This window comes from Amblyraja radiata, chromosome 6, assembly GCF_010909765.2.
Source record: "Amblyraja radiata isolate CabotCenter1 chromosome 6, sAmbRad1.1.pri, whole genome shotgun sequence".
NCBI classification, from domain to species: Eukaryota; Metazoa; Chordata; class Chondrichthyes; order Rajiformes; family Rajidae; genus Amblyraja; species Amblyraja radiata.
The window spans coordinates 31,938,828-32,083,006 of record NC_045961.1 but is presented as its reverse complement, the minus strand read 5'-3'; the positions used below and the strand labels follow the sequence as shown (position 1 = coordinate 32,083,006).

At 42.9% G+C, this 144,179-nt stretch overlaps 2 protein-coding genes and 1 long non-coding RNA gene across 8 annotated transcripts; 2 read left to right on the top strand and 1 right to left on the bottom strand.

Annotated features, from left to right (window-relative positions):
* Positions 1-13,636: 13,636 nt before the first annotated feature.
* On the top strand, positions 13,637-15,562 carry LOC116973983. The gene is made up of 3 exons (XR_004412232.1): positions 13,637-13,696; positions 13,802-13,956; positions 15,508-15,562. It is a non-coding gene; the product is annotated as an uncharacterized LOC116973983 (long non-coding RNA).
* A 10,699-nt stretch (positions 15,563-26,261) lies between these two features.
* folh1b (folate hydrolase 1B) lies at positions 26,262-102,746 on the top strand. Of its 2 annotated transcripts, XM_033022447.1 has the most exons (19): positions 26,262-26,609; positions 26,849-26,954; positions 34,243-34,429; positions 40,366-40,467; positions 43,023-43,148; positions 45,331-45,517; positions 49,177-49,264; positions 52,565-52,660; positions 66,112-66,197; positions 66,520-66,639; positions 68,802-68,884; positions 71,617-71,680; positions 73,871-73,938; positions 81,535-81,626; positions 90,555-90,645; positions 92,811-93,075; positions 95,373-95,454; positions 97,374-97,466; positions 101,886-102,746. In XM_033022447.1, the coding sequence occupies exons 1-19, from the start codon at positions 26,528-26,530 to the stop codon at positions 102,070-102,072; spliced, it is 2,205 nt and encodes a 734-aa protein (XP_032878338.1). In that variant the 5' UTR covers positions 26,262-26,527; the 3' UTR covers positions 102,073-102,746. The 2 variants fall into 2 exon arrangements, with proteins under 2 accessions (XP_032878338.1, XP_032878339.1); XM_033022448.1 differs by lacking the exons at positions 26,262-26,609; positions 34,243-34,429.
* A 5,040-nt stretch (positions 102,747-107,786) lies between these two features.
* chordc1 (cysteine and histidine rich domain containing 1) lies at positions 107,787-142,538 on the bottom strand. 5 transcript variants are annotated; one of them, XM_033022446.1, is made up of 13 exons: positions 142,457-142,531; positions 142,371-142,410; positions 142,217-142,299; positions 135,208-135,257; positions 129,399-129,455; positions 124,127-124,269; positions 119,351-119,454; positions 119,011-119,063; positions 117,933-118,003; positions 116,619-116,724; positions 112,915-113,034; positions 110,106-110,168; positions 107,787-109,341 (listed from the first exon to the last, which is right to left on the bottom strand). In XM_033022446.1, exons 3-13 carry the CDS (start codon positions 142,278-142,280, stop codon positions 109,186-109,188), a joined length of 987 nt encoding a protein of 328 aa, XP_032878337.1. In that variant the 5' UTR covers positions 142,281-142,299; positions 142,371-142,410; positions 142,457-142,531; the 3' UTR covers positions 107,787-109,185. The 5 variants fall into 5 exon arrangements, with proteins under 5 accessions (XP_032878337.1, XP_032878332.1, XP_032878334.1 ...); XM_033022441.1 differs by having other exon boundaries at positions 142,371-142,538; XM_033022443.1 differs by having other exon boundaries at positions 142,407-142,534.
* Between the last annotated feature and the right edge of the window lie 1,641 nt (positions 142,539-144,179).

The following is a 144,179-nucleotide window of genomic DNA, read 5'->3' as shown; positions in this document are numbered from 1 at the left end:
CCCGTGGTGGGTACCGGAGAGAGGATGGAAAAAAGGAGTAAGTGGCAAAGACAGTTACAGCAAATGACCCATTTTCGTCACCCAAGCAAGGAGGTTAAAGAGAGTGAGCTGGGACCTCGAGGAGCGAGGAAGATGGATGCAGCCACCCAAGAGAGGACTCGGCAGCTGAAGACTGCTGCCGGAGGACGGAGAAAAGACAGAGGGGAGCATCTGCCAATGGTAGTGACAACAAATTCGGAACGCGACACCTAAAAAACAAGGGATCTCTGGTAAAGAAACATGTCAAATAGCCTGACCAGCCTGGGGAGGAGTCTGCTAGCAGGGCAGAATCTACAGGAATGATGCATCTTTTTGACTGAAGATGGACCCATCACCAATTTAACACTGAACTAAAGAAAATACCAGTGATGACGAGGAGGAAAAGGACCAAACAGGAGAGCATGAGCATCATAACTGAAGCTGCTTGTTGGTGGGAAACACAAGCGAAGATGTTAAAGAGATCAAGGTGTGCTCTCCAAGAGAGGATTCAGCAGCTGAAGACGGGCCAGCGGTGAGTGCTGGAGGTTGGACGAATGAGGGCCCTTAGTGGGTGCCGGAGTAAGGAGAAAAAATGAAGAGGAGCAAATGCCAATGGTAGTTGTGACTAATGCGGAATGGGTCACCTGAAGGCCAAGAAATCTCTGGTAATGAAGCCTATCCTTGTCACAGGACAGAACCCACACTCAAATCATCACTGGACAAAATGTGGGAGGAACAGGAGCATCAGAACTCTGCAACGGATTGTCACTGGTGAAAACCAAGGCATCACAACTGACCAGAAGTAGCTGGAGCTAACAATGATTGAGAACCAAGCTGGTCTCTTTGCAGCTTCATTGGATTCACCATCAGGGCAAAGCCAGAAGAAAGACGTCAAATAGCCTGACCAGCTTGGGGAGGACTCTGCTCGCAGGGCAGAATCTCCAGGAATGATGCACCTTTTTGACAAGATGGAGCCATCACCAATTTATTACTGAAAAGAAGAAAATGCCAGTGATGATAAGGATGAAATGACCCATCCAGGACCAAACAGGAGAGCATGAGCATCATGACTGAAGCTGCTTGTTGGTGGGAAACACAAGCTAAGATGTTAAAGAGATCAAGGTGTGCCCCCCAAGAGGATTTGGCAGCTGAAGACTGGCCCTCGGTGGGTGCCGGATGTTGGACTTGCCCCGTGGTGGGTACCGGAAAGAAGACGAAGAGGAGCAAGTGGCAAAGATACTTATGACAATTCACCCAATTTCGCCACCCAAGCGAGACGGATAAAGAGAGTGAGCTGGGCCCTCAGGGAGCGAGGAAGACGCACGGAGCCGTCCCAGCTAAGACTCGACAGCTAAAGCCGGCCCCTCGGTGGGTTCCAGAGGTCAAAGAGAAGACGAAGAGGAGCAAGTGCCAATGGTAGCTACGTCAAATGCAGAAAGCAACACCTGAAATCCAAAGGATCTTTGGTAATGAAGCCTTTCTTTGTCACAGGACAGAACCCACACACGTCAACACTGGACAAAATGAGGAACATCCATGGGAGGAACAGGAGCATCAGAACCCTACTACAGATTGTCTCTGGGAAAACCAAGGCTTCGCAACTCACCAGAAGTAGCTGGAGCTAACGACGATTGAGAACCAATCTTTTTACATTGTCATTGGATTCACCAGAAGGGCAAAGCCAGAAGAAAAATGTTAAAGAGCCTGACCAGCTCGGCGAGGACTCTGCTAGCAAGGCAGAATCTCCAGGAATGATGCATCTTTTGGACTGAAGATGGAGCCATCACCAATTCAACACTGAATAAAAGAAAGCACCAGTGATGACAAGAAGGAAAAGACCAGGTCAGGAACAAACAGGAGAGCATGAGCATCATAACTGACGCAGCTTCTTGGTGGGAAACACAAGCGACGATGTTAAAGAGAGACAAGGTGTGCTGTCTGAGAGAGTATACGGCAGCTGAAGACGGGCCTTGGGTGGGTGCCGGAGTTGGGAGAGAAGACAAAGAGGAGCAAGTGCCAATATTAGTTGCCAATGCGCGGGAGCATGAAGCAGAGAAGATAGATAACGTTGATGTTCTTTAAAATCTAACAGCCAAGTGGTTGAGAGATGCATTCTGTTTAATTGAGAGTGCTTCGGCTATTTTGATGAAGACGATCCAAATAATTAACATAATGCAAAAGTGAGTAGAAATGTGCTTTCGGTTGTGAAATGTGTTGCTGGTGCAATGCGGTTCAAGAAACTGATGGTTGATGGGAAGATGTTCTTGAACCTGTAGAGAATGATTGTCGGGTTGCTGAGTGTCTTTTAAGGCACCAGCGAGAGCTGCAATTTGCATTTTATTTTGTCTGGATGCCTTATTTCTCTATTTGCTTACTTACGAACCCTACGAGTGTAATTCAGACCAGTATTTGATCTTCAGGCTGGGTTGAAAGTCATAATTAATCTATAGCTGCAACACAAAGTGAGGAATAGACCTTCTTTGACTGAATTGTTAAAGGGAGGGAGGTGGGCCGTCGAGGGGTGGGAAAGGCCGACATTGCCGTCCAATAGAGGACTTGGCAGCTGAGAACGGACCCACGGTGGGTGTCGGAGAGAAGATAAAGAAGAGGAGCATGTGCCAATGGTAGGTACAACAAATGCTGAAAGTTTCACCTGAAAGCCAAGGGATCTCTGGTAATGAAGCCTATCCTTGTCAGAGGACAGATACCCCATCCAAGTCAACACCAGACACAAGGAAGAGGAAATGACAGAGCAGAAAACATACATGGGAAGAACAGCAGCATCAGAACCCTACTACGGATTGTCTCTGGGAAAAGCAAGGCATCACAACTGATCTAACGACGATTGAGAACCAAGCTGGACTCTTTTTTGCAGTGTCATTGGATTCACCATCAGGTCAAAGCCAGAGGAAAGATGTTAAATAGCCTGCCCAACTTGGGAAGGACTGCGAGCAGGGCAGAATCTCCAGGAATGATGCATTTTTTTGACTGAAGATGGAACCATCACCAATTTAACACTGAACAAAAGAAAATACCAGTGATGACAAGGAGGAAAAGACCCATCCAGGACCAAACAGGAGAGCATGAGCATCATAACTGGAGCTGCTTGTTGGGGGGGAAACACAAGCTAAGATGTTAAAGAGATCGAGGTGTGCCCCCCAAGAGAGGATTTGGCAGCTGAAGACGCGCCCGAGGTGGGTACCGGATGTTGGACTTGCCCCGTGGTGGGTACCGGAAAGAAGCTGAAGAAGAGGAGTAAGTGGCAAAGATACCTATGACAAATCACCCAATATCATCACCCAAGCGATTCGGATAAAGAGAGTGAGCTGGGCCCTCAGGGAGCAAGTAAGACGGACGGAGCCATCCCAGCGAGGACTCGACAGCTGAAGACGGGCCCTCGGTGGGTTCCAGAGGTAAAAGAGAAGGCGGAGAGGAACAAGTGCCAATGGTTGCTACGTCAAATGCAGAAAGCAACACCTGAAATCCAAGGGATCTCTGGTAATGAAGCCTATCTTTGTCACAGGACAGAATCCACACCCAAGTCAACACTGGACAAAATGAGGAACATACATGGGAGGAACAGGAGCATCAGAACCCTACTGCAGATTGTGTCTGGGAAAACCAAGGCTTCGCAACTCACCAGAAGAAGCTGGAGCTAACGACGATTGAGAACCAATCTTTTTGCCGTGTCATTGGATTCACCGGAAGGGCAAAGCCAGAAGAAAGATATCAAATAGCCTGGCCAGCTCGGGGAAGTCTCTGCTAGCAGGGCAGAATCTCCAGGAATGATGCATCTTTTTGACAGATCATGGAGTCATCACCAATTCAACACTGAAGAAAAGAAAGTACCAGTGGTGATGAGGAAAAGACCCAGCAGGGGACTTAACAGGAGAGCACGAGCATCATAACTGACACTGCTTGTTGATGGGAAACACAAGCTGGTCTCTTTGCAGTATTATTGGATTCACCATAAGGGCAAAGCCAGAAGAAAGATGTCAACTAGCCTGACCAGCTCTGGGAGGACGCTATTAGCAAGGCAGAATCTCCTGGAATGATGCATCTTTGACTGAAGATGGAGCCGTCACCAATTTAACATTGAATAAATGAAAGCATCGGTGATGACAAGGAGGAAAAGACCCATCCAGGCCCAAGCAGGAAATCAGGAGCATCATAATTGACGCTGCTTGTTGGTGGGAAACACAAGCGAAGATATTAAAGTGATCAAGGTGTGCTGTTCAAGAGAGGATTTGGCAGCTGAAGACGAGTCTGCGGTGGGTGCCGGATGTTGGACTTGCCCCGTGGTTGGTACCGGAGAGAAGATGGGAAAAAAGGAGTAAGAAGCAAAGACAGTTACGACAAATAACCCACTTTCTTCACCCAAGCAAGAAGGTTAAAGAGAGTGAGCTGGGACCTCATGGAGCGAGCAAGATGGATGCAACCACCCAAGAGGGGAGTCGGCAGCTGAAGAAGGCTGCCGGAGGACGGAGAGAAGACGAAGAGGTGCATCTGCCAATGTAAGTGACGACAAATGCGGAACGCGACAGCTGAAAAACAAGGGATCTCTGGTAATGAAGCCTATTCTTATCACAGGACAGAACCCACACCCAAGTAAACACTGGACAAAATCAGGAACATACATGGGAGGAACAGGTGCATCAGAACCCTACTACAGATTGTCTCTGGGAAAACCAAGGCATCGCAACTCACCAGAAGTAGCTGGAGCCAACGACGATTGAGAACCAATCTTTTTGTGTTGTCATTGGATTCACCAGAAGGGCAAAGCTAGAAGAACGATTTCAAAAAGCCTGACCAGCTCGGGGAGGACTCTGCTAGCAGGGCAGAATCTCCAGGAATTATGCATCTTTTTGACTGAAGATGGACCTATCATCAATTCAACACTGAACAAAAGAAAATAGCAGTGATGACGAGGAGGAAAAGTCCCATCCAGGACCAAACAGGAGAGCATGAGCATCATAACTGAAGCTGCTTGTTGATGGGAAACACAAGCTAAGATGTTAAAGAGATCAAGGAGTGCCCCCAAGAGAGGATTTGGCAGCTGAAGACGGGCCCGCGGTGGGTGCCGGATGTTAGACTTGCCCCGTGGTGGTTACTGGAAAGAGGATGGAAAAAAGGAGTAAGTGGCAAAGATAGTTACAACAAATTGCCCAATTTTGTCACCCAAGTGAGACGGGCAAAGAGTGAGCTGGGCCCTCAGGGAGCGAGGAAGCCGGACGGAGCCATCCCAGCGAGGATTCGACAGCTGAAGACGGGCCCTCGGTGGGTTCCAGAGGTCAAAGAGAAGACGAAGAGGAGCAAGTGCCAATAGTAGCTACATCAAATGCAGAAAGCAACACCTGAAATCCAAAGGATCTCTGGTAATGAAGCCTATTTTTGTCACAGGACAGAATCCACACCCAAGTCAACACTGGACAAAATCAGGAACATACATGGGAGGAACAGGAGCATCAGAACCTTACTACAGATTGTCTCTGGGAAAACCAAGGCATCGCAACTCACCAGAAGTAGCTGGAGCTAATGACGATTGAGAACCAATCTTTTTGCTTTGTCATTGGATTCACCAGAAGGGCAAAGCCAGAAGAAAGATGTTAAAGAGCTTGACCAGCTCGGGGAGGACTCTGCTAGCAGGGCAGAATCTCCTGAAATGATGCATCTTTTTGACTGAAGTTGGAGCCATCACCAATTCAACACTGAATAAAAGAAAGCACCAGTGATGACGAGGAAAAGACCAGGTCAGGAGCAAACAGGAGAGCATGAGCATCATAACTGACGCAGCTTCTTGGTGGAAAACACAAGCGAGGATGTTAAAGAGAGACAAGGTGTGCTGTCTGAGAGGATACGGCAGCTGAAAACGGGCCTTCGGTGGGCGACGGAGATCGGAGAGAAGACAAAGAGGAGTCCCGGCGGCTGTCACTCTACTCAACAACGTACCTCGGTGACTGCCAATCACCCCCCCACCCCCCGGACACTTATTATCACTTATTAGCTCTTCCAGGGAGATGCTAAATGCATTTCGTTGTCTCTGTACTGTACACTGACAATGACAATTAAAATTGAATCTGAATCTGAATCTGAATCTGAGGAGCAAGTACCAATATTAGTTGCCAATGCGCGGGAGCATGAAGCAGAGAAGATAGAGGAGGTTGATGTTCTTTTAAATCTAACAGCCAAGTGGTTGAGAGATGTATTCTGTTTAATTGCTTCGGATATTTTGATGAAGACGATCCAAATAATGAACATAATGCAAAAGTGAGTAAAAATGTGCTTTCGGTTCTGAAATGTGTTGCTGGTGCAATGTGGTTCAAGAAACGGATGGTTGATGGGAAGATGTTGAACCTGGAGAGAATGATTGTCGGGTTGCTGAGTGCCATTTAAGAGGCACCAGCGAGAGCTGCAATTTGCATTTTATTTTGTCTGTATGCCTTATTTCTCTATTTGCTTACTTACGAACCCTACGAGTGTAATTCAGACCAGTATTTGATCTTCAGGTTGGGTAGAAAGAGTCATAATTAATCTATAGCTGCAACACAAAATTAATCTATAGCTGCAACACAAGTGAGGAATAGGCCTTCTTTGATCGAATTGTTGGAGGGAGGTGGGCCGTCGAGGGGTGGGAAAGGCCGACAATGCCGTCCAATAGAGGACTTGGCAGCTGAGGACGGGCCTACTTTGGGTGTCAGAGAGAAGATAAAGAAGAGGTGCATGTTCCAATGGTAGGAACAACAAATGCTGAAAGTTTCACCTGAAAGCCAAGGGATCTCTGGTAATGAAGCCTATCCTTGTCAGAGGACAAACACCCCATCCAAGTCAACACCAGACAAAAGGAGGAGGAAATGACAGAGCAGAAAACATACATGGGAGGAACAGCAACATCAGAATCCTACTACGGATTGTCTCTGGGGAAAAGCAAGGCATCACAACTGATCTAACGACGATTGAGAACCAAGCTGGACTCTTTTTTGCAGTGTCATTGGATTCACCATCAGGTGAAAGCCAGAGGAAAGATGTTAAATAGCCTGAACAGCTCGGGGAGGACTCTGCTAGCAGGGCAGACTCTCCTGAATGATGCATCTTTTTGACTGAAGATCAGACAAAAGGAGGAGGAAATGACCGAGCAGAAAACATACATGGGAGGAACAGCAGCATGAGAACCTTACTACAGATTGTCTCTGGGAAAACCAAGGCATCACAGCTGATCTAACGACGATTGAGAACCAAGCTGCACTCTTTTTTGCAGTGTCATTGGATTCACCATCAGGTCAAAGCCAGAAGAAAGATGTCAAATAGTCTGACCAACTCTGGAAGTTCTCCAGGAATGATGCATCTATTTGCTTGAAGATGGAGCCATCACCAATTCAACACTGAACAAAAAAACCCACCAGTGATGACAAGGTGGAAAAGACTCGGCAAGGATCAAACAGGAGAACATGAGCATCACAACTAATGGGTGGAGAAACACAAGCGAGGATGTTAAAGAGTAAGGTGTGTCGTCCAAGTGAATTCGACAGCAGAAGACGGGCCCACGGTAGATGCCGGAGAGAAGATGAAGAAGACGATCAAGACGTAAAGATAGTTACGACAAATGACCCACTTTCGTCACCCAAGCAAGGAGGTTAAAGAGAGTGAGCTGGGATATAATGGAGCGAAGAAGATGGATGCAGCCACCCAAGAGAGGACTCGGCAGCTGAAGACGGGCCCTCGGTGGGTTCCAGAGGTAAAAGAGAAGACGAAGAGGAACAAGTGCCAATGGTAGCTACGTCAAATGCAGAAAGTAACACCTGAAATCCAAGGGATCTCTGGTAATGAAGCCTATCTTTGTCACAGGACAGAAGCCAAACCCAAGTCAACACTGGACAAAATGAGGAACATACATGGGAGGAACAGGAGCATCAGAACCCTACTGCAGATTGTCTCTGGGGAAAACCAAGGCATCGCAACTCACCAGAAGAAGCTGGAGCTAACGACGATTGAGAACCAATCTTGTTACATTGTCATTGGATTCACCAGAAGGGCAAAGCCAGAAGAAAAATGTTAAAGAGCCTGACCAGCTCGGGGAGGACTCTGCTAGCAAGGCAGAATCTCCAGGAATGATGCATCTTTTGGACTGAAGATGGAGCCATCACCAATTTAACACTGAATAAAAGAAAATACCAGTGATGGAAAAGACCCATCCAGGACCAAACAGGAGAGCATGAGCATCATAACTGAAGCTGCTTGTTGGTGGGAAACACGAGCTAAGATGTTAAAGAAATCAAGGTGTGCCCCCCAAGAGAGGATTTGGCATCTGAAGACGGGCCCGAGGTGGGTGCCGGATGTTGGACTTGCCCCGTGGTGGTTACCGGAGAGAAGATGAAAAGGAGCACGTGGCAAAGACAGTTACAGCAAATGACCCACTTTCGTCACCCAAGCAAGGAGGTTAAGGAGAGTGAGCAAGGAAGATGGATGCAGCCACCCAAGAGAGGACTCGGCAGCTGTAGACGGCTGCTGGAGGACAGAGAGAAGACAGAGAGGAGCATCCAAGTCAACACCAGACACAAGGAGGAGGAAATGACAGAGCAGAAAACATAGATGGGAGGAACAGCAGCATCAGAACCCTACTACGGATTGTCTCTGGGAAAACCAAGGCATCACAACTGATCTAACGATGATTGAGAACCAAGCTGGACTCTTTTTTTGCATGAGGAACATACATGGGAGGAACAGGAGCATCAGAACCGTACCCTCGGTGGGTGCCGGATGTTGGACTTGCCCCGTGGTGGGTACCGGAGAGAAGATGGAAAAAAGGAGTAAGTGGCAAAGACAGTTACAGCAAATGACCCACTTTCGTCGCCCTAGCAAGGAGGTTAAAGAGAGTGAGCAGGGACCTCGGGGAGCGCGGAAGATGGATGCAGCCACCCAAGAGAGGACTCGGCAGCTGAAGACGGCTGCCGGAGGACGGAGAAAAGACAGAGAGTAGCATCTGCCAATGGTAATGACAGCAAATGCAGAACGCGACACCTGAAAGGCAAGGGATCTCTGGTAATGAAGCCTCTCCTTGTCACAGGACAGAACCGACACCCAAATTAGCACTTAACACAATCAGGAACATAAATGGGAGGAACACGAACATCAGAACCCTATTACAGGTTGTCTCTGGGAAAACCAAGGCTTCGCAACCCACCAGATGTAGCTGGAGCTAACGACGATTGAGAACCAATCTTTTTGCAGTGTCATTGGATTCACCAGAAGGGCAAAGCCAGAAGAAAGATATCAATTTGCCTGACCAGATCGGAGAGGACTGCTACCAGGGCAGAATCTCCAGGAATGATGCATCTTTTTGACAGATGATGGAGTCATTACCAATTCAACAATGAAGAAAAGAAAGCACCAGTGATGACGAGGAAAAGATCCAGCAGGGACTTAACAGGAGAGCACGAGCATCATAACTGACACTGCTTGTTGGTGGGAAACACAAGCTGGTCTCCGCTTTGCAGTGTTATTGGATTCATCATGAGGTCAAAGCCAGAAGAAAGATGTCAACTAGCCTGACCAGCTCTGGGAGGACTCTACTAGCAAGGCAGAATCTCCTGGAATGATGCATCTTTGACTGAAGATGGAGCCGTCACCAATTTAACATTGAATAAATGAAAGCATCAGTGATGACAAGGAGGAAAAGACCTATCCAGGCCCAAGCAGGACAGCAGGAGAATCATAATTGACGCTGCTTGTTGGTGGGAAACACAAGCGAAGACGTTAAAGTGATCAAGGTGTGCTGTTCAAGAGAGGATTTGGCAGCTGAAGACGAGTCTGCGGTGGGTGCCGGATGTTGGATTTGCCCTGCGGTGGGTACCGGAAAGAATATGAAGAAGAGGAGCAAGTGCCAAAGATAGTTATGACATATTACCCAACTTCGTCACCCAATCGAGACGGTTAAAGAGGGTGAGCTGGGCCCTCGGGGAGCGAGGAAGAGGGACTGAGCCGTCCCAGCTTGGACTCGACAGCTGAAGACGGGCCCTCGGTGGGTTCCGGAGGTCAAAGAGAAGACGAAGAGGAGCACGTGTCAATGGAAGCTACGTCAAATGCAGAAAGCAACACCTGAAATCCAAGGGATCTCGTCACAGGACAGAATCCACACCCAAGTCAACACTGGACAAAATGAGGAACATACATGGGAGGAACAGGAGCATCAGAGCTCTACTACAAATTTTCTCTGGTAAAACCAAGGCTTCGCAACTCACCAAACGATTGAGAACCAAGCTGGACTCCTTTTTGCATTGGCATTGGATTCACCAGAAGGGCAAAGCCAGAAGAAAGATGTCAAATAGTCTGACCAGCTCGGGGAGGACTCTGCTAGCAAGGCAGAATCTTCAGGAATTATGCATCTTTTTGACAGATGATGGAGTCATCACCAATTCAACAATGAAGAAAAGAAAGCACTAGTGATGACGAGGAAAAGATCCAGCAGGGACTTAACAGGAGAGCACGAGCATCATAACTGACACTGCTTGTTGGTGGGAAACACAAGCGAGGAAGTTAAAGAGTGCAAGGTGTGTCGTCCAAGAGAGGGTTCAGCAGCTGAAGACGGGCCCGCGGTGGGTTCCAGAGCACGGAGAGAAGACGAAGAGGAGCAACTGTCAATGGTAGTTACGACAAATGCAAAACGGGTCACCTGAAGGCCAAGAAATCTCTGGTAATGAAGCCTATCCTTGTCACAGGACGGAACCCACATGCAAATCAACACTGGACAAAATGTGGAAGGAACATACAAGGGAGGAACAGGAGAACTCTACCATGGATTGTCACTGGTGAAAACCAAGGCATCACAACTGTCCAGAAGTAGCCGGAGCTAACGACGATTGAGAACCAAGCTGGACTCCTTTTTGCATTGTCATTAGATTCACCAGAAGGGCAAAGCCAGAAGAAAGATGTCAAATAGCTTGACCAGGTCGGGGAGGTCTCTGCTAGCAGGGCAGAATCTCCAGGAATGATGCATCTTTTTGACTGAAGATAGACCCATCACCAATTTATCACTGAATAAAAGAAAATACCAGTGATGACGAGGAGGAAAAGACCCATCCAGGGCCAAACTGGAGAGCATGCGCATCATAACTGGAGCTGCTTGTTGGTGGGAAACACAATCGAAGATGTTAAAGAGATCAAGGTGTGCCCCCCAAGAGAGGATTTGCTGAAGACGGGCCATCCGTGGGTGCCGGAGGTTGGACTTGCCCCGTGGTGGGTACCGGAAATAAGATAAAGAAGAGGAGCAAGTGGCAAAGATAGTTATGACAAATCACCCAAGCGGGACGGATAAAGAGAGTGAGCTGGGCCCTTAGGGAGCGAGTAAGACGGACTGAGCCATCCCAGCGAGGACTCGACAGCTGAAGACGGGCCCTCGTTGCGTTCCGGTGGTCAAAGATAAGATGAAGAGGAGCAAGTGCCAATGGTAACTATGTCAAATGCAGAAAGCAACACCTGAAATCCAAGGGATCTCTGGTAATGAAGTCTATCCTTGTCACAGGCCAGAACCCACACCCAAGTCAACACTGGATAAAATGAGGAACATACATGGGAGGAACAGGAGCACCAGAACCCTACTGCAGATTGTCTCTGGGTAAACCAAGGCTTCGCAACTCACCAGAAGTAACTGGAGCTAACGACGATTGAGCACCAAGCTGCACTCCTTTTTGCATTGTCATTGGATTCACCAGAAGGGCAAAGCCCGAAGAAAGATATCAAATAGCCTGACCAGCTCGGGGAGGTCTCTGCTAGCAAGGCAGAATTTCCAGGAATGATGCATCTTTTTGACAGATGATGGAGTCATCACCAATTCAACACTGAAGAAAAGAAAGCACCAGTTATGATGAGGAAAAGACCCAGCCAGGACCAAACAGGTGATCATGAGCTTCATAACTGAAGCTGCCTGTTGTTGGGAAACACAAGTAAGGATGTTAAAGAGAGCAAGGTGTGCTGTCTAAGAGAGGATTCAGCAGCTGAAACGGGCCCGCGATGGGTTCCGGAGGTTGGACGAAGACTAGCCCTCTGTGGGTGCCGGAGGTCGGAGGGAAGATGAAGAGGAGCAAGTGCCATTGGTAGTTTTGACAAATGCAGAATGCGACAACTGAAAGCCAAGGTATCTGTGGTAATGAAGCCTTTCCTTGTCACAGGACAGGACCCACAACCAAATCTATTTGTAGCGCTAAGTTTGGAAGCATGTTTGGAATAGGCATTTGAACCTTCTTCAATAAGTGGCAATAAAATGGTAATGGTAAAAGGATGACTAGTAGGATGACCACAATAATCTTGGAAGCTGGTTCGTGTTTGATGCAATCATAACTTGCTGTTGTAGTGACTGATCATGATACATTTGTCTGGACCAGGTACATCTCATTTATGAAATTATTGGACCAATTCAATTTAACTAATTATGATCCCACAGTATTATTAACTCCAAAGCACAGTCAAATGTTTGTGTAAATGTTCTCCGGCTTGTTTTATGTAGGGGGGGAGGGGAGGGGATCGGGGGAAACTTTTTTTCAGTTTCTTACCTTGCCAGAGATGCGATTGGTTTCCGGGTCGTATCTCCAGTCGCTCTGCAGCCTAACATCGATGAAGCTGGAGGTCTCCTCGGACTGACTTTGTGCCCCACCGCAGCGTGTGGACTTAACATCGGAGCCGATCCCTTGCCTGGGATCACTCTAACAGCAGCCTGCGAACTTACCATTGAGCTTGCAGTCTCGGGAGAGGCCGAGTTGGGAAGGTCCAACGACACAGGCTCGACCAGCCGCGACCCGGGCTCCGATCGCCGGCGCGGGGGAGCTGACATTCCCCCTGATGTGGGGAGCCCGACCGCCAGCTCCAGGAGTCAAGATCGTCCCGTCACCGGAAGGCTTGAGGCCCCCGACTGTGGGAGAGCAAAGAGGGGAAGAGATTGAGCTTGTTTTCGCCTTGATTGGGTTGAGGTTCTGCAATGTGGTTCGAGCTTGACAAAAAGCTGTTTTTAAACCTGGAGGGGATAGTTCCCTGGTTCCTGCATCATCTTTCTGATGATAGCTGCCTTTTTGGCGAAGCACTTTGTGCAGATTCCTTCAATGGTGTGGTGAGACAATAATGAGGAAAAGACCCAGCTCTCAGGTTTAGACAGTAGATGAGGTTGGGCTGGGGGTCGAGGATAGGTTGACGGTCGGTTGGACGCGCCACTGAGAACAAAGGAGGAGCCGGCGTGGGGAACCATCGAGACGCCTTCCTGCAGACTTCGGTGACCTACTCCGAGATTACTGCCAGCAACGTGCCAGGGGGTAGAGCGGCTACGGGTGCTGACTACGTAGTCGATCCTGGCTACAGGTGTTCTCTATGGAATTTGTTCGTTCCCCCCGTGACCTTTGTCGGTTTTATCTGAGATCTTTGGTTGACTCCCACACTCAAGGCGTACAGGTTTGTAGGTTAATTGGGTATGGTAAAAATTATAAATTGCTCCTACTGTGCGTGATAGTATTAATGTTAATGTGCGGGGATCGCTGTACGGTATAGACTGTTTTTGCACTATCTCTAAACTAAACTAATTCACTGATTCTCTTGTGCCCTTTCCTCTGTCTCTGTCTCCGATTTCACCAACGGATACGGAGGACCTCAATTACCAGTAACCATCCTCCTCAACCCTCCAATGCTGTCACCAGTCGTCTATGTAAGTGTTAACATTTACATTCAAAAAGAGATTTTCAATTAAAATGTTTTTAATTTAGATGCCTTTACTGTTGATTTTGTTTTTAAACTTTTTTCTTTATTAAAGATTGATGGACCCATGCTCTCAGATCTTGGCTATCATGGACCTTCTGTGGACCAATGAGCTTAACCTGGCCAATCTGCACATTGACAGTTGCCGTCTTGCCCGAGGAGATCCAGAGCATCTGCAATGTTCCCTCACTCATTCCAACAAAACCTCTGGTAAGAGCAACCAAAAAAAGTAATTTATTCCTCACTGGTCTTTTAAAAATCACCAGAAAAAATGTATTCCCCAAGCCTGCCATTTGCATTTATTTTGTCTGGATGTCCTATTTATTTATTTGTTTGTAGTGCTTTGTAACAAAAGATGCAAAGTTCGGGCTGGGAGTTGTAATTCAGGCTGGGTAGTAGGTATCATACAACTTAACACAACATGGTTTGTGTGAAACAATTGTACACAAGCTGACATTTTCTGGAAGATCTCAATAACATAAATGCAAGTTGCAGGCATCAAAGGTCTTTATTTTTCAGCTGGCCCCAATCATTAAATGTCAAGTAACTGTACAAGGTAATTTAGAGCCACGGAAATCTGCAGATGCTGGAATCTTGATCAAAAAACAAAATGTGTTGCTCAATGGGTCATGTAAACCTCCAAGGTCAGCCAACATTGTGGGTTGTGATCCATCTTCAGTCTGTTAGTCTAGCTCTAGCAGGGGATATATTAGAAGTAAATTTGAACAAAAAATGGCAAATGTTGGAAATAAGAAAACAAAATGCTGGAAAACTCAGCCCTTCAGGAAACATCATAATGAATGTTGATTAAAGAACAATCCGTAATCTTTTGAGATGTCTTTCACGAAACCTGTTGCTTCAGTAGATTTGTGCTCAATGAACGCATGCATGACTTTAGGAACCAAACTGAGTTTTTTAACTAGCTGCATCTGATATTTCACTTGAGCAAGACCAGACCAAAAACTCCTTGATTTTGTGCATCTAGATGGTGCCAGAGTGTCTTTTCATAGAAATAATCTATTACGTTTATAATTGTGCACCATCTAACAAGACTTTCTAAAGAATCATGCAGCACAGAAATAGGCCCTTTGGCCCAACTTAACCCTGTCAACCAAGATCTAAACTAGTCTCATTACTTGCGTTTGATTCATATCCCTCTAAATATTTTCTATCCATGTACCTGTCCAAGTATCTTTGAAATATTGTTATTGTCCCTCAACTACTTTCCCGGGCAGCTCGTTCTTTATACCATCCACTCTTAAGTTCCCTTTTACTACCCTCAGTTCCCTATTACTTTATCCCCTCTCACCTACAACCTATGGTTTAAAAGATATGTGGACAGGTACATGCATTGGAAAGGTTTAGAGGGATATGGGCTAACTGCAAGCAAATTGGACTAGTTTAGATGGGGCATCTTGGTCATATTTTTTTTCGAAGCTTATCTAGAGAATTTTCTGTTATGCTATGTTTGTTTAGGGTCAGAGGTCAAATATGACTGTTCACGTGTGTGACCTTACACAGAAACGTTTTTTTCATAACTCGGTTTTATCTTACAAACCCTGTGAATTTTAAAAAGCTAGAATGTTCATATCTTTAGCAGACATGCATTATAATTCTGCAGGTAGGAAAATAGCAATGAATAAGTTTAATCTTACAATAATTTTTTAATGTATTACTTTATGTGATGCCATATGATCACCTGTGTGACATTTTTGGTTCACTTTCCAAAGAATGGCTCATAAACTATTCTATCTTTTACAGTTGGGTTCGATCCAGAGTATGAGGCACTGCCCTAACCATTAGAGATGGATGCCATGTTGAACCTCAAGTTTTCAGAAAGGATTGGATGGATCCTGCTTCTTATTGCTCCCTCCAGCAAGATGGCGGTGGTACGCTTCATCCTCCAGATCACTACAACAGCAGTCTGCAGTACCATCGGGCAGCTCATTATGATGATAGTAGCCGGAATCACCAGGAAAATGATCCAGACTTCCAATTTGTACATTGACATAATTGAAACCGCCTTATTGGGTTAAAGCACAAAATGGATTTAGATGAAGGAAATAATATGGCCCACTGAATTCCATCATCACCAAAAAAAAATACCATTGTTTCTACTTCCTCAGAAGACAAGGATATTTGACATTAATTTAAAGTCTCTTACCAACTTCTACAGTTGAACTGTAGAAAACGTACTGCCGGGTTGTATCACAGCTTGGTTTGGGAACAGCTTTGCCCAAGACCACAAGAAATTGCAGAGTTTGGGAAAACAGCCAACATAATCAAAGACCTTTTTCCACCCTAGTCATTTCCACTTTTCCCTGTTTCCACCACAAAGAGGATATAAAAGCTTGAAAGCGTGTACCTTCAGACTCGGGAACAGCTTCTTCCCCTGTTATTTGAATTCTGAACGGTCCTTCCAGAAGCTAGGATACATCTCCAACCAACATCATTGTGAACATTGAACTTTTTCTCAGAAATGATTATGCTACAATGTTGAGAAATTGTATGCTGCACTATGCATGTTTCTCCTCTCTCTACCTATTGTGCTTGTGTATGGCTTGATTGTATTTATGTACAGTATTACCTGATTTAATTGCATAGCATGCAAACAAAAGCTTTTCACTGTATCTCAGTGCACACAACAATAAAGCAATTTAAACTTGTTTTGTGTGCCACAGTAGATGACTTCACATTGCCATATTATATTCCTTGTTATGTTCTGGCCCACACACTCACCTTGTTTCTATCCCTTTAAAACCTATTTACATCCTTCTCACTGCTCAAACATTTCCTAAGTTTTGTATCATCAGTAAAATTGGAAATGTGATATTTGGCTTCCTCATCCAACTAGTTGAAGAAGACTGAATAATCAGGGTTCCTATGTTACCCACCTATTAATTCCCAATCCTTGGTTTCTGCCTGTCAGCCAATTCTCAATAGCCAGCAGTATACTACACTAATCACATACCTTCTGAAGTTCTAAATGTACCACTGCCATTGTGCATTTAACCAAACCCATCCTCAAATATCTTCAAAAAAAATTAACACCATACACTTTTCTGGATTAAACTCCATTAACTATTGCTCAGACCATTTGCCCAACTGATTTAGATCCTGATGTAATTTTTGATAACAATCTTCACTGTCTATGATACAACACATTGGTGTCATCTGCACTCTCAGTCCCAAAAGGTCACTCCATTACAACTTGCTTTCATTTATTAATCAATTTTGATCACTTTAGCAAGTCTACTGCTGCCTTGAAATCCCTTGGGAAAGCAGCCAACATTTGTACTGTTTCATTCCATAACTTGGAATCCAATTCAATTTGCGATTCACTTTCTAGTTCATCAGGCACCATCTCCACCTCCCAAAATATTTGAGGAGATAGGGCCATTGTTTTGTGATAAATGGGGAATATTTAGAAATGCTATTAACATCTTTGAAACTGCACATTATTAGTCAGGTTATGACTGTCATAAAGAATAGGAATAGAATGAGGCTGTTCGGCCCATCAAGTCTACTCCGCCATTCAATCATGGCTGATCTATCTCGCTCCTAACCCCATTTTGCCTTCTCCCCATAACCTCTGACACCTGGACTAATCAAGAATCTATCTCTGCCTTAAATATATCCACTCACAGCCTCCATAGCCTTCTGGGGCAAAGAATTCCACAGATTCACCACCCTCTGACTAAAGAAATTTCTCATCTTCCTAAAAAATGTACATTTGGTTTTAGTTTAGTTTAGAGATACAGCTCGGAAACAGGCCCTTCGGCCCACCGGGTCTGTGCCGACCAGCGATCCCCGCACATTAACAATAGGGACAATTTTTATATTTACCAAGCCAATTAACTTACAAGCCTGTACGTCTTTGGAGTGTGGGAGGAAACTGAAGATCTCAGAGAAAACTCAGATGGTAGAATGGTGGATCCAGCTATACCTTATTCAGGGTTGCATTCTATTCTCCAGTGTTGGTCCTGCTGTTCTCTTTCTCACACTCTGCTCTTCTTCAGAGTGGTGCCCTGCCTATGAGCAACTTTAGAACAGAGATGTAAGTGGATGTGGGCTGCCTGGGCATGGTTTTACTGACAGCTTATCCTCCAATCCATTTTACTTATTTCAGAAGAAACTGTTTGCATCAGACCCAACCTTTACAACCATCATGTGTGGGAAGGAACTGCTGATGCCGGTTTAAACTGAAGATAGACACAAAAAGCTGGAGTAACTCAGCGGGTCAGACATCATCACTGGAGAAAAGGAATTACTGACGTTTCTAACGTTTCAGATTGAGACCCTACTTCAGACAGCCATCAGTTAGAGCAATGAGCACAGACTTTATTGTGTAGGAAAGAACTGCAGATGTTGGTTTAAATATCTAGGGAAAATTATGTGGAATTGTTATGCCAGAGCCAGTACAAACACAATAGGCCGAATGGCCTCTTTCACCAGCTACATTTCTTTGATTATGTGTCCTTCATTTCCCATTCACCACCTATTTCTCCTCCCCCTCCCACAGGATGACATGGTGGCACAGTGGTAGAGTTGTTGCCTTGCAGCGCTAAAGTCCTGGGTTAGATCCCGGGTGTTGTCTGTATGGAGTTTGTGACTGCGTGGGTTTTCTCTGAGATCTTCGTTTTTGGGATGTGGAAAGAAACGAGGAGGCCTACACAGTCACAAGGAGAACGTGCAAATTTTGCACAGACAGCACACTAGGTCAGGATCGAACCTGGATCTTGTGCGCTGGTGAGATAGCAGCACTACCAGCTGAGCCACTGTGCCTCCCAATGATCTTAGCAACCCAGTAACCTGACCCTACTCTACCCAGCCTCAACTCCACGTAAATCATGTTATTGGATTAGTCGAACACACTCTTAATTACCCTCCGAAGGTACACAAAAATGCTGGAGAAACTGAGCGGGTGCAGCAGCATCTATGGAGCGAAGGAAATAGGCAATGTTTCGGGACGGATTTCGGCCCGAAACGTTGCCCATTTCCTTCGCTCCATAGATGCTGCTGCACCCGCTCAGTTTCTCCAGCATTTTTGTGTACCTTCGATTTTACAGCATCTGCAGTTCCTTCTTAAACACTTAATTACCCTCTCATCTGCTACGGTAGGGAAGAGCCACATCAATGATCTAAGTCTTCAATTGCCTTTGAAGTTTCAGCCTTTGTGATAAGCTGCCGATTGTTCCTGCTGCTTCTATCCTACATTGTGTATTATGATCAAGGGATTAGTTACTTCTAATGGGAGAGGATGTATATGCAATAGTACTATCAGCTCTGCTTCCATGGCTACTCATAGGTATTTCTGATGTAAAAACTTCACCTTGTTCAGTTAGCACAATTATAATCGCATTGGTTTTCTTGATTGAGTAAATGGAATGAGAATGGATGTGGGAGGAGAGGTAAGTCTAAATATAAGAATATAAACAGAAGTAACATTTAACTTCTCAAACTTTGTGCAAGACCATGTCTATGTCTTGGGTTCACCTTTCATCCAACGCCTGCCATTTCCCCCCCAAAAAATAAACTATATGCAGAAGAAAAAATATATACAAAACCAAAGACTGTAAAAACTCATTATCAGTGCCTATACATTGGATGGTGTCATAGAAATATAGAAAACAGGTGCAGGAGTAGGCCATTCGTCCCTTCGAGTCAGCACCACCATTCAACACGATCATGGCTGATCATCCTAAATCAGTTCCCCATTGCAGCTTTCTCCCCATATCATTTAATTCTGTACTTTGATTCTCTCCATTCATACTTTGTAGTGTTCACACCTATCTTTAAACAAAATACCCTTGTGGCCTCCGTGAGGGGATATCCCTGCCCTTATTTGAGGGAGTTTTCCACTAGACTCTGCCCCTCAATGTTCAGCAGCGGAAGGACCTTAGACGGTGCTTCTGGAGTGTCTACCATCGTTCTTTTCCCCCAAAATAAGCATCATTCAGAATAATAAAAAAATATACACAAAACAAGAACAGTGCACAAACTCTTCTGATATTCTCAGTGTTTATAGATTTATTAGTGTTCTATGGTAGTGTTCACAAATTATCTTTATTCCATGCACCCTTGCCACTCATGTGGCTCACTTCCCTTGTTTGAGGGGTGTCTCCACCAGCTGCTGCCTGCCATCTTATTTAAAGAAGATAAACACAAAATGCTGCAGTAACTCAGTGGAGAGGGAGCATCTTGAGAAGGAATGGGTGACGTTTTGGATTGAGACCCTTCTTCAGAGCTGCCATTTTATTTAACTTATCCCACTTCTTCCTTAAAGTTTGACTGTTGCTGCTGCAGCCCCTTCCCCTGGGGTGTGTTCATAAGTGATAAGAGCAGAATTTGACCATTCGGCCCATCATGCCTCGCGGGTCGACGGTCGATGAGAGCATGGAGGGGAGGGAAGCACAATGGAGGATCCGGGGTGGAGGGACCGCCGTGAGTGGGGAGAAGAACAATGGACAATGAATGGGAGGGAGGGAGAACAAAGAACAATGGGGACCGGGTGTAGGGGAATCGCTGTGGTGGGGAGGAACAAAAGGAGGAGCCGGTGTACTTTGTAACTTTGCCAGCATCATAGGTGGCTGCTATTTGTATAAATTGGGTATTCAAGCAAAGAATTTCACTGCCTTGTCACATGTGACAATAAAGTGTTACATTCCGTTCCAAGTCTACTCTGCCATTCAATTATGGCTGATCTATATTTCCCATTAAACCCCATTCTCCTACCTTCTTCTCATTACCCCTGACACCCTGACTCGAACACCAGTTATGCCACAGGGGGTGGAAACCAAGACCCCGCGATGATACCTTATGCCCACCATGGCCTTTTACACTGTTTCCAAATGTTTATGATGAACACAGCCATGAATAAACAGCTGCAAACAAGTTATAAATAAATGGACGGCACAATGGCCCAATTGGTCGGGTTGCTGCCAGTGCCAGGAACTCAGGTTCGATCCAGACTAAGGGTGCTGTCCGTACGGAGTTGGTACATTCTCACTGTGATCACATGAGTTTTCTCTGGGTGCTCCAGTTTCCTCCCATATCCCAAACACGTGTAGGTTAATTCGCTTCTGTAAACTTTCCCTAGTGTGTAGGATAGAACTAGTGTATGGGTAGTACGAACTAGTGTGTGGTACACATATTGGGGTAGACATTGCACTTTTATATTATCTGACCAAATGGGTGATCCAATAGGTAAGTTGTCTCTCTCCACTTTCTGAAGCAGGAAGGTTGTGAAAAGGACTAGTGACTTGTTGCTGTGACTGTCATGTGTGACTCAGTAGGGAGTGCCCTTGTTTGTGGGTTAAAAGACAACAAGTTTACATCCCAATCCAGAGACTTGAGGTCGTACCGCACTGTCAGAGGAGCTGTTTCCTAATAAACAAGTTTACAGAAAATTATAGTATATGGACAACCGCTTCAATGGGGCGAAAGAGGGTTAGGGGCCAGAGAGTTTGGATATTAACACAGGGTCCTGTCTGACCTGGTGTGTAGGCATAACAGATCCCATGGCATGAACGTCAGCAGACATTATCCCCCATTACTGGGGCCAATATTTATCTTTCAATTCATACCACCAAATCTGATAGCTATTATCATATTGCTGTGAGCTTTCAGTGCACAAGGTAGGTGTTTCCGAACAAACAGGGAGATGCAGAGGAATTTAACACTTATGATAGGGTGAAACAGAATTACAAGCCCCTTCATGATGGTGCACTTATAAAGTCCATGTATATGTGTTAGGAGTTATGGGGAGAAGTCAGGAGAATGGGGTTAAGGGGGAAAGATAGATCAGCTATGATTGAATGGCGGAGTAGACTTGATGGGCCGAATAGCCTAATTCTGCTCCTATCACATGGTGGCTGACAGACAGACCAAAGGTAATGTATCCAAGTGTGCTGACAACATGAAACTAAGTGGAAGAGGAGGTACAGAGGCTTCAAAAGGATACAGACAAGTTAAGTGAGTGGGTAGTAGCATAGCAGATGAGCTGTTGTGTGAAATAAAAACATCAGTAGGAAAAAAATAGAAGTGCTGTGATTTTTTTTAAAGGAAACAGACACTGGTGTTCAAAGGGATCATAAGACATAGGAGCAGAATTAGGCCATTCGCAGTCTGATCTATCAATGATTTGGCTGACCTAGTGACTGCTCACTGAAAACTAACATGCAAGTGAGGCAGGCAGCTAGGAAGCCTAGTTAAATGTTGGCCTTTATTGCGAGAGTTGTCTTATAAGAGTAAAGATTTTACTCCAACTATCTAAGGCTGTGGTGAGATCCCACCCTAGTTATTTCTTCTTCACCCCGTTCCCTAAGGGCAGAAGATACAGAAACTTGAAGGCTTGTACCACCAGACTCAGCTCCTTCCCCTTTGTTATTAGACTTTAATAATAATAATAATAAATTTAATTTTTATAGCGCTTTTCTAAGACTCAAAGTCGCTTTACAATAGTAATGGACAATAGCAAACGGAGAAGCGGCGAACAAACAGCGCCAGCGTCCTCTCCGTGCAGGACATAAAGAAAGAATACAGACATAACAATAATATAGAAATTTAAACATAAAAACATCCCCCCACAATGGTTCCCACCATGAGGGAAGGCACAAAGTCCAGTCCCCATCCCCAGTTCACCCATAGTCGGGCCTATTGAGGCCTCCACCGTTGCCTCCACGGAGGCCCGATGTTCCAGGCCGTTCTCGCCGGGTGATGGTACTCCGGCGTCGGGAGAATCCTCACAGCGTCATGGCAACCCTGGAATGGCCGCTTCCATACTGGAGACCGCGGCTTCCGAAGCCAACAAGGCCGCGCCGGATGGAGCTCCACAACTGGTGATCTCGTCGAGAGATCCCAGGCTCCCGATGTAAAGTCAGCGCCGCCGCCCGCAGCTGGCCGCTCCTCAGACCCGCAGCTCCGCGATGTTTTTTTCATTGCTGGTCCCAGCATACCGGAGTTCCAGCGCGGCGACCCGGGCAAGGCATCGGCCGCTCCGCGATAGCGCTCCAGCGCTGTGCCGCCGCCGAAGCCGTGGTACTGGGCGGTCCCCGACAGGAAACGCCGCTCCAGGCCCGCTGGTAGGCCGCGAGGACGGGTCGAAACTTTGTACAACAGCTTCTTCCCCTTTGTTATCAGACATCTCAATGGTCCTAGCATAAGCTAGGGTTCAGTCCAAAATTTTTAATGCAGTTTATCAAAAGATATTGGACTTTTTCCGTAGAACTCTTAAGGCTACAATGCTGAGAAACTATTCTGCACTTTCTTTCTTGTCATTCAACCTTTTGTACTACTGTTTGGCTTGATTGTATTCATGTATAGTATTATCTGATTTGATTTGACAGCACACAAACAAAAGTTTATTGCTGGTCCTCGGTACACTCAATGATAACAAAAAAATCCTAAATGTTGATCTTTTCATCTAGAAAAATAATGGACTTGTTATTGGGAAAGTGTAATGAAGATTCACCAGACTGGATCCTGGCATGGCGGGTTTATCGTAAGATGGGAGATGGAGTGAGCTAAACTTCTAATCTTCAGTATTTAGAGGGAGAGGTGACCTCATTGAATTTAGAGGGAGAGGTGACCTCACACCCGTTAAATAACCATTTTTTATGGGTTATTAGGATGAATATGGGGAAATGATTTTCCTGGCTGAGAAGTTTAGAAATAGGGGTGACCGTCTCAGAATGAGGGGTAGGCCATTTAAGACTGAAATAAGGACAACTTTTAAGCAATGTTTATTTCACAGCATTTTCTGAGGAGTTGTGAATAGGGGCGGCACAGTGGTGCAGCAGTCGAGTTGCTGCCTTACAGTGCTGGAGACCGGGTTTGATCCTGACTACGGGTGCTGTCTGTGTGGAATTTGTTTACGTTCTCCCTGTGACCATGTGGGTTTTCTTCATGAGACCCACATTCCAAAAAAACAAACCAGGTTTGTAGGTTAATTGGCCTCTGTAAATTGTCCCGAGTGTATAGAATAGAACTAGTGTGCGGATGATTGTGTTTGGCACGGAATTGTTGGGCCAAAGGGCCTGTTTCCACACTGTATCTCTGAACTAAACTAAACTAAGCTAAGGTGAACGTAATGCCCCTGTCCCACTTAGGAAACATGAACGGAAACCTCTGGAGACATTGCGCCACACCCAAGGTTTCCGTGTGGTTCCCAGAGGTTTTTGTCAGTCTCCCTACCTGCTTCCACTACCTGCCACCTCCGGCAATACCTGCAACCTCTGGGAATCGCACAGTTCAGGTGGTTGCCGGAGGTTACAGGTCAGGAGGCATGGTGAACACATGACAGGGATGGGGGTTGGGGCCAGAGGAAGACAGATGAGTGGACTGAGGCCAAGGTGATGTCTGGTGGGGGGGGGGTGGTGGGTGGTCAGGGGGTAGGGGGGTATGAGGACTGTAGTGTGGGTGGGGATGTGCTGGGGTCACATGGTTTGAGGGGGATGGGGAAGACCCAGTGGAACAGCCACAGATGTTACCAGGGTTGGGGGAAGTGACCCAGCACAGTCAAACCCAGGGGAGTTGGAGTCTACAGCGTGGAAACTCCAGGCCCGGTGCTGATCCCAGGATGCAGGTAAGGCAACGGCTGCGGGCTGCTGGAGGCCGATGGAGTGGCAAACGTCGGTGGATTCGATGGTGGAAGTCTGCAGGGAATGGGGTCTGGATCAGCGGGCAAAGCATGGGAGGTCCCAGTGGCCGGATTGTCGGTGGGGCAGTGAGGTTCGGTGGGCCCGGTGCAGTGGCGAGGTTCGGCGGGGAAAACGGTTAAATAAACTACATACCTTTTGCTTTGTCCTGCACTTGCGATCCATGATGGTGAAGGCGTTGAAGGCATTTTTATTCATTTTGAAAACGCTTCTGAAGCTCCATTTACCATTACGGAATATATTCTGGCAAATAATAAAATCTCCTGATTTTGTCCAACAGCTGAGAATTATCCCATTCCTTAGCTTGCATCTGAGTAAAATTGATTTCCAAACGCATTGATAGCTTACGATTATTTAAATGGTAAATGGAGCTTCAGGAGCGTTTTCATTTTGCATGTTAAAACCCATCCGAGAACCATGGGCGATTTTGCAATTTTACTGACGGATTTCTAACTTTTAATACTTTTCATCTAACAAATGAATAAAGATAAAAAGTCAATAATGCCACTTTTGATGAAATGCAGCGAGCAAACGCGATAATTCCCGATATTTTGGATCTTTAAATCTCCACGAAAAATGTCCGTAATCAACTTCCGCCTTTTTGGCCCCTTCAGCTCCCTCTTGTATTTACCTTAGTTTCTATCTTTTTTTTTTACTGTAAATTTAGGTAGCTGTTCCTCACGGTCACCCCGACCGGCTCACTTAATTGCAGCTCATTAATCCCATTCACTAACATGTACCGGAAGTGACGCTTGTCCTCCAGTTAAAATTTTCGGTCACGTGGGTGCGGATCTACGCTCCAGTGACCTTTCGTGAAATCACCCTATAAGCTCCGCTCTGACCTTTGGGTTTTGGAACAACGCCATTATGTCAAAAGTTTTATACACCTTGGCGGAGGGGGCCAAGCCCCCCTTAGATCTCGAGGCCCTAAGCTTAAACTTGTGAAGTTTATAAGTAAATCCGGCCCTTGTGTCAGACACAAGATCAGTGGGAGTGCCGACACTGGGCAGTGTCTGAACTGTAGAATGTGAACTATTGGATGTATTAATACCGGGCAGTAACTGAACAATGGATCATTGTGGGCTCCACTTTTCCTTGCTCGTCGATGCTTTTTGCATATCTTTCATTCATTTGTTCTATGCACTTTCTATATCTCGTTTCCCTTTCCCCTGATTCTCAGTCTGAAGAGGGGTCTCGACCCGAAACGTCACCTATTCCTTTTTTTCCCCAGAGCTGCCTGACCCACTCCAACATTTTTGGTCTATCTTCGGTGTAAACCCGCATCTGCCGTTCCTTCTTACACTGTAAGGATGTTAGCGTTGAGCGGAGGGCGAACCGTGGGATGCAATGTCTGAATTGTGGAGTTGTGAGCGTTCTGCAGTGCTTAAACAATGGGAAGTGTTAATGCCGTGTAAATTCTGAACTGTGGGAAATCTTAGCGGTGTGCTGTTTGAATTATGATGCTGCTGCTGCTGCGCATATCTACAGGTTTCATTTTATCTACCATCTCAGGAGCTCGATAATTTGAGTGCTTAACTGTAAAGTCGCAGTCGAAGAAAGACACAAAATGCGGGAGTAACTCAGCGGGACAGGCAGCATCTCTAGAGAGAAGGAATGGGTGACGTTTCGGGTCGAGACCCTTCTTCAGACTGATCTGTAAGACTAAGGTCACAGTCAAAGATCCTATAGGATCTTTGGTCACAGTTCTCCACAATGCCAGAGTTGAAACCATAATCCTGACCTACAATTTGGGTACTGTCAATGTGGATTTTGCACGTTCTCCCTGTGACCTTTCACGTCCCCAAAAAATGCGCCGTAAGGGATGTAAGAATACAAGGAGCTCTGACTACAGCCTAATCCTCCGCTGGCTGTTTCAAATTAAACATTCCACTTTGGCTCAATTGTGTCTGGGAGATCTCCGCGCTTTTTGCTGATATCCCGCAAGTTACTTTAGCTGTCTTGAGTGGTGGCAACGATGTAAGTCACATGGCCAACATTTACGTACTCTCGCAGCGTTTCACGGGGTAGTGAAGGGCCCCCCAGCTGTTCTGGACAAAGGGTTCTGGAGGCTCCGTTCAGGCTTTCACTCTGGGAGAGTTGATCAGACAGACGAGCAAGTGAAAATGAGGTCGGCTGACAGCTTGTGCAAGTGGACGCGAAGGTTGTTGATATTATCTGCTGTCGTCTTCGTCGGATTTCTAATAGGTGAGCACGGCTCAAATAATATGCACGGGGCCCCGGTCAGACTGAAATGGAGCTTGAAATTCGGGCTCGTATTAAGATCATCATTTATATAAAATATAATTTGCCAGTTGATATAATTTGCCATCTGCATGTTCCTAACTGACCCGACCCCGCTAGTAATTCAATTGCTACACTCTATAAGTGCACTCGCATTAAACCCAAATTATTTCGGTAATTGAATGTTTAACTTTCTGTTCAAGGATGGTTTGGTCGGTCGTGCATGAACTTCTCTACAATGAAACATATAAATATACAGAATAAACTGCTGAATGAGATGCAAGCTGAAAATATCAGATCATACCTCCGGTAGGCTCAATTTTTCATACCAGGTCCCATTTCTACCACTTTTTAAGCTAGTTGGATATTTGTTGGTTTATTTTTTCATTCTTCGTGGCGTGACTTCAAAAAAAAGTTTTTGTTGTGCACGTATGGAGCAGGTGTGTAGGAAGGAACTGAAGAAGGGTCTCGACCCGAAACGCCACCCATTCCTTCTCTCCAGAGATGTTGCCTGTCCCGCTGAGTTACTCCAGCATTTTGTGTATATTTGGTGCAGGGTTAGGTTTGGCGGTTAAGGGTTGGTTTATAGCTAAAGGCTCTTAATTTCTTTGTCACTGCATTCCCAAGGGCGCCGCGCTCCTCCTGGCGATCAGAGAACGCGACACACGAGACAGCAGTTGCTGGAATCAGCCAACCCTGTGCATACCCCATTTTAAAGGATAAATATTGTGGAAAGGTATCGAGAGAACCCTCGCTGCGCACCGCCCAGTTTGTCTCTTGGTGAGACTAGGCTGGGCCTCCGTGCTTTTCTCTCTTTCTCTCACACACACACACGGATGAGGGCAGCTTTGACTTTCAGCGTTTTCTCTCCCCTGAATTCACTGCCCAGGTTGTTTATCTCTGCAATGGAACTTGAACTCCGTGGATTATTTTTCGCGCATATTGAAGATTTAATAAACCTTCAATAGCACTATTAATTTTATTGATTGCCCATATTCCACAGTGTTTTAAATCAAGGTAATTTAACTTTGCAACCGTTTATTTTAACGTGTTAAACACACAGAGACTGGAGTAACTCAGCGGGCCAGGCAGCACTTCTGGAGAAAAGGACGAGGTGACGTTTTGGGTCGAGACCTTTCTTCTGTCTGAGAGTCAGGGGTAAGGGAAGTGAGAGAGAAAGAAGGTACATAGAACAAATGAACGAAAGATATGCAAAAAGCAACGATGATCAAGGAATGGTGGAGCTCACAATGGTCCATTGTTGGCTGTGGGAAAGGTGATAACGAGTTATAGAGTGAAACTCAACAGGACAACAGTGAAACTAGTACGACGGCTAGTGTGGGGGAGGGACAGAGAGAGAGGATCTATCTTTGGTGTAAACCAGCCCCTGTAGTTCCTTCCTGCACAATTTGAACATGTTCGTAGTCTGCAACCCGAATACTTCTCTAGAGTTTGTGCCAGTTTTCCTGCTGCAATGGAGATGGGTATCATGGTCGGCATGGATGAGAAGTACTGAGAGGGTCTATTTCTGTGCTGTATAATTCTAAGGTTCTAAATGTAGTGAATTAATTACTTTCCAGTGCTTGCATTTTCTCTGCTGCCACACATATTTTGACGGATGCCCTCTGGTTCCAATCATCTTGCAAAGCCGCACCCTCATCCTGATCCAGTAGACTGAGTGGGCCATGAACAGCAATGTTGCATTGTGTGACAGATATTGAATGTCCATCTCTAGGCTCCTCGTTATTTCAATGTGCAGGAATGAACTGCAGATGCTGGTTTAAACTGAAGATAGGCACGAAAAGCTGGAATAACTCAGCAGGACAGGCAGCTCCCTGGGGCGAAGGAATGGGTGATGTTTCGGGAAGAAGGGTCTCGACCCGAAACGTCACCCATTCCTTCTCTACAGAGATGCTGCCTGTCCTGCTGAGTTACTCCAGCATTTTGTGCCCATCTTCAACTGTGATATTACCTATTGTTTATGGTAGTTCCCTTGTCCTCCAGGGATCCTACAAAATGTCACAACCTATGAATTGCATATATAAGCTTGGTTGTAAAGAATAGTCAATAATGAATAAGAATAATGAATGTTTATTGGCCAAGCATGTACACATACAAGGAATTTGCCTTGATGCTCTGCTCGCAAGTAACAACACGACATATAGTAAACCATTAAGAATAAAACATAAAACATTAAAGGAGCCAATTCAAGCATAACACAGTCCCACAAGTGATCATTTGATCTTTTGCCATGTTGGTTGTGGTATAAATAATAACATTAAATTAGTTGATATTGTTACTGCAGAATAATATGCAGCCTTTTTATTTAAGACAACTGCTCCAAAATGCAGCACCTACACAGTGGTGCACCATGTCTTCCTCTGGTCCCTTTCCTGAACAGAATAGCAGTTTAGTTACTCCACCTTGATGTTGTCAAGTTGGAAAGGGTATAGAGAAGGTTTACGAAGATGTCATTGGGACTCAAGGGCCTGAGCTATAGGGAGAGGTTGAGCAGGCTATAACTATCCAATTTATGAGCAGCATATAACCATCCAATTGATCGATTTTATCATTTAAAAATAAATTGGATAGTTATATGGACGGGAAAGGAATGGAGGGTTATGGTCTGAGTGCAGGTAGATGGGACTAGGGGAGAATAAGTGTTCGGCATGGACTAGAAGGGCTAAGATGGCCTGTTTCTGTGCTGTAATTGTTATATGGTTATATAGGCTGGGACTCTATTCCTTAGAGCGCAGGAGGTTGAGGGGTGTATAAAATCATGAGAGGTATAGCTCGGGTAGATGCACAGTCTCTTGTCCAGAGGACATAGATTTAAGGGGAAAAGATTTAATAGTAATCTGAAGGGTATCTTTTTCACAAAATGGGTGGTGAAACGAGATAGTTGAGGCAGGTTCTATTGCAACCTTTAAGAAACAATTAGACAGGTACAGGTATAGTACAGGTTTAGAGGGATATGGGCTAAACACGACAGGCGGGACAAGTGTAAATGGGATATGTTGGTCGGTGTGGGCAGGTTGGACCAAAAGGCCTTTTTCCATGCTCTATGGCTGATTCGATGACCAATGGTACCTTAAAATGGCTAGTTTAAGGGTTCCAGCATCTATCTTTATTTAAATGTTTTCCTGTGCAGTGTAGCCATTCCTGCAAGCAGAGCTAACACCACCAAATTAAGAACAAACCTTTGGTTGCTCAATTAAACAATGGCATCATTGATGGACTGTAACATAATATCCTTGCACCATTGATAGATATTGCGAGTTCCCATCTTTTTATTGGATGTTACGCTGAAAAATACTCTTCACAATGCGGGCAGGTCGGGCTACTGTAGATGGGGCATGTTGATTGGTATGGACAAGTTGCCCCGATTGGCCTGTTTCCATGCTGTAAGACACTATGACTCTACGCTGTGCAAATTACTCTTTGTAAAATAGATCAATAAACTTTTTGCTCTGTAGTTCATCTAAAATATTACTTTAAACATTTCATGTTGTATAACATTTCTAACATAATAAAATCTCCCAACAACGTGTATAAAAATCAAGACACAAGACTGCAGATTCTGGAATGTGCAGCAACTAACAATCTAATGGAGGAACCCAGTGGTTCAAGCAGCATTTTTTTTTCTCTTTTGTCTGCATCCATCCATCCAGTTTGGCTTGTACTCGCTAGAATTTAGAAGATTGAGGGGAGATCTTATAGAAACTTACAAAATTCTTAAGGAGTTGGACAGGCTAGATGCAGGAAGATTGTTCCCGATGTTGGAGAAGTCCAGAACAAGGGGTCACAGTTTAAGGATAAGGTGGAAATCTTTTAGGACCGAGATGAGGAAAACATTTTTCACACAGAGAGGGGTGAATCTCTGGAATCCTCTGCCACAGAAGGTAGTTGAGGCCAGTTCATTGGCTATATTTAAGAGGGAGTTAGATGTGGCCCTTGTGGCTAAAGGGATCAGGGGGTATGGAGAGAAGGCAGGGACAGGATACTGAGTTGGATGATCAGCCATGATCATATTGAATGGCGGTGCAGGGTCGAAGGGCCGAATGGCCTACTCCTGTACCTATTTTCTATGTTTCTATTCACCTGCCTCTGCTTCACAGCTCCACCTCGCTCACTCCCCTACTTAGCTCCATGTGTCACCTCGCCCCAGTCCACCAATCACCTCTTCTGTCTCGCCCTTTCCTCATTGTACTGGTCATCTCCATTCTCAGTCCTAATGCAAGGTGTCAGCCCAAAACATTGACCATTCCTTTCCAACCACAACTGCTGGTTGACCTACTGAGTTCTTCCAGCAGATCATTGGTTGTTGTTTATAAGATAACTTGCGATTTAAAAAAAAAAATCAAATTTGACAAAAAGGCTCGTACCCCAATGCATTTATCAATATCAACAATTGTGGAGATTGGAAAAAAAAGTTGAATGGTTGGCTGTTTGGAGGGAATCATAGATAGATGGGTACATTGGCAAGTCTGTAGAACAAGAGAATGTTTTCTGAATAGAACCGACAAAGATATTTACAAAAGATAATCAATTGTAAAAGAAAACTGGTCGTGTTTGGTTGAAATACTGTAAGTAATGAGGTAAATTGGTCTTAAAAAGGGGTACTATAGAACACATTGCCTTTATACAGTACCTTTCACACAGTACTGCAACCTTCCCCCCATTGACGAACTGTACACTGCAAGGGCCAGGAAGCCTCTCACCCTGGTCACAAACTTTTTGAAGTACTTCCCTCTGGGAGGTGACACCGGGCTACTATCTAAATGGGGTCATGTTGGGAAAAGGAGAAGTACAACGAGATCTGGGGGTCCTTGTTTATCAGTCTATGAAAGTAAGCGTGCAGGTGCAGCAGGCAGTGAAGAAAACAAATGGCATGATGGCCTTTATAACACGAGGAATCGAGTATAGGAGCAAAGAGGTCCTTCTGCAGTTGTACAGAGTCTTAGTGAGGTCACACCTGGAGTATTGTGTGCAGTTTTGGTCCCCTAATTTGAGGAAGGACATTCTTGCTATTGAGGGAGTGCAGCGTAGGTTTACAAGGTTAATTCCCAGGGATGGCGGGACTGTCATATGCTGACAGAATGGAGCGGCTGGGCTTGTACACTCTGGAGTTTCGAAGGATGAGAGGGAATCTTATTGAAACATATAAGATTGTTAAGGGTTTGGACACGCTAGAGGCAGGAAACATGTTCCCGATGTTAGGGGAGTCCAGAACCAGGGGCCACAGTTTAAGAATAAGGGGTAAGCCATTTAGAACGGAGACGAGGAAACACTTTTTCTCACAGATAGTTGTGAGTCTGTGGAATTCTCTGCCTCAGATAGGGCTCTTAAAGATAGCAGAGTCAGGGGATATGGGGAGAAGGTAGAAATGGGGTACTGATTGGGGATGATCAGCCATGATGACGTTGAATGACGGTGCTGGCTCGAAGGGCCGAATGGCCTACTCCTGCACCTATGGTCTATTGTCTATTGTCTATCAAAGCCACCACAGCCAGACATAAAAACAGCTTTTTTCCCCCACGAGCAGTAGCTCTACTCAACAGCCAAAATTCTGTAGCCTCTTTTCACTCTGGTACTTTATTTTCACATGTTTAAATTACAATGTTTTATTTTTAATTGTCTGTTGTATAATGTGTTTTTACCATGTGCGAGCAAAGCACCGTCAAATTCCTTGTATTTATAGATACTTGGCCAATAAATTTATTCTGACTTCTAAAATGTCTCGGGTGATGTTAAAGGATTATGCAAAGTTCAGTATCAAATCACAGGAGATATTATCTTCAATGATAAAATTAGTCACAGCAATCGAGAAAGGAAAGACCGATTTGAAGGAATGGCCTAAACAGTGGACAAGCTACATATGACAAATGACCCATTCTACTGAAATGGCATAAATAACAACAAGAAGACATTCCGCAGCCTATTTTCTGCTGGGAGCTCTTTCAGTCAATTGCATCAGAAGAAAGTTGGAATGTAATATATTCGTGGCATCGAGAGTAGGCTATGTTGTGCAAAAAGAAAATCTTAATGTACAACCTTTATTTTAAATAGTGTAACTCCTGAGGTGGTTAACCCATTTCACAGCTTTTCAGTTTCTACCATAAAAATGCTTTGTACACCTTGTGCTGCAGTTGAAAAATAAATGTGAAATGGGTTTCTTTGAACTAATTGAAAATCAAATGTCTTTTTATTCTTGTGATGTATGTCATTGATAAGTTGATATGCTGTCCCTTTTGTTTTAGAATGCTTGTTAGCAGAGTGGATTTGACTTTTGTTTTTTGGAAGCTGTACTAGACCTAATGCTGTAGTAATTGTATTCTCTGTATAACTCTTTATTCTTTTCTTGTATTTTTAAATTGTCACTTTGGCAACTTTCTTAGCACTACGTACATTTATGTTCAGCTGGGAAATTTCACAGCAGGATATAGAGATAACTATTTTGCACCTTGGTGACTGTGTTTGTGAAGTAATTATCAAATTTTCAACCAGTTACCAAACCTGGAAGCAGACCAAATGAAAATGCAAAGAATAAGACTGCACATGATTTGAATAGGATAAGTTTTCAAGAAGATTCAGAATAGGAAATAACAAACCCGCTGGGTGAAGAATTAGAATGTAGGAAATTAAGTTGTCGATAGAGTCCACAAAATCTGGGAACTTACATACAGTAGGAACTGGAAGAAAGATGGCAAGCGTCCAAAGCAGTGTAGTGTTCTAAGCTGAAATATTTTAAGATAATGTTCTCCATTTTGAGATCCGAATACAATAAGTTTCAACATAGCCAATAGATTGTAATGAGCTCAACATCAACATTTAGAAAGCTAGACTGATACTGCATTATTAGATTCTGCAGTTCCACTTCAAGCATCAAATTACATGTAAATGCTTAAATATATCTCTAGTCTGAATGAGAAATAAATGAGAATATTTCACATAATTTGATACCTTGACCCAGCTTTGACCTCTGGGAAAACTTGTACTGAAAATAATTCCCAGTTTAATTTATGACTGTGTTTATGACTGTACTCCTGCTGTATTTTCAATGGCCGCAAATCTGATTGTCTGATTTGACGTATTGTGAATTAATCTTGAATGATTTGACCCTTGGATTTTATTTGATCATTTTAAATTATTCCCAAATTAACTGAAATACACTGGTCTGAAGAAAAAGGTAATGTTAATATGGAGTTTAAGAAGGAACTGCAGATGCTGTAAAATCGAAGGTACACAAAAATGCTAGAGAAACTCATAGATGCTGCTGCACCCGCTGAGTTTCTCCAATGTTAATATGGACATTACTTGGTGTTGTTGCAACTCATTGCGTAGAGGTCATTATCACCAGGTATAAATTAATTTGCCCCCTTATTTCCCTTGGCTTTAAATTGTGAATGACGGTAAATAAAGCAGGACCAGCTGAGCAATTTAAGTTGAGCTCAGCGCTATGGGACCGCAGATTGAAATGAAATCATGGAACAGGTTAATTTGCTAAATACCAAATCATTTTGTATTCAGTCATTGTTTTTACTTTACGGATGGATCAGCTCTTGATTACTTAACGTGTTAATTTTATTTCAATCAGGAATTGGACGCGATTTCCTCATTTAGCTGGGACTGTAAAGAATCTCCAGTTAGCCCAAGAGATTCAGACCCAGTGGAAGAACTGGGGCCTAGATTCAGTTGAATTGGCTGAATATGATGTCTTGTTGTCCTACCCAAATAAAAGTAATCCTAATTACATCTCTATCACCAATGAGAATGGATATTCGGTAAATGCAAGATGTTTCACTTTAGAGATTTTGCTTCATCTGTTTTTGGTTATTCTGAAGTTTTGCACAAATCGTAGCTTATTTTCCATATCATCGCCACATTTTTATAAATGCTTTTGTTCCATCTTTTGCAATTCCACTGATTTTAGTTGAGTTTCCAAATTTAAACCATGCATTCAACTGGATGACCATTTTTACCCAATCAGCTGATTGGGCTTGTGAGAGTAAAAGGTATTTGTTTCCACTCGTGGTACAGGAGCAGGATCATAATTGCCATCCAGTTACTTCTATGCAATGGCATCATGAAACCGCCATTAGATTTGTTCGTGAAATTAGAGAGTGATAATAAATGTTTGATGATCAATAAATGAAAATAAAAATAAAAACTGCAGACGCTAGAATTAAATAAAAACGCAAAATTCTGAAAAGACTGAGACGGTCAAGCAGCATCCATGGAATGAGAAATAATCAAAACTCTTTTTAATTTTAGTATATATTACCGAATAGCAAGTAAGAAAATCAATTGAGGAATGTCCTATTCCTGGATATTCATGGAGTAGAAAGCAATATGTGCATGTGATACATCAAAGTTGAAGGTGCTTTCGGACACCAACAAATATAATGAAATCACACGCCTGTATCATCTGCACATTTAGGTAAGAGAGGGCGATGTGTAGAGAGAGCCTTTTAAATTGTGTCATTGACTTGCACAGTAGTGGATGGCAGAAGTATTGTAAATATCTCCAGGTGCAGTCTGGAAATAGCCAATAGTTTGTATGTCATGATTGCAGCCACAGGGACTAACATTTTTGCCTCTTGAATGCTCTGGGTGATGTGATGCAAAGTTCATAGTTCTTAAGGTGACAGTGATCGGCAACTTTTGAATATTTCAGAGATGTGGTCAGTCTACAGACCACAGTGGCCTCACAGCACTGGAGGTGTATCACCAGTGCTATCTTTACTAAACTTTCCAAACCACTAACACGATAACGCAAACACAGATTTGTGATTACTACGGGTGTCAGGGGTTATGGGGAGAAAGTAGGTGAATGGAGTTGAGAGGGAAAGATAGATCAGCCAACATTGAATGGGCCAAATGGCCTAATTCTGCTATTCTCAACTATTGAAACAGTAATTAATCACAGGGCTCGAAATTAGCGGTTGCCCGGGTGCCAATGGCAATCTACAGTCCCGCCGGGCAACCTAAAAGCCATGCCATTTTGCCAGGCTTGGCAATCACCCGGGACACCTATCATTTAATTCTGAGCGGGCCCCCTCTCTATCTCTCTCTCTCTCTCTGTCACTCTCCGTCTCCGCCTGCCGTCCGTGTCCGGGTCTCGGGTCTTGGGTCGGCACGGCAGCCGCCTTACACATGCGCACTGCCACGGCCTGCACATCCTCCCCCTGCACATGCGCACTGCCACGGCAACTGATTGGCGTTGGCCACTTTCTCCCTCCCTGTGCATTGTGGGAGATCTGGCCGCCATTGCTCTCCGGTTGCCGCCTCACCGCGACCGCTGAAAACAACGCAGAATCACTGCCTGGATCTGGAGTAACTCCCTGAAGTAACTCTTGCTTCTTGGTTACCTGGCCCTCCAAAAATATTCCAAATGGAATTTAAACTGGTGGACCCACCACCACCAAACTCCAAACTCTGAAAAATAACAGCCTATTGCATTTTATCTGTTTATTTATTGTGTATGTATATGGTCTATGGTATATAGACACACTGAACTTTTATCTCCTGTTCTGTTTTATGTTTACATATTCTGTTGTGCTGCAGCAAGCAAGAATTTCATTGCCCTATCTGGGACACATCACAATAAAACTCTCTTGACTCTTGACTTGGACTTAAGCAAAAAAGGGTTCTTGGGGAAAAAAGAGCCACCTTAAATTTAGTTGCGTCTGGTTGGGAACCTATGCTAGGGTGAAGACTATTCCATGCTTTAATTGTGCGGGGGAACTCCATGGAGCAGCCAGCATCTCTGGATAAAATAAATTGCATGATGTTTCGGGTAGAGACCGTTCTTTAGATTTCCTCTGGTTTTAGTGTTTTTAGTTTAATGTGGAAACAGGCCCTTTGGGATGTGGGATGAAACCCACATGGTTGCAGGGAGAATGTGCAAATTCAACACAGTGCCAGAGAACATGATCAAACTCAGATCTCTGGCCCACCAGAGTCCACGCTGATCACCGATCACCCGTACACTAGTTCTATCGCACACATTAGCGACGTAAGTCATGAGTCAAGAGTGTGTTATTCTCTCACGTCACAGTTGGAACAATGAAATCCTTACTTGCAGCAGCACAACAGAATATGTAAACATAGTACTCTGTAAACAATGTTATAAACGAGAAAACAAAACTCCATACAGACAGCACCCATATTCAGGATCAATTCTAGGTCTCTGGCAATTTTAGGCCGCAACTTTATGGCCAATGTACTGCCCCATAGTCTTGAACTGAATTAAAACAAACAGTAGCTGTAAAGGGGGACATAGCGTCACTTAGAGATTTAAGACTGAAAATGGATAGTTTCTTTTGTTTAATAACCAAATATATCAACGTGTATTTATTTGTGTGTTGGAAAATAAAATATAGCGGCACAGCTGATGGACTTGCTGCCTCACACGCCAGAGATCTGAGTTCGATCATGTTCTCTGGCACTGTGTTGAATTTGCACATTCTCCCTACAACCATGTGGGTTTCCTCCCACATCCCAAAGACGCATTGGCTTTGTAGGTTAACTTGCTTTTGTAAAATTGCTCCTAATGTGCAGGGAGTGGGTGAGGAAAGTGAGCTAACAGAACTTGTGTGAATGGGTAGACAAAAATGTTGGTGAAACTCAGCAGGTGAGGCAGCATCAATGGAGCAAAGGAAATAGGCGATGTTTCGGGTCGAGACCCTTCTTCAGACTGATGTGAGGGTGCGGGGGGGGGGGGGGCGGGAAGAAAAAAGGAAGAGGCAGAGACAGTGGGCTGAGGGAGACCTGGGAAGCGGAGGAGAAAGCAGGGACTACCTGAAATTGGAGGTCAATGTTCATACAGCTGGGGTGTAATCTACCCAAGCGAAATAAGAGGTGCTGCTCCACCAATTTACGGTGGGCCTCCCTCTGGCCATGGAGGAGGCCCAGGGCAGAAACGTTGGATTCGGAATAGGAGGGGGAGTTGAAGTGCCGAGCCACCGGGAGATCAGGTTGGTTATTGCGAACCGAGCGGATGTGTTGGGCGAAGCGATTGCCAAGCCTACTCTTGGTCTCACCGATGTAGGGCAGCTGACACGTAGGGCAGAGGAGGCAATAGATGAGGTTGGAGGAGGTGCAGGCGAACCTCTGCCGCACCTGGAAAGCCTGCTTGGGTCCTTGAATGGAGTCAAGGGGGGGGGGGGGGGTAAAGCGACAAGTTTAGCATTTCCTGCACTTGCAAGGGAAAGTGCGGGGAGAGGGGGTGGTTTGGGTGGGAAGGGACAAATTGACCAGGGAGTTACGGAGGGAGCGGTCTCTGCAGATAGCCGACAGGGGAGGAGATGGAAAGATGTGGCCAGTGGTGGGATCCCGTTGGTAGACAAAGCTAGAGAAAATCAGCGGTAAGGCAGCATCTATGGAGCGAAGGAATAGGCGACGTTTCAGGTCGAGACCCTTCTTCAGACTGATGTCGGGAGGGGTGGGGGATGGGAAAAAGAAAGGAAGAGGCGGAGACAGTAGGCTGTGGGAGAACTGGAAATGGGAGGGGAAGGAGGGAAAAACAAGGACTACCTGAAATTTGAGAAGCCAATGTTCATACTGCTGTGGTGTAAACTACCCAAGCAAAATATGAGGTGATGTTCCTCCAATTTGCGGTGGGCCTCACTCTGGAAATGGATGAAACCCAGGACAGAAAAGTCGGACTTGAAATGGGAGGGGGAGTTGAACTGCTGAGCCACCGGGAGATCAGGTTGGTTATTGCGAACTGAGTGGAGGTGTGTTGTGCGGAGCGATCGCCAAGCCTGCGCTTGATCTCACTGAGGTTGATCATACGCTGAATAACCCAACCAGATTTTTGTTTGGAAGTGGAAAGAGATAATAGAAATTGCATTAATTGCAATGTGTAAAAAGAATTGAGATACTGTATTATAATTTTGCTGCATATCATTGTTGTATATATCATGTCTTGATTGGGGAATATGTTTAGTTTGCGACATTATTTTAAGCAGAAATAATATGTGAATGCTTCATTGACCATAATTCCGACTGGTAACCACGCACTTCGTCCAAGCACATTATCGCACGCGTCATGCAAGCCGTCTTAAATGACCACCTAAACTGTCACTTGGCAACCTAAAAAGCTGCCGAGGTTGCCCTTATAACAGAGAAAAAAAGTTGTGAGAGCCCTGTATTATCTAAGCGATTAATGAGTTTAAAATCTCAATGTGCTTTGAATTCAAGGAGATTCTTCCAAAATGTCTGTTGGTCCTAATGGGTCAGTTCCTCCCTGCACCACTGCTACTGTGCAAGTCAGTGAAGAATCCTCCAGGGTGTTTTCTTAATTTCCTGTTTCTCTTCACATCCTTGGTGACGGCCCTATCCTGCCTCTGCTCTCACCTCGCCCCCTGATTAAATTCTTGCTGCTTTTCCATTGTCCTCTCTGGCCTCGTCGATCACTTCAGCTCCCTCAACCAATCTGCACGTGTCGGAGACCGAAGCTGCAATGGTGATTATTCAGCTCAACCAACAGACATTCTCCTTGAGACAGAATCTCCTTGAATCCAAAGCACATTGAGATTTTAAACTCTTTAAGCACTTAGATAATATCATGTGATTAATTATAGTTTCAATTACATTGTTAATTTCAACATTTTGGGTGTTGGTAAGTGGCTTCATAGAATTACATTTTTGCAATGGAAGATCAAGTGACAAGAATGCCTCTGCATATTCATACACCTTTATTGAAAATCCAGACACCCGAGACAGCTGCCTTTTACTATTGCATTGAGAGATGGTTTGCTTTACGGACAATGGTGTTTATTCATGCAGTTATCCTTGTCCTGGTTTGAACACCAGTTTTTGTTCGTATTAACTGGTTGTTACCATATAACTCCTGAATTGAAATTGACATTCAGTCGGGTGGCACAGCAGTATAGTCACTGCCTTACACCGCCAGAGATCCGGGTTCATTCCCAACTACAGGTGCTGTCTATACGGAGTTTGTACATTCTCCCCGTGACCGTGTGGTTTTTCTCCGAGATCTTCAGTTTCTTCCCACACTCCAAAGACCTACAGGTTTGTAGGTTAAATGTAAAATTGTTCGTAGTGTGTGTAGGATAGTGTGGGGATCGTTGGTCGGCACAGACTCGGTGGGCCGAAGGGCTTGTTTCCACCCTGTAACTATGAACTAAACCTAAAAATCTGTGTGCCTCCACCCCATTGATCATCTCCGTTGAGCTTCCCCCCCCCCCCCCGCTATTGTCACTCTAATAATTTTTCTCTCTCTCTCTCCTTTTTGATCTCCCTATGATGCTGATCTGCAATTATAGCTAATTCCTAACTAATCAATCAATCAACCTTTATTGTCATCTTGCAAGCAACAGTTGTACAGTGCAAAATGAAAAGACATTTCCCAGGGAATAGCGGAGCATCGCACATGAAATTTAAAACATTTCACACATAATACTAAAAACAATCCAGTCCCTGATGGAACAGTATAAATATATATAGGCACACAGAAAATAATAGGGGTGAAAAGGAAGAAAGTACGTGAAACGCTACGATAAAAAGGAATTGGTATATGGAACGATAGATTGCAAGGAAGAGTTGGGATTTTAAAACAAAACAAGTTGCACAGAAGTCAAACGACTGAGACAATAAAGTGCAAGTAAAGGAACAAAAAAGGCAAATCAATTTTAATTTTACACAAACAGCTTTAATATGTATATAATGTTACTAAATTTATTTTCTTCAGATCTTCAACACGTCCTTATTTGAACCACTGCCTCCTGGATATGAAAATATGGAGGACGTGGAACCACCTTTCAATGCTTATTCTCCAGCGGGGATGCCATTGGTAAGCACATCTTGCCCTGGAAGCATTTTGTTACAATTCAATATTTTTTTTTGGAAATGGGCGGTATAACAATGTAAATTTCTAGCACTGACGTATAATCTGAACAATTGCTACTCATACTCATAGCTGATGGTAAAGAAGATAAGGATGTAATAAATAGAAGCAGGAAAAAGTCACATGACACCAGCTAAATCTTCTGTTTGCTAAGAAATTGGCTGATCTTTGCATCAAGTAATGCTCAATCATTTGAATATCCTAGTTTCCAAAGATCTATTGATTTCAGCCCCTTGTATTTCCTGAACAGAGCATTCACAACACTGCGGAGGAGAATTTCAAACAAACACAGCCCTCTTGAGTAAATTATTTCAGTCAAGATTGGAATATTGTGTATTCTATAAGAGTGGAGTACGTAATAAACTGTATGTTCTGTGTAAGAACAAACCAGCTCCTGGTCCCAGCAATGAATTGATGTCACAGTTAACTGAGTATGGTATAAACATCTTATCAAGGTGATCACTTGCAATGTATCTTACCAAGTCTTTCCAGTTTTTTCATCTCTCATTCTAATGAAATGTAATTCTGCAAACTCATTTGCAAATTATATAAAATATTGGCAATATGGTATTTGCTTCATAATTTGACCGGATAGACTCGGCTTGTACACGCTAGAATTTAGAATATTGAGGGGGATCTTATAGAAACTTACAAAATTCTTAAGGGGTTGGACAGGCTAGATGCAGGGAGATTGTTCCCGATGTTGGGGAAGTCCAGAACAAGGGGTCACAGTTTAAGGTGAAGGGGAAAGTCTTTTAGGACCGAGATGAGGAAAACATTTTTCACACAGAGAGTGGTGAATCTGGAATTCTCTGCCACAGAAGGTAGTTGAGGCCAGCTTGTTGGCTATATTTAAGAGGGAGTTAGATGTGGCCCTTGTGGCTAAAGGTATCAGGGGGTATGGAGAGAAGGCAGGTATGGGATACTGAGTTGGATGATCAGCCATGATCATATTGAATGGCGGTGCAGGTTCAAAGGGCCGAATGGCCTACTCCTGCACCTATTTTCTATGTTTCTTTGTTTCTATTTGCTCAAAAGCATTAGTTTGAAGGATGCAATGAGATTGTTGCTGAAAGCTGATCACTACTTTTCATTATTCAGCAATTTGTTGAGTTTTTTTTCATGTAATAGTGAAAACCACAGGAGATTGTAAACCTTTCCTCCCATTTTTAAATCATTAACCTTGTTGGAAATTAAAACTAAGGAATTGTGTACTGAACTGTGCACTCTTTTATGGAATTGGTCAAATTGATGTTAAAGGTCTTGATATGTAACTAATAGAAGGAAGATTTCATTAAGTGCAAAATTAATATAACAACCAGATTAACAATGAACCAAAGTCTAAAATAAACTTTGGACCATACCACCAGTACCAGCAGCTGGTGGATCCATGGAGTTAAGAGGTTTTGCAAACATTTTTTTATTTGCAAATTGCAGAGTTCGTAATCTTCCATAACAAATTGAATAAAGTTAACTGTGCAGTAATGTAATTCTGAGTATGTTTAGCTGAAAATGTATTGTGACCATGCCTTGTTTAATCGGCAATTAGTGTTAATGGATGATGAGAATTTGAATAATTTTAATCTTTTCGCAAATAGTTCTGGAAGGCTTTTTGATGTTATGTGCACTAACCTTGAAGGAGATAGCCAGTCTTTCATGTGAAACACAGTTAGTTCATTGAACTAACAGAAAAGGGCTGGATTTTGGGAGTGTTTAAGTATGTGTTATGGCACCAGAGTTTGAGGATGTAACCTGGTTTGGAAGAGAATGAAGAGTGGTTTGCTTGAAGATTAGTTTAGGATCCTGATCATGCATTGTCTTTCATTCTGTTGACTGGTTAGCACGCAACCAAAGCTTTTCACTCTACCTCGGTACACGTGACAATAAACTAAATTGAATTGAACTGATGGTTTATATACCAGCAATGTTGAATCAAACTAGCTGCAATTTTGCCAAAATAACTGATATTGCTAAACAATTGAATCCCATGAGCATGCTTGGAAAATACAAAATGATTGAGACTGCAGGAGACCAAAAATTGTCTCTTCCCCAGTAACTTTTCCTTATCCCTTGCATCTGGCCATTCTTTACATGCATTGTGCAAAATGTGATGTGTGCCCATATCTTCGTTGTACCTTGGCTTTTCTGTACACATTCTTCTCTCCCTTCTTCATGCCTTTCCCTTAAAACATTTGTAATTTATTATTACATCCAATAAACCTCCAGTTGTTCTCTCATCTTTACTGACTTGAAAGCTCCCCAAATATATTTTTTCTTTGTGTGTGTGTGTGTGAGAGAGAGAGAGAGAGAGAGAGAGATCTATAGATATGTTTGAACCATTAGTCATAAAACAGTTTTCATATAAATAGCTTTGAATTCAAAGCTTCTGAAATGCTGAATATTATTCAAAATTTGTATCATTTTGAAATTCTCTCCATAATACAAAGAAATGCATTTTTTCATTATGCTATCAAGTAATCTGCCATTTTATTTATGCACAGGGGGACTTGGTCTATGTTAATTATGGACGTTATGAGGACTTCACCTGGCTGGAGAGGGAAATGGGTCTCAACTGCACTGGAAAAATTGTAATTGCCAGATATGGGAAAATCTTCAGAGGAAACAAGGTACAAATTGTTCCTAATATGGCCCCAGCTTTGGTTTTGCACAATACCAATTATCAAATGAAAATAATGTTATTTTTTTAGGAGGAAAAGTGGGTGAAGTAGAAGCTTAAGGAATAGCATGTTTATAGTAAATGTTGTGCTCTTTAATAACCAGATCTCCACATATTAGAAGTTGGGATCGTAAGACGTGAAGATATTTTAATGCATTTAATGCATTTATTTATCCCATTTCAGTTGAGTCACAAATTAATTTCAACAATACCATTATATATATATTTATGCTACAAATTTGCAGCTGTTGTATTTAGTACCACATTGAAGTTAACTGCTTACTTTGGGAGGGGGCATGGACTTGCTCAAGTATCTGATCTGCAGATCTGGAGTACAGCTGAAACTGAAGACAAAAGAATAAGAACATTATTCATCCTCCAGAGATTCTGTCTGACCAGCTGAGTTGCTCCAGTTCTTTGTGTCATTTTTTTGTAAACATGCATCTGCAATTCCTTAACCCTAAAATCTTTGTTTATATCTGTTTGAGTAACCAAAACATCCTATCTATCTTCTCTCTAATACTAATTTAGTTTCAATTATCAGTACAGATTCATCCAATCATTTGGGAAGATTTTACCATTTGTATTTGATTCTCTGTATATGGTGAGCACTGGCAAGGCCAGCATCCATTGTCCATTTACCCTTCACACATTTAAGAAGCTGATCTGGGCCACCTGAACCACTGTAGGGTGAAAAAAGCCCATTGGAAATAAAAGGCTTTATTTAGTGACCCAATGATGATGATCAGTTCAACTAATTAAAATTCTAAGTATCAACTAAATAACTAATAGCCTCACACATACCATTTAAAAATAGATTTGTATATAGTTGAATTCCAGAGAGTAATTATAATAAAACTGTTTCCATCAACAAGAAGGTTAAGGATTCAGCACAAATAGAAATGTGATTTTTTCCCAATCCAGACAATTAACGTTAATTTAAGAATGATTCATTTGCCTCCAAAGACACGCTGAGTTTCTCTTGCAATTTGTTTGTTTTTGCAATTTCTTTATCCTGTTTGAGAGAACTTGAGATTTTACTTTAGAGATACAGCGCGGAAACAGGCCTTTCGTCCACCGAGTCCACGTCGACCAGCGATCACCTCATACACTAACACTATCTTACACACTGGGGACAATTTTACAGTTCTACCAAAACCAATTAAACTACAAACCTGTACATCCTCAGAGTGTGGGAGGAAACCAGAGCACCTGGCAAAAACCCAAGTGGTCACAGAGAGAATATCCAAACTCTGTACAGACATAGTCAGGATCGAATCCGGGCCGCTGGTGCTGCAAGGCAGCAACTCTACCGCTGCTCCATTGTACCGCCCAGCATTGGGTTATTTCCTATTTTCTCCACCCAACAGCTGGCCTTTTGTTATCACCAGCTCCTGTGAAGTCCTGGGAGAATCACATACACTGAGAATGTCTTTAGGAAAGAGAGACCAAGTGAAGCAAGATTTGGAAGAATAGCTTTAGTTTTGCTGGGAAATGCTAGGTTGTCATATTTTTCCCCCAAGACTGGAAAGGACTGAGAAGAACAGAGGATGAGACACTAGTTCTATCCTACACACTAGGGACAATTTACAGAAGTCAATGAATCTACTGCAATGCCCATTGCTGGATAATCCATGTACTACTGCAGACCTTGCACTTAACACTCCAATAGCGCAACGATGTGTTGTGCCTCTATATAGCCACTATATAGCATAAGGACACGAAAGAAGAAGAAGAATGAATCTACAAAGCTGCATGTCTTTGGGAGGTGGGAGGAAACCGGAGCACCCGAAGAAAACCCACATGGTTGCAGGGGGAAAGTACAAACTCTGTACAGACAGTACCCATGGTCAAGATTGAACAATGGTCTCTGGCACTGTAAGACAGCAACTCTACCGCTGAGCCACTGGGCTGCCCATAAAAATAAGACCTCTACTTTTTCTGCCTTAAATTATTTTCACCAATTTTGTTCAAGTAGACGAGGAATTGCAGATAATTGAGCTAAAAATATAGTGCTGGAGTAACCCAACGGATCAGGCAGCATATCTGGAGAGGTGACGTTTTGGGTCGGGAACCTTTTTCAGATTTTAATTTTCAATTTGGTTTAATTGTATCTTGTTCCTATTTCGTAGGTCAAGAATGCTATGAAGGCAGGTGCTGAAGGAGTCATCTTTTACTCTGACCCGGCTGATTACACTGCGCCAGGTGTGTTACCTTACCCAAACGGCTGGAACCTCCCTGGAAGTGGAGTGCAGCGTGGAAACGTGTTGAACACAAATGGAGCTGGAGATCCCCTTACCCCAGGATTTCCAGCGAATGGTATGTACTACTACAAGCAATCTTTATCCTTTCCTCGGCACAAGCAAATCACGGGGGTAAAATATTGGCCCCTATCTACAAGTGCTGCCACCTTCAGGACTTGTATACGAAGGCCCTTTGCTCTTCAATAGTCCCAAGGGCCTATTCATGGTATATGTTGCATCTGTATTTAAGCCCACAAAATGCATCCCTTCACGTCTATCTATCTATCTATCTATCTATCTATCTATCTATCTATCTATCTATCTATCTATCTATCTATCTATCTATCTATCTATCTATCTATCTATCTATCTATCTATCTATCTGTCTAATCTTGACCACTTCCTGTCTGCGCTGTATATTGATTTTAGAAAAAACACTGCCCGATATCACTGATTTTTGGCCATCTTACTCGCAGTCCTCCTCCGCTGAGGCAGCCCTGAGGATTTTTCGGATCGATGGAAAATAAAAATGTTATGAGTGTTTAAAAAATCTTGAGATCAGCTTGAGATCCTCTCACCTGTCAATCACCATGATGAAGGAAACGCCCCATCCGGTGGGGGGGTGTGGGGGGGTGGGCAGGATTATAAAACCCCCGGATGCCTGGACCTGTCACTCTGGAAGATTGCGAGGGATAGGCCACAACTGTGATTCTAAGCTGTGAATCAACTGAACTGTGGGGAGAATGGGGAGCCATGGTGGGAAAAGTAGCAATGTAAGAAAGAGAAAGACCCAGTGGAGCATTGAGAGCTTGGGACTAGGCACAAGGGTAAGGGGCATCAGGAGCTCGGCATGTTTTTAATCCTTTACGGAGGCCAGAAACATGAAGAACAACTGGTTGAACAAGTGGATCCACCAGACGGCAAGATAGAATTGTGGAGTCTATCACTTTTGGCTTGAATGTAGGATTAGAGTGAAAATTATAAATAAGTGGTTAATCGTCGCAATAGACAATAGGTGCAGGGGTAGGCCATTCGGCCCTTCGAGCCAGCACCGCCATTCAATGTGATCATGGCTGATCATCCCCAATCAGTACCCTGTTCCTGCCTTCTCCCCATATCCCCTAACTCCGCTGTCATTAAGAGCCCTATCTAGTTCTCTCTTGAAAGTATCCAGAGAATCACGCAGAATTGCTGGGTCAAAGTGGCTGTTTGCATGCTATATCTCTCAATAAATTTAGCAGACAAAAAGCTATTCTCCTGAGCAAAGTAATGTGTTAATGATTGAAAATCAATAAATGCTAGAAGTTTGCATGGTCATTAAGGCAGAGTTTATCGGTGACAAAATAGACGTATCTGTTAGTAAAAATCACACTTCCTGCTTTGAAATGGCAGTATTGACGTTGGAGAGAAAAATGTTACAGTGGTTCCTACTGAAACTCTACGGTCATGACTAATATAAGCAAGTGTCACCATGTGTAGAATTTCCAAGGCCAATTGAATTGTGCAGCATGTAACAAATTTGAATGGATTTCCATTGTGTAGTTGCTGGAGGAAATGAAGGGAAAAAATCAAAGAAAAGAAAGAAGCTGGTCAAACCAAGAAATAGAAATTAAACAAAATTGCTTAATTCAGGAAAATAACTCTAAATATTTCATCTCTGGCATCTTTTTACATAAATTCCGCAATAATAACACACTAAATAAATTCCTCAATAATAACAATAAAATCAATCATATGAATAGTATTGTCACCAAATTTAATTTGTATACAAGGATGTTGACAAGTTCATAATTATATTGTTCAGCAAGTGCTTAAACAAAGTAAAGACCTAAATGGTAGGAAAAATAAGTAGTGATGGTGATGTAGTTGATGTCTATGGACTTTCAGAAAATATATAACAAAGCATCACATAAAAGATTTCTTAGCAGAATTGATTTAAAGGGGCACTTGGGGAATTACTACAAAACTAGCTAAGGGACAGGTAACAGAGGTATGATATCAGATTGGATGGAGGTACGTTAAGATGTCTTCCAGGGATTACTACTAGGATTACTCCCTCTAAATAATTACCAAGACTTGTGTATAGGTGTTGAAATATGTTTTCAATATTTTGTATTCACTATACTTGTATATAGGGGTCTGAATAAAGGTCTCGACCCGAAATGTCACCTATTCCTTCTTTCCAGAGATGCTGGCTGACCCACTGAGTTACTCCAGCTTCTTGTGCCTATCTTTGAAATATGCAGAACACCTGAAAGTGCGGTAAAATCTGTGGAGAATATTATCTGGCTTCTGGGGAGATAAAGATTGGTAAAATGTACATGGGATATTTGACAAGCAAGGGAAAGGAGAAACACTAATTTCAACTGAAAGGTATATTTTTGCAGAGGTGCAGAAAAAGAAAAAAAATTGAGTACAAGCATGCAAATTATTGAAAGATTGCGGCACCTGTTGATGAGGCTGTTAGGACACTTATGGGATTCTTGGCTGAAAAAATAAAACAATTGAGTTCCAAAGCAAAATAGATAGGCTAAGCACTTAAAACCCTTGTAAATTATTGGCTAGGTCTCAGTTCGATTGTGTATTTCTGGACACCAGAATCTTACAAGGCTATCAAGGCGCAGAAGAAAGTATACAGAAGATGGACGATAATAATACCAGGGATGAGAGACCCGTTAAATGGATGGAATGGAGAAATTGGTGTTCTCGTCAGAACAGAGAAGTTGTTAATAATTTAAATCAAATTTATGAGGAAGCTTGGTTGAATAGATAAGAATAAATAATTTCCAGTTGCAGGTAGATCTGTAACTGTGGCCATTGATGTAAGTTTTGTTAGTATACAAGTCAATGATTATTCAAAAGAAGATTGTGTTTATTTTTTAAAGGGTTTTAATTTAAACAAAAAAACACCAAACTGACAGGATTTTCTATTAATTTCTTTACATTCATGCACTGATTTACATTCAAGAGTAAGGCAAAAATAAGATTAGACAATCAATTGATCTTTGCATAATGTGAATTAATCAATATAGTGTTTGTACAGGATAAAATGTATATTACAAGCATATATATATACATGGTGGTAGAAGAAGAAAACATAGTAATTGAATTGTAATAGGTTCATAAATCTCTGTAAGGGAGCATTGAATTTGTATCATGATCAATGCACAACAAAATATTCTAAGATGTGATTCAGAAAATATACAAGCTGTAATGAGATGATAACATATGTATGCAAATACATAGAAGTGGGACTAAGCCATTCAGCACTCCATGCATTGCTCTGCCCTGGAATAAGATGATGGCTGAAGTATTTTTAATTCAATGCCACGTTCCTGTACAAACACTATATTGATTAATTCACATTATCCAAAGATCAATTGATTGTCTAATCTTATTTTTGAGTGTAAATCAGTGCATGAATGTAAAGAAATTAATAGAAAATCCTGTCAGTTTAGTATTTTTTTGTTTAAATTAAAGCCCTTTCAAAAATAAACACAATTTTCTTTTGAATAATCATTGACTTGTATACTAACAAAACTTGGTGCCGATGTTACTTGTATAATGGATCTGAAATATTATTTTTGAGGACTTTAATTGAAAGCAGACATTTAATAATCATGTAAGATTATTACCAAGGTCAATAATAAATTGTCAAAAAGTAGCTCAAAATAGATCAGATGTTTTTGAAAGGAATATATATTTTTAACAGTATAGATTTTTCCTTATCTTCAGAATATGCATTCAGATTGGATGTAGCTATTGGCCTTCCCGAAATTCCTGTTCATCCAATCAGCTATCAAGATGCGGAACAGTTGCTGCGGTAAGTTGTTTGAAAGTTGTCTAAAGTTATTACAAAACTGGGTCAGATGTTCTACACTACAAATGTAGGATTTCAATTCGCACTCACAGATTAGTAGTATTTCCAGATTAATCTTCTTCTTTCATGTCCATCTTCCATCTTTCAAAGGTTGACATCACTGTCATCGTCCGTCCTGAAAAGGACACAAGCTTCCAGCGACAATCAGTGGGAGCCATCACTTGTTGCAATAAATGATGGTGGTAGCAGAATTAGATCAGGAAATGTCCAGTTTCTAGCCCCGCGACGTGGACACTTCTGCTATGGGGCTGCCAGATTAATAGGTTAATTAGTGATGTGACCTTAATGCCAGCAGACATTTTTGTTGTACTGAATTTGATTACATCAAAAGCAAGCAATGCATGTATTATTTGAAAAACTACATGTATGGTGTGTTTCTGAATTCTACAAGCAATTTCTCATTGCACATGACTATTGTGTCCATAAAAAACAAATAGTCTTAAAGCATGTTCCAAAAGCACAGTCTATTCACATGTTTTTAATAATTGTGGTACCTGGTACTAGAAATGTAGATGTTTGTTTTACAGACACAATAAGAATTCCTGCAAATTTGAAAGATTTAACCAGGTCATACTTGCTAAATGAGAGTTCTTCCTATATTTTATCAAATTAAGAAATTGCCTTGAGAATGTAATCGTGGCCTCTGTAAGACATTGATGAAAAATGATTGGTGAAAACGGCCTTGACTACCCGTAGATGCTTTCAGATTCATTTATGGGATGTAACGCTGGCAAATCCAGCATTTAGTGACTGACCTCAGTTACTCTTGAGAAAGTTGTTGCCTTGGACAGTAATAACCTGCTTGATGAAAGTGCTGCTGACATTGTTCTACTAGATGGTACAGTTGGCAGGATTTGTGTGGATGGCATACTAATTACATGTGCAGCCTTGTTCTGGATGATTTTAAGCTACTTGAGTGTTATTGGAGCTGCACACGTTGAACCAATGACAGTGTATTCCATCTGTCTCCTGTCTTGTGTCAGGAAGATGGTGGACAAACTTTGAGAAGAGGATCACTGCAGAATATTTAACATCTGTGGTGGATTTTCAGCCACAGTATTGGTGGTTGGTCTTTCAGAGGCTCAAGTGTCTCTTCTCAGTTGTGACTGCCCAGGATCTTGATGGTTTGGATTTTGTTCACGATAATGCCATTGAATGTCAACAATGGATAGTTAGACTGTCCCTGGATGCCTTGAGCTTGAGAGAATCAAACATCATTTGCTATTTTTCAGCTGATTAAAAAAAAAAAATGCACTCTTAGTTTTGCTGCATATAATTAGCTTCATTGCTCATCTGAGCCATTGCAAACTGTATAGAATTGAAGACAGTAAACATCGCTATTTCCGATCTTTTGAATGAAATGTTGCTGATGAAACAGCTGAAGATGGTTGTACCCAGGGTTTTGTCCCAAAAAAGACTCCTGCAAATATCTCCTGGGGCTGAATAGAACGAGTGTTCCTTGTTCTGCACCCGATCAGATGCTATCTTGATGCTTAGAGTATTTGCTTTTATCTTGCTTTTAAAATACTGCTCCTCTGTCCATGCTTTGACCTAGGCTACAATATTGTTTAAACATAGAACTGTGCAGCACAGGATCAAGAAGGGTCCCAACCTGAAACGTCACCTATCCATGTTCTCCAGAGATGCTGCCTGACTCACTGAGTTACTCCAGTATTCTGTGTCCTATTGTGTATACCAGCAACTGCAATTCCTTGTTTCTACAGGATTAGGTCCTTTGGCCCAAAATGTCAATGCTGAATGTAATGCCTCTGCATGCATGTTAGCCATACCCCACCATTCCCTGTGTATCCACGTGCTAGCTAAAATCTGAAACACCACTATCATATTTTCTTCCTCCACCACCCATGGCATCATGTTCCATTCTCAGTGTTTAAAAGAAAAAGTGCTCTGCACATCTCCTTTATTTTTTTTCCCCCTCTTAAAGCTATACCTTCTGGTATTTGCCATTTAACCCCGAGAGAAAGGTTCTGATTGATACCTTGCCCATGCCTCTCATAATTTTGTATATTTTATCAGGTTGTCCCCTCAACCTCCAATGCACCAGAGAAAATAATTCAAGTTTGTCCTACCTCCCCTTGTAGTACCCTCTAATCCAGGCAGCATTCTGGTAAACAACTAATGCACCTTCTCCAAAACCGCCATATCCTTCTCACAATGTGACGATCACCTCCGCGCATAATATTCCAATTGCAGCCTTGCCAAAGTATTGTAAAACTGCAACATAACTTCCTGACTGTTATACTCAATGCCTTGACTTACCAACATACCATATGCCTTCTTTACCACCAAATCAATTTATGTTGCCTCGTTCATGGGGCCACAGACATGGTCCCCAAGGTTGCTCTGTATATCAATGTCAGAGATGGCTTCCTCTGCCATTCCGCTGTCCATATCTGTAAATGATCTATTCTTTGACAGCCTTCCTCAATATCTGCAGCTCCATCAATTTTGGTGTGATCTGCAAACTTAATAACCAACCCATCTACGCTTACATCCAAATCGAATGGTCCTGTTGAAACCAAATCTGAGCATTGGTACGTGTCACATTGGATAGTAATTGGACAGATTTAATTTGCCGTGTTAATGGAGAATATATTTTGACATCGCTCACACGCTCAAAATTGCCAGAGAGAATATGGACTAATTGGCAGGTTTTTTAAAGATGAGATAATTTGGCTATAGATCAGGTACATTGATCCCTTTAAGAGGAAATGGAACTCAAAACCCAGAATTCCTAAGCTCCCACATACAGTGGAGGAAGCAGCAGAATTAGAGAGTATGTGTTAAATTACAGTGGGGAAGGAAAGGCAACATCAGGAGCAAAAGGATAAAATGAGAATGTTGATGGCTGACATAAAAGGGATTCTAAAGTTCTTCCAAAGACATATTGACAGTAAAAAAAATGAAAAGAGAGGTGTAAACAATTCAGGATCAAAAGAGATATCTTCTCATCAAGGACGGAGATCCTAAATGAGATCCTGTTTATCTAGGGAATGGACTTTGTCAAAGACACAGTATGTGGAGGATATTGAAAGAGGTAACCGTCGATAAAGAGGAAATACTAGAAAGGGTGGAATCGGTTTCCATGTCATCGCTTAGCAGGCAGCAGAATATTTGCAAAAACTGCCAGTAGTGAGCCATGGCAATGGATTTGTTTTAAGTTATAAAACAGTTGTGTAACAGCTATTTTTGTTTAATTTCATTGCTTACTCTCTTCAATAGACATATGGGAGGAACTCCAGCCCCCAGTGAATGGAAAGGACAACTGAATGTTTCTTACAACATTGGACCTGGCTTCAAGGACAATTACTCCTCACAGTGAGTCATTGTGCATGGTAAATAAAGGGGTGGACTGCAAAGTCCCAGATGTTTCCTATGATTGACTGACATCCTAATTGCCCTCTCCTAATTGTATTGCATTGTAACTACATTTGTCACTGTTGTATTGAGGAACTCAAATCTCAGGGTGTTGTATTTCATAATGTTAGTAACAATCTCAAAAGAAGTGCAATGAAAACGCATTCTGAGGGCAATTTAAACATCAGGAATGTAAAGTAACATGTGCAAGAGACTATCTAAAAGTGCTGTTTGGTCCCTAAGTTCCCATGGCATTGTTCCAAGAGATGGGATTATGAATGTAATGTTGAGATAAAATGAAAATAATTAAGCAGCACCTAGACCAAACTACACCAATGCGACTATACCAAACAGTAACTGTGCCATATGAGTATTGGTGTGGGGTGAAATTCATTGCGGTTGCCATTACTTAAAGCATTATCTATTTTCACCATTGTTTTTATTTCATCTGACAGTTGAGTTTGGACTATTGTGATAAATGGATTTGTTTCCCTAATACATCTTTTTAAAAAATTTTTTTTAATTAGAAGTACGGTAAGTTACAATAATACACAACACATATGTCTTAATACATTTTTTTGTACCGCTTTATTTTTTAAGCTTTAAGAAAAAGATAGAAGTAAAGAAAGTAAGGAAAGTGCGCAAGAGTCGTGAAGGTGCAAGAGAGTGTTGAGAAAAGAAAGCCCCTTAGAAAAGAAGTTAGAGAAGGAAGTAAAGAAAGAAAGAAAGTAGTCCCTAGAAAAGAAGGAAAAAGAAAGGAGAAACAATCGCTCTATTATAACATTAAACTCCGCAGAAAGGGAACTCCCAACCAAGTCTGTTTTTGTTGTTGTTTTTGTTGGCAGATCCTGGTACCACCTATTTATTAATTTATTTATTTATGAAAAAAATTACTATTGCACCTCATGCTTGTAATAGTTCCAAAAACGTACACCACGTCTTTTGGAATTGGTCTGCTTTGCCTGCTAAGAGGAATCTCATCTCTTCCAGAAGATGGAGAAGATGAAAGTGGATCCATCACTGGTACTGTGGTGTTTGGATTACCTTTCCCTCAGACCACAGTACGTGCGCCTACAGAACAATGTCTCAAGCACCATCTTGAGCAGCACAGGGGCTCCACAAGGAACTGTGCTGGCTCCATTCCTGTTTACCATCTACACAGCGGATCTCCAATATAACACCAACAGCTGCTTTTTGCAGAAATTTTCGGATGACACAGCTGTTGTCGGCCTCATTAAAGGGGGCAATGAGGAGGAGTATAGAGACATAATAAGTAACTTTGTGGAGTGGAGTGCACACAATAACCTCCATCTTAACACCACAAAAACCAAGGAGATAGTTGTGGACTTCAGGAGGGGGAGGAGGAGGACTCAAGCAACACCAATCACCATTAAGGGCACTGAGGTGGAGGTGGTCGCTAACCACAGGTACCTTGGTGTGCAGCTTGACAGTGAGCTGGACTGGAAGTGTCATATGGAGGCGGTGTACAGGAAGGGACAAAGCCGACTGTATTTTTTAAGGAGGCTGAGGTCATTTAACATCTGCCAACCCCTACTGTGCAGTGTCTACCATTCAGTGGTGGCCAGTGCTCTGTTTTTTGCTGTGGCCTGTTGGGGAGATGGCGCCCGCATAGCGGACAAAAACAGACTGGACAAGCTGATCAGGAAGGCCGGCTCAGTGGTCGGGGCTGAGCAACGAACGGTCCAGCAGGTGGCAGAGGCCAGAACTCTGAACAAACTGGGTTCAATAATGACCAACCCCACTCACCCACTCCATGCCCTGAAGGTGATCAAGAGCAGCATCTTCAGTCAGAGACTGATTGCACCAATGTGCAAAACTGAGAGACATAGGAAGTCCTGTTTACCAGCTGCTATAAGGTTATATAATGCGCATAAATAACTGCACTTTTTTTCATTAATTGTATTTTAACTTGTATTTTAACTTGTATTTTAACTTGTTAAGTATGGAAGCTATTTGAGGAAATGTGTGGTGTTATGTCTGTCTTGAAGCTGTCGTGGCACTGTAATTTCCTGTAAAGGATTATTAAAGGTATAATCAATCAATCAATCAATTCCAGATGTAGTGTTTCAAACATATCTGATATCCACATTTTTATTGTTGGTGTGGGTGCATTTTTCCAGAATTTAAATATAAGCTTTTTTCCCCATTATTAGCCCATAATTGAGTAAATTCTTCTGAAACACGTTTAGTTCAGGGTTACCTTCCGATATTCCAAAAATAATCCATTCTGGTTTTGGTACCAGTTTTATTTTAATTAATTTTGTAAAGATGTCAAATATTTCATTCCAGAATTTTTGTATTTTTGTACAAAAAACAAAAGAATGCGCTATGGTAGCTTCTTGACACAGACATTTATCACAGATGGGTGAGACATTAGGGAAGAATTTATTTATTTTAGTTTTTGAATAATATAGTCTATGTAATGTTTTGAATTGAATGAGAGTATGTCGTACGTTGATCGAACATTTATGCACCTGTTTGCATGTTTTTTATATATGTATGCATGATTATCCCAGCTCTCTTTTGAAATTTTTATAGCTAATTCTTGTTCCCAGTCTCTTCTAATTCCATCAGTTGTGGGTATTTCTATGTTTAAGATGATGTTATATAGGTACGATATTAGATTAGCTGATTTCGCCTTTGTCTTCACTGCTTCATCCAGTAAGTCTGTAGGCATATTATGATAGTCTTTTGTGTATTTTTTCAGATAATCACGAATTTGAAGATATTTAAAATATTGATTATTTTTCAAATTATATTTCAGTTGTAGTTGTTGAAATGATAGTAATTTTCCCAATTCATACAGATCTCCGAGCGTTTTGATTCCCATTCTTTCCCATTGTATAAATGATTTGTCTATAATTGATGGTTTAAACGATGGATTATTAACTATTGGTATTAAAAGAGATAGGTTTCTTAATTTTAGGTTCTGTTTTATTTGTTTCCATGTTCTAATTGTGCTATGTATAATTGGATTTTTATTATAATTTTTGTTACTCAGATGTATTGGTGAGAGGAGAGTCGCTCCTATATTATACGGAGAGCAGCCCTCTCTTTCCATTACAATCCAGTCCACCTGCTGGGCAGAATTGTCCAGCAGGTGAATCATATTTTTAATATTTACTGCCCAATTATAATACATAAAGTTGGGGAGCGCTAGACCACCCAGCTCTTTTCGTTTATTAAGGTGTGCTCTTTGTATTCTATGGGATTTATAATGCCATATAAAATTTGTAATGTCTGAATCCAATTTTTTGAAAAACTTTTTTTGGGAGATATATAGGTATTGATTGAAATAGGTATAGGATTTGTGGTAGAAAGATCATTTTTATAGTGTTTATTCTGCCTATTAGGGACATTGGAAGTGTTTTCCAGAATTTAATCAAATTATTTAGTTTTTTAAGTAACGGATTATAATTGGCTTTAAACATATCATGGTAGTTTCTAGTAATTTCAATTCCCAAATATTTGAATTTTTCTGTGGCTATTTTAAAGGGGAATTTCCGGAGGTGTGTTGAGTCTTTTGGTTTTATCGACATAATTTCACTTTTGTTCCAGTTTATTCTATATCCTGAGAAGGATCCAAAGTCCTCAATTAAATTTAATATGTTTGGTATACTCATTTGTGGTTTTGTGATGTACAATAGTACATCATCGGCGTATAAAGATATTATGTTATTTGAGTGTTTTGTATTATAACCATAAATATCCGGGTGTGTTCTTATTTTTTCAGCAAGGGGTTCAATTACCAAAGCAAATAACAGCGGTGATAATGAACATCCTTGTCTATTACCCCTTGATAATTCAAATTTTGTGGATAGTATATTATTAGTTAGTATTCTAGCCGTGGGTTTGTTATATAATAATTTTATCCATGCGATGAAGTTCTCTCCCATTTGGAATTTTTGCAATACTTTAATCATATAATCCCATACTACTTGATCAAACGCTTTTTCTGCATCCAGTGAAATGATAGATAACTCTTGGTCATGAGATTTATGTGAGTGCATTATGTTAAGCAAGCGTCTCAAATTATTGAATGAGTGTCTCTTAGGTATAAATCCTGTTTGATCCTCATTTATTAATCTACTAACATACCTGCTTAGTCTTCTAGCTAGTGTTTTCGCTATTATTTTTTGATCCGTATTTAACAGAGCAATAGCTCTATATGATCCTGGCTCTTCTCTATTTTTATCTTTTTTAAGTATTAGTGTGATCGTTGATTCTGCTAATGTTTCAGGTAATCTTTGCTCTTTAAAAGCATATGTATACATTTTCTGTAGGCGTGGAGTAACTATGTCGTAAAAGGATTTATAGAATTCGTTACTGAATCCGTCTGGTCCTGGTGTTTTTCCATTCTTAAGTGTGTTTATTGTGTCTTCTATCTCCTTAGAAGTAATTTGTGCTCCCAGTTCCTCTTGTTCCCTCAGTTCTAATTGAGGGAGATTACAATTATCCAGAAATTCTGAGACTTTATTATTGTCTATTGACGTTTTAGATGTATATAGATTCAGGTAAAATTGAGCAAATCTTTTATTGATATCCTTGGGTAGTGTTAATAATTCCCCTCTATCTGATTTAATCTTTAGTATTGCATTCTCTTTTTCCCATTTTTTCAATTGGTGTGCTAAAAGTTTGTGGGGTTTGTCCCCAAATTCAAAATGTTCTTGCTTAATAATTTGAAATAGTGTTATAACTTTCTCTGACAACAATTTGTTTAGCTTGAATTTCAATAGTAGAATTTTATTATGTTTATCCATAGTTGGATCTTTAGCATTATCTGTATCTAATTGTTTTATTTGTTCTTCTAAATGTCTTTGTTCATTCTTATTCTTTTTATTTTGAAAAGCTTGAAATGAAATAATGACTCCTCTAATAAATGCTTTGAAGGATTCCCATAATAGCGTGGGGGATATATCTGGTGTATCATTTATCTCAAAAAATAGGTCCATCTGTTTTTTTAGATATATACTCCCTTGTGGGTCTTTTAAAATTTGCGAGTTAAACCTCCAGAACGATTTATTCATAGACATTCCTTCTAATTTTAAAACAAAAGTTAACGGAGAGTGGTCTGAGTACGCATTGATGTGGTATTTAGGGTTCATAGTATGCGGAATTAATTTTGTATCCACTAGGAAATAGTCTACACGTGAGTATGTTTTATGTACCGTTGAATAAAACGAATAATCCCTTCCCGTCGGGTTTGCAATCCTCCAAACGTCTGCTATATTTGTGTGTTTTATATATGTATGTAAGAGTTCACTGGTTTTAGATTTCATGTTACCTCTTTGTTTTTGCATCGATTTATCTAGATACGGGTCTAAAACACAGTTGAAGTCTCCTCCAATTATAACATTTTGATAATTAAATTCTGCAATTATATTCAAAATGTTATAAAAAAATTGAGGATGATCAAAATTGGGCGCATAAATGTTTACCAGCGTAATTGGCGTAGTATTGATTTCTCCTGTTACTATAAGGTATCTCCCTTCCTTATCTGATATAATATTCTTTGATTTAAATGGTATTCCTTTACGAATAATGATTGCAGTGTCTCTAGATTTGGAAGTGAATGAAGAGTGAAATGTTTGGCCTATCCAGTTCGCCCTCAGTCTCGTCTGATCTTGGTGTTTAAGATGCGTTTCTTGTAGAAACGAAATGTCCGTGTTGTATGATTTCAACTGAGCTAGTATCTTGCCCCTTTTAATAGGTTCATTAATACCCCTTATATTCCAACTACATAGTGTGATTCCTCCCATTTTCTTTTGATTGTCGTCATGCATTTTTACCAATTTTAATGTCCTTATTTATTGCGGTGCGTCCATACCTCAGGACTCTGGTTATTTGGGGGGCGTTTATATTATAGACTTCTTTGGTAGCTCCCTTCCGCGATTTTCCTTGAAAAAGAAGCACATAGATGTGACCTATTGTGATTAAAAAAAAAAATAGAACAAATAAATTTACAGTGTCTGAGTATTCGACACTGTAGTGAGTGTCCCACTCGTCCGTGGGATTCGACATACCGCTTCCGGTGTAGATGTTATGAAGTTAGCCCCGCTGCCTTTATTACCCTAAACCTAGGGGGTCGATACCATTTCCAAATTAGTTCTATTTCACCCAGTTACACTATATATATTTGTTTCATTCCGACTTATCAAATCTAATCATATATTCAATTACCTATATTCCTCACTTTAACTATTTACAATCGGCTTTAGCTTTGTTAATAGTGAGCTGTTCGCTGAAAGGGTTAACCAGAGTCAGGCTCCTGGAATTATGCCAGGTGTCTGAGTCTCCTCCCCTCCCCACTCAAGCTGCGAAACACATAAGATTACATTTGTCTGCGTTATATATCAGGCAACGCATTTTTACAATTTTTACCATTATATACCTCAAGTTAGTTTCCATTTCTATTTCTATATTAGTATTGTTAGTTATTAATTATTATTAATTCTCTATATTTTGTGAAACTATATAAAATCGTAAGGCGATACTTGTCCTTGTAATGTTTTCCCCATTCAGCTCAGCAGATCGTTACTCCCATGTTTATCAGTCTTTCCCCGTTTGAACACAAAGTGTCCTTGAATTGAATTCCACAATGTCCAAGGGGAGATAATAATGTCTAGACACTTCTCATGGAAAAGCTGTTGCATTTAATAATTTTTAAAGATTGGTGTTATTTCTCTTTTCTTCTAATATTCTCTTTGAGGGAATAAGCAAGTTAATTTGTTCATAACGTACTGGTGCCGTGATTAATTTTCTTTCCTACGCTGTGAGTTCTGCCACGATTTCTTGAGCATATTTAAGAGATGCTACCGAATTAGTAAATGTTTTTGAAACTCCCTTGTAAGTAATACGCATCCTGGCCGGATAATACACTCCGCATATGACTTCCTTGACACCGTAAAGAGCTTCTCTTGTCTGTGAGAACATTCTTCTCTTTTGCACAATCTCATAAGGGTAGTCCCGTAGGAGTTTGATAGAATCATTTCTATACATCATCTTCTCTCCGTGTTTAATTTTTTTCATCAGCTCTTCCACTGTTGAGATATCCCGAAGTTTGATTATGATCTGTCGTGGATAGGCTTGGTCTCCTTGTGATCTTGGTTTAAATCTGGGTAGTCGATGTGCTACTTCAATTACAGGTGCCTCAGGTAGCTTGAGTACGTGTTTGATTAGATTGGCAGTGAACTCACAGGCATTGTCCCCCTCAGCTCCCTCTGTTACTCCACGTATTCGTATATTTTGCCGTCTTGAGCGAGCTTCGAGGTCGACACATTTATCAGAGACTTTTGTTAGTTGACTCTTGAGGCTGTCTAATTCTAACTTCATCGTCTGCATGTCTCCGGTCATCTCTTCCACAACAGCTTCCATATCTTTCACCGCAGTTACATTTGCAGAAACAGTTTCATGCACAGCCTCAAACATCTCTGTGGTCTCTTCTGCCACCTTATTAATTTTCCCCGTTAATTCTTCTTGCACATCCTCAACTCTTTTTTGTAGAGCACCAATGCCCTCAAGGATTTTTTGATGACCGGCTTCCATATTTTCCATCATTTTTAAATTTCCAGTTTCAATGTCCTTTCTCAAGTCTCTTACCGAGATCTTTATCTCCTCCATTTCGGGTTTCTCTTTTGTGGTCATCTCAGTCTTAGATCGTGTATCCATTCCAGAGTCCACTCCAGAGGTCAGCTGTGCAGTTTCTTGAGGTTTCTGAGTCTTCAGCAGGTGTTTTGTAGCTTTCCACTGTGGGCTCTGACCTGGAGATGTGTTTTTCATTTAAAATGAGTTTCCCTCCGTTAAATTCACGGCGCTTACTGATGAAGTCATCAGCACAGCGACCCGGTGCTCCGGTAGGTTTTTAAAAACGGTCCCGACCTCCAGACCCGATTTTTACGCGAGAAATCGCGATTTTTTCAGCGGAGCTAAAAGATTTGCGACTGCTAGCAGAGCATCGCACCACCGGAACCAGATATTTCCCTAATACTTCTGAGTTACATAATACTTCAACGCATAAAAAATAAATTGATTTATTGTGCTGGCATTAAGAATTGATGCCTAATATAGGTGGAGGAGTTAGTAGCTTAAAATTCCTAGGTTTTAACATCTCACAGTACATAAATATAATCATGAAGAAGATGCACCAGCGTTAATCCTTTCCAAGAAGTTTAAAGAGATTCAACGTTTCACCAATAACACCAACAAACTTCCTCAGAGATACTGTAGAAAGTAAGTAGGAAATAACTGCAGATGCTGGTTTCAATCGAAGATAGACACAAAATGTTGGAGTAACTCAGTGGGACAGGCAACATTTCTGGAGAGAAAGAATGGGCGGAGTTTCGGGTCGAGACCCTTCTTCAAAATAAGAATTTGAAGAAGGGTCTCGACCCGAAACGTCACCCATTCCTTCTCTCCAGATATGCTGCCTGTCCCACTGAGTTACTCCAGCATTTTGTGTCTATCTTTTGTAGAAAGTAATCTGACTGGTTGCATCATGGCCTGGTATGGCAATTCCAATACACAAGAATGCAAGACGCTGCGTAGCTTGATCTGCTCAGCCCTCCACACCATCGATAGCATCAACATGATTGATTGTCTCAAGAAGGTGGTATCTATCATCAAGGATCCCCACCATATGACCTCTCCGCCTTCTCACTGAAACCATCAGGCAGAAGGTACAGAAGCTTGAAGTCACTTAACTAAGTTCAGGAATAGGTACTTTCCTGCAACTGTCAGGTCTTGAACCTATCCGCACAACCCTAATTCCTCATCGACAACTGAACACTATGGATCACTCTTGCTTTACCATAGACTAGCCAATCTCTAGGGGGCGCTGCACTGGCAGCAGTCTGTAATTTCTATCTTTTTTTTTTCAGTTAGTCCAATGTCTGTTTTAGGGGGAAACTTTAACTTTTCTATGTGGGGGAGGGGGGCAGGGTATGGGGGAAACCGTCTCCCAGTCTCTTCCTGGCGGGGACGCGACTATTTCTCCGAGTCGCGTCCTCGCCCCCCACCTCGCGGCCTACCAGCTGGATCGGAGCGGCCTTTCCTGCCGGGTACCGGGAACCGGACCGGGGCTGCTACAGCGGCAGTGCAGCGCTGGAGTCACCGTGGAGCGGGCGATGCCTACCTGGGTCGCCGTTTGGAGCTCCGGAGCATTGAGCCGCTGCTCCAACATCGTGGAGCTCTGGTGCGGAGAGCTTCCAACGAGGGCGGCGCTGACCGTCATCGTGGAGTCCTGGGGCGCCTTGCAGAGGGCCTACAGCAGCAGTCTCCACCCGGCGCGGCCTACGGACTTTGGAAGCCGCCGACTCCGGTAGGAGGGGGCCGACTCTGTGTCCACGCCGCTGAGGACGTCCCGCAGCCCCGACGTCGGACTTACAACACCCCGGCGAGCGGTTCTGGACATCGGGCCGCCCGTAGGTGCAACTGCGGAGGGCACGGGGAGGCCCTGACCACGAGGAACAGTGGAGGAAGAGACTGACTTTGGTGCCTTCCCACACAGTGGGAAACTTTGATTCTGCTGTGTGGGGATGTTTTATGTAAATTCTATAGTGTGTTGTGTTCTTTATTTTTATTGTATGGCTGTATGGGAATTTCATTGCACTGTGCCATCTGGCACATGTGACAATTAAATGTATCTTGAATCTTGAATCTTGAATATTTAAATTGTGTTGTACACTAATGTTTTTTCTGCAGTCTTTTTTTCTACTGTCTTGCAGAACATATGTGTAATCTATGTGTAATTTATGTGAGATTTATATTTTTGCACATTTATACTCCTGTGATTTATATGGTTGTGTTGCTACTGCAAGCAAGGTTTTGTACTGTACCCGTGCAGGTGACAATAAACTTGACTCGAGATATGCATGAGAATAACAATACTGCAAAAGCTGGCAGATGAGTGAGAATCTAGAACTATTTTTAAATCACCATTACAATGCATGGTGTCAAACTGAGATTGACCATGAACAGCTGCATATCACACAGTGATAGTGTGGGATATGTATATTGGCAGGAATTCAGCAAAACACCATTAGTATCATCATGCAGCAAAAATTCTCAGAAATATTGGGAAAATCAAGTGTTTGGTTCAGCATGATGGAAAACAGATGAAGTCATCAATGATTGAACTGAATTATATATAGAAGTCTGCAATGCAGGATTGATATTGGTTATGAATATTTCAACTTGACGATGTGGACGTGTAATGTCAATTTGATAATGGTCATATACAGCATCATTGAGGACAGAGCCCATATCTCTATCCTGAAGACGCCAAGGCCAGCAACTGCCTTATTCCCTTAACACATAGTGGAGAAAAAGCTGTGGAAGCTGAAAGTGAGTCGTTGGTTGATGTCTGACTCCGGGAAGAAGTAACTAGGCTTGTGGTAGTGTTGAAGTTGGACAAACAATGTGTGGTTATGCAATAATTATAATGTCACTCTAAATAAAATTATTAATTATGAGCTATTTTCACTGTCAATATTACAGGATCACTATATGGAACTGGCTGTGACCAAACTGGCCTTGTCTCACACTGTGCCCAAGTTAACAGTAGTCCAACAAGAGAGTATCATCTGATAATGAACACACACACAATGAGCTATATGCCTACAGAAAGTTTAAAAATGAGAAGAAATCAGCCCCAACGGTTTTTCAAATGATGGAGCAAATATTAAAGGAGGATCTTGATTCCTATGTAATGTGATTGTAACAAGGACGGACTATGCTCTTGAAGATATTAGAACAAATATACGAGACATAGCATTTTTTAATAGTTCAAGTGAGGTAAATGTGGCATCACGCAACATTAGGTCATATACCTGGGCTTCAAGGTTGGTAAGGATGGGAGTAGGGCTACCACAGGGGAAGATGGATGCAGTCTTAGTGCAGAGAATCAATTAATATTATTAGAGATCAATGTGCTTTGGGGAACTTCAATCCATCGCTCAATGTTTCAATGGATCCAGCCACCATTTTAATTCCTTTGCCTTGGAACCAAGGTGAACAACACCAGATGGCATATGAGATGTGCAAGGCCAATCTCAACTGTGATTCTTACTTTGTTGATTAGAACCTTGAAAATGTATTGATGCTCTCATATCACGCAGCCAGCAAAATGCTGGTGCATTCATTTCACTTCTTCTGGACTCTGGCTAAGAGTCATGCTTGTTTGCCCCCACTGAACAAAGGTGTGCATTAATTGAGAAGGTCTCCCTGGGAGTAGTCACTAGGTTCAGTAAATTATTTCTAAAATGACTTTGCACCACTGTTCCTAACTGTAACCCACGACATACCACTTTTAGCCAAAGAGCCATCATTACATGATGGCGGCTTCCTGGTTACAATAAATGGCTATGTTACTCTGAATTTAATTAATACAGAGTATTGCATCTCCAAACAGAATGCTCTGCTTGTGTCCTATTGCAACTACTATCTGAGAAGAGACCACAAGCTTTGCAAAAAGGGACTCCACTCTGTAGCCTGTAAATAAAGATTTATTGATTTACACTTGGTGAGCACTGGGGCAACTCTGTGCGATGTTCTACTTGGACTGCATCCAATTCATCTGGAATGATGCTGGAAATCTAAAATAAAAACGTATCTGCAGCACTTCTCTGTTTTTATTTCATAAGCCAAAGCTTTTTAAAGGGGCTCTTCCAGGTATTCTTGCAAAAGTATGACAATGCTTTATTCCCACTAATGTCGTGCTCAGCGTGTGGGAATGGTCCACCTGGAGGTTTGGGCTGGATGTTGGCCAAGGCATAGGGAATCTGGCCAAAGCAGGATAGTGTGTCAGAACTCTAGCATTGCCACTCCCGTGGTAGACCTGGTTGATGAGGGTGAAATTCAATTGGGTTGTGTTGCAATTCCAGCATTCTGCATTTTTTTTAAATAAAAAAGTTCTCGACATACGATAATAGTAAATTCTAGGTCACTTCACGTCACCTGGAATATTCGACCTGTCGTAAATCAGTGTTGTGACCCCAACATAACACTGGCACCAGAGCTAGGTCAGATGATGTCATCTACTGCGCAGCAGTCCTTTTGAAGCATGCTGAGGAACATTTAGACTGTAGTCTTTAGAAATACAAGTCCTTCAGCCCACTGAGTACACTGACCAGCGATCACCCTGTACACTATGACTATCCTACACACTAGGGATGATTTACAATTACACAGAAGCCAATTAACCTACAAACCTGTACGTATTTGGAGTGTGGGAGGAAACTGGAGCACCCAGAGAAAACCCATGTGGTCACATGGAGAATGTACGAACTCCACAGACAGCACCCGTAGTCAGGATTGAACCCGGGTCTCTGGCACTGTAAGGCAGCAACTATACCGCTGCGCCATGGGCCATGTTTTTCTGGGGCGCCCAGAGCAATACTGCTTTTCTCCCAAAGTGCTGTACTGAAAAGTTTGCAAGCCTATTAATTCCTTTCCCTACATCCTTTTTAAAAAGTTTCTCACCTCAGTGTCCCCTACCCAGCGATCACCTGGCAGATGATTTCCTGACTGTATTTTTTACTCTTTCCCCCAACCCTCCCCTCCACATGTTCACCTGCAACATGTTCACCTGCAACATGTTCACCTACAATCTGTTTCCAACTTCACACCTCAAGACATATGCAGCCCAGCACTGAACGCCAGGCCCAGGTTCCATCCTTGCCTGTACTGCCTTGGGAAAATTTCACCCAGGGAGATCTGCAGTATGGCTGTCATGACTAATGGCCTTGTTAGTAACTGAATGTTGATGGCGTGGACCAACAGCTGCATCAGTTATTTCCCCCATTCCTTCTGCCTGGTTCTTACTTTTGTTAATTGTTAAACTAGAATTGTTGGGTAACTGCAGCTAATGTCTAATCATGCACGTTTACCTCCTGTTAAATAGTGTATGGACTGAAGCTACCAACTGAGGTCTTGCCAAAACTGCACATGGTCTACAGCCATTCCATCCTACTGCCCATCTTGCAAGGAGTCGCTCATCACCGTCTGAGCTCTTCTTTAGACCCCAAAGCTGTGTTTGCTAAGCCACCTCACCATGTTAACAAAAAAACAAAGATTTCCCAAGTTATATGGCCTATCTCTAATCCTACCTCTTTCCGTTGGTCACTTAAACCTTCATCTAACACCAAGTTTAGCAATTTCAGCCTTCCATTTTCCAGTCTCCATAAACTTATGAGTTTATCTGAAACTCTACTGCCCAAACCTTTTCTAAGATTAAGCTTCCCTCATCTATCATTCTATCCTTGCAAGCCAAATATTCAGCTATTGACAGAACCTTTATCTGTGGTGATGGGTATGATATACATTAATGACGGTAGTTAATGTGAACATGTTTTTTTTTTAAACTTGAATGCTGAGAGATTTATTTTAAATTTTAGCAAAGTCCAAATGCATGTCCACACAAGGAATGAGGTGAGAAGAATTTACAACGTAATTGGCAAAATTCGGGGAGCAGTGGAACCAGGTGATGAATGAATTCAACGTTATTTGAATTGATTGGATTTTTAACATTTTTGAGTTTACTTGTTTTTATACTGCTGGATATCTTTTATAGTGTAAGATATTGAACGCCTGTGGCAAATGAATTGTAAATTAGCCATAACTAAGTGCGCAGTGTTGGAAGTTCTAAGATGAGCAGAATGAAGAGATCTCTGATTTAGGCATTGACCCAAGTTTCATTTTCCTATATATAAATATACAAAAATTGCAGCCTGCCATGTATAAATAGCAGTTGAAGAAAGTTTCTTGAAATAGGAAATAACCTGTGTCTTAATTTGCTCTGGCAGATCGGTACGTCATTCTGGGTGGGCACCGTGATGCATGGGTCTTTGGCGGCATTGATCCCACTAGTGGAGCAGCTACTCTGCATGAAATTGTGAGGAGTTTTACGAAGCTTATGAGAGAGGGTAAATATGTCTGAATGAGGTACGGGTTATGGTGTGAATTATTTTGTTGCTACTAGCTTTGTTTTTCTTTCCTTCCTCTGAAAGCATTGATATTTCTGGAAATGCATTGGGTTTTGTTTGTCCCGTACTATCGTCCACATGACCATCCTTGTGGGAGCCAAAGCAATGAGGTTCAACCAGTGATTCATACTGAGGACAGTGGTGATGAAGTTGCACTGCAATAAAGGTAATAGTTCAGTAATCAGGAGAGTCGGACCTGATTGCATTCTCCGGGATCCATTGCACAAATGACCAATTGTAGGATCCACCATCTGCTTAATAAACATAGTTAAGCAATGTTACTGATTATGGACTCCATATCACTTCCTGTCCATTAAGAAAGATGATGCACAAATTTAATTGAGAATGAGCCACAGTGTTTTTTAAACATAATCCGTGATTTAGTCATAGAGTGATACAATGTGGAAACAGGCCCTTTGGCTTAACTTGCACAAACCGGCCAACATGTCCCAGCTACACTAGTCCCACCTGCCTGCATTCGGTCCATATTCCTCCAAACCTGACCTATCCATGTACCTGTCTAACTGTTTCTTAAACGTTGGGATAGTCCCTGCCTCAACTACCTCCTCTGGCAGCTTGTCTATACATCCACCATTTTATGTGTGAAAAGGTTACCTCTCAGATTCCTATTAAATCTTTTCCCCTTCACCTTATACCTATGTCCTCTGGCCCTCGATTTACCTACTTTGGGCAAGAGACTGTGCATCTACAATTAATGAATTATTTATGATGTGGAGCCTTGTTCAACTGAATTGCACAATGGATAATAGAATCATTGAAATTCATATCACAAATAGAGTCCATTTCACCATTTGGTTCATAGCAATCTAAAAAAAGTTAGTATCTAATCTAACACATTTAAACAAATATTGACCTAATCATGGTCTAATTAACACATTTTCCAGTCATTGGTTTCCATGAGAAGGATGGCAACTTAATGGTATCTGACAGCTATATTTGGAGTGAAGAGGGTAGGGTCATTTCTAGATCCTGGCCTTGTTTAAAATAATTTGTCCAATTTTGGATATGCTCCCGTGACTAGAATATCAATGTGCATTCACATATCAGGTTCACAAGTTTACAAAGTGAGCAGCCGAGATCCCAAAAATTGAATTAAGTTTTTCTTGATTATTGGAAGAATTAGAAAAAAACAGCGTATTATCATGTTCTAGAACAAATCGAAAGAAGTCTGTTACACACAATATAAAGAAATACTCCATGTTATCATTGCTCAAAACTAGAAATTGTAGGAAACACAACTGGTTGCAAGATAAACTAGAATCTGCCGATTTCACTTCACCTCATGTTGTTTGTGCCAGTTTGATCTGACAGATTTTCTTTACAATACCATGTTTCATTTCATAATAATTGATTCCTATTTTATGTTGTATGATAATAAATGTAATATGCTGTCAAAATGAATTAAGCCAGCATTACATAAAAATTATTTTAACATGAAAATGAAAGCAATTTTCTCCTGTACTTAGACTCCCTAAACCCTTAGTTGAGATGTGAAGAGTCTATAGTATTTTATTATTATATGTCCCAGACAGAACAATGAAATTCTTACTTGCAACAGCACAACAGCATATGTAAACATGGTACTCTGTAAACAATATAATGAACAAGAGAAACAAGTACAACACACACACACACACACACACACACACACACACACACACACACACACACACACACACACACACACACACACACACACACACACACACACACACACACACACACACACACACACACACAAACACACACCAAACAATAATAGTGCAAAAATTCAAAACCAATGTGCCCCCGTCTATGTAGTTCAGAGCTTATTTGAAGGTTGTGGTGTTTAATAGCATGATAGGAAGATGCTGTTCCTGAACCTGGATGTTACAGTTTTCAGGCTCCTGTACTTTCTTCGTGATGGCAGGGGTGATATGAGTATGTGGCCAGGTTTGATGCGTGTCACTGATGATGCTAGTGGTCTGGAACGTTTAAGTGCTCTAACCTGTCGTGAATCACAATTTGTGCTTGCAGATCGGAGTTTGGGGCAAATCGTTTATTTCAAACTAATTGTGTGGCAATTATCTATGTCTTTAAAGGTTGGAGACCTAGAAGAACTATAATATTTGCCAGCTGGGATGCAGAAGAATATGGTTTATTGGGATCCACAGAGTGGGTAGAGGTAAGTTGTTTGGAATTCAGAAACAAATGCATGCCTAGTACATTTCAACTACAGTTATTATTGTAGTGACATCTTCATTTGATATTAATTCACTCTACTGGCACTACAATCCAGCACTGTAAAATCGGTGGCAAATGTGAAGCTATTTTGGTAATATTTCAGACGTAGAAGAGTACTTTGATATTTATCTGTTTGCCTTGCAAACAATTTAACCCGGACATAAAGTTCATACGGTCATAAAGTCATGTGGTAGGAGCAGAATTAGACCATTCAATTCAATTCAATTCAATTCAATTCAATTTATTGTCATTTGGACCCCTTGAGGTCCAAACGAAATGCCGTTTCTGCAGCCATACATTACAAACAAATAGACCCAAGACACAACATATTTTACATAAACATCCATCACATTGCTGTGATGGAAGGCCAAAAAAACTTTTCTCTCCACTGCACTCTCCCCCCCCCCCATGTCAGAGTCAAAGTCAAAGCCCCCGGCGGGCGATGGCGAATTGTCCCGTGGCCATTAAAACCACGCCGGGTGATGCAAGGTCGCACACCGGGTCTTGGTGTTAGAGCCCCCGGCGTGCGCTCGCAAACTCCCGCGGCCATTCCAAGCCGCGCGGGGCGGTGACGTAAGGCCCCGCTCCAGGTGCTCTTCAACCCCGCAACTCGGGCGGGAGAAGTCGCCGCTGCGGAAGCCCCGAAAAGCGGTCTCCCTCCAGTGACCCGCGGGCTCCCGGTGCCGCCGTCCGCCAAACCCGCAGTTGCAGCCACCGAATCTCCGGGGGTCGGGTCGCAGCAGCGTCCACCACAGCTCCACCCGCTCTGGACTCGGCCAGCTCCACGACGGTGAGGTGAGTAGTCAGCACCAGAGCCCCCGGTTTTCCTGTTGGAGGCCGCTCCTCGTTGCAGCCCCAACGACAACGGAGACCCGACAAAGAAAAGGTCGGGTCTCCCGTGCAGGGAGAGATTTAAAAGTTACCCCCAACCCCCCCACACCACCCCCACCCCCCACACACATACCCCAACAAAAAATAACAAAAACTACATTAAAACATAGACATAAAATAATAAAAACGCAGACGGACTGCAGAGGCCGCTGCAGACGAGAGTCGCGCCGCCTACCGGATGAAGTCTACTCTGCCATTCAATCATGGCTGATCTATCTCTCCCTCCTAACTCCATTCTCGTGCCTTCTCCCCATAACCCTTGACACCTGTACTAATCAATAATCTATCTCTGCCTTAAAATATCCAATGACTTGTCCTCCACAACCTTCTGTGGCAAAGAATTCCACAGATTCTCCACCATCTGACTAAAGAAATTCCTCCTCGTCTCCTTTCGAAAAGGAAGTCCTTTAATTCTGAAGTGATGGCCTCTAGTCCTAGACTCTCCTACTGGTGGAAACATTCTCTCCATATCCACTCTATCCAAGCCTTTCACTGTTTGGTAGTTCTGCTATTTAATTCTGTACTTTTAATATATAAAAAATGACACGTCTGAATGAATGCCAACATCGGTCTATATTTTATAAGATTTGAGAAAGACAAAATAAATGTCTGCATGTCTTGATGAATAGGCCCTAACCTAAAACATTAACTGTTTATCTCTATAAATGCTGCTTGACTAGCTAAATAATTTTAGTAATTACTGTTTTTATTGCTGATTTCTAACATCTAGATTTTTATTTGCTTTTCAAAATATCTGCATTAAAATGGTAATGTAGGAGAACCTAAAAATTAATCAGTTTTACAAAAGCACAAAATAATTGCTATGTGTTGTGCTCCTCGTGAAATTCAATTTCTAGAATTACAGTGCTGTGAAGAGCTGCCATTATTTTGTGCATTTCCTGCTAATGAGCACAGGGACATTTCTAGAAGATGAATGTTTTAACAGAGCTTGGCAAACAGTAACGTAGAATGTCAAGGTTGAAAGATGAGAACATATTTTTTTTTCTGGATTCTAGAATTGCCTCTTGTCTTTCTTTTCTTTCTCTTTTTTTGTTTTCTTCTGTTTGTTTATGTCTTGAGTATAAACTAATAAAAAAATTAAAAAACAAAAAAAAGAATTGCCTCTTGTCAAACACATTCTTGTCAGAGAAAGGATGTATTAACATGACAACCTAGCCTGACAAGGTAAACACTTTCTGCTCAAGTGGGATGTACACACAACAAAAAAACCTGATCATAAACTGTAATGTTTCCATGAGATTAGTATCAACACCAACTGTTTCTGCTTGATTTATAGCGAATGTATTAGAATTCAAATATAGAGGGAGCAGGTATAACTTTAGCAACTTCCGTGACCACTAAGCTCAGGAACAGCTTCTTCCCAACAACCCGTCAGATTATTGAACAATACAGACACCAACTAAACTTTGAACTACGATCTGCCTTGATTGTACTAGGGACTTTGGGCTTTTGTGTTGCACTAATATATTTTTTGTTTATTTAATTTTTTTTCTCTTGTATCATTGTTTTTTTTTAATACTGTATTTACAGACCTGTTATGCTGCTGCAAGGAAGAATTTTATTGGTCTGTTTTAGTACGCATGATTATTAAACTCTCTTTTAACATCTTGACCTCCTGCCACCTCAAAGTGCTTCATCTTTACTTTTAAAACTGGTACTTTTAAACTATGGTTGACCATTATGTAAACTAACTTTGAACTTCGGGAGATGTACCTCTGTTTAAGTGCTGGAATCAATACGTTTTGATATTTTTACATTAAGGACAATGCCAAACTGCTTCAGGAACGGGCCGTGGCATATATCAATGCAGATTCAGCTATTGAAGGTAATTAACTCAAAGTAGATAATTTACTACAATCAGAGATCTTTTTGTTTCAACAAGCAAACTTCTGTAAGAACTCAGCAGCTAAAATATCGTCTGTGGAGGGAAACGATGCAAGTTGCCATTGCAGTTCAATACCTTGTATCACGACTGAGACAGAATAGGAAAGATTTGGGAAGGTGGTGGAAATTCAAGAACCACGGAGCAGGCCTCCTCTTGAGAACAGCAAAGATACATTAGAGATATGGAGAAAAATGGATGGCATTCTTTGAGACGGCAGGGTGGGAGGAGGTGTGGTAGAGCACGCTGTGACAATTGGTGGGGTTGTAGAAGGTGTCAGTGGCGTCTGATTGCTGGGATAGAGAGAGACAGAGATCCAGAAAAGAACGAGGTGTCAGAGATGGTCCAGCTTAATTTGAGTGCAGGGTGGAAGTGGAAGTGACTCGATTAGATCACTTCCCACCCTTAATTGCTGATTGGAACAGAAAGAAAACATGTGCAGAAGTTAGCTCAACAATGTCTTATGAAACTGTGCTGAAAAAACTTATGTGGATCATCTGCCTTTAATCCAAGTTCTACTAGCAAGTGGTCACTTGCAGCCGCTTTAACGCATTTGATCTGCGCTGAAATGCCAAAGACTATCAGCAAAGTGGAAACTGTGGGAAAGATCAATTTTACACACAACCAAAATCGAGCTCCTCATGAGATTTTGGAGCAAAACTGTCCAAACAGGCAAAATTGATAAGAATTATGGTTTCCATACAACAGATATCTTCTATATCATCACAGAGATTTAATTTGGGTAACAGCTATATGCAAGCCGAATGAAAATTATAACATAAACTGTTTTCAGCACAGGAAATCAAATTCAGAGCAACATTTTTCTATCTAAACAATATCTTAGCAGAGTACAGTCTCAAATATTACTGTGGTTCACAGATAGTACCATCACCTGGAATACTGGGTTCGTTAACAAAGTTATTCAAGGTTGGGAGGTTAATTAGAGAGCTAATATCACATAGCTAATTAAAGGGTCGATAATGAGGGCAAAGGGCATAACATCCAGATATGTACTCACTTGACCTGATCTCTATGTCGTCACTTTGGTGGAATTCTGCACTATCTGTCCCTCTCACCGGCAGCTTTAAAAAAAAAATAATAATACAAAAATTGCAATCATAGACAGATGAGATACCAAGGGACATGGGCAATTGGACATGAATTTACCATTTTATGGCTAGAAAATGTAGCAAAGTTTAGTGTTACTGTTTTACAATTCCTTTATGAAAAAGTCCAAGGATTAACTCAGAGTTTCTTCAAAATCAGAAGTAGTTATTTATCGGGTACGTGGTGCAATTTAATGTTTAAAACAATTAAATCAGTCTACATTGTCTGTAATTCCACCCCCCCCCCCCGATCTTCCTGCATCTCACAGAATGACTCAAAGAAGCACTTGCACAGTGACAGTTTAATTTAGTTTATTGTCACGTGTGGTGAGGTACTGTGAGATATCTTTGCTGTCATTTTGACTTCAACCATAATTGGACCTTCAAAGCACATGCAAAGCCTATATAGCCGTTAGTATGGGTAGTTGCCTGTGTTGCGCCGAGGCTGTTGGGTCCCTCAATGGGAACTTACTTTGGTTGGATCTCTAGGACAAGCCCTAGTGGCGTTGTCCCTGAAGCCATCATGATTGCAATCTTACCTACAACCGAAGCTCATGACTGTGCTCCACACCCATGATCACTAGTCTGACCCTTGCTTCACCAACCAAATTGCAAGCATGACTCTGGCTTTACGTACTCACCAATAATTTCTGAAACAAACGTTGCCTTGAGCAAACAATTGTGACCCTTTTCAATTGCCCAGGATGCATGGAAATCTATTTCCCCCAGGACTGACTGTTGTCTAATCTTCTCCTGTGACCACTCCATCCCCTATACTCAGAGTTCACACATGCGATCTATGGTTTTTCCTTTTGCCTGAGCACACAAAGGAAATATCTTGCAGTTCCCAACTTGTAACACAAAGTTTTAGTGCTTAACCTCCAGTTAATCACAACTGTTTAGTCATTTAATATTGCAACCTACTTTAGATTTGTGCTAAAGGTTGTTGAATTGATCTGAAAAGGTAACCAGTTTTATCTAAATTTAACAATCTCTTCCCTTCATCTTCCCCTGTATCTCCACACAGGTAACTACACACTGAGAGTTGACTGTAGCCCACTGCTCAACCAGTTGGTTTATAATCTGACCAAAAAGGTAAGGAACCAGTCATTTTAAAACATTTTCCTGTATAGTTTTATATATTAATTAAAATTAGAAGATGGATATTACAAGAATCTGTGTATGAAGGAACTGCAGATGCTGGTTATACACTGAGGATAGACGCAAAATGCTGGAGTAACTCAGCAGGACAGGCAGCATCTCTGGAGAGAAGGGATGGACTGTCTGAAGAAGAGTCTCGAACCAAAACATCATCCATTCCTTCTCTCCTGAGATGCTGGCTCTCCCAGCGTTGGGGGGTTGGGGGTGGGGTGGCGTGGGGGGTTGGGGTGGCGTGGGGTGGGGGGGGGGGGGTCGGGTGGCGTGCGGGGTTGGGGTGGCGTGGGGTGGGGGGGGGGGGGTCGGGTGGCGTAGGCGGGGGGGGGGTCGGTGGCGTTGGGGGGGTAAACCAGAAGTGGTCTAGATGAGAGTTTTAGTAATAGTATAGATAAATGAATGAATATTATCACATATGGGAGGGGAATCAAGGACTGAAAATGTGCCTGGAAGAGTAAGCACAGTGAGATATAAATATAAGCTTGATTGCTGAAACAAGTACTGAATTGTTGACAGCAATTCAATTTAGATTTTCATAAGTAGACAAAACGACATAAAGTGCTGGAGTAACTCAGCCAGTCAGGAAGAACCTCTGGAGAACATAGGTGACATTTTAGGTTCAGACCCTTCTTCAGACCCTTTTTGAATCAGATGAAGGTATTGACCTGAAGCGGCACCCATCTATGTTCTCCAGAGATGCTGCCTGACCTGCTGAGTTGTTCCAGCACTTTGTGCCCTTTTGTGTATAAACGCCATCTGGAGTATTTTGTTGTTACATTTTTATAAGTAGAGAGGTATATACCAGAGGACTAAAAATAGTAATACCGCATTCACCTTAATGTCGTGTCTTACAGTTGGGATATTGTGTACAGTTTTAGGCACAGCATAAACACTTGGTGAGGTTCAAAAGTCATGTGCTCTTCAACACTGACCTCACCTGGTCATATATCACTTTGCCACTGGAATTTCAAAGGGGATACACCTTGCTCTGCAAGTAAAGCAGACAAGTTTAAATCTGTGCATTTAGTTTCCAATTAATGAAGTCCATGTTCTGAATTTGAAGTTACTGACACAAGTATCTATTCATTTAACTACAGAAAAACAATTGGATGCAACCTTTGCAGAGTTGCCAACTCTCACGCATTGAGTGTGAGACTCGCGCATTTCGCCCAATTCTCACGCTGATCACAAAATCCTTGTTCGAGACGTACCAGGGCCTCATCCCTGACCTCTACCTCCGCTACTTCGACGACTGTTTTGGTGCTACCTCCTGCACCCAAACACAACTGACTGACTTCATCCGCTTCACCACTAACTTCCATCCGGCACTCAAATACACCTGGACCAATTCCGACACTTCCCTACAATTCCTTGACCTCACTATCTCCATCGCAGTTTATAGACTTCTGACCGACATCCACTATAAACCCACTGACTCCCATGGCTACCTGGACTACACTTCTTCCCACCCTGCTTCCTGTAAGGAGTCCATCCCCTACTCCCAATTCCTCCGTCTACGCCGCATCTGCTCCCAGGATGAGACGTTCCACACCAGAGCATCTGAAATGTCCTCATTCTTCAGGGAACGGGGGTTCCCCTCCCCCACCATAGATGAGGCTCGCACCAGGGTCTCTTCTATACCCCGTAACACTGCTCTCTCTCCCCATCCCCCCACTCGCACCAAGGGCAGAGTCCCCCTAGTCCTCACCTTTCACCCCACTAGCCGTCACATACAACAAGTAATCCTCCGTCAGTTTCGCCACCTCCAACGTGACCCCACCACTCGCCACAGCTTCCCATCTCCCCCCATGTCTGCTTTCCGCAAAGACCGCTCCCTCCGCAACTCCCTTGTCAATTCTTCTCTTCCCTCCTGTACCACCCCCTCCCCGGGCACTTTCCCTTGCAACTGCAAGAGATGCTACACTTGTCGCTTTACCTCCCCCCTCGACTCCATTCAAGGTCCCAAGCAGTCGTTCCAGGTACGACAGAGGTTCAACTGCATCTCCTCCAACCTCATCTATTGCATCCGCTGCTCTAGATGTCAGCTGATCTACATCAGTGAGACCAAGCTCCAATACTCTTATTGCTCTTGGCGATCGTTTCGCCGAACACCTCAGCTCGGTCCGCATTAACCAACCTGACCTCCCGGTGGCTCAGCACTTCAACTCCCCCTCCCATTCCGTATCCGACCTCTCTGTCCTGGGTCTCCTCCATGGCCAGAGCGAGCACCATCGGAAATTGGAGGAACAGCACCTCATATTCCGCTTGGGGACTCTGCATCCTGGTGGAATGAACATTGACTTCTCCAATTTCCAGTAGCCCTTGCTGTCTCCTCCCCTTCCTATCTCTCCCTCAGCCCTCGGGCTCCTCCTCCTCCTTTTTCCTTTCTTCTCCCCGCCCACCCCCCATCAGTCTGAAGAAGGGTTTCGGCCCAAAACATTGCCTATTTCCTTCGCTCCATAGATGCTGCTGCGCTCGCTGAATTTCTCCAGCATTTTTGTGTACCCATCTTTTTATCATTGTTGTGTTATGAATACCACAGAAAATATTATCTACTCTCAAGATCACATTAAATAGAATATTATTGCTTAAATATGTATTGTTATTGAACTTTGCATTTTGAAAAAGTCCCAGCTGAGAGGAAGACAGCAAAATACTGAAAATATTGGGGGTGAAAATGACTTCAGGACAGTTTGTTTGGAAAATTAAGTAAATGGTAACAGAATACTTATACAGCTGAGTAAGTATAATTTTATGGATGTGAAATTATGTTCAACCAATTGATGACTTCATTGACAAAGTAACCAGCATGTTAGATAACAAGGAAGCCAATGGATGTAGCAAATTTTGTTATCAAAATTTGGTCCGTGAAGTGCCCCATAAAAGATTACCGCATTAGATACGCACCTGTGGACTTGAACCTAATAGGTTAAGTCCAGGGGGTCAGATATGAGGCTTTTATGTGTGGGCCAGATATTGTCAGTGCAGAGGGGCTAGGAGCAAGGCCAAGTGTGCATCCAGAGTCAAGGTCTGGAATAGTACGAGGTGTGTAGTCAAAGCTGGGACAATAAGAGTATTTAGCACTGGGATCCTAAGCAAGCAAGCAGTTATGATCAGAGTAGAATAGGGGGCCAGGTGTAAGGCTGGACTCAGGATCAGGAATGAGAGAAGGTATGCAACTGGAGTCAGGGTCAGGAGTAGTACCAGGTGTGCCGTGAGACCCAGGTTGGTCAACATGGGCCAAGTGCTTGATTATAATCTGATATCCATACATGAATACATTAAGATCATTCATGTGCTGCACCTGTTGATCAGAGCCTGGCTCTACTGTGGAGTGTAATTAGGAATGTAATTTAGCCTAACCTTATTTATAGCTAATCCAATTTAAAGCATAAATATTGCATTCAAGTGTAAGTTAAAAGACTTGCTACAGTATGCACCAGATTGCACAATTTCAAGCTGAAAAATGCAAAAGCTCCGAAGCCCCCTCCCACACCGTCCACCCCCCTCAGTCGCTATGCACTCTTGGACTTGGTCTCTCGCAATTTCTCACTTCCAACTCTCCCCTAATGTTAGCAACCCTGCCTTTGTGGAATAGCTTATGTAGACTCTATGCATCCACTTTCACTACGGATATGGCTTGGGCTTGTCGGAAGTGCTTTAGATGAGGGTTGGTTAAGGTGGCATCACACAGGGGCTAAGGGTTACAAATATCTACCTCTCCCACTTCTGAAATAAAATCCCTGAATCTCTCGCCTGAGGCAGCATTTAATTGTGACCTTTGATCTCACCCATCTGTTCCCCAACCACACCCCTCCCCCTCCCATCTTCCTTGCAGCAGCTGGGACGTGACCCTCTCTTCCCATTTCCATCTGGAAAATGTCTAGGGGTCTTTGTCAAACAGGAAATTAGAGCACCATCCCCTTCACCTTGTTGGTGGGCTTTGCGGGCGAGGTCACGACAAGCCAATGTATAAAAAGATGCAGGGAGCATCAGAGACTGAATGGGACCAAAACCCTCTCTTGTGCGTTGAATACTGTATGACTAAAGGGCCTGTCCCACGAGCATGCGGCCTGCATGCGGCAAGCACGACCAAACCGGAAGCGGAGTCCGCACGGAGGTCGAGTATTCCCCGCACAGGGCCGGTCCCACCATCAAGGGCCTGCATGCGGCGAGCGCGACCAAACCGGAAGTGGGGGCCGCGCGGAGGTCGAGTGAGTGACGTGAAGTTTGAGCGAAGTCCGTGGGAAGTTCGCACATGACATATGGCGTCAAGATGCTGCGTACGGCGTCAAGACGCTGCGTATGCCCGGCGATGCGGTGGGTACGGCCTCAATGCGGCTGCAGGCCGGCATGCCATTGCTGCGCGGAATTTTTGAACACGGTCAGTTTTTCGGAGCCCAGCGCGATGTCGGGAGCAGCTCCGCACAACTCCATACGGCTCCAGCGATCGAAGTGGGACCGGTCTCGAGAAGCCGTACGACTCAAACGACCACGTTAGTTTTTGGCTTGCCGCATGGAGTCGCATGCTCGTGGGACAGGCCCTTTATGCTAAATAAATGAAAGATGAAAAATAAAATATACAGTGTCTGCCAGTGGTCCTGAAATCACACTGTTTTCCAAAGGCACTGTAATCCACAAAGTATGTGCTGTAATATTAAGAGTGAAATTCCAAAGGCAATGCCTGAAACCATTTAGAAATTTTTAAAAGATTACTTTGTTGCACAATGACAGACCTGTACTATACCCCAGTGTTGCTCAGTAACATATTTACCGATCAATACTGTAGCTATTCTATACTAGCACACCTGTGCTCACTAGTACAATATTGCTGGGTCTAATCAGAGATGTGCACCTTCAGTTTAGTTTATTGTCACATGTACCAACGCACAGTGAAAAGCCCTCAATGTGGATGTGTCCACAAGGTTTAAACTTGTTGACATAATCCCAGGGGAGTCTCTGGTTTCCGATCCCTCTCCTGTGCCTAGTCTGACTCTGGATATGTTCTTGGTCTTCTTCAAACCTTCAGCATAGAGCGTAGAGTTAAATGCGCTAAAGATTTGATTAGTACTTCGAGTTGTCTGCAGTCCTCCAAGCAGCTTGTCACTGCCATGAAATCGAAATGCTGTGGCCTCATTCATGTATTGAATTGAATTGAATCCTTTATTTGTCATTCAGACCTTTCGGTCTGAACGAAATGCTGTTGCCTGCAGCCATACATGTAATAATAACAACACACAATAAACACAAATTAACATCCACCACAGTGAGTTCACCAAACACCTCCTCACTGTGATGGAGGCAAAAGTCTTAGAGTTACTGTCTCTTCCCTCCTCTTCTCCTTCTGTGCCGAGGCGATACCCCACCGGGCGATGGTAAGTCAGTCCCGCGGTTCAAGCTCCGCGGCCCGGGGGTGGTCGAAGCTGCCGCCCTCCAGTCCAGCGGACGCAGCTGTTGCAAAGGGTGCTCCGGAAAACAGGCACCAGCCTGTGACCTGCGAGCTCCCGACATTGTCATCCACTGGCCCGCGGCCGAGCCCCGGATCCAGGTTGCCGCCGCCAGAACGCCGCCTCAGCCACCGGAGCACCGTCTCCGCCCCGCACCGGGCCGCCCACACGGCAGCGTCTCAGCCCCGCACCGGGCTGCCCCCACGGGAGCACCTTCCAGCCGGGAGCCGGTCAGCCCTCACCGGATCGCCTTCCAGCCGGTAGCCAGGCCACCCACACGGCAGCGTCTCAGCCCCACACCGAGCTGCTCACACGGGAGCGCCTTCCAGCCGGTAGCCGGGCCACCCGCACGGGAGTGTCTCAGCCCCGCGCCGTCCGCCCTCACCGGAGCGCCGAGTCGTGCCGCTGCCCGAACGCCGCCGCAGCTCGAAGACGGCCAGCCTCGCGTTGGTGAGTCCTGGCTGGCTCTACCTCCGGACCCTCGAGGTCGGTCGCAGGTTGGAGGCCGCCAGTTCCGCCATTAGGCCTCAGCGCAGACGGGGGAAGAGAAGGGGGATACGACAAAAAAGTCGCATTCCCCCGAAGGAAGAGACAGAAAGCCCTGTTTCACCCTCCCCCCACACACATAACACCACCTAATAACCAAAAAAATTACTAAACTAGACAAAAAAAACAACACAAAAAAGTAAAAACAGACAGACTGCAGGCGAGCCGGAGCCGTATCACAGCGCCGCCACTTCCGGACACAGCCAACTTGTTGCAATTAGTTCCTGACAATCCCCCAGGCATCTATTTCTCGTGCAGCTATCAGCTCCTCGGTGAAGGTGACCTCTTGCTCTAAACAGTATCAGCTCAACATCCTATCTTGGAAGCTCTTTAGTGCCTGAATCAACACCGTGAAACTTAACCAGTGCCTTTTAATGATCTGGATGAGGGAATTGAAGGCAATATCTCCAAGTTTGCGGATGACACTAAGCTGGGGGGCAGTGTTAGCTGTGAGGAGGATGCTAGGAGACTGCAAGGTGACTTGGATAGGCTGGGTGAGTGGGCAAATGTTTGGCAGATGCAGTATAATGTGGATAAATGTGAGGTTATCCATTTTGGTGGCAAAAACAGGAAAGCAGACTATTATCTAAATGGTGGCCGACTAGGAAAAGGGGAGATGCAGCGAGACCTGGGTGTCATGGCACACCAGTCATTGAAAGTGGGCATGCAGGTGCAGCAGGCAGTGAAGAAAGCGAATGGTATGTTAGCTTTCATAGCAAAAGGATTTGAGTATAGGAGCAGGGAGGTTCTACTGCAGTTGTACAGGGTCTTGGTGAGACCACACCTGGAGTATTGCGTACAGTTTTGGTCTCCAAACCTGAGGAAGGACATTATTGCCATAGAGGGAGTGCAGAGAAGGTTCACCAGACTGATTCCTGGGATGTCAGGACTGTCTTATGAAGAAAGACTGGATAGACTTGGTTTATACTCTCTAGAATTTAGGAGATTGAGAGGGGATCTTATAGAAACTTACAAAATTCTTAAGGGGTTGGACAGGCTAGATGCAGGAAGATTGCTCCCGATGTTGGGGAAGTCCAGGACAAGGGGTCACAGCTTGAGGATAAGGGGGAAATCCTTTAAAACCGAGATGAGAAGAACTTTTTTCACACAGAGAGTGGTGAATCTCTGGAACTCTCTGCCACAGAGGGTAGTCGAGGCCAGTTCATTGGCTATATTTAAGAGGGAGTTAGATGTGGCCCTGGTGGCTAAGGGGATCAGAGGGTATGGAGAGAAGGCAGGTACGGGATACTGAGTTGGATGATCAGCCATGATCATATTGAATGGCGGTGCAGGCTCGAAGGGCCGAATGGCCTACTCCTGCACCTAATTTCTATGTTTCTATGTTTCTATGTTTGAACCAAGAAGAGCTTCTGTTCCCAAAAAATAAAAGAAGGACCTGCTAGTCTGGTTGTATGAGACAAATGTCCCCAGGGTTTTAATTTAATGAGCACCTATTCTCAGGCACTGGCTGCTGTTGCTGAAAAAGACTAATGATTGAATGTGAAAAATCAGAAATAAATGATTTACTTCTGCCTTCCTCCAGATGCTGAGCCCTGACGATGGATTTGAGGGAAAAACCCTTTACCAGAGTTGGTACGAGAAAGATCCTTGGATAGGTTACAAGGAAACTCCCAGGTCAGCCAGAAATAAGTGTTTTTCCTCCACCTCCTTCATAACTCATTACATAAATTATAAAAGGGAAATTTGTTGTCACTGGGAATATTTAGTCCAGAATGGACACATCTCAGTTCAGATTTGGCCAACAGTGTCGGGCGTTAATTACTGACAGAGCTGAGAAGTTAGTCCATGTGAATAATTTGTCTCAGCTCTCACTGACAATGAGTAAAAAGATAAGATGTGGGTAAACTTTAGACTGGACAAGTGGAATAAAAAGTCATGCTTAATCAGCAAGACCAAGCATGCAATTCAGTGTTTACTCTATGTGGAATTCCATTTCTGAATTAAATTTCATAGAGTCATACAGATTGGAAACCGACCCTTCGGACCAACCATTCACTTGTTCTAGGTTATCCTATTTTCTCATTCACTCCACTACACACCAGGGCCAATTAATCTAGCACGCATGTCTTTAGGATGTGGGAGGAAATCCACACGGTCACAGGGAGAAGGTGCTAACTCCATACAGACAACACCCGAGGTCAGGTTTAAACACGGGTCCTTGATGTTGATGCGGCACCTCTACCAGCTGTGCCACTCTACTGCTCCTTAAATTTGGAGAAATCCACTGCAGTAGCAGAGTACAATATGCAGCCATGAACACGTCTTCCTGTTAGCAATACTCAAGGTGGATTTCTGATGCTCTGCTGAAATATACCATTTGATATATTGTTCTAGTACTTGATCCGAGTTACAACTATCGATTTAGTCCTGTTTTTCTATTTTTCTGTCAATTATTTAACTAATTTACTTATTGTATCTAAGATAGATACAAAAAGCTGGTGTTGGACCCTTTTTCAGACTGGTCCAGTCTGAAGAAAGGTCTCGACCCGAAACGTCACCGATTCCTTCTCTCCAGAGAAGCTGCCTGTCCCGCTGAGTTACTTCAGCTTTTTGTGTCCATCTTCGGTTTAAACCAGCATTTGCAGTTCCTTCCTACACACACTGCTTATTGAATCTGACTGGTGAATCTTTATATTTTCAGCTAATGTGCTTTTAAATTTCCTATGCATCTTTGGCTACACATATTTTCTTTTCTGGAGACACTTATTTATTAATGTAAACAATTACTCGTTATTTACTCTTCACGAGTTTAAAGGTTTCCATTTGACTGCCTCATGCATTATCTGCTCAAAGGCGTACTTGCAATGAGGGGAGCCGATCTCGATATGGACTGAGCTACATCCGCAACTCTGTAGTGCTGTTGCCAAACCAAGCTGTAATGCACCCCGATAAGATGCTTTCACAGTACATCTGTAGAAGTTGATAAGAGTTATTGGAGACATCCCAAATTTCCTTTGACTTCTGAGGCAGTAGAGGTGTTGGTGTGCTTTCTTGGCCATAGCTTCAATGTTGTTGGTCCAGTAATAAGCATAGGAACGTGAAGGTCATAACTAATTCTACTTCGATACCATTACTGCTGATTGGGGCATGTACTCCACCTCGCTTCCTGAAGTAATAACTGGCTCCTTTGGCTTGCTAACACTGAGGAAGAGCAACATATTATTAACAGAGACAATTGGTCAGTGTCTTTACATATGTTGAGAACTCCTCTTATGCCCTGGCCTGATACTCGTAGATTATGAAATTACTTAAAAGAAAGGAAATTGGATAACCTTCATTTCTGGGCACAATGTCTCTCACTTCCTCAATCTCTGGGAAGCCCACAATCCGTGTGTCCATGGTGCGAGCAGAGCAGAGATCATCTGCATCCAAATGCCTTGGTGTGCTTGAACAGGGGAATGTGCTGCACTTTGGTCCATGCGCCTAGATTGGTTTTGTTTATAGGTTTAGGATTAATGATTGAGCCTGGAAACAGGCTCACCGAGTTCATGCTGATCATCGTTACACTAGTTCTATGTTACTCCACTTTCTTATCCACTCACTACACACGTTTCAATGTTCTGCCATCACTTTGCCACAGCCAGTGACACCCACTAGGGGCAATTTACTAGAGGCCAATTAACCTACAAACCTGCACTACTTTAGGATGTGGGAGGAAACGCACACAGTCACGGGGAGCACAAACTACACAAACAACACCCGAGGTCAGGATCAAATCCAGTCTCTGTTGTTGCAAGATAGCAGATCTACTAGCTGCACCACTGTGCTGCCTTCGTCTGGAGTCCAAGGTCACGACACTTATGACTTTCACCTTTGGGAGAAGAAGTGGGTGCGTGGCTGCTGTCCTTCCTGCTGAGGGTGATAGGTCTCTGCAATTTCTGCATTACACTGCCTCAACCTCCAGTTGCATTAGGACAAATAGAAATGAGATCCCAGCTTCAGGAAGACCATTCTCCTTATCAATGTGCTCCACTCTGAGAACAGTTTCATAATTGTGCCCTCCTCCTCCTGTTAGGGACAGCAGGAGAACAACTGCAGCTCATCATTTCTTTCTTCATAGATTACCATCATCTCCCAAGTTTTGTTTTGAAGTGCTTGATGCCAATGATTCACCGTTTTATTTTTATTTTTAGTTAGTTAAAAGTGTTTTGTTTGGAGGTCTAGACTTTTTTGTGTGGGGGGTGGGGGGGGGGGGGGTGGCATTTCCTGTCGCGGACCGCCCAGAACCTCGGCTTCGGTGGCGGCACAGCGCTGGAGCGCTATCGTGGAGCGGGCGATACCTTGCCTGGGTCGCTGTGCTGGAGCTCCGGTGAGCTGAGACCGCCGGGTAAAACATCGCGGAGCTGCGGGATTGTGGAGCGACCAGCTGCGGGCGGTGGCGCCGAAGTTTACACCGGGAGCCTGGGATCTCGCGACGAGATCGCCAGTTGTGGAGCTCCAACCGGCGCGGCCTTGTCGGCTTCGGAAGCCGCGGCCTCCAGTACGGAGGCGGCCGTTCCAGGGTTCCCATGCCGCTGTGAGGACTCTCCCGACTCCGGAGCACCACCACCCGGCGAGAACGGCCAGGAACATCGGGCCTCCGTAGAGGCAACTGTGGAGGCCTCAATAGGCCCGACTATGGGTGAACTGGGGTTGGGGACTGGACTTTGTGCCTTCCCTCATGGCGGGAGCCATTGTGGGGCTCAGAGGGTAGTCGAGGCCAGTTCATTGGCTATATTTAAGAGGGAGTTAGATGTGGCCCTTGTGGCTAAGGGGATCAGAGGGTATGGAGAGAAGGCAGGTACGGGATACTGAGTTGGATGATCAGCCATGATCATATTGAATGGCGGTGCAGGCTCGAAGGGCCGAATGGCCTACTCCTGCACCTAATTTCTATGTTTCTATGTTCTTTGTGTTTAAGACTCTCATTGGTGTTATTCAGCAAAATCAATAACCCCACTCTCACCATCGACGGCACCACTGTCTCCCCATCTTCCAAGGCCCGCAACCTTGGCGTGATCTTTGATTCCACCCTCTCCCTTGAGCCTCACATCCGCCATGTCATTAAAACCTCCTTCTTTCATCTCCGCAACATCGCCAAACTCAGACCCTCTCTCACACCTCCCGCTGCTGAAAGACTCATCCATGCCTTCATCTCCTCCCAACTGGACTATTGCAACTCACTTCTCCTTGGCATCAGCTCCACCTACATCAACCGACTCCAACTGGTCCAGAACGCAGCCGCCCGACTCATCACCCACACCAAATCCTGGCATCACATCACTCCAGTCCTCAAACAACTTCACTGGCTTCCCATCTCCCACCGGATCAACTACAAAATCCTGATCCTCACCTACAAAGCCCTCCACCATCTGGCCCCCCCATATCTCACTGACCTCCTCTCCCCCTACCAACCCTCACGGTCCCTCAGATCCACATCAGCCGGTCTCCTCTCCATGCACAAGTCCAACCTCCGCAGTTTTGGGGACAGAGCCTTCTCCAGGGCAGCTCCCAGGCTCTGGAACTCCCTCCCCCAACTGATCCGCAATTCCGTGTCCCTCACCATCTTCCAGTCCCGCCTCAAGACCCATCTCTTCACCTCTGCCTATCCTTAGCCCCACGTCCCCCTCCCTTTTCATCTGTGCATTAATTGCCTCATATTGTGTTTTGAATTGAATTCTGTCTTTACTTTGTGTACTAGTCATGTCTCTACTATTTATTTCATTCCCCTTACATGTTTTTCCTCTACCTGCTAAATTTTTGTAAGGTGTCCTTGAGACTCTTGAAAGGCGCCCATAAATAAAATGTATTATTATTATTATTATATCTGTATTCTTTTTTTGTGTGCTGCAAAATGGCAAAAAGCATTTCACTTCATTACACCTCGGTGTATGTGAATGTGACCAATAAAATACCTTTGATACCTTTGAGCTCTGCTGCAAGTGATTTCCCTGCAAATAATTGATGATCCATTTAAATACAGCAAATGCAGGTTGCTCCCGCTGTTCAGGCCTGTTTTCCTGTGTGTTTGACCACAGTGAGTTGAGTGCTAATTGCATAAAAGTGAATTGGCTTTGCAGAGAGGCATCAATTAAACTTTACACATAGATTGAATTTAACCCTGGTGTGTGCGTTTCATGTATGATTGCGCCATGTGCATCCAACCGTGTGATCAAATGTCATTTTCTACATCATTGCCCTTTGCAGGGAGTAATCCATTTTTACACTGCAGGTTAGCTTTTTAAAAAAATGTTATACAATTTAATAGTTTTCACAACTCGTTGCTACCTCAGAAAACCATCTTGTGTTGTTAGCTTGCTGTATTTTTAAAAATAGGTCAATCAGGAAATGGATTGGGATTTACATTTATTGCAAGAGATTTATCACTCTGCTTAATTTACCTCTAAATGTTCTCAGTTAATTCAGCAAATCAAAAAGACTGAAGCACAGATGGTTCATTGGCAGAAATTAAGTATAATGATGAAGTGGCAGTTAACTCTTACCTGCTAAACCAACAATTAGGACTAAGCAACAAAAGAGGTCAACTGTATTCATCAATGTTCTATTTCTGTGCAGCAAAGATAAATACACTCCTGAATTAGTGGGTAAACCTCCTACATTCAATTTCACATGATTGAGTTCAGAATTACAGCCCAAGTTGTGAATATTATCTTCAAAAAATACTGCAAGGGGATACATTTGAAAGTGTGTAATGGATATGCGATACCCAATTAACCTGCACCCAACCAGGAAGGTTAAGACCATAAACAAAATGTGTGCTGCCAATTTATCCTGATTTCAGCAAAATCTCAATGCTAATGAAGTTGCCTGTTGCCATGGGAACCAAGAGTGGGAATTGCTAACAAGTGTTTAACTGACTGAAGTTAGACTGAACCTATTGAACTGGGGGTGCTTTGTGGCAACATAGGTCAATTGTCTTAGCATCGTAGGAAGAGTTGGACTTGACTACATCATGCAAGCGCCCACATTTTCTGGTTCAACACTCCCCGAACACCTTGGGTAAACAAGTGAAGCGAGGTGCCATCTACCTGCAGGAGTCTGGAAATCCTCCGGCCATACATCAGTCATGAGTGCATTGGAGAATAGCCAATATTGCCCCTCTGTTAAAGGAGTTCAATAAAGCTTACAGCAGTGGCAGGGAAACCACTGGACAATATTCTAACGGATAGGAATTACACACATCTGGAAAAGTCTGGACCTATTAACAATATAAGCATGGTTTGGAGGTGGGTGGGTGGAAGTTGTCTTACAAACTTGATTGATTTTTTGAGGGGGTGATGAAGATTGATGGTCAGAGTGGATGTGGTCTACATGGACTTTAGTAAAGCATTTTAGTTTAGTTTATTGCCATGTGCAATGAAAGGCTTTTTTGTTGCATGCTATCCAGTCCGCGGAAAGTGTAAACATGATTACAATTAAGCCGTCCACAATGTACAGAATCAGGATAAAGGAAATGGTGTTTAGTGTAAGATAAAGTCCAATTAAAGATAGGCGGGGGATCTCCAATTAGATAGATAGTAACTCAGCACCATTCTCTAGTTGATGATGGGATGGTTCAGTTGTCTGATAACAGTTGGGGGGAAAAACTGTCCCTGAATCTGGATGTATGCGTTTTCACACTTCTGTATCACTTGCCTGATGGGAGGGAGAAGAGGGAATATCCGGGATGAGACTCCTCCTTAATTTGACAGGGTCTCTCGTGGTAGGCTAATCTAAAAGATGAAAGCACAATCTTCAACATGATCCCACCACCAGTCACATCTTCCCGCATCTCTTTCCGCTTTCCATAGAGACCACTCCTTGATTCGTTCATTCCTTCCCACCCAACCTGTCCCCGCTCCAGGCACCTGTCCATGCACCTCCTCTCTTATTTTGATCCAGGGACCCCAGCAGACCTTCCAGGTGAGACAAAAGTTCACTTGCATCTCTTCTAACCTCGTGCATTTGGTGCACCCAACGTGGCCTCCTCTACATCAGCAAGATCAAGCGTAGACAAGGTAACCCTTTTGCAGAACTCTGGTGTTTTGTTCGCCAAGACCTGCTGTAGCTCCCAGTTGCTAACCATTTAACTCTCCTTCTCATTCCCATACCAACCTTTCTGGAAGAATAATTTATAGTAGCCCACAGCATGGATGGAAAATCATTCTAAGCCCCCAATGGATGGTTGCCTGCATGCTAACTTGCATCGTGCTGTTTATTTAACACTTTGTGGATCAATATGTATCGTACCCAATTACATAGTTGGGTCTTCAGTAAGGCCTTTGACAAGGTTCCTCATGGAAGGTTGGCTAAGAAGGTTCAATGGTTGGGTATTAATGGTGGAGTAGCAAGATGGATTCAACAGTGGCTGAATGGGTGATGCCAGAGAGTAATGGTGGATGGTTGTTTGTCAGGTTGGAGGCCGGTGACTAGTGGGGTGCCACAGGGATCTGTGTTGGGTCCACTGTTGTTTGTCATGTACATCAATGATCTGGATGATGGTGTGGTAAATTGGATTAGTAAGTATGCAGATGATACTAAGATAGGTGGGGTTGTGGATAATGAAGTAGATTTTCAAAGTCTACAGAGAGATTTATGCCAGTTGGAAGAGTGGGCTGAAAGATGGCAGATGGAGTTTAATGCTGATAAGTGTGAGGTGCTACATCTTGGCAGGACAAATCAAAATAGGACGTACATGGTAAATGGTAGGGAATTGAAGAATGCAGGTGAACAGAGGGATCTGGGAATAACTGTGCACAGTTCCCTGAAAGTGGAATCTCATGTAGATAGGGTGGTAAAGAAAGCTTTTGGTGTGCTGGCCTTTATAAATCAGAGCATTGAGTATAGAAGTTGGGATGTAATGTTAAAATTGTACAAGGCATTGGTGAGGCCAATTCTGGAGTATGGGGTACAATTTTGGTCGCCTAATTATAGGAAGGAGGTCAACAAAATAGAGAGAGTACAGAGGAGATTTACTAGAATGTTGCCTGGGTTTCAGCAACTAAGTTACAGAGAAAGGTTGAACAAGTTAGGGCTTTATTCTTTGGAGCGCAGAAGGTTAAGGGGGGACTTGATAGAGGTCTTTAAATGATGAGAGGGATAGACAGAGTTGACGTGGATAAGCTTTTCCCACTGAGAGTAGGGAAGATTCAAACAAGGGGACATGACTTGAGAATTAAGGGACAGAAGTTTAGGGGTAACATGAGGGGGAACTTCTTTACTCAGAGAGTGGTGGCTGTGTGGAATGAGCTTCCAGTGAAGGTGGTGGAGGCAGGTTCGTTTTTATCATTTAAAAATAAATTGGAGAGTTATATGGACGAGACAGGAATGGAGGGTTATGGTCTGAGCGCAGGTATATGGGACTAGGGGAGAATACGTGTTCGGCACGGACTAGAAGGGTCGAGGTGGCCTGTTTCCGTGCTGTATATTGTTATATGGTTATAGTTGCTATTACATTTCACATTGGAACCAATCATATTAAGATCACTGTTAAATAAATGTCCAGTCACTATACGCCTGTTACCTTTCGACCCTGTTTCATGCTCATTACTAATTCCTATATGGAGACATGAGAGTGCAGATGCTGGAATCTGAGACAAAAAAAATTGACTGCTGGAAGAACTCAACAGGTCAAGAAGCATCTGTGGAAGCAAGGAAAAGGGCAATGTTTTGGGTCAAGTGTCGCGGGAAGAGAGTTGGTGTATAGAAGTGCAAGGGAGGGGTGAGCCAGAGTCTGGTAGGTGATGGGTGAAACCAGATGAGGGGTAGGTGGGGCAAGGGGAAGTATAGGAAAAAAATTAAATCGGCAAATTGACCCGGGCGCGGGGAAGGGTAGTCAACATCTAAATCTAATTTTTATTAGTTATTTAAGTTATGACATCGGATGGAAGCTGCATACCAAATCTCGTTGCGCTTATGTGCAATGACAATAAAAGATATTATGATTATTATCAGGTGTGTATCTTGTGCAAACATGTTTTGGGGGAACATTTTGTTTCTGTATTGCATCTGTGGAACAGATAGTGACACCACAGCTCCTGGCCAGAATGGAATTGGTTGGGTAACTCTCCGATCAATCGAGCTTGGGTTCAAACTGGTAAAAAAAATATCTAGGATTAAGTTAACGTGGGCATTTTGGCTGATTGTTTTGGTTTAAAAAGGAAGATGCAGAAATTGGTTAACTTCCATTTACCATAACAGCTTATCACTTTGTCAGTTGTTGTTAATAACACCTCTTAATCCAAAGCTGACAAAACTCTTGTAATCAATAAAATGATCAATGGGACTTTGTATTTTTACATTGTGTCATAATTGCCTTAACGTTTCCTCTTTGAAATATCTTGCTGGCGAGTTTGATGCGGCAAGTGAGGGAATGCATTGCACTCTGAAGTGAGATTTATCCAATATTTGATTCACAAGGGATTTCCCTACTTGGGACTTGTGGCAATGAGTACATGAATTCTACACTGAATACGTTACAAATCTGGGCAGTGTCTTAAGAAGAATTTTTTGCAAAATGTGTTTATTTGTGTGACAATTATTCTGGTTTACTAATGTACATAGGATAAGAAAACTAGGATCCGGCAGCGACTTTGAAGCTTTCTTTCACCGAATTGGCATAACCTCCGGCCGTGTGCGATACACAAAAAACCGAGTGAGTATGTCAACTACCTCAAGTACCTAACACAGACTGTGTGAGATTTGTTCCATTTTTACTGGTCTGTTTAATCTCTATGGTCCACGGTAGAGATCTGCTTGTAATAAAACAGAAACCCGATCCACAACAATCCTGACCACAACTAATCTGCAGCAAACCAGTACGTGGCTGGAATCTGACACGCGCTTGCTCTCAAGTTGCGGAGATGGTGGGGGAGGTATGTATGTGATACAATCATTGTGATACAATCATTGTTGGCTGTTGAGGGAATCTCTGGTTAATGAGGATAGTTTGAGAGATAAGACACAAGCAAAAATTCGGAGCCACAGGAAATACTCAGCGGGTCAGGCAGAAAGATTGACGGATGGCCAGCAGGAGAACTGACTAATACAGAGAGAGCAAGTTATCTGGAGTAAAACACACAGTGCTGCAGTTCGGCAGGTCAGGCAGCATGAGTGGAAGGAATGGACAGACAATGCTTCAGACCAGGACATACCTTTAGTTACCTGAAGTTGTTGAATTCAGTACTGTCTGAAAGGCCTAAAGTCCTGTAATGGAACATCAGGTGCTATTCCTCAAGCTTGTGTTGGGCCTCATTTTAAAAGTGCTTTACGAAGAGCTTATCACAATAGAGTCATACAATGCATACACAGTCTCTTGGCCCCGTCAAGTCCATGCTTGCAACCAAGTGCCTAATTAAACCTATTTATTGGCACTTGATCTATATTTGTCAAAATCAAGTGCTGACCTAATTACTTAAATGTTGTTAAATATCTGCCTCCAGCATTCTTTTGGGAAATGCTTTCTAGATTCCAACCACCATCTGCGTAAAAAAGATCTGTCGTAAAAATAGGTAGTGTAAAAATAGAAGATACATATTTGATTAAAGTTTAGCTTGCAGCAAGTAATAAGGCCATTACCAGGCAGTGGCTTAATGAAAAAAGTCCAAAACAGGAACAGTGGTTAGAAATTGTGCGAGACATCTTTAATATGGAGAAATTGACATATTCCTTGAGAGTCAAGGAGAATTCATTTGAGAATATCTGGGAAAAATGGACTGTTTATTTGAGCCATGACACCAATTAGATAAATGCCGAGCTAGATATGGGAAGATTGCGTTATATAGAACTAGATGGTATGTTTGTATGAATGTTGAATTATCTCCAGATAACTAATCAATGTAATGGTTTTTCTTTTTTTAATTTGGTAAGTGAACCACACGGTCTTATTCCAATTTTTAAATTTTTTTTTTTCCCCCATCTACTTATTTTTTTATTTTGATTGCTGTTTTTCTTACTTTGTTTTATTTATGGTGATGGTGTTGCACTGTTTTGTGAAAAAAAAAAATCTGTCGCAGATCCCTCTAAACATGTTACCACCTTGCCTAAATCTACGCCCTTTACTTTTAGATACCTCTGTATGGAGAAACATTTCTTATTCTCTACTCCATTTACACCTACCTTATTTCTCTGTACCTTTCACACTTTTCAGCAGTAAGTTGTTTCTGTTATTCCTTTCTGCATTTCACTAAGTGATCAAAATCAATCTGTAAAGTAACTATCCTTCTCATTAGCAACAAAACTTTCAAGGTGTCTGCAAACATACTAATCATTCTTCCAACATTTGAATTCAGATTGTTAATGTGAATAACAGAGCTCTAGCACTGATCCAGCAACCAGCCCCTTGAGGACAACCACCTTCTGAGTGAAATTAGTTCAATGGTTTAAAAAAATGTTTGTTTAAGTGTATTTCTCACCTTTAGCTTGCACCATTTATTTTCTAATTATTTAATCATCTCTTCTCGTCCAACAAATTATAGAGGGAAACAAAAATAAATTAAGCCTCCTTTTCTCCACAAAAGCTGCATCTGTAGCAGTTCTTGGGTGATCCTGAAACAATAATCTGATTAACCTGATCCTCCCAAAGATCTGCTGCATAATTCCAGCATTTTTCTTATTTGTCTCAAAAATTTGCAGGTATGAATTGATAAAGAATTCCTGGGCAATGCCTTGCTTTCACAATGCAGTTGTGTCCCATTGCAGCATAACATTATACCTTGGGTATGCATGCAAAGAAATTCACTGTGACTTGTCACATGAGACAAAGTATTCAATTCAATAAAAACATTACTTAACGACCCTGGATTTTCCTGTCTGTTTCAGAAAACCGACAAGTACAGCAATTACCCGACGTATCATAGTATATATGAAACGTTTGAGTTGGTGGAATGGTTCTATGACCCTTCGTTTAAGAAACTACTTACAGTGGCCCAGATACGAGGAGGATTAGTTCATGAGCTGGCAGATTCTACCATCATACCTTTTGACTGCAGAGATTATGCTGATGCCTTGGTTGAATATGCAAACATCATTTATGAGCAGGCAGTACAACACCAATTGCAGCTTAAACAATACCAAGTCGGCTTTGGTAAGTATAGGGCCATCTATGAATTTAGTAAAGGCATATTTCCGTAATCCATAACACGGGTGTTACTGTTACTATTTACGGGTGTTACTATTCCATCATGATTAATTAGTTAATTACTTCTCTTCAGTTAATGAATTGTGTGCATTTTCTCTCCCAAATGTATTTATTTGTCTATGTATTTAACATTATATCTAATATATTTTCAGTGTTGCATATTGTATACATTGGCTATTATACATTGGCTATTATATCTTGGCTATTAGGTATCATCAGATACCCAAAGAAATTCCCAAAGGAATAACATGGGCCAGTTTTACTTAACGCTTTGAAAGTTAAACTGAGTTATTTTAATTTAGTTTAGAGATACAGCGTGGAAACAGGCCCTTCGGCCCACCGAGTCCGCACCGACCAGCAATCCCCGCACATTAAAGCCCCTGTCCCACTTAGGAAACCTGAACGGAAACCTCTGGAGGACTTTGCGCCCCACCCAAGGTTTCCGTGCAATTCCCGGAGGTTGCTGGAGGTTGCAGCTAGTGGAAGCAGGTAGGGAGACTGACAAAAACCTCCGGGAACCACAGGGAAACCTTGGGTGGGGCGCAAAGTCTCCAGAGGTTTCCGTTCAGGTTTCCTAAGTGGGACAGGGGCATCACACTACACTACTAGGGACAATTTAAATATACAAATCCAAGCCAATTAACCTCCAAACCCTGTACGTCTTTGGAGTGTGGGAGGAAACCAAAGATCTTGGGGGAAATCCATGTGTTCACGGGGAGTACGTACAAATTCCATACAGACAGCACCCCTAGTCCGGATCGTCTCTGGCGCTGCAGGCACTGTAAGGCAGCAACTCTACCGCTGCACCACGGCATCGGCCACTTTTGAGAATTGTAGCACTCTGAGTCATTGGAAGCCCACAGTCACTCTGGATCACAATGATCATTCGTACGTCATCTTGATACTTAATAGAATATTATTCAATTGCTTTTTATTGTCACTACTATTAATAGTAGATGTCAACTTTGTTGCCAAACCACCAGTGCAGGAATTTTGACAGTTGTGTTCACTGAGGTAATATTCTGTTGCTATGTTGATAATCATGAACAAAATACCCCAACAGCTCTGGAGAAATTTATTGTCATATGTCCCAGATAGGACAATGCAATTCTTGCTTGCTGCAGCACAACAGAATATGTAAACATAATACAGAACAGGAGATAAAAGTTCAGTGTGTTTATATACCACAGACCATATATATACACAATAAATAAACAGATAAAATGCAATAGGCTGTTATTGTTCAGAGTTCAGAGTTCGGAGTTTGGTGATGGACCCTCCACCACCTCCAGTTTAAATTCCATTTAGAATATTTTTGGAGGACCAGGAAACCAGAAGTAAGAGTTACTCCAGGGAGTTACTCCAGATCCAGGGTCAGGGAGTGCCAGATCTCACACAATTCAAAGCAAGGGAGAAAGTGCCCAGCGCCGACCAGTTGCCGTGGCAGTGCGCATATGCAGGGTGGCTGATGATGTGCTGGCTGTGGTTGTGCGCATGTGCAGGGGGAGGATGTGCTGGCCGTAGCAGTGCGCATGTGCAAGGTGGCCGGCCGTGCCGGCAGATGAGAAGCGAGCGGAGACCCGGCGGAGATGGAGAGTGACAGAGAGAGAGAGAGAGAGAGAGAGAGATAGAGAGGGGGGCCCGCTCAGAGTTTAATGGCAGGTGTCCTGCCTTGGCCGGAGGCCCCCTAGATTTTGAGGCCCTAGGCTTCAGCTTATGAAGCCTAGTGGTAAATCCGGCCCTGACAGGGGGCCACGTTGGGCACACCGGATGCAGTAGATGAGGTTAGCACAGGTTATGGGGCAGCACAGTGGCGCAGCGATAATGTTGATGACTTACAGCGCCAGAGGCCCTGGTTCGAGCCTGACTACGGATGCTGTCTGTCCCCTCATCCTGTGACTGCGTGGGTTTTCTCCAGGTTTTCCGGTTTCCACTCATACTTCAGACGTGCAGGTTTGTGGGTTAATTGGCTTTGATAAAATTGAAAATTTTACCTAGTGTGTAGGATAGTGCTGGTGTAGGGGGTGATCGCTGGTTGGCACAGACTCGATGGGCCGAAGGGCCTGTTTGTGCGTTATATCTCAAGGAGGTGAACGTGAACCTCTGTCTCATTGGTTTGGCAGATCATATGCACTAGAACCAACAGTAGACGTGATTTACAGATTATCAAAGACAATGATTAGTAGGCAAAATTTAAAAACAATGGGGTTGAATTAAATTAATAATCTGCAATTATATTTCAGACTCTCTGTTCTCTGCTGCACATAACTTTTCAATTGTTGCTACAGAGTTTCATGAACGATTACAAACGATTGACACCAGCGAGTGAGTATTAAAACCTAATGAATAAAACTTCAAAGCCATTTGTTATTCCTTTTCTCTGTTATTGTCCCATCTCTGTTATCTTAATGCTCTTATTCTCCAATAAGGCAGACAATGGATTCCTCCCTGTTTTACATTAGAAATCACCCAGTGTGATATATCAGGAGTATGGTTTAGTTTATTATTGTCATGTGTATGGAGGTACAGCTTAAGGATAGAGGGGGAAATCCTTTAGGACCGAGATGAGAAAAACATTTTTCACACAGAGAGTGGTGAATCTCTGGAACTCTCTGCCACAGAAGGTAGTTGAGGCCAGTTCATTAGCTATATTTAAGAGGGAGTTAGATGTGGCCCTTGTGGCTAAAGGGATCGGGGGTATGGAAAGAAGGCAGGTACGGTATACTGAGTTGGATGATCAGCCACGATCATATTGAATGGCGGTGCAGGCTCGAAGGGCCGAATGGCCTACTCCTGCACCTATGTTCTATGTTTACAGTGAAAGGTTTTTTGTTGTTGCATGCGATCCATCAGCAAAAAGACTAACATGATTACAATCAAGCCATCCACAATGTACAGATACAGAATAAGACGTTTAGTGCAAGATTAAGTTCAGCTAGTCCACTAGTTTGTCTGGGCAATTCCTAAGGACGCAGCCGGACCAGTTGCTTTACGTTGGTTCACCCTGTGGAAGGCGGATCTAACTTCTGTTGCTGTGACCCTGGGTAAGATCATAAGAGATAGGAGTGGAATTAGACCATTCAGCCCATCGAGTCTACTCCACCATTCAATCATGGCCGATCTATCTCTCCCTCCTAACACCATTCTTCTGCCTTCTCCCCATAACCTCTGAATGGGTAAAGGCCTATTCGAGTCTGATGGTACAAATGTCATCGCCCCATTGGCCTTCTGCGCAAAGCGAGCATGGAATGCATTAAGTTAATCAGAAAAGGCTGCACCAGTGATGTTGTCTGACTTTGCTTTGCAGTCAGTTATAGTATTCAGGCCTTGCCATAGTCTATGTCAAGTCAAGTCACTTTATTTCTATAGCACATTTAAAAAACAACTCTCGTTGGCCAAAGTGCTTTACATTGGTGGAGGTACTAACGTTATACAACATTGGTTCATAGATTACGTACATACATGAATACATACATATACAGGTAGTGGAAAGTCTTACCTTCCACTACCTGTATATGTATGATTCTGAATGATTCTGCAGTGTTGACTAGATTTAAAAACTACATTTTTGACCTGAGACTCTGTTGGACTACATTTTTGACCTGAGACTGTGTCATGAATGCTAACTTACCAAAACACACCTCACAATGTTGAATAATACGGTGGACATTTGTACTATTTTCAAATTGTATCCAATATATTGTAATGCTTCTAAACTACTGGATTATGTTTCCAATCTGTTTTGTGCAATTGTTTGATGCTACATAGAATCAATAATTATCTTACACAGTCCTTTGGGCTACTGTGCTGAGGAATTGAATCCATTTCCAAATATTTTGTATGTACGATTCACACAAAAGCTATCTTGTGCATGCTAGATCAGGTTACTGAGTAGATTAGTGACCATTGGGAAATTGGCTTAATTACATCTAAGTATGTTGGTCATTTGCCCAGTGCCAGATACACATCGAGTGGCATCATCTGGTGTACTGCAATCACTTTGTGTACACCAATAGAAATTGGCTATTAAAGATGTTGCTCCATGCACATTTTTCCATGCACAATAAAACAAAGAGCATACCTTGCACAATAAGTAGAGAAAGGGGATTGCTCAAAGCCAGCATAGACACAATGGGCTGAGTGGTCTCTTCCATCATAACTGCAACGTTTTATTTAAAAAATGGAGGCAAATTCAATAAGCTTCCTTAAAGATTGTAATTTGTCGCTGTTAATGCATTTTACAGCCCTCTTGTGGTACGAATGATAAATGACCAGTTAATGCTGTTGGAAAGATCCTTTATTCATCCTCTGGGATTACCAGGGAGACCTTTCTACAGGTAAGATCTGTTACAGCCATGATTCAGTAATACTGAACCCCATTATCCAGGATCCTTTTTATCACCCTTCATATATTCTATATGTTAACTCCTAAATGGCCTGTAACTTTCCATACCTTTCACTCATTGGAGGCTTAGTCAGCCATTATATTCCCCTTGTGGCTTTTCAGTTTAAAAAAAAATGATGGTACCACTTTCAATATTTGCTTTATAGATTATGGATGCATTTTCAATGGAACTTTGTTTACATTTTTTTGTCACTGTCCTCAAATTAATGCAATATTTGAATATTGTATTTAGTTTATAAGTGCGCACAATTGGGCAGCTGGTAGAGAAGCTGCCTCACAGCACCAGAGAAACACACTCGATCCTGACCCTGGGTGCTGTCTGTGTGAAGTTTGCATGTTTTCCCTGTGACTACATGGGTTTCCGCAGGATGCTCCGGTTTCCTCCCACATCCCCAAGGTCTACTGATATGTATGTTAATTAGTCTCAATAAATGGGCTCTAGTGTGTGGCTCTGCCCCCCTCCCTCCCCCTCTGCCCCCCCCCCCCCCCCCCCCCCCATCCCTCTCTGCCTCACCTCCCCCTCTCTGGCCCCCCTCTCTAGGGTGTGGTGAATATTGAGACCTACGGGTGAGTGGTGGAGTATTGCGTTCGGGAACCAGCCCTCCCCTGTGACGCCGCTCCCCCCCCCCACCACGAAATCTCTACCCCCCTCCCTCTCTACCCACCGTCCCCTTCCCTCTCCACCCCACCCCCTCACTAGGCGCGCCTGCGCAGTTGGGGGTTATGTGTGAGTGGATAGGGTGGGGGATGGGGGTAAAAGGAGCGAATGAATAATATTAATATAATATCAAGGGGGGGTTAGTGTGTGTGTGTGTGGGGGGTGGTTAGTATGTGTGTGTGGGGGGTGGTTAGTATGTGTGTGTGTGGGGGGTGGTTAGTGTGTGTGGGGGGGGGTGGTGTGGGTGTGGGGGGGGGGTAGGAGGGGTGTGTGTGTGGGGGGGGGGGGTAGTGGGTGGGTGTGGGGGGGGGGTTAGGTGGGGGGGGGGGGGTAGTGTGGGTGGGGGGGGGGGGGGGTTAGTGTGGGTGTGTGTGTGGGGGGGGGGGGGGGTGGGGGGGGGTGGGGGGGGGGTTAGTGGGTGTGTGGGGGGGGGGGTTAGGGTGTGTGTGTGTGGGGGGGGGGGGGGGTGTGTGTGGGTGTGTGGGGGGGGGTGGGTGTGTGGGTGTGGGGGGGGGGGTGGGTGTGGGTGTGGGGGGGGGGGGGGGAGTGGGTGTGGTGTGGGGGGGGGGGTTAGTGTGTGTGTGGGGGGGGGGGGGGTTGGGTGGGGGGGGGGTGTGTGTGTGTGGGGGGTGGTGTGTGGTGTGGGGGGGGTTAGTGTGTGTGTGTGTGGGGGGGGGGTTAGTGTGTGTGTGGGGGGGGGGGGGGGGTAGTGTGTGTGTGGGGGGTGGTTAGTGTGGGTGTGTGTGTGGGGGGGTTAGTGTGTGTGTGTGGGGGGGGGGGGTTAGTGTGTGTGTGGTGGGGGGGGGGTTAGTGTGTGTGTGGGGGGGGGGTTAGTGTGTGTGTGTGTGGGGGGGGTTAGTGTGTGTGTGTGGGGGGGGGGGTTAGTGTGTGTGTGTGTGGGGGGGGGGTTAGTGTGTGTGTGGGGGGGGGTTAGTGTGTGTGTGTGTGGGGGGGGGTTAGTGTGTGTGGGGGGGGTTAGTGTGTGTGTGTGTGTGGGGGGGTTAGTGTGTGTGTGTGTGGGGGGGGGGTTAGTGTGTGTGTGTGTGTGGGGGGGGGTTAGTGTGTGTGACGCTGAAGGCCGCTCGCCCCCCACCCCCCCCCGCAACTGCGCGCTGAAGGGACGGGACCCAACGAGTTCCCCTTGGTCTAGTAAACACTATAAACACAGTGCCCTGGGATGGTTCAGGTCCTATCTGGCAGACAGAACCATGCGGGTAAGCCTTGCTGACTTTGAATCCTCCTCCACTCCCTTGGTATATGGGGTTCCACAGGGCTCAATTTTAGGGCCCCTGCTCTTCTCCTTATACCTACTTCCTCTGGGCTCAATTTTAAGAAGGCATGGCATCTCCTTTCACTTTTATGCGGATGATAGCCAGTTATATATGCCACTCAGGAAAGAGGAAGACTATTCTCTAAAATCACTTCTGTCTTGTCTTGAGGACATTAAGTCCTGGATGGCCTTAAACTTTCTGGGACTTAATGAAGAGAAGACAGAGGTGATTTTGTTTGGCCCCAATGGCTGCCGTGAACCTCCCTTTGTTGACTTGGGTCCACTGGCATTGTCTGTAAAGCCAACCGTCTTGAACCTGGGTTTTAGGATGGACGATGATTTTAAACTAGACAAACAAATAGGCGCGGTGGTTAAGTCCAGCTTCTTTCACCTAAGGAAGCTGGCAAAGGTGAAGCCCATTCTCGAGCGGGAGCATTTTGAAACAGTAATCCATGCCTTTATTACATCTAGGCTGGATTACTGTAACGCACTCTACTCTGGAGTCGCACGAGCTTCATTGGCTCGTCTCCAGCTTGTTCAAAATGCTGCCGCTCGCCTTTTGACTGGAACTCGAAAGAGGGAGCACATTACGCCAATTTTGGCCTCCCTACACTGGCTCCCAGTGCACTTTCGAGTTCATTTCAAAATTCTTTTATTTGTTTTTAAATCATTGAATGGGCTCGCCCCGCCTTACCTCTCTGAGCTGCTCCACCTATATGCTCCTGCCCGGTGCCTCAGGTCAGCTGATCAGCTGCTCCTTGAGGTACCAAGGTCTAAGCGGAAGCTCAGAGGGGATAGAGCCTTTTCTGTTGCTGCTCCGGCACTCTGGAACACCTTGCCGTTGCACATCAGACAGGCCCCCTCACTGTCCATCTTCAAATCCTCCCTAAAAACATATTTTTATTCTTTGGCTTTCGACACTGGCTGAGGCATTGCTCCTGTTTTTAGTGCTTTTAATGTCTTTTAATTTTTAGTGTGTTTTTTATAGTCCTTCGTTTTACGGTTTTTAATGGTTTTTAATTGTTTGTAATAGCTTTTTGTTCATGATTTCTCATGTACAGCACTTTGTGGCAACTGTAGTTGTTTAAAGTGCTTTATAAATAAAGTTATTATTATTATTATTATTATTATAAATGCATCTTGAAGTTAATTAAGTGAGAACAAACTGTAGAGCATGAGATTATTGTATGTATTCATTTTGAAATCGATATATTTTTAAGTATAAGGTAATCAGGGGTTATGGGGAGTGATTAAGAAAGGTAGGGCCAAAGATGCGTTCTAATTTACTATTCCATTGGTTGGAGGAAGCTCAAAGGTCCACATTTAGTGCATCTGTTTACTGAATGTTGTTCTAATTCTGCTCCTTAACATAAGAACTTGCGCGTTTGCAGATGACACAATAATAAAGGTTTTGTAGATATCAAGAAAGTTATCAAGAATTACTGTAGATGGGTAAGTGGGCTGAAGAATGGCAGTTCAAATAAGTGTAAGGTTTTGCGCTTTGAGAAGTCAAATGACATAATGAATGGCTGGAACCTGGGGAGTGTTGTAGAACAGAAGCACTCTGGAGTACAAATATATAGTTCCCTGGAAATGGTGTCACAGGTGGACGGGGTGGTCCGGAATGCTTTAGAAACACGGGCATGAAATACTGAAGTTGGGACGTTAGTTGATGTTGTACAAGATGTTGGTGCAGGTGTATTGTGTTCAGTTTTGGTCACCCTGGTCATTAGATATTATAAAGCTGGAAAGGATGCAGAAAAATATTTATAAAGATATTGCCAGGACTTGAGGGACTAAGTTGCATGGAGAGGTTGGACAGGTTAGTATTTTATTCCTTGGAGTCTACAAGTGATTTTACAGAGGTGTATAAAATCTTGATGGGCATGGATAGGGTCAATGCACACTGCCATTTTCGCATGATTGGGGAATCAAGAACTAGAGGGGACAGGTTTAAGGTGAGAAGGGAATTATTTAAAGAAAACTTGAGGGAAAACCTTCTCACTTGTATGAATCAAGCTGCCATAGGAAGTGGTTGAGGCAGGTACACAAGGAACAATTAAAATACGTTTGGACAGTACAAAGATAGGAAAGGTTCAGAGGGTTGAGGGTCAAACATGGGCAAATGGAAATGCATCTTGGTCGGCAGAGAAGAGTTGGGGAAAGAGCATGTTTCCTTGCACGTACAACTATTATAATTTTGATTCAATCATTTTAATCTGGATTTTTCTTACCTGATGCTGTTGGTATTCAAAATTTTAATCATAAACAATAACCTGAATATTACTCCAAATGTATTTTTAATTAAGGACTGATGTGTAAACTTTGAATCCAGGTTAAATTACAGCATTAACTAGGCATTACTAATAATTAATGCAATACGTATGGCATTTAACAATTTTTAATTTTATTTTCTCTCATAGGCATATCATTTATGCTCCCAGTACCCACAATAAGTATGCAGGAATATCCTTTCCAGGAATATATGATGCATTATTTGATATAGCAAATGCCCCAGATCAACGCAAAGCCTGGCAAGAAGTGAAAAAGCAGATTGCTATTGCTTCCTTTACAGTGCAGGCTTCTGCTGAGATATTGAAGCAAATATAATTGTATTTAGTTTTGTGACTTTGAGATGCTGTGGAACAGAAACTGGACCATGAGCTGAAGATATAGCATTGAGCCCATCCCTTGATTAACCATTTGAGAATATGAATGGTTCTATCAAATTAAACCGCCTTTCTATCAGAATATGCACATTATTTATCACTCGTTCACTATATAATCTACACTGCAGCTGTGCTAGTTGTAATGCCTTGTTTCAGATGGATCATATTGTTATCAATTTGGATACACTGCAGGATGTGAGCGTAAATATGATTTTTTTTTAAATGAAAAAACTTTCTGACACAGTAGTTTGAAAACATTTGTTATATATGAAGAGAAATTAGTGAGTAGACTTCAAAAATTGTAATTAAAATTCAAACGCTAGAATAGTGAATATACAATATCAACAATGCTGAAACTTGTTATTGCTGTCAATTATGTCGATCTTCAATGGAATATAAACAGCTGATGCTGCATCCTGACTATGAATGTTTATAGCTTTTAGTTTCAAGAATATATGCTATATATGCAATGTTTTTGTCTTCCATATCACTGTCCAGAGCATGGTCTTCTCTCATTAATTTGTATGTTTGTATATTTCACCTTTACTTAAAAATCGGTACTTCATTCTGCGAGGAGACATATTTTCCTTTTTGTCAATAAATGATGAGACCTTGCATGGCTTTTGTGAAATTCCTTCCATTGGTTACTTGCATGACAATTTGATTTACAGGTTCGTTCACATTTTGGAGAGCACTTTAATGATAATAGTCAAGTGCATCTTTACAACATATATTAAAGATAAAAACTTATCTGAAGTGCTGGAAATATTCAAATGCTGGAAATTCTCCAGTCAGGCAACATTTGTGGAGATACCCCATAAAAATGCCCGCGAAAGAAAAACAACAAATAGCACATAGGAAGCATTTTTGAAAATTTCAGGAAATACCATCTAATTCCAGAAAATCTGGGATTCTATTTCAGGATTTTTTTTTTTTGAGGTGTGGAAGCACTGAGTCCCGTTCAGTTTTCTCTTCAGCATATAAAAGGCATGCTCAATTGGGTTCAGATCGGTTGATTGACTTGGCCACGCTCTAGCTTTGAAAAGCTCCTTAGCAGTATGTTTGGGATCATTGTCTTGCTGTAGAACAGGGGTCGGCAACCTTGTTCTGCATAGGGGCCAAGACGCATGTCTGAGCAGATGGCGGGCCTCATCTATCACGTGTGGACATGAGACTAATTGGGACCTGTTGGGTCCCAGTCACATGGGAGGCCTGGTTCCCCAACGCAACCCATTCCCCAACGCAATATTCCACCACTCACCCGTTCCCCCAACACAATATTCCACTACCCACCCATAGCCCCTAACACCCCCTCATCCCCAAGCACTCCCCCCCCCTCCTCTTCATGTGTGGGAGGGGAGAATGGGAGGGGGGAGAGAAGTGGGATGTGTGACGGTGGAGGGTGTGGTGTGGGAGGAGGGGTGTGTGTGGACAGGGAGGTGTAGGAGGGAGAGGTTGGGTTGGGGCGAGGGGGGGTGTGGGGGAGGGGGATGTGAGGGGAGGGGGAGCATGGGGGTGCGTGGGGGGAGGGGGATGTGGGGTGGGGTGGAGGTGTGTATGTGGGCAGGAGGGATGTGGGATGCTAGTTGAAGGTGGTTGCCGGAGGTTGCAGGTAGTGGAACCACTACCTGCAACCTCCGGCAACCTACTCCAGAGCATTCTGGTTCTCAGAAGATGTGGGGAAGATGCTGAAGGCAATTATAAAAGATGAAGTATCAGAACATTTGGATAGCAGTGGTAGTGGAAACACTACCTGCAACCTCCGGCAACCACCTTCAACTAGCATCGCAACCGGCTTCGACTAAAAAATTACCGATTTTTAAAACGGCAACCTATTTTTAGTCACGGCCGATTTTGAATTTTTTGAAATAATCGCCGGAACATAGAAGAAGCGGAATCCACTTTCGACCATTAGGGAGACTGACAAAAACGTCTGGGAACCGCACGGAAACCTTGGGTGGGGCGCTAAGTCTCCAGAGGTTTCCGTTCAGGTTTCCTAAGTGGGACAGGGGCAGTAGATGCCTTAATGAAAGTAAGCATGCAGGTACAGCAGGCAGTGAAGAAAGCCATTGGCATGTCGGTCTTCATAACAAGAGGAGTTGAGTATAGGAGCAAAGAGGTCCTTCTGCAGTTGTACAGGGCACTAGTGAGACCACACCTGGAGTATTGTGTGCTGTTTTGATCCCCTAATTTGAGGAAGGACATTCTTGTAATTGAGGGAGTGCAGCGTAGGTTTACAAGGTTAATTCCTGGGATGGCGGGAGTGTCATATACTAAGCGAATGGAGTGGCTGGGCTTGTATACCCTGGAATTTAGGATGAGAGGGAATGTTATTGAAACATATAAGATTATTAAGGGTTTGGACACGCTAGAGGCAGGAAACATGTTCCCGATGTTGGGGGATTCCAGTTGGGGGCGTCCAGAACGAGGGGCCACAGTTTAAGAATAAGAGGTAAGCCATTTAGAACGGAGATGAGGAAACACCTTTTCAGACAGAGTTGTGAGTCTGTGGAATTCTCTGACTCAGAGGGCGGTGGAGGTTGGTTCTCTGGATACTTTCAAGAGAGAGTTAGATAGGGCTTTTAACGATAGCGGAGTCAGGCGATATGGGGAGAAGGCAGGAACGGGGCACTGATTGGGGATGATCAGCCATGATCACATTGCATGGCGGTGCTGGCTTGAAGGGCCGAATGTCCTACTCCTGCACCTATTGTCTTGGTTATTTTGCCAAACTCCAAGCGGGCTGTCATGTGCCTTTTACTGAGGAGGCTTCCGTCCAGCCACTCTACCATAACGGCCTGATTGGTGGGTGGAGTGCAGCAGATATAGTTGTCTTTAGTTGGGATATATAGTTGGGAGATTGCAACCTTCACGTGGTCCGCCCTGTTTCGACGAATGCAATCAACCTGGCGTGCACAATCAAATAAGATCAAATAGAACAAGTTGTCCTACAACTTTAGGCTGTGCACGCCATACGCTAAAAGAAGGCCTTCTGGAAGGTTCTCCCATCTCCACAGAGGAACTCTGGAGCTCTGTCAGAGTGACCATCAGGTTCTTGGTCACCTCCCTGACCAAGGCCCTATTCCCCCAATTGCTCAGTTTGGCCACGCGGCCAGCTCTATGAAGAGTCCTGGTGGTTCTAAAGTTCTTCCAATTAAGAATGACGGAGGTCGTCACTGTGCTCTGTGGGAGCTGCAATGTCGCAGAAATTGTTTTATACCCTTCCCCAGATCTGTCTCGACACAATCCTGTCTCGGATGACTACGGACAATTCTTTTGTCTTCATGGCTTGGTTTTTGCTCTGACAAGCACTGTCAACTATGGGACCTTATATAGACAGATCTTTGCCTTTCCAAATCATGTCCAATCAATTTACCACTGGTGGACTCCAATCAAGTTGTAGAAACATCTCCAGGATAATCAACGGAAACAGGATGAACCTAAGCTCAATTTTGAGTGGCATAGAAAAGGGTCTGAATACTTATGGAAATGTGATATTTCAGTTATGTCTTTTTAATTACTTTGCAAACATTTCTAAACACCTGTTTTCACTTCTTTCTGGGGTAGTGTGTATAGATTGATGATAAAAAAATAATTTAATCCATTTTAAAATAAGGCTGTAACGTAATAAAAAGTGAAAAAGGTGAAGGGGTCTGAGTACACTGTATAAACACAGCTGTAATTTCTAGATGGTGAAACCAAAATGTGTAAAAAATATCCTTTAATAAAATCTGACAATGTGCACTTTAACCATGTGATTTTTTTCTATTACAAATCGCAAATTGTGGAGTACAGAGGCAAATAAATAAATGATGGATCTTTGTCCCAAACATGGAGGGCACTGTATGTATTTGGTTTCTCCATTTGGAGAGGAGACAAGAGATCTTGTTTCTAACTCTGATGGGTCAGTCACCTGCAACTCTGCTTTTCGCTCTCTGCAGATTCTACTTGACTTGCCCGTATTTCCAGCATCTTCCATTTGACTTTAGATTGCTAGTAATGACAGTTTTCTGTCAATATGTCTGGTTAAAAATTAAGAATGCCCATTGCGAGTGATTAAAAAAAAAAAGCAAAATAAACAATTCAGGATATATCTTGAAGTATCTAGGGATATTAAACTAACACCATGATTCTGAAACATGCATTAATGGAAATATTTCTTAGATCAGTAATTTTCCAATTTTTTTTTGTATCTCGCCTAATTTTCAAATGCAATGATCATCATTGTTTACCTTAAGACAGAAATTCTGGAAGAACTAAACTAGTCAATATTCCTTTCTAATATTCTGAGAAGGTCAAGGTGATTGAGCAGGGAAAAGGGAGGGTTGGGCAGATGGAGCATAAAATAGGCATTGCATTGTTGGCAGGGGTGGGATGGAGTAATTTGACTGCAGGGGTGCTTAATTGTTAAAATGGTTAATGGAAGGTAGGTATGTGTGAAGAGCATCTCATTTTCCAAAAGCTGTACTGGGAAAAACCATACATAACTCATCTCTTCCTTTCATTCTGTTGGGAAACCCAGTGGCTTTGCATTAAAGCTGAAATAAGAAACACTGATTTATGCATTTTAATTAATATTTAAATTAGTAACCTAACTACCAATAACAAGTTAGGAATTGAGCGAGATTACGGTCTGAGTGCAGAATTATTTACATCAAGAATGTAATACAAATTGATTGGGAATGACCACAGGTATGGCTTAATGAATATTTCACCAAAAGAACTTGGGAGAAGAGGTCCACCCTGCTTCCTGTAAGGACTCTATCCCCTATTCCCAATTCCTCTGCGGTATGAACATTGACTCCTCTAATTTCAGGTAGTCCTTGCTTTCGCCCTCCCCAGCTCTCCCACATAGTCTAATGTCTCCGCCTCTTCCTTTCTTTTTCCCGCCCACCCAATTTGTGCATTCTTCCTGACTGGATAGGTTTACTCCGGGTATTCAGTATCATCCCAAAGACGTGGTTTGGAGGTTAATTGACTGTAATTTGCCCCATATGTGTCAGGAGTGGATGAGAAATAATGTGAACGGGTAATCAATGGTTGGCGTGGACTTGATGGACCAAAAAGCCCATTTCCATGCTACATCTCTAAACTAAACTCTCAATCAAATGTTTAATTGATTTCTGATATTGATACACATTCGCAATGCAGTGAGAAAAGCTGTAATTTAAATCAGTTCTACTTTTGATATCTGGCCTCTGGCAATTAATCAGTGCCTCATTCTTCAAATTTGCTTTCAAGGGAATAGGAAAACGATGCGAGACCTTGGCTTCATCCACATTATGAATCATGACATGTATGGAAAGATCTGAATTAAATTACTCCAAGGGACAAAATAATATTATTCAAAATGTTGCTTTCAATTTATTTGGCTACATAGCTCTAAATGTTGAATGTTAAATACCCAGGTTTCCATGATTCCTGCTATCAACTGAGCATCAGTTTGTTTTTAGAAAGACAAAAATAACTGCGTACCTGTAACTTTCATTTTGTTACAATCTTCAATATTTGAATGCCCTGATGTGAATTTCCGTAATACTCAAAACCTTGACTAATGTCATAACAAACTAAGCAGAAAAAAAATTAATGTTAGATGATTTAAACCTGAGCTTCTGAAAAAGTTCTCCATGTTAAGAATCAACAGCAAACCACATCTAGTATTGGAAAAAACATTAAAGATTTTATTACATTGTTACTATTACAAACTTACTGTTTTTTTACCCTCCAGCGCATTTGAACAGTAGCACATAGAAGCAAACCTGTGCAAGATGTGATTCTCATTACAAATTAGGGACCATAAATTTGGTATTGGCAATTACCACTACCAGCCAACATCCTTCTTATTTATTTAAAGTAACAAATTAAAAACATTATAATTTGTGGAATTTATATCATAGATGGAACCAACAGAATCAGTAACATGAATTTCAACATTTTAATCCATTGCTGGAACAAAGAATATTCAGCCCAACCAGTCTGAAGAAGGGTCCTGACCCAAAGCATTACCTATCCATGTTCTCCAGAAAATCTGCCGGAACTACTAAGTTGCTCCGGCATCTTGGGTCTGTTGTAAACCAGCATCTGCAATTCTTTGTTGCTACAGTCCAATTAGCCTGAGCACCTGTGCTCAGTCTACAGAAGTGATCCTGAGCTACTAGTAGCTTGCTCTTTAATTCACTTCCCATTCACACACTGACCTTTGGCTATGGCCTCATGTACTAATGAAGAGGCCTTTCACAAGCTCAATAAAAATCAGCTGATCTTCCATCTGGCCACACTGCCGTCTGCAGGGGTTAATTGTGCCATTATAGGAAACTCAAGCTTGCTCTGTATGAGGATTGGCTATTTTTCTGTCATCCCTTATTTGCATGGTCAACCATAGCAACACATTACACAAAGTGAGGTGAATCTTAACTACCCAATTATTTCACCTTAGTGAAATTCATTTTGTTCCATCTATTACTTCCCCCATATTCTCCGCTACCTAGGCCAACTTGCTTTTCTCTCTGTTCCAATAATCTTTATTTCTCTAGAAGGATTAAGTTTTTAAATCCATAATTTTAGTTGCATTATATTATCTTCTATTCCCACCATACTTCAGAGTCCTTCAATGAAAACTGATTTTTTTTTTTACATCTGTGGAATTAAACTTAAAAAGTCTAGGAAAAAATTGAATGGATTATTTCACAGGAATAAAATGTGATTTAATGAAGGCATGTAAAACATTCTGAAAAGCACTAAAGATAAATTTTAATTATATTTCATCAGTCATTGAGGATGTTGTAGCTTTGGGGCATTTTATAATGTGCTGGATAATGGAGTTACATAGGTTACACAATGCAAGTCTACGCAGCTTAAAACTACAGCAAGATGTGGTACAATGGTCATAAGTCTTTCTCCACAGTATGCATCAAAAATAAAGCAACCAGTTCATGAAACATTTGTATTAAATGAAACAGAATGCAAGTGAATCTCACAAACCAATTTTAACAATGCGTTTTCTACTCCTTCTCATTCATGTCCCATTTCACATTCCTATATTGTTCCCAGTTATTCAGTTTTCATCACTTGATTCCTGTAGCTCTGCTTCTTTTGGAGGCTCAGGTGGAGGTAGATCAAGCCGAGCCCATAATACAGGTTCAGCTTTCTTCATTGTAATTTCAATCTTCGCAGATGTCATACTCATTTGACTCCTACTAACATCAATGACCTTGAGTGTAAAAGAGCACAAAGTGGGATAAAATAAAATCACCGCCATAAATAGAAACCATAAATTTAAAATAATCAATAAACTGGTGCGTCACAAATTTTTATCGTGTCTCTGGCCAAAAATCTAGTTGTTAACTAGAACAAAAGCAGAAGCCACTTTGACAATAGTGAATTAAATGCCAAGGTTGTTGAGAATAACCTTCAAACCAAGACTGTAGCCAAGGAAGGAAGTGGAATCAGAAAAATTAGTTTGTTGCCTGGGCCAAAGATAACAGCTTTAGTATAAGCAATGGTCAATAGAGGACATGATAGATCATTGAAACTGGAATACACACCACAGACAGGCAAGGAAAGTGGTGCAGAAGTATAACTGTACTTCCAGTGTACTCGTGTGATGTAGCTAAGGTCAGTGTACTAATGAAAGAATTAAGGGCTGAACCTAATGTTTGGTAAACTCTAGCCTACAGTAGAGTAGTATTCAGAAAAGTCATTGGATAGGATTATGCAATTGTAGCCAGATAAAAATAAGACAGACCAATTCAGCTAAGCAAAAGAGAACACTAGAAAAATATGCCATGAGCATTAAGGTTTATTTTGCTCAATCCTTGTATTAGGGAAACTAATCCCTGATCCTATCAAAATGAAATGATAGTAGCATCAATTTAGAATAAATTACACAAATTAGCTGAGATATTTTAAAAAGTTGGCGCAGTGAGTCGGTCAACGGAAGGCAAAAATGTTCTAGATTTGCACGTCTGTACTTACACCCCATAAGTTTAATCTCTGTTCAAATTTCTCATCCCTTTCAAATAAGATGTGGATATTCAGCTGTAATATCAAAAATAGTTATATTAATCTGCAGCATTGAATACAATGCAATGTACATCTTAAATAATTGAAACTTTTAAGCAGCTTTTAAATACTGTATTGATGATAAATCTTTGAAATGTGGAAAAGGAACTAGATATCAAACTAATCAATATTAACAATTTGTTGATTGCCAAAGGACATACCCTCAGCAACACATTAACAAAATTTAACACGTGTGCTGAATTTACTTATTCAATTGGAATAGGAAACACACTTGATTAGGGACTGACTAGGAAATTCTCAACTGAAAAACAGCCAGCCACAAGATGTAACAGTCAACTAAAAGATTAAATTACCAAATCTCCTCAATTCCACCATGCTGTGAGTCATTAGATCAAGACTTTTTATTCGGTACTCCATAAATAACATTGCAGGGACTCACAAGACAGTACCGCTTAAAACAGAGGCACAGATCTCAACTGAAGCAGACCATCCATGAATAAAAACAATTTTTAATGTTGCCTTTTCATACCAATGCTGTGCAAGGGCACAATGCATATTTTAAATATCAACTACCGTAATTATGCAATTCATTGTGTTTACATAATATAACAGATGGGGAAACTTCTGGCAAGTGCCTCCAGCTTTACTTATTTAGAAAATATCTTAATCTGCCGTCTAATTTTAAAGACGACAGGTTGAACACCGATATTCTGGCCTACCCCTATAATCCGGACGAAATTTCGAGAGCTCAGTTGAAATTCCCCAAGCGACCACAGATGACATGGCGCTCTTTCCGGTCGTGTTCCTTGGTCGTTAAGGGATCAACTATGCTCTCAATCTTCTCTCCTAACTGTATTGCAAAGACAATATAGTAACCCTCATTTTAATGACCCCTTTATAGCAGATGTCAGATATAGCGAACGGACCTGCCAACCAAACCCTGCATTCTCCCTGCCGTTTACAGCCCCGGCTTCCAACCACACTACCGAAGAAAGCACTGTCCCCAGGGACTCCAACATAAGCAGTAACAACAGCCGTGGCACCGGAATGTGCGGTCAGTGTAGAAGGGCTTGCTCGTACACTTTGTGAGTCTGGAGTGGGGTCGGAAGCCGGAGCTCTAAACGGCTAGGGAGACGGGGATGGGTCGGTAGGGCATTCCATTGACATTCAGTTTACATTTTATATTTGTTTTATTTAAGTTTCTGGCACTCCATGATGCTTTAGAGACGGAGGGGTGTCATTAGCCGACCAGAGGTGTATTGTCGTTTCATTATCATGTGACCTATTTTGGTCCAGAAAAAAACAGATAATCCAGAAAGGCTCTGGAACCAAGGGTGCCGGAAAATCGGTCCGAGTTCAACCTGTACTATTCTATCTTCACCATATGGATAGGCATGTCTAAGTTAACTTCTATGGTTATTGAAAACCACCATCTTAGTGTTCAATTTAAAATCCAAGTCATGATGGCAATTATTTGTTTCTTTCCTCACATATATTTACATGACAAGAACACATGCCTACTGCCTACCTTACATCCTCTTGCTTGACCTGCACTTGAAAGAGAAGTTGTTTTAGCAGCAAAAGGGTTAGGACCCAAGGAAATACATTTATGTTGACTGGAATAACAGCAGAGGCAACAAGGATTTTGTTGTTTTTTTGTTTTTACACAGAATACTATGTTCTGGAATGCACTGCCTTTAAGAGTGGTAATAACTTTCAAAAAGTATAAACAGTTGAAGGAAAAATTTAAGTTAATCACGAATGAGCTTGGGAGCGATGCATATCAAGAGATGACTGGGTGAATTGCAACCTACTGTGCAGAATCATTCAATGCTAATGCTATATGAACATAACTAAAAAAAAAGTTAAAATTTAATGACAGTTCCTATGATTGAATAGGATTCAATCCTTAAAGATTGAACAAATACAAAGCAATTGTGTACATCTGTCTTTCTGTGGATTATTTAAATAACTAAGTATATTTTATCATGGCAATAAAGTTCAATAATCATTACTGCCATTCATTTCTATCATCTAGAATTTCAAGAGGTTCAGCACAAACTTGCCATGATCCATAATGGCGTTAAAATAAAATGATGCTTTGATTTCCTTGATCAACCACATTCCTAGCTTCAGTTACGCCGTTGTGTAGAATTAAACCAAACTTCCCAAAATTAATAGGGAACAAAATAAATTAATATTTTCCTTTTCGATCTATAGGGTCTCCAGAGTGAAAACAGATACTGAATCTAAACCAACAATCTTTTTGATTATACTGGGGAGCATGACACAGGGAAACTGGACACATTTTATACCCATATTGAATTGTATATTGAAAATAAAATTATGAAATGAGAGGATTTTTTATTACTTCAGCTTAAGTTGTAACAATTGAAACCAAAAGTGTTTTTTTTGTAAAAGGTGGCTATCCATGGAAGAGAAAAAGTTAATGAAACATTGTCAACCTAAAGTGTTAAAAATTTATTTCCACAGATGCTGCTGACTGTTTCCAGTAAATTGTTTTTATTTCAGATTCCCTGTATCAATTTTTATTCTAAATTTAATGTTTTTAACTGGTAGTACATATTGAATACTTGAGTGGATCTAATAACGTCAACCTTAAAGTTAAGTCTTACTGCTTAAATTAGAATACAGACATGGAGGCTTTATCTGACAATACATTTTGTGAACAAAGAAAGTACAGAGAAGGCATCAGTTTTAATTTAAATCAAGTCATTGTAAAATATATAGTTACACATACCACTGTGCTGTTAGCTTCAACATAACTCTGTTCTGGGATGGAGTTTTTGGCATAAATAGTGATTGTAATTTGTCCTCCAGTTTGGTGCCAATCATGTCGACATGGTATGAATTTATTGCCCTGTAAAAATAAAGACAACAAAAAAGATGAAAATTGAGCCAGATATATTTTGCTTTCTGTTCAAAGCTATAATCAACATGCTCGAAAATCTGACCAGCCTCCATTCTTAAAAAGGAAAATTCCAATTCTCCAAGTTGCTTGGAAGCTTGCTTGTAAAGTTGAATGGGATCCTAGATAGTGATGAGGTGCTACCAAAAAGGGATTTCTTACATGAAAATACTACATGCAAATGATACAAACCCTGCTTTCAACCCTTTACCCCAAAACTACATTACTGGCAGTGCACCTGATGTTTTAAGCTGGTAGAATTGTTCAATGTTTGGTGTCCCAAGGTCATAAATGACTGAAAATTCAATACCTCCATTCAAATCTCATCTCCCTACTGCCAAAGGAGGTTAAGCAATGTTCCCTTTCATAAACATTAAGTGGGCAGGTTTAACCATCAAGTAGGTATGTTGCAAAGCCTACCTGAAGCGTCGCTGAAAATCTGCCGTTGTGGGTGTGCGCGATTTTGGCGCCGTTTAGAGGGGGGCGGGTTTAAAACGCGATTTTCTCTAGGCTGTTCAAATCGAAGATGTTCAGCCTAGTTAATTATTAACGAAAAATCGCTGAAAGACCCCGTCGCAAAAGCTATTATTAGTTTTAAAGGCCTCGTATAATAGTTATAGTAGTTTAAAAATCAATCTCTAAACCCGCGACCGCCAGCAACCGCAGGGTCTCATAAAGCAAACCACAGAAGGTAAGTTGTATATTTTTACATTAAAAAGGGCTTCTAAAGATCCCTTTATACAAAGTTTAATATTGCGAGTAGCTCATTTTGTGCCCATTATATCGCGCAGTATTTTTCTGGGCATTTGGGGCACAAATCTACCGCAATGTGAACGTTCTAAACCAGCGCGTTCCACAGGGACCCACTGGAAAGCTGATTTAAATGGGCATTTATTTACAGCAATTAAACACTAAATTCCTTCCATTTGGCCTATAAATTAATGTAAATGAGATTTAAAAATCATGTTTTATTGTGAATTATTTGTGAATATTATTTGGACATTTAGGCTATTTAAAAATGTTAATCATTTATTAAGAAATGGATAGATGTTTAGATCTAGTAATTGAAGTTTGAAATTAGCTACACTTGGGTAACTAACTAATTATATGCTTTAATTTCAGGTCATCCAAGTAAGATTATTTTATATTTGTTTCAGAATGCTTCAATCTATGATAACTGAAAATTTCATTCAGTTCTCTTAATTTTTAAGAAAGTTATGGGCTTTTGACTGTTCACGATCACAGCTTTTTTGTTATGTCCATAGAAAATCAATAGGGAACAAGATGCTCATTTCCCAGTATGAAAATGGCTATAACTTTTTAAATACTTGAGATATGAAAGTGAATTAGGTGTCAAATTAAACTTATTTTTATGCTTTATCTGATGGGATAAATTGCAGACTTGATTTTTAAAATCTCAAAATTTTGTAACATTGCTACATCAAGGCCTTCAACAATTCAAAATCCTGCAATCAACCATCACCAACTTTAGATTTAAATAATATGCTTCTTGGATTTTTCCTTTCATTAGATTATCAGGTTTATCAGCATATTTCCTGCATTGTTTTGATTAAGTTCACACATTTATGCTCTAGTTTACTAAGGTATGAGCACATCTGTGTCAGAGTTCCATTTCACATTAAGTTTGAATAACGAGTTGCATTATCAAGCCCAGGCATCCTTCAGGATCATCATCCATGAGGTTTGATAAGATGTAGCAGGAAATGACACATGTTCCTTCAAAAAATAAAATGTTAAACAATCTTAATATATGGAACAATCAGGACATTAGTATATTATCGGGCCACTTAACCTCTTAAGTTTATTTCTCCATTTTATTAGATCATTTTTGTACCCAATTACACACATTTTCCTCTACAAGATTCAGTTTCAAATGTTTGAACAAAGATTCTGACGATTATCCAATCTAATATGCAATAAGTCAAACACAGACACACACTTATTTGCATTTTTGGATGGTTAAATATATTAACTTCGTTTTACTGGTCCAGACTAATGAGAAAGTTGCCTGGGTTTTCTCATAAGGCGCTTGCATTTCCCATTTATTAAAACGCCTTTCCTGGATCTGGGAGACTAAATTCAGTGGCACAGATACTCTGGCTCCAAACACAAATGTTCCCGATGTTGGGGGAGTCCAGAACCAGGGGCCACAGTTTAAGAATAAGGGGTAGGCCATTTAAAACAGAGACGAGGAAACACTTTTTCTCCCAGAGAATTGTGAGTCTGTGGAATTCTCTGGCTCAGAGGGCGGTGGAGGCCGGTTCTCTGGATACTTTCAAGAGAGCTAGATAGGGCTCTTAAAGATAGCGGAGCCAGGGCATATGGGGAGATGGCAGGAACGGAGTACTGATTGACGATGGTCAGCCATGATCACATTGAATGGCTGTGCCGGCTTGAAGGGCTGAATGGCCTACTCCTGCATCTATTATCTATTGGCCACAACTGGCTTGAGTATATAGGAAGTAACTGCAGATGCTGGTTGATACCCAAGATAGACACAAAATGCTGGACAGTGGAACAGGCAGCATCTCTGGAGAGCAGGAATTGGTGACATTTCGAGTGAATACCCTCTTCAGACGTGAATAACGGCTGGACGCAAATGTGGACCAAAAGACCCACAGAAAGTATTTAATAGGGACCAAAACTCCACTCTGAACTTTATCTTAAAATAGTGGAAAATAGTGGAAAATAATGCAACATTCTTCTTTGCAGTCCCATAACCCGCAAAGGAATGAATGGGGTCTTGAATCCTGTGCCTGATCTAATCTGAAACGGAAGCAAACAATAATTTTTCATCATAAATGTTTCAGATTAGCAAGGTTCAATGGAGTCAAATAGTTGTAACATTTTCAGCAGTTTAAGTTTCAGCACTCCCAAATATTATAGCAGTTAGGAATGCCAGCTGTTCCATGCACAGCTGCCAGCTAAACCCCTCACCTTAGCCTCTGCTGACATTTGACCAATAATTATGCAAACACCTAAAATGATTTCCCCTTTGGTGCACATATTACCACTGTTTATTTACAAGTCACCAATAATGTGATAAACTCTCAAAGTCTGCAGCATGGAGTTACAACATATTCTGCGATTTATACTTGACCATCTATCGTTATACTGTCACTGTGTATTGGTTGATTAATAAAATCCAAAACAAAATCATATAAAAAAGAACATTATTGCTTTTGACCTCTGATATTCATTGTCATCTCCTTAACGAGCTTCAATGCCTCGTCTGGCTTATCTTGAGCCAAGTTTCAAATAGTACATCCACTTAATTCAGTCAATGCATTCTCCATATTCTCAAGAGATTTTTTCCTATTATCTAAAATACATGTTGATACCAAAAGGTGCAGTAAAAATACATTGCTCAAACCTTGTTTGTCTATGTATAATTTGGAGTTGACAGCTGAATTTTACTCAAAAGAAACTGAACATTTGTGGCATATTTTCATAATTATTGAAGAGAACAATTCTGGAGGAGAGTGATGCCTGTATATCGCCTGAACTCGACTTACTTTATGTGCTTTGTTCCACACATGTTTGCTTTGAGTACACCCTGGTTGGGCCAGGAAAGAATTGAAATCTGAAGTTTTTTTCTTACAACAGCTCCAGAATTTCATTCTGGGGAAATAAAATTATTAAATGCAGATATTTAAAATAACATAAAATTTGAATCGAAAAGATATAAAAGAGTGCAGCAAAAGACAACTTCGGAAAAAATCCTGACCTTGAATGTAATCATGTAATTTTAAGTTCCCTTAAAATATCACGGATTTGTAAATGTTTTTCATCAGCATCATTCATTCACACTCACTTGTATCATCTCATCTTGCACTCGTCTTGTATCATTTGTTTGTAACATTCTTGGAGCAACCCCCATTCAACAAAAGAAGAACGGCGCAGTAATGCTGCTGTCTCTCAGCTCCAGTATCCCGGATTCAATCCTGATCTTGGGTGCTGTATGCAGTTTTAACTTTGCCCAGTGATCATATAGATTTCCTGAGATATTTTTTCCCCAAATCTCAAACATTTAAAATAGTACATTAGCAGTCCACTGTAAATTGTCCAATTTGGTAGGGAGTATTATAAATAGGATATAAATCCAGGATTAATGTAACTGGGCACTCAATGGTCTACACTGATTTACTGGGCTGAAGGTTCCATTCCAATGGTTTATGGCTATGAATCCACAGTTCATTAACTCACTTGTCCAATTTGAGTTGAGTTAGTTTTCTACTTTAGCTTCAAGTGTTATATGTGTTTACTTATAAATTTATTAAAGTGGGATATGGGCATTGTTGGCTTTTATAGTGAAACACTTCCTTTTTCCCTATTTACCATATTGGACATAAAATCACTGAAACAGTCATGAACATATTCACATGGCATCTTCATCACAATATGGCATTGCAAAAGAGGATAGTCACCATTTTGGTACATAATCATAAAAGGAGAAAGAAATACACAAGCAAAAGCTTTGTCAGTAAAATATTTTCAGTAGCTTCTTCAAGGAGAGTCATTGGCTTTTTAAAATGTAATCTAGAGATTAGGTCCTTAGCAGTTCCAAACGTAATGCAACGATGGAGCAACTAAAATCAAGGTTACTTAAGAGGTTAGAACTGAAACACTGTTGATAATGTGGAGTGGCACATGACCGAAATGGGTGGTTGATAGTCAGAACACATTCAGTTTATTGAAGTGCATGCCTCCATGCTATACGTCTCCAAAACCATAATTGAATGGTGAAAATTGGAAGTAAGACCTCTACCACTAAATTAAAGTCAGTGATATTATTGACATTAAATGTCATGAGCATTACGCATACTTACCCTTCGTGAAAAATGGGCACTCCAGAGTGATGAGCACATATCTCTTCATTGCTGCTTGTATCCAGAAAAGTCTTCAGGGATGATCAAGGACAAAATACACATACAAAAATAAGATGAACCTAGATTTATTTAGCAAAATATTCAAATGTTTCAAAACATTTCCCTCCAAAATAGATCACTATTGAACTAAAATAGTTCACCATTGAAATTTAAATCTCCCCGTTATCATTAATTAAATAGCTAAATGACGGAGTACATTTGAATAAATATTTCAATATAGGATAATTCTATTGAGCTATATTCTAAAATCACAAAGAATACTGCTGTCATCAAAAGCATTCCATTTCCTTTTGAATTATTAAAAAGCCTGATTATTGCTTTAATACAAATTTAAGAATTAACTAAAACCAAGATCACTTTAGTACATTTATTACACCCTCAGAAAACTAGTACTAGATTAAAAAAAATCAATGTTTTTAAATATTAGTAACTATGCCATTATCAGTGCTAGAGATGTAAACTGATAGAAAACGGTTTCCATCCCCAATTTTGGATTCTGACAGGCATTCTTTCAGTAGGACATTGTTTATGACCTGGTTGCTATCTGGACAATTAGGGGCCAAGATCCCACTCCATATCCATCCCAGGTATTTGTGGGTTGGCAGTAACTTCAAGATCCTGTCTGTGGTAATACTGCAGCTTGACATGATCCAGGACATAGCAGTACACCTGATGAACTGCATAAACCACCCTAAAAAAATGATCTCTTGAACATCGGTACACCATGGTTGCAGTATGCACTATCTACAACTTTCACGGCATGCTCCTTCCTAAGCTGCTTTGACAGCTCCAATAGGTCCAAAACATAGATCAGAATATACAATAGCAATGCCTAATAAAACACAAACTGCAGTGTTTCAGGAAAGCAGCTCACCATCAACTCTTTAAGAGGAACTAAAGATGGGCAATAAATGCTACCTTCCCCAGTAAATGCCATTGCATGAAATGTAAAATAAAAGCTTCCGTTTACACAGGCATTAAAATGGCAATAAAAAGTTATGTTTATATCAATGCTTACCTTATTACAACCTGCATTTTTACATGTGGTTCCAATCTTTATTTCTTTAGTATCTGGTGCAGTAAAAAGACAATTTTTTTAAAGAAATTATAAACCATCAATTTTCTCTTCCAGAGTGAACATGGGAAAAGTACTGCTGATATATAATGTTTTTCAAAACTATGTGGATTTCATTATGTCACTCTTCACATTTCTGCTAACAAAAGAACACATTGATAATATTTGAGAACGTCCTCTTATCCCAACACTGTCACTAATGTCTGGTATGTATAAACAGCTGACAGTAAAAATGATAAAACTTGGGGTTAGCAGCAATTTAATTTAGTAGAAAATCACTTGCCTTTATTTTCACGTCCATTATGAACAGTTAAATCTAGCTTTTCCAGTACTTTTTTCAATGCTGGAGAAACCTTTTGTTCCAACTTTACCATTGGGGCATCCGGACTAATAAAAAAAAAGAACAAATTTGCATGATCATTATTCATGAGTACATTCAACAATTCACATTTATGAAAATACACATGTCACTTGTCTCCTCTATGTTTGTTTTAAATTTGTGAATAGATCTTAATTTTCTCCAAATGTTATGTCTGCCCCCAAAAATCTATAGCAGGGTGACCAATACTGAACACAATACTGCCTCACCAACGTTCTGTACAACTGCACCAAACCATCTCAACTTCCATACTCACTTCCCTTACTGATGAAGGCCAGTGCCAAAGGCCACCACATAGTACACCTGTGACACCACATTATTGGAAATATGTACTTGTACTCCTAGGTCCCCCTGTTCCACAACAGCCCTGCAGTTCACTGTGAAAGTCCTATATAGGCTTGACATTCCAAAATCCAACACTTATCTGAATTAAAATCCACTTGCTATTCTTTTACCCACTTACCCAGCTGATCAATACCTCACTACAATTCTTGATAACTTCTTCACAGTCTACGATACCACCTATTTTAGTCTCAATTGCAAACCTACTATCCATTGTTTTTTGAAATGGGGTCTGATCACTGGCACCAGTGATGGCAAAGACTGCTGTTCCATTAGGGTCTGAATTGTGCTTGGACCAGTAACCTGGAAATCACATAAACAAATTGTGGACAGGGCTTTAAACTAAATAGGAGGGAATGGGCTGTTTAATAAATGAAGAGGAAACGAGTGTGAAGGCACAGGATCACGAGGGGAGACACTGACAAGCCAAGTATGACGGGCTATAGCAGAAAATATATGCAACAGAGCAAATCCAGTTTTAGTAAAATCTCAAAAAACGTTTAAAGGTCTTGCAATAAGATAGAAGAGTTGACATAATCAGATAGCAACATACGAGTGTGATCTAACAGCTGTTACGGAGACATGTAGGGAGTGAATAGTACTGGGTGCTCCAGATTACAAGTTATATGTGGTTCCAAAATAATTGACCAAAATGGAAAGACATGTGGGAATAGACTGTGGGCCCCTAAAATAGACAATAGACAATAGGTGCAGGAGTAGGCCATTCGGCCCTTCGAGTCAGCACCACCATTCAATGTGATCATGGCTGATCATCCTCAATCAGTACCCCATTCCTGCCTTCTCCCCATATCCCGACTCTGCTATCTTTAAGAGCCGCTGACTACCCATATCCCCTATCTTTAAAAATGTGAATCCTTGATAGGGCAGAGCAACAATGAGGAAATATCTAGGGCATGGGTGAACAGAACCGCAATTGTCACTGGAAAATTAAATCTATGCATTGACTAGATAATCCAACTGGCCAACAGTATCATAGATCAATTTGTGGGGTGCATCTTCAAACAGAATGATGAGGAATTAATCAGGGACAAGTCATTTTAGATTTAGCTGTGAGTAATGAGAAAGGATTAAGAGAGCATGTGATGAAAGATCCCCCATGAGGTAGTAAATAGGAACATGACAACTAAGGCAAGTGTTTGAACAAGGGCAGTGAATTAGTAGCAGGAAGCAAAGAAATGGCAGATATTTTAGTCAATCTCTTTGCATCCATCTTCACCGTGGAAGACACTGCAAATATCACTGAGATAACAAATGGTCTAATTTCAAATAATGAAGAGGAATCTGTAATGATCCCAATCACAAGGCTACAGAATCTCACAGGACTCAAAGATAGACAAATCACCAGGACCCAATGGCCTGCATCAAAAGTTTTTAAAGGAAATGGCTGCAGAGATATAGGTTTAATTTTTTCAAATCTCGGTTAATTCTCAGAGGGTACCAGAAGATTAAAAACAGCTAATGTGTCTCCCATGTCAAAATAGGTAGTCAGAAGGTGGGGAACTATAGGCCAATTAGTTTAACAGCAATTACAGGTGAAATATTAGAATCAATAATCAAAGTGGAAATAACCAATCATTTAGCAGAAATGAATAAGATCAAACCTTGAGGAGACCTCGGACACCTCCTCCTACTTACCCTTGGACCATGACCCCACTGACGAGCACCAGGCCACCATTTCTAGCACCATCACCGACTTCATCAATTCCCACGCCCTGCCCGACCAAGCTTCCAACCTCATCGTTCCCCAGCCCCGCACGGCCCGTTTTTACCTTCTCCCCAAAATCCACAAACCCGGTTCTCCCGGCAGACCCATTGTCTCTGCGTGTTCGTGCCCCACCGAACTCATCTCCACATACCTTGGCTCCATCCTATCCCCCTTGGTCAAATCCCTCCCCACCTATGTTCTAGACACCTCAGACACTCTCCGCCGCCTCCACGCATTCCACTCTCTGGGCCCTCACCCCCTCATCTTCACCATGGATGTCCGGTCACTTTACACCTCCATCCCCCACCAGGATGGCCTCGGAGCCCTCCGGTTCTTCCTCGACCAGAGGAGCAACCTATACCCAGCCACTGACACTCTCCTCCGCTTAGCGGAGTTGGTCCTCACCCTCAACAACTTTACATTTGACTCCTCCCATTTCCTCCAAACACAAGGCGTAGCTATGGGCACACGCATGGGCCCCAGCTACGCCTGCCTCTTTGTCGGGTACATTGAACAATCCTTGTTCGAGGCGTACCAGGGCCCCATCCCCGACCTCTACCTCCGTTACATTGACGACTGCTTTGGGGCCACCTCCTGCACCTACACACAACTGACTGACTTCATCCACTTCACCACCAACTTCCATCCGGCACTCCAATACACCTGGACGATTTCCGACACTTCCCTACCATTCCTTGACCTCACCATCTCCATCGCAGGGGACAGACTCCTGACCGACATACATTACAAACCCACTGACTCACATGGCTATCTGGACTACACGTCTTCCCACCCTGCCCCCTGTAAAGACTCCATCCCCTACTCCCAATTCCTCCGCCTACGCCGCATCTGTTCCCAGGATGAGACATTCCATACCAGGGCATCGGAAATGTCCTCGTTCTTCAGGGAACGGGGATTCCCCTCCGCCACCATAGATGAGGCTCACACCAGGGTCTCATCCATACCCCGTAACACTGCTCTCTCTCCCCATCCCCGCACTCGCAACAAGGGCAGAGTCCCTCTGGTCCTCACCTTTCACCCCACCAGCCGGCAAATACAACACATAATCCTCCGCCATTTCCGCCACCTCCAACGTGACCCCACCACTCGCTACATCTTCCCATCTCCCCCCATGTCTGCCTTCCGCAAAGACCGCTCCCTCCGCAACTCCCTCGTCAATTCTTCCCTTCCCTCCCGCACCACCCCCTCCCCGGGCACTTTCCGTTGCAACCGCAAGAAATGCAACACCTGTCCCTTCACCTCCCCCCTCGACTCCATTCAAGGACCCAAGCAGTCGTTCCAGGTGCGACAAAGGTTCACCTGTATCTCCTCCAACCTCATCTACTGCATCCGCTGCTCTAGATGTCAGCTGATTTACATCGGGGAGACCAAGCGTAGGTTGGGCGATCGTTTCGCCGAACACCTCCGCTCAGTCCGCAATAACTTACCTGAACTCCCGGTGGCTCAGCACTTCAACTCCCCCTCCCATTCCCAATCCGACCTCTCTGTCCTGGGTCTCCTCCATTGCCAGAGTGAGCAACAGCGGAAATTGGAGGAACAGCACCTCATATTCCGTCTGGGGACCTTGCGTCCGTATGGCATTAACATTGAATTCTCCCAATTTTGCTAGCCCTTGCTGTCTCCTCCCCTTCCTTAACCCTCTAGCTGTCTCCTCCCACCCTCCCAACAGCCCGCCCTCGGGCTCCTCCTCCCCCTCCCCTTTTCCTTCTTTCTCCCCCCCATCAGTCTGAAGAAGGGTTTCGGCCCGAAACGTCGCCTATTTCCTTCGCTCCATAGATGCTGCTGCACCCGCTGAGTTTCCCCAGCAATTTTGTGTACCTAAGATCAAACCTTGTGTGGTTTTATGGAAAGTTTTGGCAAATTTGCTCAACTTTTTTGAGAGTGTGACAGAGAGAGTTTGGGGAAGATCATGTTGCTCTAACAGGGGATCAGAGGGTATGGAGAGAAGGCAGGTACGGGATACTGAGTTGGATGATCAGCCATGATCATATTGAATGGCGGTGCACGCTCGAAGGGCCAAATGGCCTACTCCTGCACCTAATTTCTATGTTTCTAATCAAACTAATGAGGTGTCAATCTACACAGAACAGGGCAGCAGACAGCAGGGCAGTAGTTATCACTACTGGTTTAGATGATAGCAAGCACTAGCAATCCAGACGCTTGTGGATCTGAATGGATACATTTTAGAATCTGGGACAATTTGTCCCAATATTTATTCAGATCTTTTTGTTATATTTTTGGTCAATTTGAGATATCAGGAACATACAGGAATTCCGTACCATTTCTCATGCATTCTTTAATTGTGAAAAGGTGCACTATACACACTGCCTCATTCTTTTAAAAAAAAAGCTAATTTTAGTTCATGTGAAGCATAGTCTTGAACCATTTAAGATGACATACATGGAGAGAAAGAAAGACCAAAAAAATCAAAAAGGGGCTTAAATGACACAATCTGAAGAGAGAGCAAATATGTTCAATTTTAAAATACACCAATTACATTCCAGCACAATTTGATTTACAGGTATATGTTTCCAAAATAAAGAAAACAGAAAATAAATAAAAATGCAATCCTGTTTTAAATAATCATTTACCTTGGTCTTATAATTGCTTCAACTGGTTTTCGCTTCTGGGTAGCTTTTTCATTGAATTTTGCTGTGAGTTCCGGGGAGGTCTTCACTTCAGGTTTGACTGGGTCTGGGGTCTTTACATTACTGTGCCGTCCTTCGGTGCAACCCTAAACAAATGATAAGAACTCTATATTTCAAACACAAATTATCTAGTTTCCTTCAAAACTCTTTAATTGGAAATGAGGTAAAAACATAGTGATGTTAGATCAGGTCTCACTTAATATAGCCATTCCACAGTCGCACCAATATTATAAAGTGCATAGAACAGTTTAGCACAGGAACAGGCCCTTCTGCCCATAACAATTGTGCCAAACATCATGCCAAGTTAAACTAATCCCCTCTGGCTGCATGTGCTCTGCATCCCTCCATTCCCTGCATATTCATCTGTCTATTTAAAAGCGTCTTAAACACCACTATTATTTTATCTGCTTTCACTGCGACCCCGGCAGTGTGTTCAAGCCAATCACCAAAAAAAAAACTTGCCCCGCACCTCTCCTTAAACTTTCCCCCCCTCGCTTTATAGTTAAACCTCACGCATTTGTTATTTCCACCCTAAGCATAAAGGCTAGACGGTCAGAACCCAACTAGGCCTCCCAATTTTATATACTTCTATCAAGACTCTCATCAACCTCCGCGCTCCAGAGAAAACAATTAATGTTTGTCCAATCTGTCCTTATGGCTAGTACCATCTGGTCCAGGCAGCATCTTGGACAACTACTTCTGCACCCTCTCCAGAGCCTCAACATTCTTGTTCTAATGGGGTGTCCAAAACTGCACACAATACTTCAAATGTGGCCTAACCATAGTTTTTATAAACCTGCAGCATGACTTCCTGACTAATAAAGACCCAACTGACGATGTTAACCATACCATATTCCTCTTCACCACCATTTATTTGTTTTGCTACTAGGGAGGAACTATGGGGCTTGGATCCCTCTGTGCATCAATGCTCTTAATGCTACTGCCATTAACTGCATATTTTCCCTACATTTGACATCTCAAAGTACAACACTTCACACTTGCCTAGATTAAACTTCACCTGCCATTTTTCCACACATATCTGCAACTGATCTGTATCATTTGACAGTATTCTTCACTGACCACAACATTGAGTTTTGTGCAAAGTTTTTCAGTCAAGACTGGTCTGAAGCAGGGTCACAACCCGAAACGTCACCCATTCCTTCTCTCCAGACATGTTGCCTGTCCCTGCTGAGTCACCCCAGCATTTTGTGTCTATCTTCGATTTAAACCAGCATCTGCAGTTCTTTCCTCCACATTGAGTTTTGTGCCTTCTGCAAACTTACTGACCAACCCACCAACATTTATGTCCAGTCATTCAGAGATCACAGCACTTCTTCTTCTTCTTGCGTATGGCGTGCACAGCCTAAAGTTGTAGGACAACTTGTTCTATTTGATCTTATTTGATTGTGCACGCCAGGTTGATTGAATTTGTCGAAACAGGGCGGACCACGTGAAGGTTGCAATCTCCCACCCCATCACAGCACTGATCCTTATGGAATACACTGGTCATTTACCTCCAGCCAGAATAACACCTTTCCACTACTACCCTCTGTTTTCTTTGGGTAAGCCAATTTTGAATCCAAAATACCAAGTCACCATAGATTCCACACACCTTGGAGTCAAAGCGTCACAACAAGGAAACAGGCCCTTCATCTCAACTTGTTGTTGCTGACCAAGATGCCCCGTCTATGCTAGTCCACATTTGGTCAAGCTTGGTCCATATCCCTCTAAATCTTTCCTATCCATGTACCTGTCCAAATGTCTTTTAAATATTGTTTATAGGACCTGCCTTAATTGCCTCCTCAGGCAGCTCGTTCCACATGCCCACCATCCTCTGTGAAAATATTGTTCCTCAGGTTCCCATTAAATCTTTCTCCTCTCACCTTAAATCTATGTCCTCTGGTTCTTGATTCCCTACTCTGGGTAAAAGATTGTGCATTCACCCTATCTATTCCCCTCATGATTTTATACACCCCCATAAGATCATCCCTCATTCTCCTGCACGCCAGCGAATAAAGTCTGCCTCCAGCTTAGCAGCACCTGTTCTGTAGCAGTGACCAAAACTGAACACAATACTCCAAATGCAGCCTCAATGTGTTTTACAAATGTAACACAACAGGGTTGTTTTTTTTGGCCTCCAGTCACCTATCGATGTCCTCCAGATATGCTGCCTGACCTGCTGAATTACTCCAGCACTTTGTGTCTTTTTGTAAACCAGCACCTGCAGTTCCTTGTCTACACTTGATTCCAGTTGCCTGTGTTATCGCATGCTTCCTTTTTCTTGATAAGAGCCTCAATTTCTCACGTCTTCCTTACGCTCACCTGCCTTGCCTTTCATTCTAACAGGAACATGCATGCCCTGAACTCTCCTCGTCACACTTTTAAAAGCATTACAGTTTCCAGATGTCCCTTTGCCTGCAAACAATCTACACCAATCAACTTTAGCAATTTCATGTTTGACACCATTAAAGTTGTCCTTGTCCCAATTCAGTATTTTAACTTGTCGGCACGCCCTGTATTTAGCTATGTTAAATCTAATAAAACTGGTGGCTGGTCTCAAAAGACTCAACCACTGACACTTATGTCACTTGCCCTTCCCAATTTCTTAATAGATCAAGCTTTGCCTTCTCCCTTGCAGGACCTTCTACACCTTTGACAAAATCCATCCCATCTATCTTCCATCTAAGCCATTGTCGATCTTCCCCTTTCTATTATATATTTTTTGTTTATTATTGTCGTTACAGTGAGTGAAAAGCTTTTGCTTGAGCTCTCTAGTCAAAGAAGACTATACATAGATACAATCAAGCCATCCATAGACACAAAGGGCATTACATTTAGTGCAAGATATAACACTGAAGGTCTCCAATGAGGGAGATGGGAATTCAGGATCACATTTTAGCTGATGAAAGAACCTTTCAATTGCCCAATAACAGCTGGGAAAATGACGCCCCTGAATCTGGAAGTATGCGTTTTCAAACTTCTGTACCCTTTGCCTGATGGGAGGGAAGAAGAGGGAGTGACCCAGTGTGAGACTGGTCCTTGATCACGCTGGCAGCCTTGCCGAGGCAGTGTGAAGTGTAGTTGGTGTCAATGGAAAGGAGGTTGGTTACGGCAATGATCTGGGCTGCGTCCACAACTCTCAGCAATTTCCTACAGTCTCGGATGGAGCTGATCCTAAACCCGACTCTGATGCATCCTGATAAGATGCTTTCTACTGCACTTCTGTCGAAATTGGTGAGGATTACTGGGGACCTACCAAACTTCCTAAGCCTTCCAAGGAAGTAGAGGAGTTGGTATGCCTTTTTGCCATAGCTTCCATGTGGCTCGTTCAGGCCAAATTGCTAGGAACTTGAAGCTTTCGACCATCTCTACTTCAGCATCATCAATAAAAACTGGGGTGCGTGTACGGTCACTTTCTGAAGTCAAATTCACCTGTATAGCCTCACTGGATGAACCATCAGTAACATCTCCTCAAACTACATCCGTGACGTTCTCCATAATCAATAAAGCAACACGCCCTCCTCTTTTACTCCCGCTTCTATCTTGTTTGTAGCATCTGTACCCAGGAACATTAAGCTACCTGTATCGTCCCTCTAAAGCGAAGTTTCGTCGTCAGCTACAACATACCATCACATGTACCTATCCATGGCCAGAGTTCATCTGCCTTACCTGTCAGGCCTCTCACATTATAATAATGCAATTCAATCCAACAGTCCATGCCCCCTGTTGTATTCCAGCCTTTCATCATTTTCCATACTGACTTCCCGCTGCTCACCTGGATTGGATCACGCCATCCTGCCAATCTAGTTTAAATCTTCTTAATCAGCCAAGCAAGAGGAACCTTATCAAATACTACACTAAAGTTCATGTAGATCACATTCACTATCCTACCCTCAATCACCTTGTTACCAGCTTTTATTTTCTTTTTGACCAAAATAGCAACTTCTCCCAGCATCCATTACCCTGCCGGTCCCTTCTCCTTACCGCAACAAACCAGACCCGTACTCTGCTCACCTGGTCTTTAAAACAACTCATATGTCAGATGTGGAATCACCCAATAATAACGTCCCAATTCATTCTCACTAGATCCAGTCTAATAATGTAATCTGCACTACCCAACCCGCCCCACAAGGTCCTGACGTGTCATTATCCATAATTACTTTCCATGTAATCTGAATATCTGTTATGTAAACAAAACAGGCAACATAAACCTCAAGATGTGAAACAATTAAATTCCACGTATTACATTCATTACATCTTTTTTTTTTTAAAGGGTCAGGAAAAACTGCAGAAATTCAGCAAATAAAATTAGCTATTAGAAACATTGGCATTAGCCTCTATTAGAAACATTGCTAGCTATTAGAAACATTGGCATTATCCCCAAAACTAATGATTATAAATGTGTGTAACATCAATTTTTACAAAGTGGCAGGTGATTAATATTCTAATCGATTCATCACTGGGGAAAAACCCTTTGGATGTTAAGTGCTTATGATCAATCTTAGAGGCAACTTGATCAATTATCAATCTTAGAAGCGAGCTTCAGTTCATGGTTTACTTCTCTATTCCAGCAGATGGAGTGAAGAGAATTCTAGAATTCCCTTAGAAATTCAAATAGTATAAAAAAATGTCAAACTCTCAATATCATTTCACCAAGTGATGTTTGATGTAGGATCATGTAAAATATCTGTTGTAAACTAGAGATAATAGTCGAATTTCTCTACATCACCGATACCACAACTTTAACCTAGGATTCACTCATCTCTATTATCTCATAACGTTTGCTTTCCTTATGTGAGAATTCAAAAATATAGCCAATTAGTTACACTAAATCATTATGCAAAACTGCATTTAAACTTGACAAATTTCTGCAGGCCATCACAAAGCAGTTTTCTGTAAGTTGAAGTGTTTATTATGTCCCCACAGCTGATCTTGACAAGAGGTATAAAATATATTCAGTAAAAGTCAACCTTTTAAATAAAATACTATTGGTGATTAATTTTGTACCTAATTTATTCAATGTTTATTAATTCTACTGAAGCACTGACAAAAATCTTGGATCATATTTCTTGTTCAAACTAACATCCCTTGCATTAAGATCATTTTAAATTAAGGATATGCTTTCCTGCACAAATATATTATCAACATTCTACTTCTAAATCTATCACAATTAGGAAACACACTTCAAATTAAAAAGAATGATAATCTCTCTTACCCCAATACTCAGAAATTCTGAAAAATCCGAGGTTCGTCGCTCGCAACAAGACCACCCCTGTCAAGCAAAAAAATATTCCTGTAAATTATAATAATAATAATATCTTTTATTGTCATTGCACATCAGTGCAACGAGATTTAGTATGCAGCTTCCAACCGATGTAAAAAATAAATAAATAAATAAATAAACTGTACGACGTGACCATCTGAGGGAGACAGTCCAGGGGGGAACGTGGGGCACTCAGCAGGGCCGGTTCAGAGCCGCTATAGTTCTGGGAATAAAGCTGTTTCTGAGTCTGGAGGTTCGGGCGTAGAAGGCCTTGTAACGTCTGCCGGAGGGAAGTAGTTCGAACAGTCCGTTACAAGGGAGTGAGGAGTCTTTATGGATGCTGACGGCCTTCCTGAGTCACCGTGTGTGGTAGATGCTCTCCAACAGAGTAGGGAGCTGGTAGCTGTGTCTCAATAATCCTCTGCGCTCTGTGGACGACGCGCTGAAGAGCTCTCCTCTCCGCCTCCGTGCAGCTGAGATACCACACAGAGATGCCATACGTTAATATGCTCTCTGTGGTGCAGCGGTAGAAGGTTGTCAGCAGCTGTTGGGGCAGACCAGTCTTTTTTAATGTCCTCAGGAAGAACAGTCGTTGCTGTGCCTTCTTGACCAGCGCAGCAGTGTTGGTGGACCATGTGAGGTCCTCTGAAATGTGAGTGCCCAGAAACTTAAAGCTGGACACTCTCTCCACACTTTCCCCGTAAATGGAGATTGGGGCGTATTCTCCATTATGGGACCTCCTGAAGTCAATAATCAGCTCCTTGGTCCTGGAGGTGTTTAGTGACAAGTTGTTACGTGCGCACCAGTCTGCCAGGTTCTGCACCTCCGCTCTATATGTTTCATCACTGTTGGTGATCAGCCCAATCACTGTTGTGTCGTCTGCAAACTTGACGATGGTGTTGGTGTCGAATGCAGGAACACAGTCATGAGTGAAGAGGGAGTAGAGCATGGGGCTTAGTACACAGCCCTGTGCTCAAGGTGATACTGGAGGACAGGTGCGGGCCCAGTCTCACTGCCTGCGGTCGCTCCGTCAGAAAGTTCAGGATCCAATCGCATATCGGCGAGCTGAGGCCTAGCTGGTGGAGTTTGGTGGTGAGCTTGGTGGGGATGACCGTATTGAATGCAGAGCTATAGTCAATGAAGAGCATCCTCACGTACGTGCCCTGTCTGTCCAGGTGAGTCAGGACAGTGTGAAGAGCCAGTGAGATGACATCCTCTGTCGATCTATTTGCCCTGTATGCAAATTGATGAGAGTCCAGTGAGGCAGGAATGCTGGATTTGATGTGGGAGAGGACCAGCCTTTCGAAGCACTTCATTGGGATTGGAGTTAGGGCAACTGGTCGGTAGTCATTCAGGTTGGTGACTTTAGACTTTTTCGGCACCGGCACTATGGTGGCTGTTTTCTGGCACTTGGGGACCGTTGCCAGAGATAGACAGATTAAAGATTCTCGTGAATACCTCCGCCAGCTGTACAGCACAGTCCTTTAGTACCCTTCCCTGGACTCCATCCGGGCCTGCAGCCTTGCGTGGATTGATCCTACGCAGAGCGCACTGTACCTCCTGAGTGCTCAGTGTTAAGGCCTGTCCCTCCGACATGGCCGGGGTTATTCCACTCCCGGTTGCCAGTTTCGAAGCGGGCAAAGAAGGTGTTTAGTTCGTTGGCCAGTGTGATATCACCGTGGGGGCAGGCGGGGCTGCTCTTGTAGTCAGTGATGTCCCTGACACCCTGCCACATGCTTCTGGTGTCCGCGGTATTGTAGTGGTCTTCCACCCTTTGCCTGTGGATGTCTTTGGCCTTTTTTATGCCTTTGTTCAGGTTCGACCTGGCAGCACTGTAGGCAGAAGTGTCCCTGGATTTAAAGGCATTGTTGCGTGCCCTTAGCAGATTCTGAACCTCCTTGTTCATCCATGGTTTCCGGTTTGGGAACCGGAAACCCTTATGACTACTCGACAATACTTATTTTCCTATATAGCATTGGTAATTGACACAATTCTGTCATGAGGTGAAGTTTTTTTTAAAAATCTGAATGGTTGTAAAATTAATATACTGCATTTCGTTCTTTTTGCTGGATGGAAGAGCAGATGCAAAACCTTACACAACTTTCCATAATGAGGCTTTGAAGTGGCTATCTATCAAAATTTACATTTTACTTTCAACATCTTAATTTCCTGAGGTTTCGTTTTTTTCTCCGTAATGCTTCTCATCAAAATTCCCCGTGACATTTTTTGCATAATACACACTCCACTTTAAAGAATAGTCATATTTAAATATGAAAAATACTACAGAATGTCTGATGGAAAAAATTATGGCTTAAAAATGACAATTTGATTTGCTAGACTTTGATGTATATCTGTCAAATGTAATTGCCCACATGAGAGAAAAGCTTTTCCAATAGGAAGAAGCAGTTTACTAAATCACAAATACTATACAGTAAACCCTCGTTTTGACAGATCATGGGGAGGGGAAATGTCGATTGTCCACTATAACTGAGTAAGGGATTACCTAGAAATAGTGTATAATTTGTATCATATCCATCTGTATACTATTAAAACTCTGTGTGAGTGTGCGTGTGGGTGTATGTCATATTTGTGCCCTTTGATTCGTTACTCCGCCAAAACCACACGCAAAAAACGCCGAGATTTTTACCAGTTCGCTAGCCATTTCACTTTTACATTAGCTCATCCACTCCTCATTAAATGTAGTCATTTTTCAGTACACATTTTTAATAAAATCCTCCCCCCCCCCCCACTCACTCATTTTTTCGCCTCCTGCTGGCCAGCGAACATAACGGCTGCTGCCGCCCGGCTCTCCTCCAAAAACGCTGACATTTTCCCCATTTCACTAGCGATTTTACTTCCTCCACTTCCTTCCCCCCTCCCACCCCCCCGGCTCTGTCACGCTGGCCGAAGCCAAAGATCACCTGCTCCCCCCGCTGCTTTTCACCGTCCTCGCTGGCTTGCACTGTTCAAAAATCCCGCGCGTCAACGGCCTGTCAGCCCGCAGGCACAGCATCTCGATGTCGTACGCAGCGTCGTACCCAGCGCCTAGCGCGTGGCGTTGCGCGATGAAGTCAGGCCGCCCCCTCCCCTTACAACCGCACGTTGCGGGAACAGACCCAACTTGGTCTAGTATCTATTAAAACTCTGTGTGTGTGTGTGGTTTTGCATGTGAAACGTATATCCTCGAAAACCAGACGCAAAAGTGCAGAGATTTTTACCATTTCGGTTGGGATTTAACTTATGAGTTCAGAAATCCACTCCATGGTCAATTATTTCCCCAGATTTTGAATAAAATTGATCACAAAACTCAATTTTTAAAATCTAAACGGCATCTGCTGACGTCACAATGCCCACATGCCGACCAATCGAGGCCCATCTTCTTCCAGGCGCTGCCCCCCCGCCGCTGTGGATTAAAGGCGCAGAGAGATCGAGAAAGTTCTGCAGAACAAAGATTCTACGGCTGCATTCCGCTGTAGCTTCTTTGTTCTCCAGATCCCAGCACAAGTAAGCTCGCGCCAAGCCTCCCGCAGCAGGACTCCCATGCCCGCCCGCTCATTCATTCCAACCCCCCGCCCGCTCACTCACTCCAACCCCGCCCGCCCACTCACTCCAACCCCCTGCCCGCTCATTCACTCCAACTCCCCGCCCCCCCATTCTCAAAATGCTCTGCAGATTGGGAGGTCACAGCCAGTCACCGGCTTGAACATGGCGGCGGCAGTTTTTGTCGCGCGGGGCATTACTCCCTCTGGGAAACCTGAAATTCCTCCGTTGATCGCAGGGACACGGGGAATCGTCATGCGAGAGCTGCCGAGGCTCTCAACTCTGCCCGAGATTGGCCTCATCAGAACTGCCCGCTCACCGAGTTCAGGTCCGCCATCTCCCTCTCTCTCCCCCATCTTCTCCCCATCCTCCTTCCCTCTCGCCCCTCCCTCCCTCCCGCTGCAAACCCAACGTGCTGCCAGTCGCGCCCCTCGCAAGTCCTTTGATAATAACCTTGCGACCCCCTCCTCGTTCTCCCCCTCCTCTCTCCCCTCCTCTCTCTCTCTCCCCCACCTGTCTCTCTCTCTCCCCCACCTCTTTCTCTCCCTCATCTCTTTCTCTCCCCCACCTCTCCCTCTCTCTCCCCCCCTCCCTGTCCCCCCCACCCTCCCTGATCCCCCCCCCCCTGGCCCCCCCCCCCCCACCACTCCCTGTCAGGGCTCGAAATTAGCGGCTGCCCGGGTGCCATTCACCACCCAAAGTGCCGCCGGGCAACCTAAACGGCGACTCAATTTGCCCGGCTTGGCACGCAGATACTGATTTATACCGAAGATAGACACAAAAAAACTGGAGTAACTCAGCGGGTCAGGCAGCATCTCTGGAGAAATGGAACGTGACGTTTCGTGTCGGCGGCGGCAGTATTGCGGGGCAAAGATACCAGGTGCGGGTGACAAAGGGTCAGAGCAAATGACGGGCCCCGCACAGCGGCATCAGCGGCCGCAATAGCGGCTCCATCACCTCCTCCTCCCGCACCCCGCCTGTCCTGATAGCGGCCGCTGCCTGCAAATCCGCTAACGGCGCTTTCAAAACAAACTCTCTCGCACGCCGAGACCGGGAGGAGGGAGGGAGGGAGAGGCCTCGGCGTGCGGGAGGGTTCGTTTTGAAAGCGCCGTTAGCGAATTTGCAAGCAGCGGCCGCTATCAGGGAGGAGGAGATGGAGCCACTGCCGCTGTCGCGGCCGCTGCTGCCGCTGTGCGGGGCCCGTCATTCGCTCCGACCCCTTCTGAAGCAGCTGCACCAAAGAACCTATAGCTATAGGATCTTTGAGCTGCACCGCTCGGCCCCGCGGCTTGCTGTTGGCTGGCGGAGGAGGGGAGGCGGTGGCGAGGATATACCAACGGCCAAGGCAGCGGGGCGATGTTGTCCGAGGAGCGCTGACCTTCCTTCCTCCCCACCTCGCCCCCCCCCACCTCTCTCTCTCTCTCTCGTACGCCCCCCCTCCACCCTCCCCCCCCCTTATCTTGGGACCCCTCCTCTCCATCCCGCACTGATCCCCATTCCCGCCTCTATTCAGTCCTCACTGACATCCCCTGTGCTCCCCTCCCCATCTACCTGAGGAGGAAAGGAACCTTCACCAACGGCTAGCTCCCATTCCTAGGTGACAACAGTTAGGTGATGTGGAAAACAGGGTTCAAATAAATACGCTTATTACGAATTGCTATCCTTATTTTGTATGGTTTGGTATTGTATTTAGTGATGTCTTTATTCGTAATGCTGCAGAGGACCAAAAATTAGAGCTGGTGCTCTGCCTAGAATGACTGCCATCCTGTGGCCATTGGAGTGACTTTTTACCATTGATATATCCACCTATGCTTGTCAATTCAGTTACCGTAATTACATTTAAATCTAATCTAATGCATTGATTTAATCAATTTTAGTATTCCTGTGCAATAGTACTTAATAGTGCTGACAACTCTGAAGCCAAGCCTTGAATAGCACCCAGTTCTTATTGGTAAACCTAATTGCCTTCTGAGGTTTTGTCAATGTGCACTTCTAAGCAGTTCCAGCTGTTAACCTGGAGCCTTCCGAAATACATAAATGTTTGAATTAGAATTTACATAAATGTACTGCCTGGTGAAAAGTGAACGTTTTATCCAAATTTGAGGTATTATCATGCACATCTTGCACACCTGAAGATCTTTTAAAGGCAACTGCAACACTTGTTCATCTAATAAGCTTCTTGAACATTTGTTAGATTAGAATCTAAAGAAGCACTACTTACCTTCAATGCATCATGAAACACGGGTACGCCAGGGTGGTATGTGCAAGCATCTTTAAAAAAAAATCAAAAAGTCAAGAGTTTTGTTGTCATATGTTCCAGATAGAACATTGGAATTCTTACTTGTATATACACACACATACTCACATATATACATACACACACGTGTGTGTGTGTGTGTGTGTGTGTGTGTGTGTGTGAGTATATACATATACACACTGAACTTTTTTCTTTATATGTACACATACATATGTGAATATATACACACGCACCCATAAAAAAACAAAACAATAATAGTGCAATACTAGTCTATGTAGTTCAGAATTTATTTGGAGGTTTTAGTGTTTAATAGCCTAATGGCTACAGGGAAGAAGCTGCTCCTGAACGTTACAGTTTTCAGGGTCCTGTAACTGCTTCCCGATGGCAAGGGTGAAATGAGTATGTGGCCAGGGGTGTTATCTATTGATCTGTTTAATGAAATTCACATTGTTTTTCAAAGCAGCATTGTTTTAAGAGACCTCAGAATGGAACTGGAGTCCATAAATTGTATTTTTGATTGCATCATAATGTGAGCGCGCTGAGCCCTTGAAATGGCAGTTGCACATCATTGCCTCTTCAAACACTGGATTACATTCATTTCACAACTTGAATCAATATGGTAGCAAGACAAAATGTAACAATAAAATGCAAGGTAAATGGGCAGGCAACCAAATTTAGAAATAAATAGGAATCTTTTAAACAGGAGGAAGATTTAAGTTTCGCACTGCCACTTGAGGGCACAAAGTTCTAATCGAGAACCACAGTGATTTAAAAAAACTGAGAATTAGAGAAAGGCTTGACAACTGTCCAGCTGTTGAATCGGCAGACTGCAGAGAGAAGAGGAATCAGAATATTGAGGAGTCTGGAAACAAGGAAACATATTTAAACTACATTATTGGTGGATCAAGAGACAGAACTCGAAGCACTGAAGTAATAGGTAGAGTTACTGAACTAGCAGAGTGTTAAGTCACAATGCCAACAGAGCCTTAGACTATTGATCCAGAAGCATAAATCCTAATACCAGCATGCAGGTGCAGAGGTTAAATTACAATAATGTACAAATCTGAAATTAAGATATTGCATTAGCAAATGTAAAACCACCAGATTGTAGCGGCAGATTTTCATATCTTTCAGGTAATTAGCACCCTAGTCGCTATTTGGATGAGGATGGGTGTCTTCTAAACGCATGCAAGCTCACTCACAGAGACCTTCAGAGCTTCTTCTCAGATATGGCTTCAAAACAGTCTTTTGATGAATAAGTGCTTTATTGTTGATAGAAAAGAGTAAGACTCTTCCAAGTCTCTTCCAACTCGTTACCACAATCTTCTTCGAACTCCAGCTTATTACTTTAGACATTAGAAAACTCCTAGTGTCTCCGTAACACTGACATGATCCGCATGAGCCCCATCGGCTCTCCAAACTAATCTAAAAACTAAACTTCTGTGTAAGCATCTAAGCTCCAAAGGCACCCAAAAACACGTCATAAATCCCACCCACAATATAATGGGCAGTCTAAAATTTAAAGGCACATGCCATCCTCAATGATATGCAAAACAGACCAAATGGCCACTACACAGATATCTAAAAAGAACCCATCTGGTCCATTAATGACTTTCCATGTAGTAAATATACCAGTACACTAAAAGCAAAAAAATAGTACACGTTAAAAATCCAAAACAAAAGCTCTCAAATTTCTCAGCAGAACAGGCAGACTTAAGCATATGCGGCAATAGGCTGTGGGCTGAGGAGCGTTTTTGTTCAAGTTTGTGACCCAACTCACGGAACTACCTGAATTTTTAACATCTATATAACTAAAAGTCTCATCTTGACCACTTCCTGTCTGCGCTATATATTGATTTTAGAAAACAACGCTACCATATATCGCTATGATTTTTGGCCATCTTACACAGTCCTCCTCCGCTGAGGCAGCCCCGAGGATTTTTCCAATCGATGAAAAATAAAAAAGTTATGAGTGTTTAAAAAATCTTGATAAGCTGATTGGTCCTCTCACCCATCAATCATCACAATGAGGGTAACGCCCCTTCCGGGGTGGGGGGTGGGGGCTATAAAACCCCGGATGCCTGGACGAGAGTCAGTCACTCACTCAGGAAGATCGCGGGGGAGAGTCCACAACTGTGTTTTTAAGCTGTGAATCAACTGAACTGTGAACAATGTACTTGCAATAAATGATTTGTTCGCCCTTAATGACAATGTAATGAGTTGTTTGGCAATTTGGTGGCCTGCCCTCTGCTTGAAATGGAATTTCAAGGAATAGCCATGAGTGAACTGCCAGCCCACCAGCCCTGAGTGACTGATCTGCCAGCCCACCAGCCCTGAGTAACTGAGCTGCCAACCCACCAGCCCTGACTGAGCTGCCAGCCCACCAACCCTGAATGACTGAGCTGCAAGCCCACCAGCCCTGATTGACTGAGCTGCCAGCCCACCAGCCCTGATTGACTTAGCTGCCACCTCACCAGGCCTGAGTGACTGAGCTGCCAGCCCATCAGGCCTGAGTGACTGAGCTGCCAGCCCACCAGGCCTGAGTGACTGAGCTGCCAGCCCACCAGGCCTGAGTGACTGAGCTGCCAGCCCACCAGGCCAGAGTGACTGAGCTGCCAGCCCACCAGGCCTGTGACTGTGCTGCCAGCCCAAGAATCCATTAGGCCCACAATGTCCATACTAGCCCTCTGGAAACCAGTCCCTTTGGCCCACAACACCCATACTAATGCTCCAGAAAGCCCCCCCCCCCCCTCTCCTCTCCACTGGCCACCAATATTGGAATTGGTGGGGAAGTGGAATATTGCACTGGGGGACCAGCCCTCTCGTGTGAACATGGAACCCAACGGGTCCCACGTAGTCTAGTATTGTGTAAAAATATTATATAAATCATACTTGAAATTCATCAAGAACAAAACCTGCAGGTGGGTGGTGAGAGCGGTCGGTCGGGCCGGGCCTCCGGTGGGTGGTGACAGTTGGGCCAGGCCGGGCCTCCGGTGGGTGCTGCGAGTGGTCGGACGGCCGGTGGGTGCTGCGAGTGGTTGGTCACGTTGTCGGTAGGCCGGTGTTGAGCGAGCATGCGGGTGGTCTGACAGAGCCAAGGCTATGGGGGTGCTGAAGGCGGCCCGGACGGCGTGCAGGGCCGCCTTCAGTATCCCCATAACGCCCCACCATCATCACCACAATGATCCAGAAGGTCATGCTGGCCGAGGTGGCCGGGCTGCGGGGCATACGGAGCCTGCATCCGATCCCAAAGCGGCTCCAGCTCCAGCCGTGGGCAGCTCTGCAAGGGGGGTTAGGGTTAGGGTTAGGCATATTCCTGTCAGTGGAAGATGCCTTAGCCTTCCCCCAGCCTGGCACTGCCCCAGTCCCACTATGGCCGTGACCCCCACTCTGCACACTGGCGGTCATTGGGGTTCAGTAAACGGAAGAAACCCACAGGAACTGCCGTCACCCATTAATTAGGTTGGTTCAGGAGCCGGACCTCTGCAGCAGTCTCATTCAAAAAACACACTCACAATTATATTCATATTATAATAATATATGGTTTAAATAGACTGCAACACGGTATAGGCTCCCCATGGTGTAATATATGCATTGGACACTAGATGGCGCTTACTTTTTTCAATCTCATTTTCTAATTAGTTCAATTAATTAATGTGCAACTTGGCACTGACGAGTTATGACCTTCTCAGTTATATTTTATCTAAATCTGTGCAAAATTTCATGTAGTTCCGAAACATGTGTCACGAACGTTGATTTCTAGACACATTTTTGATGCTCGACCCACAGCCTACAAGAGAAACAGCTAACATTTTAGGTCGGTGACTTTGAAGAGAACTAAGAAAATTTACAGAGGAGGTTTTAAGTTTCAGAAAATGGGGTAAAACAAATGATATGTCACCGACAAGACAAGGATCAAGAGAGGTTGAATGACAAACATGTGGAGGTGCGATAAGCCAAGGGAGGCAGCTTGTTAACTGCTGATATTCCTTCCAGAGGAAATGTAAATAAGAGATGACAAAAGATAAGCAGGTGAGGTAGAAACTGACATATATTGGAACTGCACAGCATACACTGACAGAAGAAAAAGACTGCAGATGCTTGAAATATGTAATAGAAATAATGCTGGAAATACACATCAATCCAATATCTATGGGAAGAGAAATTGTTAAAATTTCAGATGAAGTACCGTAATTAAAAAGACTGATTATTAAATTAATTGAATTTAAATGTTAACTTCCACAACGTGCAAAGTTAGAAGATGAGATTCTGTGCCTTGAGGTTAAATTGCCTTTTGCACAGATCCAATATAGTTTAAAAGGGCAGCGATGGCAAGGTGGGAATGAGATGAAGAATTAGAGTGACAAGCAACTAGAAGCTCAGTCATCCTTGCAAATTTCTCAGAGGTATTCTGCATTGCAATCACCTTATCCATCTTGATTTTGCCAAAGCAGAAGTGACTGCATCATGAGCACCAAATGCTGTAAAGTCAGACATACAGCACAAAACACGTCAACATACGTTTACCATGAGCATTGGTGTTAATTATACAGTTATCTTTATATTGTGTAGGAAGGAACTGCAGATGTTGGTTTAAGCCGACGATAGACACAAAATGCAGTAGTAACTCAACGGGACATGCAGCATCACTGGAGAGAAGGAACGAATGACTTTTCGGAGCAAGACCCTTCTTCAGGATGATGGTCCGATGGTTCAGTCTGAAGAAGGGTCTTGACCCGAAACGTCACCCATTCCTTCTCTCCAGTGATGCTGCCTGGCCCACTGAGTTACTCCAGCATTTTGTGTCTGTCACCTTTATATTAGTCTACTTTAATTTTTGCCATTTTCACTGTGATGTTACCAGCAGGTACATCTTCCTTTTTCTTGCATTTAGGGAATATTCCTTCTGCAACACTTTTTCATTCCTTCATCACCAACAACACCCATTACTCATTCACAACATTTACCCATGCCCTTTACCCTTCCTATTATTCAAGTAAACAAATGTTCCCTCCAGAAAAGGAAGCACATCATAGAAATGCAGCACTGAAACAGGCCCTTCAGCGCACATGCTCATGAATCTAACCATCTAATCCAATCTGCCAGCATTTGGTCCATTGCTTTCTATGCTCTGCAAATTTAAATGGTCATCTAGATATTTCTTAAATGGTAGGCAGCTACTTGCTTTCCCCAAATCAGGTCGTGCATTCCAGATTTCAACCTGGGTGATGACATCCTTCCTCAATATCACTCTTAACATCTTACCCCTTCTCTGTGCCCACTAGTTAGATACCTCTGCTATGGGGAAGCTTTTAAACAATTGACACCCCTCAATTTTGTCCATCTTCGTCAACCCTGTCCCGTCAGCTCCCCTGTCCCGAGGGGCTCTGCTCCTCGAAAAGAAAGCCCAGTCTGCCCTCGGAACCAAAACTGCCCATCCTAGGATGGTGAATCTCCTCTGTACCTTCTCCAGAACATCAGATCCTTCCTATAGTGTGGTGATTAAGACTATACACTGTATTCCATGTTTCACAAAGCTGCACCATAACCTTCCCATGTTATAGTCTATGCCCCGATTAATGAAGGCAAATATTCCAACTTCCTCACCTCTTGGTCTATGTTTACCACTTCAGGAATCCTTGGACTTGCACAGACATTCTGTTGCTCAATACTTCTCTATTCATTCTGTACGTCCTACCCTTTTTAGTCTCACAAAATAAGTCACTTCACATTTTAAATTTGGGATTCAATTCTACGTCATTGCTCTGCCCATTTTACCAAGTGATCAATATCATCCTGTAGCCTACAACTAGACTCCTCACTATCAGCAAAATACCTGTTTTTTTTTTTTTAAATATCACTACAAATTTACTATCATACTTTCTACATTCATATTCAAATTGTTAATACACATAATAGACAGTGAGAATCCCTGCAACAAATCCTGCAGTAGACAACTGGGCATAGGTTTCCAATCTCACATACAAACCTCCACCACCACCCTCTGCCTACTAATAAATACCAGCATTTTTGTGTAATATTTCCTTAGCTCCATAGATGCTGCTGCACCCGCTGAGTTTTCCCAGCATTTTTGTATAACCACATCAGTCTGATGAAGGGTTTCGGCCCGAAACGTTGCCTATTTCCTTCGCTCCATAGATGCTGCTGCACCCGCTGAGTGTCTCCAGCATTTTTGTGTAACCTCAAGGCATGTCAATTTTGGATCCAAATTGGTAACTTGCCTTTGATCACATAGGTTGTAACTTTATACACCAGGGTCCCATGTGGGACCTTGTCAAACATCTTGCTGAAATCCATGATGACTTCATCAACCATACAACTAATATCAGTACATGTTATTGCATGCAATAGAATTTTTTTGAAAGACATTTCCCTACAACAGAATTCACCTGCATCCCTTCCAATTTATAGTACACTGATTTTGCTACTTACAATGTAGTCTCCTCCAAGATAGAAAAAAAATCAAATCAAATTTGATGATCACTTTGGAGAACACCTCCAGATTCCAATTGCCTGTCACCTTAGCTCAACGTCTCGTGGAATCTATAGGAAGTGCTGCCTCACCTAATATCGAAGACCCACATCACCATGGCCACAGTCTCATCTCCCTATCATCGGGAAGGTGGTACATAACAGTAGCCCGAGGACCATTACCTCCATCATCAGACTCTTGAGCTTCCCAGCATAACCCTAATGAAGCGCAGAATTGTTAGCTATTGACTTTCTTTAACGTTACAATAACCATTATGGTCATGAAACATAGCACAGCAAGCAATCTACCATGTTATTGTATATTTATATACCATGGTTGTGTTGATGTGCCTGAAAAAACTATAATAATTAATAATTTCATTGTGTTAGAGACCGGCGCCGAAAGCTCCGTGTCCCGGGGAGGAAGTGGCCGGGCGCCGGTCGGTCGGTCGGTCGGGCCACCTCCGCTCCGCCCGCTTACCTTCGCTGTTCTTGTCGGGGTCGAAACGCTGCCCGCAGCTCTTGTTGTAGCACAAGGCGGACATGGCCACTGCCGCCGATCCGGGCCGGGCAGCCGGTAACTCCAGGCCGGGCCGGGCAGCCGGTAACTCCAGGCCGGGCCGGGCAGCCGGTAACTCCAGGCCGGGCCGGGCAGCCGGTGTAGCCGGTAACTCCAGGCCGGGCCGGGCAGCCGGTGTAGCCGGTAACTCCAGGCCGGGCCGGGCCGCACTCGGGAAGGTTCGGGAAGCTCCGCGCTGCTTCCGCGATCCTTCGCGAACATTCGACCCGTCCCCTCGCGTCGCGCCGACGTCAGCGCGCGGGCGGGCGGGGTGGCGGGAGAGCCCGGCGTGTTCTAGAACCCTGGCCCGGGAGACGCGGCCGGCGGCGTCTTCTCTATTCGTGCTGGCATTGGTACCGTGGGTCAACGTTGTAACTAACTCTGTTCATTTGTCTTGCTGCGGGGTTTAGAGGTTTAAATAAAACCGAGAAGGCCGTAGGAGGTGTTAAATAGAAGTTCCATCCACATCACATTATCCCTGCGCGTTTTAATGAAGTATCATCAGCACACTCTGTGTTGAGTCATCTGCTGTCTTAGGCGAATGGTCGTTGTTAATGGGCTAGGCTTTGAGGAGGAAGTATGTAGTGTCCTTTGCGTTGCTGCGGATCTATAGGTGTCATACCACAATTATTCAACAACAAAGCACTGTTTAAAAAAGAATACAATCAATGAAACTATTCAAACATGAATTTTATCGTCGCATTCATTAATACATTTGGTTTCAATTCATTATTCGTGATATGTATTACTTCCTTCACATCGCAGTGCACTTTCTATAAACCATTTAGCTCAACCTGCGCTTTATTCGGCAATTAAGTAAACTTCAGGAGGTCACATAATGGAGAATACGCCCCAATCTCCATCTACGGGGACAGTGTGGAGGGAGTGTCCAGCTTTAAGTTTCTGGACACTCACATTTCAGAGGACTTTACATGGTCCACCAACACCGCTGTGCTGGTCAAGAAGGCACAGCAACGACTGTTCTTCCTGAGGACATTAAAAAAGACTGGTCTGCCCCAACAGCTGCTGACAACCTTCTACCGCTGCACCACAGAGAGCATATTGACGTATGGCATCTCTGTGTGGTATCTCAGCTGCACGGAGGCGGAGAGGAGAGCTCTTCAGCGCGTCGTCTACAGAGCGCAGAAGTTTATTGGGACACAGCTACCAGCCTTGGAGGGCATCTACCACACACGGTGCCTCAGGAAGGCCGTCAGCATCAATAAAGACTCCTCACACCCTTGTAATGGACTGTTCGAACTACTTCCCTCCGGCAGACGTTACAAGGCCTTCTACGCCCGAACCTCCAGACTCAGGAACAGCTTCATTCCTAGAGCTATAGCGGCTCTGAACCGGCCCTGCTGAGTGCCCCCCACCCCCCCTGGACTGTCTCCCTCGCACAGACACATCTGCACTTTAGTCTGTTTGAACTGTTTTGACTATTTTACTGTTCTTTTTACAATCCATGTTCTCGGGGTATCTAAATCTAAATTTTATTAGTTATTTATGTTATGACATTGGATGGAAGCTGCATACCAAATCTCGTTGCGCTTATGTGCAATGACAATAAAATATTATTATTATTATTCAAGAGTCCTGTAAATACTAATCTCCGGAATTTGCATAATCTCATCTCTGTTAATTAGGTCCTGTTGATGTCACCTTCCTGCACACTTTCGTGCTGAGCTGGTTGTTTGGCAATTATTTATGGACTCCTACTGATGCAGCTGTTTTGCTGAAATTGTTATGGAGTAGCCCCCCCCCCCCCTGTTCACATTGATTTCAGACTCGCCCTCCAAGTTGCCTTTGAGGTCCCATTGTTCTGAAAACAAGTGGAAATGTTGCCCTGACTCAGACAGTAAAGGACTGTCTTTCCATGGTCCAA

What these genes read in the sequence shown, in the direction of transcription:
- folh1b (XM_033022447.1), top strand. Translation starts at nt 26,528, where the DNA reads ATGAGGTCGGCTGACAGCTTGTGCAAGTGGACGCGAAGGTTGTTGATA. An exon ending in CCCAGGATTTCCAGCGAATG is followed by an intron (nt 45,518 to 49,176) that starts GTATGTACTACT and finishes CCTTATCTTCAG; the next exon opens with AATATGCATTCAGATTGGAT. An exon ending in GATGCGGAACAGTTGCTGCG is followed by an intron (nt 49,265 to 52,564) that starts GTAAGTTGTTTG and finishes TCTCTTCAATAG; the next exon opens with ACATATGGGAGGAACTCCAG.
- chordc1 (XM_033022441.1), bottom strand. Translation starts at nt 142,516, where the DNA reads ATGTTCGCGAAGGATCGCGGAAGCAGCGCGGAGCTTCCCGAACCTTCC. An exon ending in GTGCCCATTTTTCACGAAGG is followed by an intron (nt 116,725 to 117,932) that starts GTAAGTATGCGT and finishes TTATTTCCCCAG; the next exon opens with AATGAAATTCTGGAGCTGTT. An exon ending in AGAGATTAAACTTATGGGGT is followed by an intron (nt 109,342 to 110,105) that starts GTAAGTACAGAC and finishes TTTACACTCAAG; the next exon opens with GTCATTGATGTTAGTAGGAG.